The sequence below is a fragment of the Notechis scutatus genome, chromosome 6, assembly GCF_049901735.1.
Source record: "Notechis scutatus isolate UNSWTSFEM ecotype Mainland chromosome 6, rNotScu1.2, whole genome shotgun sequence".
Taxonomy (NCBI): Eukaryota; Metazoa; Chordata; class Lepidosauria; order Squamata; family Elapidae; genus Notechis; species Notechis scutatus.
In genome coordinates, this window is record NC_142014.1 from 59,688,655 (window position 1) to 59,802,710 (window position 114,056).

Below are 114,056 nucleotides of genomic sequence, written 5' to 3' on the forward strand. Positions count from 1 at the left end.
CATCTCCCACATCTCTAGATGTTTTGCAGACTGTCTTAGATGGCTAAGGATGCATGATTCATAGGCCACACTTCACACACTGAGTTAAACTTTTATTTGATTAGCTAAGGTTTACCGAATCAATATTTGTTTTAATTTATTGGATTTTTTTTAAAAAAATACAGCTCAGACAATTCAAAATTAAGAAGCTACAGTCCATACTGGACAATGACACTGCACTTTCTTAAACATTGATAGGTATATAAATATTGCATCAAAACAACAACCCAAACTGAAGCAGATTCTCAAAAGCAACAAGCAACAACAGGATAATGATGCCATCATGGGAACTGGAACCAGCAACAAGCCTCCATATCTTTGCCTCCATATCTATATCCACAGCTCCCTCACAGGCCCCAACAAACACACATACAAGATTAGAGGAACCTTCTCATGCCATCATCTGCCATCAGTATGCTTCTGGGTTCTGTATAGAACAGGGGTGTCAAACTCACAGCATTATGTGACGTATTGGGATTTATTTCCCCTTTGCTAAACTGGGCCTGGGTGTGGCCAGCACATGGTGCATCTGGCCTGTGGGCCAGGAGTTTAACAGCCCTGGCATTGAACAAATGGGATAAACTTTGCACCAAAGAATGAAAGGATGAACATTTGAAATCAGCATTCAAACAGATCGGACATCCAGTTCTTGCTTATCAATCGAGACTGAGTGGAGCAAGTGGCCAGTTTTAAGTTTCTGAGTGTTACCATAAAAGAGGACCTGACCTGGGGTGCTCACATTGCAGCACTGGTCAAAAGGGCCCAGCAGAGATTATACTACCTGAGGCTTCTCAGAAAACAACAACTGAATGAAAAACTGCTGGTGATCTTCTACCGCTGCACCATAGAGAGCATTTTAACATACTGCACCTCTGTATGGTTTGCCAATTGCACAGTGGCGGATAGGAAAGCACTCCACAGGGTTAACGTCATTGCCCAAAAGATCATTGGTTGCCCTCTCCCCTCTTTGGAAAAGCTTTATAGCTCCCGCTGCCTTAAGAAAGTTCAAAACATTCTCAAAGATCCATCTCATCCTGGGAACCCTTTTTCTGAACTATTACCATCTGGCAGACAGTACAGAATAATAAAAACAAATAGGCTGAAAAACAGCTATCCCAGGGCAGTAGCTCTTTTGAATTCTACTGTATAGTGTAGTGTTGGTGCGGTGTCAGGGGTTTCAGTTCAATGTGTGGAGTGTGAAGGATGTGTGTGCTTATTTTCATGGTCATGATGTGCACTGGAGATGGTGTTTGATTTCGTTGTACGAGGTGCAATGACAATAAAGTAAACTAAACTAAACTAAAACAAGAACATCTTAATATCAGAACATTTCAACCTTCCAGGTTGGTAGTAATTGTTTTTTGTGCAGTCCTAATTATCCTCTGAAGTCTCTGTCTGTCTGGTTGGGTTGCAGAACCAAACCAGACAGTTATAGAGGTGCAGATGACAGACTCAATAATTCCTCTGTAGAACTGGATCAGCAGCTCCTTGGGCAGTTTGAGCTTTCTGAGTTGGCACAGAAAGAACATTCTTTGTTGTGCTTTTTTATGATGTTTTTGATGTTGGATGTCCATTTTAGGTGGTGTGATATGATAGAATCTAGAAATTTGAAGGTCTCTACTGTTGATACTGTGTTGTATAGTATTATAAGAGGTGGTAGTATGGGAGGGTTTCTCCTAAAGTTTACCACCATTTCTATGGTTTTGAGTGTGTTCAATTCCAGGTTGTTCCAGTTACACCATGAGACAAATTGTACAACTTCCTTTCTGTATGTGGATTTGTCATTGTCTTGAATGAGGCCAATCACTGTTGTATCATCTGCAAACTTCAGTATTTTAACAGATGGATCGTTTGAGATGCAGTCGTTGGTATATAGAGAGAAGAGAAGTGGAGAAAGCACACAGCCTGGGGGGGGGGCTAATTGCACAGGTATCAGATGTGATTCTGCCTAGCTTCACCTGCTGCTTCCTGTCTGTTAAGAAGCTTATGATCCACTTACAAGTGTGTTCAGGTAGTTTAGTTTAGTTAGAAGAATGTCTGGAATGATGGTATTGAATGCTGAACTGAAGTCTACAAAGACGACCCTTGCATAGGTATTAGGAGATTCAAGGTGTTATAGGATGTAGTGCAGATGTAGTGCACTACATCTCCAATGAATTTTTACCTTCATGTTTAAAGTTCAGCCAAGGACCTAAAGTAAATAAATGTGAAATGTGTCTTTCAAAAGCATTCCAGCTTTAATGCATAATTAAGAAGGTACTTGTAATCTGTCTCACCTGCATCTGTATAACCAACTTATCTCTCCCAATTGATATCCTACATCAATCTTGCCATGCTACACATCTGAAGAAGTGAGCTACAACTCACAAAATTTTATGTCTTTCAGTAAAATTTCTTAGTTTGGAAATGGTGCTACAAGACTCCTATTTTTTTGCCAGCATAGCTGTTCTTCTGCAGTGTCAGGAATATACATGAGCACAATAAAACTCAAATGATATGGTACATATCCAGTGTAAAATATGACAGTCTTTTGCCAGTAAATAATATGGCAGACTGTTCAATTTGATAAAGGATCGCTCATCCATGCATCAGATGATCTGGGAATACTGCAGTTGTTGCAAGCAGACAGAATGTTAATTCAATTACACTGAGGTAATCTGTCATATCATGAATCTGGCCTGTGAAATGGAATTTGGAAATAAGCTTTTTTTTTTAAATGTACATGAACATGGGCAAGCATGTCTATTTTCAAAAGAGTTACAGCTAATAGTAGTTAAATCACTTTTTTAATCAAGTTTTTTTATTTATTCTACTTATAGTCATCAATACATAAACAGTGTGGCACCTAATCATCATACATTTGGTGCAAACAGAAATAACAACATTAATCACATCCCTTACATGCATCACATTTGTATATATAATTCTAATATTGATACACTTATTTATAATAGTTTATGATCCTTCATTGTTTAATTATTCAGCATTCCAATACCTTCTTCTAATGCCAATCACCATATTATTTAAATATACATAATAATTTCATTATTCAAATTGTTCTTTTGCTTTTATATATTTTAAAAAAAACATCTGTTTTGGCGAGCGGTGTGGTTCCAGGTTTTTACATTTCAATACAAACATGACCATGGTTATATATCCATCTTTCTTGTTCAAATTCATATCACATTATTATTTATTCTATTTTCTTTTAAATATTCCCAAATATTATATTGATTAAACCTGTTTTATCAAATTTCATTTCATAGCTTAACTTATTTCATTTTTCTTATAATATTCTCATATCTTGCTTTACAATATTATCTAGGATTCTTATTTCTTTTCTATATTCCTTATACATATTACTTTTACCTGTCACATTTGCAATTTTATCACATATTGTTATTTAATTTATTATTCAATAATTCCATCCTTATTCTATTAGTTAAAAAGTTGGTTGTCAGTTCGAGCTTACCACCTATTTACCATGTTTTCCCTCCATTTATTCCCTTTAATTCAATATAATTACCTCATTCTACATTAATAACAATATTCTCCTGTCTACTACATATCACATATACACATATTTTAAGACAGATTCCACATGGTATCCTTTCTCTCAATCACCTTGTAAATCATCTATATATTACAAAAATATTAATCTATTCAATTAATTATAAAAATCTTTCCTTCAATTCCTTATTCTTATATATCACAACACATTACCTCGCAGAATCTTCTTCCCTATTATTCTTTTACCCATTGTCTCTCATCCTGTTAACTATGTAATTTCTTTTCATTCTTGTTTGTTTCCTGTTTCTCTTTCTTTTCTGGTCCTTTCTCTTTCCCATTATTATTTCCCTCCATATCTCATTCCAGTCATTTATTTTATTCCCCTCCCTCTTTTGATTTTTCTTCTGTAATTCCCTCTCTGCTTTTTCCCTTTAATTTTCTGAACCATTCCCCCTTTCATTATTACATCAAACCACAAATTTTTAACTAATTCTTTTCCCCCCTGTTAAAATGGTCATTGTTCCACTTGATCTTCAAGGCTGGTTTCCTCTTTGTTTAACTCCACTATTCTGGTTCTCTTTGTTCTTCTTTAAACTGAGTCGCCATTTCTAGTTTTTGTAATATATTGTTGCACATTTCCAGATTCACTTTCATCATTTCTTTCATATCTTGTAGATCCAATCTCATTTCTACAAATAGTTCTCCCATTTTTAGGCTGCTCCTTTCCCCGCACTTTCCTTGATAATTATACAATTCAAATGTCCAATAAGTTGTTTCAATCAGCGTCTTTTATATTTAATTTCAACAACCAGTGTCCATTAGTTTTTGTTTCCAGGTTCCTTCTATTGGTTTTCCCCAAAGTCATCGGATAGTTCCAAAGCAATTTCTTCAGATGTCTTCCCCTTTGTAATATTCTAATATTTCATAGTTAAATTTCTCTAACTGTATCTTATGACCTGGATTAAAATAGAAGGTGAATACTTGCTAGTAATTGTTCTAAAAAGCTGGAATGCTTTCTAAAGACACATTTCACATTTATCTACTTTAGGTCCTTGGCTGAACTTTAAACATGAAGGTAAAAATTCATTGGAGAGTTAAAACCATCTTGGCAAAGAAAGTCTACATCAGGGGCACATAGCATATGTTCTGAACATAAACACAATGAATGGAGCCCAAACAACTACCTTTTTTTTTTTTACTTTTTAAGCATAATGAAACACCTCCAACCAGATGCTCTCTGCCCTTTAAGTGTGTTCAATCGCACAGACAGAAGGCAAACCAAAATGTAGGAAAATATTTTTATTATTATCATCAATAAAAGGATAAAAATTTCAAGAACATACACTAAAACATTTGTGGGGTTTTGAAATCTGCCCCAAATAGAAAAAGATATGACAGGTAATTTATCATGGGCATTTAAAAAAGCACATAAGTAGAATGGAGAGTTAAAGTATTTTTTTCTCCATCTCCCAAATTGACATGTAGAATCAAATGCATCAGTTATTAGAGGTTCTTCTCCTTTTTTGAGATGCCCATTATTTTTGTGCCAGCAACTTTACCATGGTTTGCCTCAAACTGCAATTTGCAATGCTGATTAAAATGGATTTACAAACTGTAGGTTAATATAAGTATAATTAGAAAACAACATAGTTAGCTCCAAATATGAAAAAAAAAAATGTCCCTATACAAAAATCGGGAAGAAACCATAGTAAAAAAAAGTCCAACAGATGCTTCTCTCATATTTTTGACTTCCCAACAAGTTTACAGCAGGTGGGTCCTGAGAAACCCATCTGCATCATGTAGACTGCTGATGAGATGCACCAAGGGAATAATAGTGTTCAAAATTCCTGTTTTTTATGATGCCAATTGCCACTTCTATTTCACTTTAGAATCCACTGCTGCTAGAAAAGTGCTGACTGAGAACTCTGGCATCACTATGTTCTGTATTCACTAAACAGGAAACACATCTTGGTCTTGCCAAATATAATTTTAATTAGGGACATCGTCCCGAAATGTTGTGCAATAGCACATCTGTATATTCTCCCTTCCTCAAATGGCTGGTCATTGGAGTCACCTAGGGAGAGAAAAGCAAACTTTTAAATGAGATTTCTTTGCTGCTATTAAAGAATAAACCAAGTACTATGTTCCTGTCCTTTAACTACCTTACTTTCAAAACTGAAGAACTGTATTATCTGTCTACAGTTCGTTAAAACTTAAATTTATGGTTTTTAAAAAATCTTTCAATTTAAGATTATAGGATTATGCTCATTGTATTTCAACTCATGAGTCAGAAAAAACAAGATAAAGTGCTTTACCTGTGCAACTTTATCTGTAAAGTTTGCAGATTCTCTTCCACCCGTTTGTATTGTTATTTTAGGTCAAGCTTGGACTGGGCAGAAATGTCTCTAGACACATATTAGAGAGATTCAGCTACCCCAATAAATTCATTGTGGTTTCCCTGGTTAAATTATATTTACAAAAATAATGTTGCACCCATTGTTGAAGGTGAAAGCATTCAGCATGTGTGTGTTAGAGAATAAATGAGTTGTTCTGGTGGTAGGAATCTAACCTGAACAATTAGCAAAGCAATTTTTCTTTATAACTATCATAAAACGGAGATAATAAATTATAGGCACAAACAGCTATTATGGATGTTTAATTAGGTTGGGTGTAGGCCGAGGATGTATGCATAGAAGCATAGCTAGGAATAACTTGAAAGCTTTGGTTATCCTTAATTTTTTTTTAATATTGTAAGCATTCATTTGTTTAACTTCAGTTTAACTGACAGTGTGCCCAACTTGCTAAGCATAAACTGTGATCAATCAATCACAATGTCAGCATACAGGAAACATATTAGGTCATATAGAAGCAAACTGCCTCATGATTTAATGTAACGTGAACTTTTGTTAGCATCATCTGACATTGAAGTCATGCATCTATGGGGCCAGAGGTGATATTCAGCAGGTTCTGACCAGTTCTGGAGAACAGGTATAGCGGAAATTTTGAGTAGTTCAGAGAACTGGTAAATACCACCTCTGACTGGAGATTTTACAGTATCCTTCCCCTGACACACCCACCAAAGCACACCCACAGAACCGGTAGTAAAAAGAAAATTGAATCTTACCACTGTGTGGGGCTCAAGAGGCAGTGTGCTAGGTTAAAATTCTGAACAGTACACTTCCATTGCTTCCAGATTATTTTTTTTGCTGTTAATGGCAGAGGAGAAGGTGAAAGCTGAGGGTAGTGGCTTCTCTCCCTAGGAAAGAGTTTTGATAGCTGTGTCAAATGACTGCTGACTGTCTTTGATCTCAATCTCAGCTGAACATGATCAGACAATAGCTTCTTTAATTTTATCTTGACCAGAAACAAAAGTGGTTACATAGGAGAGTAGCTAGGAATATAAAGGCCCTCAGTTCTTTACAGTATTGGTTGTAAGATGCAATTTGTGCATATTTTAGGAGTCCTTCTGGATTCTTGCTGAATGTTGAAGTGCAACTTTGGCCAGGAGTGCCTTTGCACAAATACATCTGGTTCATTGATTTTGGACTTAGAGGCCCTTTTTGCAGTCACTCATGTCTTAGTCCAGGGTGTCAAACTCAAGGCCCAGGGGCTGGATCCAGCCCATGGGGTGCTTAGATCTGGCCCATGGGGCCACCTTGGAAACAGCAAAGGACTGACCCAAAATACCTCTGCCAGTGAAAAATGGAGCTCGGGAGGGCCATGCTGCATTTTTGCTGGCAGAATGCTTGGGCCACACAGGCACCCTGACACAAGTGACATCAATCTGACCACACCCACCCTGGCCTTGCCCCTCCCCCCCAAGGTCAAACACAACCCTGATGCGGCCCTCAATAAAATCGAGTTTGACACAGCCCGTCTTAGTCACTTCTCATTTAGATTCACTGTAACATGCTCTACATGGTGTTACCTTGAAGACCACTTTGAAGCTTCAGATGAATCAGAATTCAGTAGTTCACAGTTATGGTTGGTTTACTGATGTGACACCTCTACTTCTCAAGCTTCCTTAGTTGCTGGTTGGCTTCTGAGTGCAGTTCAAGGTGTTGCTTGTCATCTATAAAGTCTTTCACAGCTTTAAAGTGGAACTACCTTTCTCTGGTTGTTTCTGCTCAGTTCTGCCCTATTTTGAAATTCAAAATCTTCAGATCACACTATTAGAGCAAAATTATTTTGGGAATCTCAGAGACATGCTTTTTCTATGCCCAGTCGTGACTTTTGGAATTATATCCCCCCTGAAATCCATATCATTTCATGCCTTTTGCCCTAGAGAAAAGCCCCGAATTCCTGACTTTTTCATAACTCTTGAGACAGGATGATTTATGATCCTATGCGGCTTAAGTTGCTTTGTACTGTTTTCCTGTTATAGGTGAATGACATTTTCTTTATTATTGGCTAAGTGACACCATTAACCTCATTGATTTGGTTCATACAACAATTACTTACATTTACACAAAATGACTATCTTAACCAAATGTTGGTTTATCTAATTAAGGCCATTTTCTGTATTCATTAGCACACTGAACCTAACTCCTAAAGGTTGAGTCTACAAAGTACAATAGGCTAAAGTGTAAAGATTAGTGTAAATGCTAGAAATGAGCTGACAGTTACAATTTTACATACTTGTGAAAGGCTGATTTTATTGTCTAAAATGTGATGTGAAAAAAATACCAAACCTTTACATTAAAATCCCTCCCCTATGTTCTAAATAAATGAGGTATGTAAAATGTTTAAAAATCCAACTCTACAGCTACTAAAATCAGAGTGTTGCTTTCAAGACAAAGGATTCTTCATAACTGAATTTTCAAATAAATTGTGTTTGGAAGCTAGACTGTTCACCTATTCCCAGCTGCCCTTTGCTGTTTGCAATGCTCAACACAATTTCAAATCATCTGTAAAAAATCAACTCTAGTCTTTAGAGTTTTTGGTAGAAAAATGAAATATTCCTGCCAGGTCTTTCTTTTCTTTCTTTCTTTTTCTTTTTGGCTGATAGAGAAGCTTTGACTACCAGCCAGATTAACATTACCAGATCACCTTTAAAAAAAACACAGCCTAGATTTTCATGAAACCATTAAACATTTATCTCCTTCTTTTAATTATATAAAAAGTAGTAGATGGCCTTGTAGAGAAAAAAGAAGGTTCAGCTGGAAAAGATCCAGATTTTTTTTATATTTTCCCACGTCATTGTAGTTCTTTTAAAGTTGTAGCAACGTTTCAGCAGAATCTCATCTGCCATCATCAGGCTTCTGTATTGTGTCCGTCTGTGGGTCAGACTTTTACAGTGGTTTCAGATTTAAATTTGGGGCAGCCTATTGCTGTGCCAGAATGGTTTTTTCTTCATCCTGATTGGTTGGGAGTCTTGGTCTGTGTTTATTGGTCTCGGAGTTTGCTGTGTTCTGCTTGATGGGTGTCTCTGATATCTTCTGTCTGTTTTTTGGCTCTTTTTGTATCTTGATTGGCTGGCAGCATTGTGTTACTTTAATGGAGGTCTTTAGTGCAGCTTGGCTTCGGGTAAATGGACGGCTATCATTAGTTAGGAAGCTGGGTTTCATCTGGGTGCCTGGTTGGGGTGTGTTTGAGCTGGAGGTATCAGGGGGATCTGTTTGTGCCCAGGTGTTTGCCTGGCTTGTGGTGTGGAGATTTTTTGTTTGTGAGTGCAGGCTTCCAAATGATTGACAGCCTGGTGGAATCATCTCTTCTGTTCATGCTTTCTGGTCTTTTTCAATCTCTATGGCTTCTCTGATGACTCTGTGGCTAGGGTTTTCCATAGTGGCCAGGGTTTTGGTGCCATTGAAGTTGATGCTATGACCTGTAGCTTCCATGTGTTGGACTAGTGAGGAAGTGTGTTCCAGCTTTTTGACTGCATTTTTGTGTTCATCCAGGCGGGTACTTATTCTTCTATTGGTCTGTCCAATGTATGTGGCCGGGCATGATGCACAGGGGACTTCGTATATGCCTTGGTTTTCCAGGTCAATTTTATCTTTGGGGTTGCTAAGGATGGCTGCTATTTTTCTGTCTGTTTTGAAGGCAGTCCTGATGTGATGTCTGTGTAGTACCTTAGTACTATATATATATATATATATATATATATATATATATATATATATATATATATATATATATATATATATATATATATATATGTAGTACTATATATATATATATATGTAGTACTATATATATATATAGCCTTCAGCTTTGTTAGGGTATTTTCCAGGTTGACCTCTTCCCTGGTCCAACACCTCAAAGCCACAGGACATGAGATTGACTTTAAAAATACCAGAACTATCGCCAAAACTGAACACCACAGCAGCAGAATAATCAGAGAAGCCATAGAGATAGAAAAACGCCCACACAGCATGAATAAAAGAGATGACACCTCCCGCTTACCAGCCATTTGGAAACCCGCCCTCATGAACAGACGAGTACCCAACATGATAAATGACACCAGACCCACACCCATGAGGGCCACACAAGATGCCACCACCACACTTCCACGTAAAAATCAGACTCACACCCACGCAGAAGATGAGACACGACCACAGACCAGAAGCCGCACTGCAGCTGCATTACTACCCACTTCAAACTCCTCTGAACCATACATGAAGCGAACTGACCCCCACCATGAAGATGTGGCACGACCACGAACTCGAAGCCAAACGAACACAGACCCAGACCCCAAACTCAAAGCCATATTAAAAACCCAAAAGGCTACATCACAGCCACCCGCTCAGGACATCACATCAGAAAACTCAAGAAATTACACCTCAAGAACTCAAGAAGTCACAACACAGCAAATGACCCAGGATATCACAGCACAAGACCAAGAATACCACAGCAATAAATCTCACAAGGTCATCACACAACCCATTACCCAAGCTGTTACTACACAGGAGGCTAATCGAAAAGAGATCAAAACACAAACGACCCAGAAGATTACAACGCAAGACCCAGGATACCACAACAAAAGAACTCACAAGCCCATCACACAACCCATTACCCAAGCCGTTAAAACACAAGAGGCTAACGACCCAGGAGATGACAGCACAAGATCCAGGATATCTCTACAACAAAAGGCCATTACACAGCCCATTATACCAACATCAACTCCATCAACCAATCAAGAGGCTGCAGCACAGCCAACCAGCCCAGCACACCATCCCCCACCACTTGTATATATAGAGAGATGGCAGCTCCGGTCACACACTGCTTGCACTGGCACTAAGCCGAAAGCACCAGCCTGAAGATGGCGAGTGGGACCTCGCCGAAACGTTGCCTAGATACTTTGAATCTTACGCGGGAGAAAACCCGAATAACCAAAGATCCACATATATATATATATATATATATATCTGCTCATTTTGATAATTAGGAATTGATGAGTTTTTCTGGGTGATAGGTCTATCATCTAGTAACACTGAAGTTTGTCTACTGCTGAGATCAAGGTGTAACAGCTGCTCAGTACAATAAGAATGCAACAAGAATTGCAAGTCTGAAGATCTAAAAAAAGAGTATTCAAAGTAACATATTAGATAACATGTGAAGTAGATTGTGAAGATGAATATTCCGTTGAGAACGTGTCTGCTCAAGGAAGCTGCAGGTTGGAGGAAAGAGAGAACATTTTAGGATAGTCTTTAAAAAGAACATTCTGCAAGTCCATAAGCATCAAATCATTTTGCAATGCTCATGCAAATGCATAAACATGGCCTGGAAGCATATAATGTAGCCCAATGGGAATTTGTAACATGGGCAGCTATGATGAGAGCCCAGCAAAGTGCTATCAGTTGCCCTCTGTCCATAGATTCACCTGAGAAAGCAATGTTGGTTTGCATGATGGGGATGATGATGAGTTATTAACTATGTACAGTATGTCACTCACATCTCAACAATTCTGGGCAGTTCACAACGATCAAAGAAAGTATAATGAAACATAATAACAAATAAAGGGGGGAAAGACGACAAATTGAAGGAAGTGAAGGGTGTCACTCTCCCCCACTGGAAGCCTGGGTGAAGAGCCAGGTCTTCTGGACTCTTCTAAACAACAGTAGAGTATGTTCAGATTCCATCTGAATCTCATTTCAAAGGGTAGATGCTGCTTCAGAGAAGACATGCTTCTGTCGCGTTGAGCGACCGGTCTGTTGTTTCGATCTTCTGGTTGATTGCTGAATTCCTCTCAGAACGGGACCCTTGCAAGGGTGAGATACAGAGAAGCCCTCGCAAGGGCGAAGTTTGGCAAAAGCAGGACCCTATCCAGGGTGAGTTTAAAAGTGATTGCAAAAGCTAAAAGAAAAAAGAACACAAGACGAAGATTTCTTTAGGTGAGACAGCGCATTGCCTGGGGCAGATTGAATTGTCCCAGTTGAGCCTAAGACAGATGGGATTGTTCAGGCTGCCAGCTTGCTCTACGCTGTGCTCTTTTATTGTGCTGAATCAAAGAAGGGGGGGTGAGGGATTACAGAAAGACAAAGAAGTTACAAACTTTATCTTTGAGTCCAGGCTACAAGTAACGAACTTTCTGGCTGATAAACATATTTTACCGAATACACATCTTTTATCTGACACAGACCTCAGTGTTAATCTTATCAACTTCAGCTTCTTCCTGTCAGTTATTTTCCTGTCAGTTTAGTGAACTTTGCTCTGAGAGGTATACGTGCTGAGCAGGATTTCTCTTATGGAAAAATACTGAGACAGAATAGCCACATGCTTCCAGGGTTCTAAGAGATGGCACTTCTTTAACTGAAGGAATCTGAAGTGAGCCAAGCTTGCAGATTATTAAATCAACTGGGAATGTGTTATGGGAGACAAGTAGTCCCTCAGATAATCAGGTCCTATGCTGTACTTGGAGCATAACTTTATTCCTGGATGGAGCTTGGATCCATTTTATTCATTTGTCACATTTTAAGGCCACATACAAAGTGACTGGGAGGCATAAAATAAAACCTACTAGAATAGAAGAATTAGAATTCTTTATTGGCCAAGTGTGATTGGACACACAAGGAATTTGTCTTGGTGCAAATGCTCTCAGTATACATAAAAGAAAAGATACATTCATCAAGAGTCAAGAATCATGAGGTACAACACTTAATGATAGTCATAGGGTAAAATAAGCAATCAAATCATACTAGGAAACAGTCAATATATTAAATTATATGTAAAGATATTGCAAATTATAGCCTAAATTTTTTCCCTAGTAGCCGTTTTTTGTTGGAAACTGGAAGCAAACACCAGAAACCAGCAAAAAAAAAACCAACAACAACCAAAAACAAATCATAGTTATGTGACCACAAGACACTGCAAATGGCTATAAAGGTGAGCAAGTTGTCAAGCAACCAAAATGCAATCACATAACTGCAGAAAGGGGAGCAGCCGTTGTAATTGTGTCATAAGTGGTTGGTAGAGGGGATAGTTTTGCATGTGTGCACAGCTTCATTTGGATAAGTGGCAGGTGGGCATGCCACCCACTCATGCAAGTGGGGCTGCAAGTGCAAGCGCCCACCACTCATGCAACTGGAGCTGCATATACATGCATTCTCACATGCCTCTTGCACAGCCCAGTTCTGAATGGGCCATGGTCCAGTAGTAGGCTGCAGCTTGGAGGTTGGGGATCACTGTCATAAGCAGTTTTGGGAGAAAGGACTCAATTTAATTTTGAATGATCACTAAGTGACTGGTCATAAGTTGAAAGCGGTTTGCATCTTCTTCTACAAATTATTTTCTTGTCTCTCTCAGTCCCACATTCTAGAACTAATATTATCAGGATTCAGACCCGGTTGCTCTTACTTGATGTTTTCTCTCAGGACCAGGATGGAGTGTGACTGACTTAGTTCTGCTGGACCACTAGATACCATCAGCTAAGATATTATCCTCGATCAGGGCTGTCAAACTCGCGGTCCACAGTCCAGATGCATCACGTGCTGGCCATGCCTACACCCAGTATAGCGGAGGGTGGAAAAGTCCCGATGTGTCATGTGATGCCACCATGATGATGTGAGTTTGACACCCCTGTCCTGGCTGAAATGCAAGAGTTAGATAAATGTATGTGTTGAGTGGGAGGGTGTACCCTGGTTCTCTTCATTCCTGAACGACCAATTCCAGTTGTTTTTGATAAATGAAAAAAATCAAGAACTTGGATATGTTATAAGGTGCTACAAGGGAACTCTATACTGCTGTTTAATATCTACATAAGGCCTCTGAGGGAAGTCATCCATTGGCAAGATAAATAATACATCAAAGATTCAGTATCCCAAGTCAAGCAGAAGATGTAACTTGGTTGCTTCAACTTGAGGTCTAGATATGAAGAAACAAGCAAAATCTACTAAAATGATAGGCTCTGAAATTACATGTCCAGAGATAATCTGTCTTTGATTCTGGATGGGTAGTTCTTTCTCATATGGAGGTTGAGTTGTTAATAATACTGTATTGACTCTTATGAAAATAGAGTGGTACATACATTGTATAAGATCCTAAATTAGAAATAATTGCATTCAGAAATTTAACTTAGTTCTAGATTAACCTGAATATATTTGCTAGTCTATAGTACCAGAACATGTATCCATTTCTCCTATTTTCTGAGGTTTTGGTGCTATAGGTTCATTCCTCAATATAATAAAATACAAAATAGCCTTTTCAAGAGTGAAGCCTTCCATACTTACCTATTAAGTTGCAATATTTTTCAGTACTTTTCTGACCATTAAAAAAGAAATATCTTCTCTGGGAAATTATTTTTCTTTAGCATTTATTTCAAAATCTTTATAAAGATCCAATAGAAAAATATGTGGATCAAAGAAAAGAAGCTTTGCCACATATTTTGCTGCTGGATCTGTTAAATGAAATATACAACTATCACTATAAATTTTCCCATGTTGTTTTTAATATAACAGCTTTAGAACTTTGTTTTACTTGCCAATCAATACTTAAGCACCGTTTAAGTATCTGAATCAGAAAAAAATATGTTTTACAGTTTGAATTCCCATCCTTGATTCCTGAGAAATCAATGGAATATATTTCACAAAAGATATGTGCCTTTCTTTTTCTCAATAGCTTCATAAATCCTCCGTCCTCTGAGGATTATTAGGAATTTTGTGATGTGTCATGTTGTTTGCTTCAATTTCTTTTTCTTTTTTTAATAAAGTTTTATTTGGGTTTTCACACATACAAAATACAAGTAAAACATCTTTTTTGAAAATAGCATGGTCCCAGATTGAACTTCTTTATACAGACACAAAACTCAATTTCATGCTCGTTTGTATTCTATTCCATATCTTATACTATTTTACATTTTCTATATAGTTTTTCCCCTCTTTTGATTTTCTCAATTTTAATCGGATTATCTCATCTCAATTCAAATCATTATATTTATACTTTTGTCTGTTCTGTTTCAATTTCATATTATCTTTTCTCATTAAACAAGTTTTCTCCTGTAGTTACTAATTGGAGTATGACACCTTTATATCTTTTAATTACATCCATTCAACTCTTATTTAAACTTCAATATATACCTTAAGGTTATGACCTTCAATATAATACATAATACATAACTTCCAATCGAATTCTGCTTGGTACATTCTTATAATACACACTATATTCTTTTTTTAAAAAAAGATTGTAAATATATGTAATTATAAACCCTCATTCCGTTCCAGTTCAGTTCTATAATTAATAATCATTAAAATCTTAACATCTTTAATTACTTCTTTTCAATTAAATATCATACTTCCTTAAAAACACATATAATCTCCATAATTAATTTTTCCCTTATTTCTCTTCACATATGTTTTATAAATCATTAAATATACCTTTTATTACATTTATTTATTGACAAGCATTCCACTGAATTACGATAGCTATTTTATCAGACATTTTAATCATACATTGTTTCATATTTTCTAAAATTATTTCTGTTTCTAATATAACCATACTATCTTATGTACCTTTGCAGAATGCCTTTTTCCATTAAATTTTCACCCATTATCTCTAAATAGGCCCTGTTTCTCTGTATTTTGTTTCTGTCCTTTATGACTTCTTTTCCTTTCTTTCTTCCCTCTCATCTTCTCCCTCCCCTTTTTACCCCCTAGTCTCTCTATTTCTAATTCTCTCTTCTGCATTTCCCTCTTCTGTTGCTTTCTGATTTTATACTTATTTTTCACTCTATTTTTTTTTTTTGAGTTGTTTTTCCCAATCTTAAACTTTCCATTCTCTTTCCCCCTTTCCTTCCCCCCCCCCCATCTAAGATTACTTGTTCATTAAAGATGGCTTCTTCTTTGTAGCAATCTTCTTGTTCTGCAGGCATTTCTTGTTGTTTCTCATAATTCCAAATCTCCATTTCTAAAAACTGAAATACGAAGCCAAAAGAACCTCTCCCTTCTTGTGCATCTTCTTTGTACTTTTTAAGTTCAATTTTCAGTTCTTCTAAAAGTGGAGCCATTTTAAACAGTTTTAAACAACCACCCGATTGATTTTAGTCATTTAAAACAATAACCAAGAATCCAGAAATCATCAAGTAATCCAGATAGTCCTGAGTTATATCTTCTTATTTCTTTTTCAACTTTCTCTTCCTGGGGTTTTTGTTGCGATATTTCAGTTAGAATGTCTCTTTTGAAAATCTTGTTGAGATTTTGCTATAAGTTCTTTTTTAATTCCAGACAGTCTCCTCCCTTCCAGATCCTGCCCTTTTATTCTTCCTCTCTCCTTTCCTGTTTTCAAAAGCTTTTAATTATCCAGAAATCTTTATTATCCCTTTGACTTTTTATTTTCAGCATTAAATACCTATTGATGTCAAAGTGGATTTTTTTCCAATTTCTTACTTAAGTCTCTTAGCTGTCAGTATCGGAAAAGGAGAAAAAAACCCAAATCTTTTCCCTTTTCTCTCTCCTTCGCAGTTTAAAAATCTTCTTAGGGAACAATGTTATTGTTTTTTAATAGTTTCAATTCCAGGGTACCTTATTTGTTGCTTTTGCTGTTTGACCCGGTCAACCAAAACTTTCTCTTCTTATCTTCCTCCTGCACATTCTTTTCCGGTCGAGTTCTTCTTTGTGGTGGCCATTTCTGACCACCACTGCAACCGCCTTCGGGAAAGGGAATAATGGCCAGCTGGGGAGGAGAGATGCGGCTCTCCTCAACCCTGCAGGCAGTCTCCCCCCTCTTCACCACCTCTATGGGGTGGCTTAGCCCTGAAGCCAGCCAGCTCGGGGCACTCCAGCAGCGAGCACGGATCGAAGCCTCGCAGAGACGAGGTTTCGGTCTGTCGCTGAAGAAGCTCAAACCGGAAGCCCATTTGCTTCAATTTCTGTTTGGCATAGTATAGAGGTGTCAAACTCATGTTGTCACGGTGGCATCACATGACATATCAGGACTTTTTTCCCCTTCGCTAAACTGGGTGGGGGTGGGACCAGCACATGACGCATCCGGCCCACAGGCCACGAGCATCCTGGCAGAGTAGAACAATAAGATTTTCAAAATACTGTAATATTGGATATGAAATATAGATGATATCAGTTCTGAAGCAAATCTTAGAAAAACAAGAGTTTGAGATCAGAGATCAAAGTGAAGATCAGACTGTATTAATCTTCACTGCCACACATTTTTTAAAAATTGCCTCATAGCTGCTGCTTTTTCTTACATATCTACTTCCACCTCTTGTCTCCAGCAAAGTCAAGAAATCCCGACACAAGATTTGTGGCAGCACAGAAACTCTGCCATGATTCCTAATTTTGAAATAGAAAGAAGGGTCAGTGAAATCCTCCTCAGCACAATTGTTAAGGAAAAAAACAGAATCAGAATAGAGCTGGAAGGGACCTTGGAGGTCTTCTAGCCCAGCCCCCAAGCAGGAGACCCTAAACCATTTCAAACAAGTGGCTGTCCAGGCTCTTCTTAAAAAACATCCAGTGATGAAGCACCCATTAACAATTAACCATTAGAACAGATGAGATAAATCTGTTCTAATGACTAATTGTTCTCACTGTTTGGAGGTTTTTCCAGGTTAATTCTATCCTTCATTAGTTCCCATCTATTGTTTCTTGTCTTGCCTTCTGGTGCATTGGAAAATAAGTTGACCCCCTCATCTTTGTAGCAACCTCTCAAATACTGGAATACTGCTATCAAGTCATCTCTAGTCCCTCTTTTCTTTAAACTAGACATGCCCAATTCCTGCAACCATTCTTCATGTGTTTTAGTCTCCCAGCCTTTAATCCTGTTAGTTGATCTTTTCTGCACTTTCTCTAAAGTCTGAGCATTTTTTTTTATTTTTTTTATTTTTTGGTAATGTGGTGACCAAAACTGGATACAGTATTTCATGTGTGGTCTTAACTGAGGATTTATAAAGTGGTACTAATACTTCACGTGATTTGATTCTATATCACTGTTTATACAACCAAGGATTGGATTAGCTTTTTTGGCATCAGCTGCACACTGCTAGCTCATATTTAAGTGATCGTCTACTAGGACTTCAAAGTCCCTCTCACCGTTATCATTTTTGAGCCAGGTTTCATCTAATCTGTACTTGTACCTTTGGTTTTTCCTGCCTAAGTGTACCTTGCTTTTCTCCAAATTAAATTCCATTTTGTTGGATAGAGCCCATTGTTCAAGTCTGTCAAGATCTTTTTGGATCCTGAGCTTGTCTTCTGGGGGTGTTAGTTATTCCTGCCAGCTTAGTGTCATCTGCAAATTTGATGAGTTCCCCTTTTATTCCCTCATCCAAGACATTCATGAAGATATTGAAGAGTACTTAGCCTAAAATGGAACCTTGTGGTACCCCACTGCTTACTTTGCTCTATATAGATGTAGTACTGTTAAAGAGTACTCACTGAGTAAGATTTGTGAGCCAGTTACAAATCCATCCGGTGGTGATGTAAGCCAATTACAAATCCATCTGGTGGCAATGCTGTCTATCCCACATTGTTCTAGCTTACCAAGAAAAATGTGGGATAGACAGCAGGACCACCAGATGGATTTGTATCTGGCTGACAAAACCATTATGTGAACCCCTCAAAATTGCCCAAAATTGGTGAGGGCAAGGATGGTCTAATTCCAGGCAGAGAAACATGTAAAATGCCCATAAATCATAAGTTTTTAATAAATGAAGCATCTGCTATTTTTACTTCTTGGAAGTTTCCCTGCTTTTCTGCTTTTGCAAAGGTTAAGCATTCCTTCAACGTCTAATTCACCCTTGGCTTTCATATACCTCCACAGAGATCCTAAGCCTCTGTGATCTGCTGCCTCTTCAAATGTGCCTCATAGAATAAACAGCTGGGGGGCCCATGTGAGAGTGATATCCTATCCATAAACTTTTGTCTCATGCTCAGGTACACTATTCACTGCCTTTGTACATACTGTATACATACTGTATAGTGTGACTGCTTAGATAAGCATCTGATTCCCAGATTTATCCTGACTTGACTATACAGAACTGCATCTTCCAAACCAAAGCAGTCCTGGATTAATCAGTATTGTTGGCAGCTATATTTGTACATTTTTCTGTAATTTACACATTAAACTGTATAATTTACACAATATACACATTAATCAGAAAAAGGCATCTTCAGACAGAGGATGGTCTTCTTAATAGCTATAGGACTGAATTCTGTAAATTGCCACATATACAATCCTAAAATTGCCCTAACACCAACAGCTCTGATATAAAAATGTCCCTTCCATATATTTGAATTTACTTACATCTTAACGGTCCTGAATACATGGTTCTATCATCAGGCCGATCAAGTGGCTGGTTTGGGGGATAGGGTTTAGGGGTTTTAGATTGTGGGTTTTTTAATGTTGTAAGCTGCCCAGAGTCATGTGTAAGTTGGACAGCCATATCAACTTGTTTAATAAACAATGCTTCAATAATGGACCTGATCTGTAATGGCTCCTATTCAGTTAAATAAGTGTGATTCTGTCAGTGGGTGCTTAGAAACCTTGATGCCAAAATAGATGTTTTTGTACAAATTGTAAATACTCTCTTAGGTCTCACTTAAATTATTTTATTGTCACTTTCCCTGCCATCGTGACTCGTCTCTCACTTTCAAATCTATCAGGTCAAACATGCTGGAGGAAAACAGGTCTGTAAGAACAGTTTTTTCTTCTTTCCCACCCTGCTTCCTTCTTTCTGATGTGAGAGTCTCCTGACCTAATTAAAATCAAAATCATTTAGATCTATTTATCAAACATGGTCTCAGCCAGTCCTTGAGGATTGAAGATTTGTCCTGAAATGAATATAAACTCCAACTCCTTTGTTGTGCAATGATGGTTTATTCATTAGATCAGCAAACAACAAATACTCTTATCTGACAAGAAAGGCTAAAAGCCAAGCAAGGTTAGAGTTGGGTTTGAGTTTGCTCCCTTTCCTTGTATTACCATTATCATGAGACACACCCAACCACACCCAGGCCTATATGCAGTTCTAGTTCAGGCCACACCTAACCCATTATCCCTAAATGCAATTAACCCTATAACCCTAACCTATTCCAACCCTCACTAACTGATCCCCACCTGGTGCCACCTTCACCATGTTTTAACCTAAGGCATAATTACCACCTATATGTGCCCCAACCCCCTCTAACAATATGCACCACATTAATACATGAAAAGAGCCATATCCAGCCCCGCAGTTGCTTCAGAATCCATCCTGCAGCTGACAGCTCTGCTGAGTCATTCCAAAGCAACACCATCGGCCAGCACACCAGCAGAAATACAGATCCAGCAGCAGCAGAGATAAGGTGACATTCTCCACAGCCAGCTGACTTGCTGCGAGGCGTGTTTGGAGCTCTGTAGCAAACTCGAAGCCCGACACATGGATTCTTGGATTGTTCCTAGTTAGACAGTAAATATAATATAAACCTGGCTCAATGAGTCACCATAACCTCAGAATGCCATGTAAATTCACAAACTTCTATTTTAGAATATGCTACATGTGACAATAGCCTGAAGAGGGAATTGCATTCAGTATTTGTTTGTGACCTTCCCAGAAGCATCTTTTTGGACAATGTGGAGGGAAATATGCAGAGGTGGTATTCGGCAGGTTCTGACCAATTCTGGAGAACCGGTACAGAAATTTTGAGTAGTTTGGAGAACTGGCAGATACCACCTCTGACTGGCCCCACCCCCATCTATTCTCTGCCTCCGAGTCCCAGCTGATCATCTGGGCCTTCTTTTATTTCCCTGCACAGGAGAACAGAGCTGGAAAGCAGATTAGTGGGGTGGGAAGGGAATGGGATTTTGCAGTAACCTTCCCCCTGGAGTGGGGTGGGAATGGAGATTTTAGAGGTATTCTTCCCTTGCCACGCCCACCAAGCCATGCCCACCAAGCCACGCCCACAGAACCATATTTATTATTATCCTTTATTATTGTAAGCCAATTCTAAAAGGCAAAAGTCAGTCCAAAGGCAGGGGAGAATATAGTTTTATCTCACTTCTTTGCCAGCCTGCAGCCACCCTGTTTTGCCAAGTTCCTTCAAGACTATGACTTCCTGTTCTATATATTGATTTTATATGAGCATGATGTTTTCTAGGAGTCCACAGCCATTCCACGGCTGTGGAATGTACCACATGGTTATACAGTGAAAGGTCTGTTTATAATGAGGAACGTATCAGCTTCTTTTTACTCATATTTGGCTTTCTAAACTACCCAGGGTGCATTGGCAAAAATGTCTCTTGGCCTTTGGCCTTTTCTAAAACTAGCTTGAACACCTGGATTTTCTTTTCCATATAGGATTCCAATCTGTGTTGAATAATCCTGAGCATTATTTTGCTAGCATGTGAAATTAAGAATTTTGTACAATGCTTTGCACACTACTAAATTCTCTTTCTTTGTTGTATGTAGACTGAACTCTTCCAATCTCTTGACACATATATCAAGTAGCTTTCCACCCTGGTAATGACCACAGTAGTAGTACCTGTATTTATAGGTAGTCTTTGACTTACGATCATAATTGAGCCTGGAATTATGATCATACATTGTGATGATCATTAAGCAAGTCATCACATGACCAACTTGGTTTTACATATTTTTAATGTTAAGTGGTTATAAAGTGAACCCATCATTCAGAATTGACAGTTTTTTGGTGAAAACTGGAAGTAAACGCCGATTTCCACCAAAGAAATCATAAATCACAGTCACATAAATGTGATCTGGTTGCTAAGCATCCAAAATGCAATCACCAAGGGGTGGGGGAGGAAAGCATCAGAACTTCAGATCAAGGTCATAAATAGCTTTCTTGGAGTCCATCATAAGTTTTCATGGTCAATAAACAATGATTTCCTGTAGAGAATATCCTATTGGATAAGATCTTAGATGGTGACATCTTTAATGTATAGAATTTCAGTATACTCCTTCCATCCTTGTTGGCTCTTTTTAAATCAGTGACCATCTTTCCATTATTATTCTTTAGCATATCAATTCAGGGTTGCAAGATATGAGCTCTTTTAGAATTTCTTAGTTTTTCTGTGTATGCTGCTAATTTCAGTGTCTTTACAGATGTTATTAGATAACTGCTTCTCATCTAACAGCTGTCTGAAATTCTTTAAGTTCCTTCCTGAGACCTTTGTCATTCTTGGCTTTGATTTCTCTTTTCTTCTTGGCAATTTTTACCGTTTGTTCAGACATCCAATTTGCTATCTTTTGTATCTAAGTCTTTGGCTGTCCCTTTTCATCCTTAACAATTTATTTGATTTCATTCCACAGTTCCTGTCCTATCACTGAGGTTCATGACTTCAAAGAGATTCTGGAAGTCCTCTCTAAAATTAGTAGGGTATATGCAGTGGTGGGATTCAAATAATTTAACAACCAGTTCTCTGCCCAATGACTGGGTGGGCATGGTCAACTTGATTGGTCTCACCCTTAGGAAATTTCTCCTTAGTCCAACTCACAATAAAATAGCACCGTTCCAATCTTTAGAATAGAATAACAGAGTTGGAAAGGACCTTGGAAGTTTTCTAGTCCAATCCCCTGCTTAGGCAGGTAACCCTACACCACTTCAGACAAATGGCTATCCAATCTCTTCTTTCAAGCTTCCAATTAGCTCATGCTAATTGAAAGCCTGGGCATGCTGTCAAAGTCATTATCCATTTCAACTCTATTATTCTATGTTCTCTATGTTCTAAATTGGGTGCTTCACAGCAGAAGCAATACAGCTTGGCTGGACCACACATGCATTAAATTCTATATTCTGTATGATCAAGCTGCATCATTGTCCCCTCCTCTATCTTTTCCCCAGGAAGAAACAAGAAGTAACCAACACTGCAGCAGCTATAAAAGGTCTTGGGGAAACTCCAGGCAGTATCAGCTGATCACAGAAGTGTTACTTAATACTCTTTATAATGAAAATGTTTGTAATCGTGTCCTTCTTCCTGAAGGGAAGAGGTTAATTCCATCCCTAGATGGGTGATTGATGGGTTTCCCTGTCCTAATCCTGTCAGTTTCTGTTGTTTGACTTGATTCAGTGTGTATCAGCTGCATTCCCACTGTTAAGTGGTTCTTGGCTGTCTGCCCAGAGCTATTCATTGAAGAGTGAGAGGGGGGGGAACTCTCTTGCACTTTATTTTTAGCCAGTTCTCCAAACTGCATAAGCAATTAACTAATGGTTCGGACCAGGGGTGGGATGCTACTGGTTCTGCCCACCTCTGTAGAACTGGTAGCTCTGAAGAGCAGCAGACACAGAACCGGTTCTGTGTCTGCTGCTGCTTGGCCCATCTGCCCACCCGGCCTCTTACCTGACCTTTATTTCCTGCTTTTTCAACCTTAGCTGCTTTGCGCGGCACAGCTGAGGTTGAAAAAGCAGTAAAAAAAAATGCACCCGAGCACTTATCAGCTATCCCGGTGGCTTGTCTAATGGTGTAATACACGTGCGCACAGCGCATGTCTCGCAAAACACAAATACCGAACCGGTAGCATTGCCAGTTGAATCGCACCCCTGATTCGGGCCAACCGGTGAGAACCAGCTGAATTCCACCTGTGGGTATCTGTTCAAAATATTATAGTGGAAAACAGTTGGCACTATTCTTTTGCTTTAGTTTATCTGGAGCATGCACGTGAACAGTTCATGATCTATTTCATAGTCAAGTTTCGGGCTTAAAATCTACTGTTTTATGATCCATGTTTGTTGATTATGTGACATCAACTCAATGTTAACTCTTAGTGACCACCACATAAATATCCTCCATGATAATCTGTCCCTAATCTGATCATCTAAAGGCACATCCATTGCCAGTCTGAGTCCATTCACCAGCTTGTTTGGCAGACTCTTCGTTTGTTTTTTTTCCCCAGCCTCATTGAATAAGACCTTAAATATCTAATTTAATTAATTATCCTCTTTTGTCTTGATTCATTATTTGTGCAAACTGGTGTGTACATTTATTACTGAATATCCAGTGGTAGCTTACTGAAGTTAATTCAAATGCCATTACTTGAATTACTCCTATATTCCTTGGCTTATTCTATTATTTGATATCTTCTAAGCTACCTTTTCTTATATTTATACTTTTGTGGAGCAAGGGTGGAACAATTCAAAATCTCAGACAAAGCTGCTTGAGAAAAACATTAGACAGGCACAGAGCCAAGTTACTCCTCACTCATGTCACTATTTCTATATTAAATCTGTCTCCTCTGAACACTTGCGAGACAAAAACTCATGTTTGTTTAAATAATATTCTCTCCTAAGGAAGCAGGAGTCATGGCATCTACTTCAAAATTAAATTAAAGCACAAGTGTGGCATATTTCAAATTATATCCATGACTCCTTATTTTATGCACATGTACGAAACATTTTGTCTGGACAAGTTGGAAGAGGTTTGAATTCTCTTTAAGATTTAATTGCTTAAGACTTTTCCTCACAGACTGTTTTTCTCCTATTTCTCAAGAAGCCTTAGTTTTTAAAGCATGAATAATGAAGTTCTTCTGCCTTTCTTGTTCCACACATGCACAAATTAATTCTTTCCTGAGACTGTGTGAAGTGGAATTTAAAGATTAACTTAGAATTCAGAAGAAAATTGTCCCGTGGTACTTGATAAGATAATCCAAAGTATATAATGAATGTATCGAAAATCAGCTCATCACCCATGGTTTGGAACAAAAGACATGTAATGATATGCAAAAGGTCAGTTCTCTTTACTCACAGTGTAAGTCATTGAAGTGGTATCTATTCATTCCGCGAGCTATATAATACCATTTCTCTGTCCATGTTCTATTTTCAAATTAGTCTCATTTAAGTAATATTTAAAGTTTGTTCACCTCCATGCAAACATCTAAACGTTGGAGAATGTGTACCTCATCCCATGTATTACTATTGATTTTTTCTCTTTTGTCTCAAGGGTCTTTGATTTCTGTTTCAAAGTCTATGCGAAAAGCAGAAGATAATATGCTGCTAAGCACATTCAGCCTTGGAAAGATAACGCAGAATGGTGACAAAGCTGGAAAGTCTCTGCCTACATCTTCTTTTGAGCATTATAAAATGGAGGACAGCAGTTTTCTGGATGAAGATCGAAACCCTCATTTCTCAGTGAGTTTTCTGTGTAGCTATTGTGTAACACAAATTAGCATTATGGACCATAAATTTGTAACAAAACATTGGAATATATTATTTCAGATATGCCAATATATAGAGCCATAATGGCACAATAGTTAGAATGCAGTATTGCAGACTAACTCTGCCGACTGCCAGCAGTTCAATCCTTACTGGCTCAAGGTTGACTCAGCCTTCCTTCCTTCCGAGGTTGGTAAAATGAGGACCCAAATTGTTGGGAGCAATATGCTGGCTCTGTAAACTGCTTAGAGGGTTGACAAAGCACTGTGAGGCGGTATATATGTCTAAGTGCTATTGCTATATAATTAGTATGGAATGTGATTTGAAGCAGCTATCATCCTAAAATGAAGTGAACAGAATGCTGTGTTTTGTATATATGAAAATGTTAATATTGTATTTTCAGTCTTGAAGAGTTTAAAAGAAAAAACATGCCTTTCAGCTTTAGTTTAAAAACAAATCTTAATGTTGCTCTTACCATCATTAGTACATATCACAAAGGGAAAAAAATCTTTAAGTAGACCTTAGTATTATTAAACTTAATTAAACAAATCAATTTTATTTCGCATTAACATCCCTTGGCTATGTATTAAGGTGTCTTGCCTTGAAAAAACCTGGTTTGATTCTTGATTTTAAGCTAAAAACTAAACTTCAGGATAGATTATACTGCAATCTGAAGATAACTCTTTTCTGAAATGGCTCATTAGTGGGTTAAGGACTGGAATATTTTTATTTTGAAAATTTTCATCTCTACTTATTCTCTGGAGTACAGAATATAGGTTATAAACATCATGTCATAAACTACGGCCAGCCACGGAGCATAAATGTTAAGCAGATTCCTTATTTTGAATTGGAGGGACCTATGACTTTTCCATCAAATGCTGAGGTTGAAAATATTGAATCAATACAAGAACGGCGTGAGACAGGAAGTGATGAAAACTCAGCTAATTTGCCTATCGGAAGAAGAGATTTTGATCGTGAGTTATATTTTCATGTTTCTGCAAAACATTATTACCTTAATTTGCTAAATAATAGTTATAACTATTGAAATGAATAACTGTGGCCACCATTTCTCCAGTGATAAGCAGAAGCAATCTAAGTAGAGGTCAAGGCAATTCTCAAATTTCTCAGCTAGTTATATTCCCTAATGTATGTGACTAGTGATCTTCAGTACAGGTAGTCCTCGACTTACAATTCGTTTAGTGACCACTCAAGGTTACAACGGCACTAAAAATGTTACTTATGACCATTTTTCACAGTTACAACCTTTTCAGCATCCCCATGATTGTGTGGTCAAAATTCAAATGCTTGGCAACTGGTTCATATTTATGGCCATTGCTGTGTCCCAAGGACACGTGATCACCTTTTGGTAACAATCGGGTTACTAACTTATCAACCACAGAAATTCACTTAACATCTATAGCAAGAAAGGTCATAAAATGGGGCAAAATTCACTTAACAACAGAAATTTTGGGCTCAATTGTGGTCATAAGTCGAGGACTACCTGTACTCCCAACTTTCAAGTTCCTTTTTCTCTTGCACATTGCAGCGGAGGCTCAAGAAGAGCCACATAGCTAGTTTTCCACCTGCCTAACTTCTATGGCATATGTGGCCCACCATTTTCTTTTGGGCAATTGTCCATTAGCTACAATAGCAATTTGAAGTGCACCTTAATTTGTCAGCAATCCTCATGCTGCTAGGCCAGTTGTGGAAGTCACAAGGAACATCCAGCCAGAGAGAAAGAGAATTGGCAGAGTGATGCCTCCAGGTTAGTGCTATTGTCCAGATGCCCAAATATAAGAGTTTTTCTAACTTGGCTTAGCAGGAGAGACACAATTGTTTCTCCCTCCTCTCCCGTGAGCTGCCTTTTTTCATCATCTTTTTCAATGCATTCACACAAAAGGTAGTCAGTTTTCTCTACCAAACTCCTGAAGACTGGGGTGCCTTAGAAATCAGCCAATTTTTTTAGCTTAAGCCTGCTCAGGAATAAGCCAGTGTTTCATTCATCCATATATATTCAATTGCATCTCTACGTATTTAACACAGGTAAAACTATACTGAGCTGCCACCTTTTTATTATCAAAGGACAAATGTAGCAATCAATCATCAGAATAAGCTTCTCTGAAAAAGAAAGGTTTATTATTACCCTAAGTCTTTAAAAATTGTAGGTCCCACTTGATCTTTTGAAGAGTGACTGGTTGAACGTAAGATTTAAAAGATAACATGTGTTCTAAATATTTATTAGAAAAAATGAGTTAAAATTTCAAATGAATGATAATTTACAACATGCCACTACAGATGACAATGTAGTTAAAATTTGTTTATAAAAATATATACTTGACAGTCAAAATCACAAATTTTTGTTGTGTTTTCTTTAGTGCTCAGATGTATGCTGGGAAGAGTGTATCGACCTTGTTGGCAAGCCTAAGATGACCCTGAAGTGCATCACTTGGAAGAGACAAGCCCTTTCCTTGATAAGTCACAAAAAATGTAATTGTGGTTAAAATATTGCTATGTGTTTGTAAAGATTCTAAATATTTCTATGTCAGAATGCTACATATTGAAACAAGTGTAAAATCACAGTGCATTATTAAACTGAGAATTCTGCATAAAACTTGATGATTTAATTTTTAAGTATTGTATATATAAAACTTCTGCATAATCATGATTGCAATGGAATCTTAATATAGTCTTGGTTTTTTTGCCCTTTTAAGCCACTGACATTTACAACCTAAAGAACTGAGTTAGTTTCGCTTGCCCAATAATAAGCTTGGTTTTGGGTACAGCCTTTTTGGATTTGGGGGGTTCTTTTAGTTTGCTGTCTAAACTATTTTGGCATTTCACTACAGTCTTTGGTTTCTTATACTGTGGTGTTTCATTTTCATTAGTGAATATGACATTTTCACTAGTTCTGTCCACCAGCTTCCTCTTTGGATTCTTGTTCTCTGGCTGGCAACTTAATTTTCCTATTTTGTTTCTTGTATTTCCATTCTGACAAACATTTTCAGAACCAGTTCCAAGTGTAGTATTTTCAAGTGATGAAGTCAGGCTTTCTGATGGTTAAGAAAACAAAACATTTTATAACATTTATATTCATGGTGAATAGGCAGCAATACAAATCTAATAAATAAATAAAATAAAATAAATAAATAAGAGGAAAAAATACACTGTTTTTAAATTGTTTTTGTTGTATACTAGTCACCCCTGTTAATTTTCAAGAGACATTGTTCTTGTAAATTGAGTTAACTAAGTCTAATTAGTAGAAAAAATTAATTGAAAACAACATTATACAATCTGAACCATCACCCTTGACATAAAAAAATACCTCAGCAACCACTTCAGAAAATAAACACGTATAAAAACAAGAGTACAAGAAACCATTCATTTTTAAAGCATGTGCAAATTATTGAAAAATATGAATTGGATTTTGATGCAGTGCCCAAGCACCGAAAGATATTACATTTTGCTGTTGAAGAGTCCAAAGTGAACTTTATCAGCCACTTAACTGGACAAATACAAAAAGTCAATCTCATAATGACATAGGTGGCAGAAGGTATTAATTCAGAAGAAAACAACAGGAAAGAGCCTTGGAAATATTCAAGTTAAATGAACCAAAAACTGCATAAGCTTTTATGAGCATGGGAACTGCTACAGTGTATTGATGTTCACTCAGTTCACAGCCCAGATATTTTTTGCAGCATTTTCAATGAGGTTTCAGTTATTTACCTCTAAAAGAAAACACAGAACATGCCCTAAAAAGAACAAGCAATGTTATTTTCAAATCTTAAAAAAGTTTGATTGCCTCAGTGTTTCATGCTCTAGGTCAAATAGTTGGATCTGCTTACAGTCTGTTCTAAAAGTAGTGTTACTTTATGTGCTCAGAGATGATTCTGTGTCAGGAAAGAATAGAGCAGTAAAACTTGTGAGTAATGCAAGGGCAAGTGGGCATACTTGGATTTCTTGATCCCACATGGCTACCATGCAAACTCTGGAAAAGATAAGAGCTCCAATAAAAAACAATCAACAGATACAAGTGAGATCACCATGCCAAACTCCAACTCCCCTTTCCTGTTTTGCATGCTAATATAACACACAAATTACTCAAGATATTAAAAACCAACATTAACTGCAAAGAGTTTGAAAAAAGTTCTGTGAACATGGGGGGAGGGGCTAGCACATTTCACATTACAAGAAAAAGATACATTTTATATATACTTCTATATGTGTATAAAAAGGATTACAGCCTGAACTGGATTTAATTAAAAAGAAAGAGATAGCGGACATGATGTACAACACTGAAGACGCTTCTATGATCATATGGCTGACATGATTATATGCCAAAGGCACACTCCACCAAAGTAGTACCTATTATCTACTTGTGTTTATCTGCTTTCAAACTGCTAAGTTGGCAGCATGCACTTACTGTATTGTCTTAAAGAAGCTCAGGTGGGTTTTTTTTCATGACAGCCAATTGATCAAGGTTGGATTCTACCAGTTCACACCTATTCGCTAGAATCGGTTGTTAACATTCTAAGCAATTCGGAGAACCGGTTGTTAGAAGAAATTACTGGCCTAATCCTGTAAGGAAGGCAGGAAGGAAACATTCTGGTGTTGCTTACAAAAACTGCCTCCCCGTTAACCCTTATTACATTCTTGGCAGGACTAGACTTTCTGTCTCAGGAACTTCTCTGGAGTTTCCCCCCCCTCCTTTGCTGGTACTTTGCTTGTGTGGAGTGACCATTCAAAGTTACAATGGCACTGAAAAAAGTGACTTATGACCATTTTTCACACTTACGACTGTTGCAGCATCCCCACAGTCATGAGAGGCCAGGCGAGGAGATGCGTGCCTCGAGTTGAGTGATATTGAGTTGGCCATGCCCAGCCAATAACATGACCACCAAGCCACACCCACCAACTAAGCCACGCCCACAGAACTAGTTGTTAAAAAATTTGAATCCAACCCCTGCACTTGATCCCAAAAAAATGTCACAGCCCCATCACTCTGGAGTTCCTCAACTCTATCTTGGTGACCTAGATCATGAAGAATGATTCACTAGAAATACTATGCCCTATCTCTTTGCTTCTACATCAGTTACATAAACTCAAAACTGATATTACATTATGAGTTAACATAATGGCCAAAAACATATCCAGCCCTCCAATCTAGGCTGATACTTGATCAGACAGAATGTAGTCAGATCAAGTTCACTTGGTCCATCTATGTAAGAACTGGTAATAACCCCACTGGCTTTCTCATTGTGCATGAAGATTTATTATGGCCCAACTTAATATTTAAATGCACCACTGCAAGAGTAGAAGGCAGATTGGTCAGATGCCTTAATTTCGAAAAAGAGGAACCAAAACACAACCTAACTTAGAAGCACCTAACCAAAGTTCTTCTTAACTGACCTTAGCCTCTCCTGCAATGACATACTTCCACCTACCGTACATTACCTCTCATTCTCTCTCTCTACTCTTTCCAAGGCCACATCATGTTATCATCTACTGTCAATAAAATTAGCTCTTGGAAGACAACCAACTAACGAGCAAGTAACACTTCAGCTATTAAAACAAAATGATCTGCTTGGCATGTCCTCAGCTTTGTGGTTTTGCCCTTTGGTGATCTCACCAACTACTATATGTCCTTGTCACTCCAGGACAGCAAACCCTTTGTATTTTTTCTGCCCTCAATTGTTGAAGGTCATAGAAATTGCCAGTATCCCCAGGCCTCTCTAGAAGTACCGTAGCAGCAAGAGCTCTATGGTGTATCTGGAAGGTAGAATGTAACAAACCAAAAACCACAAACTGCCCTGACAAGCAAAAATTCTTTTTCATAAAGATGGCATATTTTGTGCTGCAAAATGGTAGTAAAGATCTAAATTTTAGAACTATGGGTGATTTCAGGAAAATATTGATCATTTTCATATTACCATTGTAAAGAAAGTATAGGAAATGACCAGGCTGAGCCCCAGGGGAATCAAACACATCATCAGTCTAGAGTCCCTTCCCACAAAAGATCTAAGGCCAGCCCACTTTGATTTTCATTGACTCTTATCTACAGCCTCTTTGCTTTGACATTACTAGTTCAGATTCCTGTAGAGATCATCGGCTTGCAAAAACAAACAAACAACCCTTTATATTCATTTGAACTACCTAGACTTCCTGATTTTCCCATGTTTGACATTAAGTTAAGCTGACGGAGGGAAAGACAGCTTACAGTTTTGGGAAAACAAGACTTTTTAAATAAATGCAACAAAATAAATAAAATAACTAGATAAGTATATGTTTACAAAGAGCTAACAAATTCAGAGACAACATAATATTGAGTATCAACTGTAGAGAAACACTTGGCAGGGAAAGGTTGTTGCCTTCATGCCTTGCTTTGAGCTTCCTGCGGCATCTAACTAGCCACTGCAGGTGCCAAAATATGTCTAGCGGACCACTTCTACATTGGTATAGCAATTATTTCATTTATTTGGGAGCTGTTCAATTAATTGACAGCATATACATTCATCCTGGCCAATAAATGAGGGGGCAGAGAAGTAGAGAGATATTGCTCACTGAATTTACCTGAAGTTGATCTGTCTTCAGTATGAGAAGCTGCTGTTTTTTGGAGTGCTGGATACACATTTGTTGATGAACTGAAGGGTTGATTCTTTGGCTTGATTATTTGGTCATCTTTATAAGTGCAAGCAAACTGAGATCTAATTAAAGGTTGCTTCAACTAAAAAGGAAGTAGATCAATATGAATTATAATGTATAAATGAGGAAGACAGATTTCTATTCGACTGTGATAGATATAAGCGAAGCTCTGGCTTTTTTTTTTTTCATTTCTTTAGTTTGCGTGCTGGAATAATTAATTGAATGCCTAAAATTACTGTATAATTGCTTGTATTTCACACGAAAAAAATAGCTACATTAGATGTGTTTTAGAAAGCTGCAGCCTTGATTGATTTTTTTAAAGGACTCTCATAAGTTCATTAAAAATCATCTTTTTTCCACTGTATGTAAACATACACGTACACAAATAAACATAGGCCTGATATAAGCTATGTTCACGTATTGCACTAAGTCAACACTTCTCTAGTCAAGATTTACTGAATCAGTCACACTTGGCACAACATTTATAAAGCACAATGACTGTATTCATGTAACAATCTAACACAAATCCATATTTACATTATTCAGTACCTTGGTGTGATGCATGAACAAAGTCAGACAACGATCTCTTTCAGAAAAAAAAGAGGTAGAGCCAAGAAGAAAGGGAGGGTCCAGAGACAGGGGAAAATTCATGCAAGGTGAACTATCTTCAACTGGTTCTTTGGGGAGCCATTCTTGACTTAATTTAACAGGCAGGGGGAATTAAAAAGATTTAAATATATGTAAAAATATTGCAAATGTATTTATATTGTATTTTTGTTAATTGTTGAAATAAGTAATAGATGAACAATGGGTGTAGTCTCTTATGCACCAGCGGTTGAAGTAATTAATGTTCATTAAGAGGTTATATTGCAGAAGTTAGCAAAAATGGAATTTCAGCATTTCTAAGCTGTAATCTTACAGAACCCTCTGTTGTAGCAATATGGGAAAGGGAGTTTTCCAGTTTATGTTCAATTTGAAGCTGAAAACAAGGGGGGAGCATTAAGAAAAAAGCTTCTTGTCACACAGAAGCAAGCTTCCCCCTCCCCCTCCCCCCATTTTCTGGCTTTGTTTTCATAATATCCTCCTGCATTACTTGAGGTGATGATGCTCGCAAGCTTAGGGGGAAAAGGGACTGACACCAGACAGAATAAAATTCAAAGGTACCAATCATTCCTGCTGAGAAACAAAAGACACTCAAGCCATTGCAATGTAAAGACAGGAGAAAAAAAAGATGTATTTCATCTTGGGGCTGGCAATATGTAAGTCATGAAGTGCTGGGTTTTTTCTTATTAAGGGCTTTTCTAGAATCTACAGAAAAAGAAGTATCTTTGAGGAGCCCTGATGGCATGGTGGCTACTTCTGCTGACTGCCGGCTGCTTGCAATTTGGCAGATTGAATTTCGCCAGGCTCAAGGTTGACTCAGCCCTCCATCCTTCCGAGGTGGGTAAAATGAGGACCCAAATTGTTGGGGGCAACAAGCTGACTCTGTAAACCGCTTAGAGAAAGCTGTAAAGCACTATGAAGTGGTATATAGTTCTAAGTGCTAAGTGTCTTCATGTTTAAATCTCTGGCTGCAAGCCTTCTAGTTCAGGTAGGAGAACATTAACAGCAATTATGCCTTAAGCATCATTAATGACCCTCCTGGACAATAGGCTCATTTTCCCTTAAAGGTGATCTATTCCTTCTTTTTAAAAAGAAACCAACCCAGAAAATAGAACAGTAGCAACAACTTTCAAAGTTGGATCAAACAGGATACATGGCCAGATGAGTAATTCTACTTTATGGTAAGGTTATGTTAACGAAAAAATCTTGCAAATCTATATATTTTCTCCCCCCCCCCCCGGCTCCCTTTTACACTCAAGAAACTAGGGAGGGTCCCTTCTGAACTGCATTCCTTTTATCTGCCCATTCCCTTGGCTGTGTCTCTTCTCCCTATATCTGAAGTTCCATTACGTACCATTACATGTAGTATGCCAGAATGCATAAACAAGTTTAGATTTAAATAAATGCTTCATCTTGGAGGGAGGGGCAGGCAAGAGAAGTTCATGGTTAATCTACCTTAATTTTTTCACATACTGCCATTTGAATCCGCTGTCTCAGAGCTTTGGGAGAAGATCCCCTGGACTGTGTTGGAGATCTGTATTAATATTTAAACAAAATACAAGCAACTATGGTAAGCATGAAACACATTGGTTACTATGGTACTAGCCTTATATGATATGCACGTATAGATTTAGAATACTTGTTAATACATTAAATGACCTGAAATTCAGAACCTTTTGTCTGTGTGGTGTTTAATCCATTTTTGAGAAAGCCAGTTTACTTAGATAAGGGATCCCACTATAAAATGAAAGATTCTGTACGTGCTTAACCTCCATATGTGCATTATCTCTACTTGTGACAGCTTGATTGGGTCAACTAAAAATTCGAAATCTGGTTATTCTTCCTTTATTTCAATGTTTATGCTTATGCTTCACAATTCAAATATTTCTCCTCTTTTTTGCTACTGAATTTGTGTTTATGGTCACACCTAAGTTCTATATTCAGAAAGGAAGAATCAGTAGCATTATAACTTTGCAGCTAGAATAATCTATTCAGCTCTTAGTAATAAAAGACTAATTTTGCTAGGTAATTATTTTTCACATTCTAGTCATATCCTGAGGTCCTAAGTACTATATCTCATCCAATTTTCCTTTGCAATAGCCACAACAGAATACTGACCGAGAACAGAATTTTGACAGATAGCATTCCAAAAAGCTGATGTTTCCGATGCAGAATAACCTACCATTCTAAAAGTTACAGGCCTCTGGATTCATTTGTGACCTTAGCTCTCCATGTACTCTCTTCTAGCTCTCTGCAAACTATTAATTCTGACAAATGCAATCTTTCCCCAGTTTTTGGCAGCTACTAAGCAAAGCAAAAAAAGTGGGGGAAAGGCAGGAATGATCAAAAAGAGAACAAAAGCCTGCTGAGCAAGGCTTGTGCAACTATTTCCAACTTCTTAATAGCTGCCTGCTCTAGTCATTGACTGAGAGAGAAGAAAGAGGGGAGAGGTTGGAATTGAGATGGCAACATTCCAAGAGGATCCCAGTTTCCTTCTCACTCTCTGGGGAAGTGCACTGGAGAAATTTTCAAGATTTTCGTATCATTACCTCCATCCTTCTTTTGTCCCCCCCATCACCATCAAATTGGAGCCCATATGGTTCAGTTTTCAGGAAGTTATCGTATTAGACATAAATCCAAACCTTCTTAAATAATTCTTTCAAACATTCCGTTAGGCTGGATAGAATAAACAAGGTAAGGAGCCAAAACATAGCTTCTGGGATTTTTTTTATCCAACTGCTTTATCAACAATAGTCACAGAAGACATCTATATTTTCAGTAATATGTTGCATCTGTTTGTATATGTTTCTGCTCTCCAACTGTCTTGTGTCTGGGTTTTGTGCACACTAGGAAACACAAAGTGAGCAGCATATATAGATAGTTCTTGACTTGTCTGGTCGTTTAGCAACTATCTGAAGTTACAACAGATCTGAAAAGGGTACTAACAATCCAGCTATGAATTTCTAATGGCCATCCCCTTCCACAGTCACATGATTGCATTTGATGCTTGGCAACTAGCCCACATTTATGACCATTTGCAGTCAAGTAACTGCGATTTAAAGTTTTCCAGCAAAAATGCCCTAATAATGAACAATGAGTTTGCTTAATGATGATAAACATTCGCTTTATGACTATCACATTCAGTTAACAATCACTGCAAAAAGGGTTGTACAATCAGATAACAGATAGCAGATAATCAGAGTTGGAAGGGACCTTATAGGTCATCTAGTCCACCACCCCCACCCAAGTGGGAGACCTATACCATTTCTGACAAATGGCAGTCCAATCTCTTCTTGAAGTGATGGTGTTCCCACAACTTCCGAGGGCAAGCTGTTGATTGGTTGATTGTTCTCACTGTCAGAAAGTTTCTCCTTATTTCCAGGTTAAATCTCTCCTTGTTCAGTTTCCATCCATTATTCCTTGTCTGGCCTACAGTCATTTTAGAAAATAGCTTGACCCCTTCCTCCCTGTGGCAGCCCCTCAAATATTGGAAGACCACTATCATGTCTCCCCTGGTCCTTCTCTTTACTAGACTAGCCAAGCCCAGTTCCTGTAACCTTTCTTCTCTAGTCCCCTAATCATCCTGGTTGCTCTTCTCTGTTATTTTTCTAGAGTCTCAACATCTTTTTTATAATGTGGTGACCAAAACTGGATGCTAGGTGTGGTCTTACTAAGGCTTTATAGAGTGGTATTGTACCTCACTTGATCTTGACTATATCCCTCTGTTAATACAATTTAGGATTGCATTAGCTTTTTTGGCTGCTGCTGCACACTGCTAGCTCATATTTAGGTGGTTGTCCACTAAGACTCCAAGATCCCTCTCACAGTTACGGCTATTGAGCCTGGTTTCACCCAGTCTATATGTGTACTTTTGTTTTTTCTTGCCTAAGTGTAGGACTTTACTTTTCTCTATATTGAATTTCATTTTATTAGATATGGCCCAGTGTTCTAGTCTGCCAAGATCCATCTGGATCTTGAGCCTATCTTCTTGGGTGTTAGCTATTCCTGCCAGCTTAGTATCATCTGCAAATTTGGTAAGTTCCCCTTCATCAGGTGTGGTCACATGATGATTTGCTTAATTACTATCATGACTTACAACCGCAATTGCAGGTTGAATTATGATAATAAGTTGAGGACTACCTGTACTCTGCTCAGGGTCATGTGACTGAGAAAAAAGGGGAGGGGTCCTAGAATGAAGCCATTACCAACATTCCAAGATGTTTGTCAGTTGTCTCTTTCATAGAAATGAGCTAGGGATTATTTTCAGGAAACCTTTTTTTAACAGTCTAAAGCCAGATTTGGCCCTTTTTCAAGCTCAATATTTCTTTTGCTGGCTTTTCCTCAGACACCAAATTTGGGGTTTCAATTTTTGGAAAATTATCCCGCTGATGGACAGACAGAAAGTATAGCATCACACATTCTGCATAATTTATTCTAATATTCTAAAGGGTTGGAAAAAAATAAAATGAGTGGTAGAAAGAGACAATGAAAAAGTAGTTATTCACTTTTGGTTCTGGCTTTTATCAGCATTAGCATTATTATATAGTTTCCCAGATATTTTCTGCAAAAGAAAATAGTTCACAAAACAAAGATTGAATCTGCCTCATCAGGCTTAGAACTTACTTGAACAATAACATGGCAGAAGGAAATCCAAGTTCTTCACATCCAAATAACAAAAGAGCTTTGTTGCTGAAAGGAGGATGACTAGCTGCTTCATCTAAAACAGCCAATAAGGACTTCACAGTATCTCTTCCACAGTAAACAGTGTCATGGTTTATAGAATGTAGTTTTGGCTAAAAATTAAAATAACTTTATTAGATACTTTAGACCACACTGAAAGAGTTTTATCACAGAATTCATATTAATTACTTTCAATCCAAGCTCTGTAATCACATTCACATGCTACCATTTTTATCTTAAACCTTGAATTGAAATATCTGAAATATTATTCATATCTATTTTGGTTTTGTTTTTTTTAAATAGTAGGCACATTTCTGTAGAAAACCATCTAATGCAGATTCATCAGATAAAACTTCCTCATGATAGAAATCTTCATTAATCAATGGGCTCTGTATACTTCAAGGCAAGGTACATACAAACAGGGTACAAGAAAGAGTAAGGTGCACAGGCTGGTGTTTGTACAAGCAAAGAGGCAAAAAACTGACATGAGATTCAAGCAAGGCAATAACATTAGGAAGAGTTAAGCAATCCTGTCAGGAAGAAATCAGCAGATAAATCAATTAACACAAGATAGGGAAGTCAAAATAAAAATAACCACTGCTAAAATATACTTGGAAGGGAAGGTGGGCAGCAAAAGAAGAACTTCCCAAAGATTAAACTAATTATCAGCACTACTTCAGAGGAGAAAGCTTTTCTTCTTGTAGAAAAGATTTGCCCATTTAAAATAAGAACATTTTTAAAACACATTATCATTTCCAAGGTCGTTCAAAGCAACTATTTTATTCAACTAATGTACAAGAAATAATCAGGGCATTTAAGAAAAAAAAATCTGTTATATCAAGCAGTTTAGAAGAACAAAAGGAGGCCCCTTACTCGGGCTGGACTGATTCCAGTAGTGCTGGCTGCCACAACCTCATGCTGAAAACTGATAATATTTTTAATCCTCAAATCCAAATCTTGTACAACTTCCTCTGCTGCTTGACAGAAAGCATCCCCGCTGTTTCGGCCTTTTATCAACTGCATCTTGATTGTTGAGAGGATTCGGCCTCCTGCATGTCTGAAAAACAGACCTAGGGGTCATTTCCATATTCATTTTGGCATTATTTTAAGATATGTAGTAATTTGAAAAAAGAGAATATTCACAGTTAATCAAAATTGCTCAGCAAACAGCTTTGATCTGTTAAGTTGCACAGCATCTTGCAGTGAGATCTTGCCTTTTAATGAAATAATTTGGTATTATGAATTGGGAGATTACAGAAGGAAGAAGTAAGGACAATAGACTCATACCTTGCTAATGCACTGTTTAAGTAGCAAGGAAAATAACCTGCTAGAGGTTTTAATTACATTATCATAGGTTAGCTCACATTATCCAAATCCTGCTTAACCACTAAGATTTTGAAATCCTCTGCCTTGCCTTTATTTCCCATTTACTTAGGATCATATTAACTTCTGAATAGTATTTTCATAAAGACTGATAAACAACATTTTAGACAAAATTTCAAGCACCATAATACAAAGTTTTCTAACTAATTACTTTCATAACATAAAATGCACCCTCCTAGAGATACGTAAGACAGTTTCCAACATTCTAGTACATACTACCAGAAAATAGAAATCCAGTTGAAGTTACATAAATAGCATATCTGATTTTAAGTTGGAGTAATTAAAGGCGAAGAGATTTCATCTCCTTTCAATATATTTCTTTGAAATTAGATAGTACATATACTGAATGAAAAAAAAGCCAACTCTCCTGTCCCATTTGTTAAAGGTGACAGGCTTTTGGCTAACATATTAGAAATTAGATATGTATTCTGAAAGCTTATTTCCACATTCTGGAAGACTTCCTTCCATTAGTCTAAATCTGATTCAAGGGAGAAGCCCTCCAAAATGTTAGTATTTTATCCCATTTGTGCCTTTTTATATGGTGAAAACATTTGAACATAAGATATAAAATTGCCCCATTTTCTGAATCCTTCTTTGGAGATAACTACATATAGATTTTTCTCAGACTATGTTGAAGCATCTTATAACCTTTATACTGCCTGTTTCAAGTGAGACTTGTTTAAGTGAGACAGCCCTGGTTTTCAGATTTTCTTGAACTGTACCAAAACTGTGCCCACTGTTCCAAGATCTCTATAATTTCATTCTCATTTTGTTGTTTATTGTGTAAAGAGGATAAGGTAGGGTATTTGGTCTCTCCAATATTTTTATCTAGCATAGATTTTATACAGTTTTATAAGCATGACTATGAAGTGTTTAGGAATAAAAAATAAAGTCTGAATTCAACAAACTGATGATGAAAATGGAATTTCCGTCCCAGAACTAATTCATTACCAACTTTTTCAAGAGCGACGCCAGAAATTTCAAATGGCTGCTTATCACCTTATCATGGGTATGCTTCTCTAGGTAAGCCAAAAGCTAAACTAAATACTTCTCTTGGCAATCACAGAAAATATGATTATCAAGTGTGCAGATGTCCCAAACATGGGGGACAGCAAACTCCACAGAGACAATAACAAGATAGTAAAATGGGCAAAAATTAGCAAAATAAATTTCAAGAATGACTAATGCAAAGTCCTACAATACGGGAGGGGAAAAATTCAATAACATGAGTATTTTATTTATAAAATTCATTTGTTGCCCATCTTATATCCAATAACTATGGGCAGCTTACAGCATAAGTAAGAGTATAGAGAAGAGGGACCATACTGAACAGCAATATGTGCCCCCAAAAATCTGGGGTATCTTGGTGAATCATAATCACAAGCCATAATGTGATGTAGCTAAAACCAACTAACCAACCAACCTATTTGTAAACTGCATCAGCAACAGGTATTTTTGATTACTGACTATTTTTTAGTACCATTCAAACTTATGTTAGTTCTGAAAAGAAAGAAAAAACTCTACAGCATATTTACAACCATTTATGGCCTTCACAGCATCCATCAGTCACATAATCGTCATTACAGTCAGTATTCACTGTCTGGTGTCTGACATGTGGGTTTTTTCTCCCTCTTTACAAAACAGATTAATTGGAGAGAAAGGGATTTCAAAGTGAGCTGCTTGCTCTTCTAAACATAGAGAACAATGTGATTGTACCAGAGGTGGAAAAAGGCTAGTGTTATGAACTAATAAAAACTATTTAATAAAAACTTGTCAACAGTACGAGAAAAGCAGGCTCGTAATCCTGCACCTTTGATTGGCCCATGGATAGCGAGCTGGGATTGGTCCTTACGGAGCAGCCTGATTGGCTATTAGCTGAACATCTCTCATTGGGTACAATTTAAACATTTGAACGCAAATCATTGGTTAACGGGTCAGCAGCCAGCTCTATAAAAGAGCTGCTGCTGCCCAGGGTTTTTGCTCTGTTCTTAATCGTTAATAAAGAGTTGAAGTTCACAAGTTCTCTGCCTCGTCTCCGTTCCTTGCGCCCATGCTCAGAACTTAACAGCTAGGTAAATGAAAGATTGACTACAAAAATCACTTGGGTTTTTTTCTCCACCTGCTCCCCTATAGAACAGAAAAATTGGAAAGAGATTTCAAAAGAGTATTTTGAGGAGTTTTAACAGATTATGTAGCTAAACCATGGAGATGTTCCTATATTGGAAAAGAGATTGGGTTTCCAAATTGCCTTCCAATTCTTATATTTTATATTCAAAAAATAAGATGATTATAACAATATTAGATTTTTTAAAATCTGTCCTTTTGTGTACATACAGTACCAGCAACATTAGTAAGCATATGGACATCACTCTTGGCATCTGCCAGCTTCTTGATCCAACTTTTTATTTAAAAATATTCACATTTTAAAAATAGGGAGCTAAAATTCTGCAAAAGAAACTGACACCTGGGATGATAGGAAGCATCCTGCAGGAATAGATCTAGGCAGCATGTTGATTCATCTGTCTTTTGTTAAGTCATTGTGTTCTTCAGGGCAGTTGTTTTGTATATGGACAAGCCGACCAACTGTCATTTTGCAAGGGCATCTACTATCTGTTCTCCAGATTCCAAACTATGACAACCAAGCCCAAAAAGGACAAGGAGCCCTGATATTCAAAATAGAAGTCTTTTACTGAGTACCTGTTAATGATTAACTAAGTTTTTGCACCACATAATCCAGTAAAGCCAAGATTTGACATCCTTTCCTTGAACGAAAATGCCTGCTGTGAGCAGTTAATGTCTCAATTCTTATTTAATCTTTCTTCCCACAGTCTTCATTTCCAAGAAAAAATTTCCCATTCCCCATCAGATATACATAACCATAGCTGGACCAAAGAAAGGAAAACTTCATTCACTTTTTACACGAAGAAGCCAAAATAAAATGCTGATCTACTATGTGAGGGATTAGTTTAGGACATCATGCCATGTCTTACTTCATTTTGCATTAAGGTATGCTATTAACAGGCAATCCTTCTAATACAGAACTACCTATGATTGTTAAATCCTACCAAGCTCAACAGGATTTGCTCCCAAGTAAGTATGCATTATACCGTGGCTGGAGACTGCTTTTATTAAGTGTTGAAATACTTTACCCAGTGTATTAAATGTGCTGCCTGTACATTACATGCATGATTTAATCCGGAAAAAAAAAGATTCCAAGGAGTTAACATTTGGGATTTTTTTTCAATTCTCCCTCTCATCTGTGCCATTTTAAGTTAAAATGCAAGTATCAGAGGAGAATGCTCCAAAATGGTATTTATGTTTCTGATCCAGCTTTGGATGGGAATGATATATAGGAGCAATTCAATCCAGTTGTTAGAGTTCCAACCTGTGTAGCTATTATCCATCAAAGCAGGAAATAACCAAGTGTGGCATTTCACTACTCAATTCAAAACAGAGGGGAGGAAAAAGGAGGGAAAGAAATAAAAAAGGCTTATTCCTGGGAAAGCAGCTCCTCTGAAAGTCAGATCAGTTTTTCAATTGCTGGATGCAAAAAAAGCTAAAGCCCCTTCACCCTCATCATAGGACAACTTTCAGATATCAGCTGTTTTAAAGCTTGTACTAGGAATACTGTATATACTCGAGTATAAGCCTAGTTTTTCAGCCCATTTTTTGTGCTGAAAAAATCCCCCTCGGCTTATACTCGAGTCAGATTCCCTCTGAAAAAAAATGGTGTGGAGTCGCGGCCTCCGGCGGCAGCGACTCCCAACAGCCAGCCGGGAAGGGAAAGGCAAAAGCGCTTTGCCTTTCCCTTCCCGAGGCGGCGGGACTGGGGCCGCTCCGGCGGCAGCGACTCCCAACAGCCCCAGCCGGGAAGGGAAAGGCAAAAAGCGCTTTGCCTTTCCCTTCCCGAGGCGGCGGGACTGGGGCCGCGCTGGCGGTAGTGACTCCTGACTCAGGGGGCCTCCGAGGGAGGGGAAGAGAGTGACTCCTGCCTCCCGCTGTCATCATCATCTTCTTCTTTTGGGTTAGTGAATCAATTAAACCTTTCATGATAGTGAGATCGTTTCCCAAATTAATTATTTTTATTTTTGAAATTTACCAGTAGCTGCTGCATTTCCCACCCTCGGCTTATACTCGAGTCAATAAGTTTTCCCAGTTTTTTGTGTAAAATTAGGTGCCTCGGCTTATATTCGGGTCGACTTATACTCGAGTATATACGGTACATTATTTAATAGAGATGTGACAAAATTCCCTTAGCAAAACAGTTTAATGTTTGGAGTCATTTTTAGTTTTTTCCATTTGTTTGTACTAAGTCTATACAATATTCTTTTTTCCACATTGACTTAAAAATGACAATTGTATGTTTATTATAATTAAAAGTTAAAACAAACAGGGATTCCAGAGAAATTCTATAATGGCCTTGTAGAAGATACATGGAATCACCAAAGTAATACAGTCTTTGAAGAATACAAATGTTCACTTGCCTCTGCCATACACTGTTTATTTATGTGTTTGAGAGAAAAGTAATAATTTTTCATATGTCAGATTTTCTTTAGCATGAACACTTTCCCCAGGAAAATTTCACAGATCCTTAATGAATTCAATAATTGCCTTTTAAATATTATGTTGTAGATGTAGATCCCTTTATTTGTACAACTCAAGGTGGTCATATGGTCTTATGACTACTAAGGTCATTTCATACAGGGAAGCTGTCCAAAGATAATACAAACAAATCCTGAAATACTTCATTCATATTTCTATTTGAATATTTCTTCTTGCAATATGATAGTTCTATTGTAATTAAAAGCATATAATGTGATACTGTTAGATTTTGATTTGAGACAGGTAAGAGAAAAACCCAGGGCTCTGAACATGTACCCTTCTTTCCAGTCACTTTTTGTGGGTACCAATCCCTCTCCTTAACTGCTGCAAAACTTTTAGAAATAATGGAAAGAGCAGAAAAGCGTGAAAGGCTGTTTTTAATCAATATAAAAAAGTAAAGTGTTATACTATGTTTTTTGGCCTATTTTTTGCTTGAGCCATCTCTCCCTGTTTCTCTTGTCCTTCTGATTCATATTTCAGATATATTCTGTGTGACTCCTACATGACCCCAAGCCTCCATAAAGGAACTGTGCATCCATGAAAAGAATGTTTTTTAGAGTTACAATCTATCATTGCTTTATTTCCTTGAAAGAAATTAAAGGATAATCCAGTAGACACAATTTTTACCTGGATTCAAGTTCTACCCATGCCAAAAGGTCCTGGCAAAATTTTTCCCCATCTGGAAATATGTACAATCTTACACTATGGTTCAAAAATGAATATTTTTTTTGAACCCCCCCCCCCCAAGTAAACTACAATCCTATAAACTGCAGGTAGGCTGCTGACTTATGAAAAACCCACAATTTTTTTCCTGACAAGTAGGTAATCACTCTATAATTCAAGAGGGCTACACATACAACTACTCAAATGTTGCATAATTATAGCATTATGAGACATTTAATCCATTTTCAGTCAAAACCCACTTATCTCTTTTGAACTTTAAATTAAAAAACAGTAAACTTTATTCAAATCATTAAGAACTGTAAGTAGTAAACACTGTAGCATACTGTTGCAATACTATCAAATACACAATGTAAACTCACGAGCTTTAGAAATTAAATTTTAGATGCCAAACAATTCCATGTGTGAAATTATAATTTGAATTAAAATCTGTGACAAATTTTTAAAAATACAGTGGAACCTCCGTCACGACCATAATCCATTCCAGCACTTTGGTCATAACCTGATTTGGTCGTGACCAAAAGCAAGACTGATTGTGCATGTGTAAACACACAAAAAATTGTGCGGTAGGGGAAATCGCCACAGCTGTGTTTGGTCACTAACCCAAGGATGTGTTCGTGACCAGATGCAAAAAAGTTTGGTCATCACCCGGTTTGGTCATGGTCAAAAGTGTTCATGACCCGAGGTTCCACTTTATATGTTTTAAGAGTAAAGGCAAATATATATATCCCATAATGATGCAAAATCGAATTGGGACCAGAGATTCACTCTTCCAAGCTTTTTGGAGTCCATCTTCAGGGCATTTCTTTACTGGAATACGTGCTTTGGGCTGTTCTGTGAGTTGTGTTTATGTGTACCTTCCTATTAGCTGATTGGTGTGTTGATAGTTGGTGACTGGCTGCATTTCCTTGTGTTGTCAAGCCCTTGGCTCCTTAGGAATTTGATATGCTGGTGGTAATTTAGCACTCCTGTTAGCTGACAAGGGGCCCGTTTCCCAGGCTTCATTCATTTCCCTGGCTATCTTTGTGCCTGCATGGCCAATGATCTTAGTTGCTGCAAAATTAAATGTGTGTCCTTATTCATTGCAATTTGAGGCTACCAATGAGTTTGGGTCTCCTCGTCTGATCCTCGCTGGTGTTCTTGTTCTTCTTCTTCATGAGTCCAAAAGCTCAGAAGAGTAAATCTCTAGTCTCAGTGACGGACTCAAATTCGATTTTGCGTAGTTATTTTAGATATCTTATATTTTAGATATAATCCCATAGTTTAATTAACCATTCTTCAAAAGATGGAGTCCAAGGGATTTTTCCAATAAAAAGCATATAGAGTAACGAATACAGTGCCAGTGCAGTACATTTTGAAGGGATGTCTAGATTGGTAACATTTAATAAAAATATCTCTGGTTGCAGTTTTCAAAATTTGTCCCATTCTAGAATGAATCATTTTCCAATATTGCAGGGTTTTACTATATTGTCATAACATATGGAAGGAGGATTCACCCTGCTTGTTACATTTCCAGTATTTTTTAAGGAAAATACTCATGATATACCAACAGAATCTTATACCATTTCTGATTATTATGTTCAAAGTAAATTTTATAGTGTTCTTCCATTAAAATTTGTATTGTTGCATCAAGTATAACTGAGTTATGCTCACTAATAATTTATACACGATGCTTAGCATAAGTCAATAATACGTGTTATTAGACTGTAAAACTGGACAGACTTCTCAATAGCCTTTCTTTTTACTATCACACTGCTTTTTTGAAGGCACTGAAACCAGTTAAATGTGGCAGAATGCTGCATATTATGCGACTTTTATCTTTGTCCTATTCTTAATAAAATCTTGAAATTCATACAAACTATTTCTCCAGTGAGCAAATTTATTAGAGGCTTTGTCTTCATAAAAGCAAATATTTAAAAAACAGTAGGAGGGGAAAAGCCCAGATTTATTATTTTCCTGTATATCCCAGGCATTCAGCAGTTAACTTAGTCTTGCATAATAATTTCTAATTTGTGAATCCAGATACATATGAAGAGCCTCTTGAAGACTGGAAGAGTAATTCATTACTTGTCTATGCCAAATAATAGCTTATCTTCAATAAATACAGGAATAATTTGAAAAAGAAAGTTTAGTCGTGGTGAGAAATTCATTTTGACAGGTGTGATTATTCTTAACCAAGATAGATTTAACTTTTCCCATCTAGAAATATATGTTCATATATTTTTCCAACTTGGTAAATAATTAATCTTAAATAATTATTTTTTTTTAAAAAAATCCAAAGTATTTTATCTTTTTAGCAGGAAAATTAAAATCTCTACTGGAATACCCATTTACCTGTTCTTACTTCTTGCACAAGGTTCATCTATTTTACCTCTTACTCTACTAAGCTTTTCCCTCAAGGAATTAAATCTTATTCAGCAATTTTCTCAGAACGAACCTTCACTTAACTGGCTTTCTACTGCCACATTACCACTTTTGTCTTCTCAACTGAGCTTTAACAGTCCTTATTTTTCAACGTTCCAAATATTCCAAACTATAAAATTATTAATCCTAACATGGAATATTAATTATAAAACAATCTGATGTTAGACTACTGTATGTCGCATCACCGTTGCCACCGGTTCGGTGGGTGTGGTTTGGTGGACGCGCTTTGCCTGCGTGCACACGTTACATGCACGGGCGTGCCAAATGAGTACTTTGCACAGGCGCAGAGGCATTTGCGCAGGTGCAGAGGCATTCTACCTCGCCTCCTGCAAGCCTGCATGATCTCCCAATCGCTTTAGCAGCTGCCACTCGGCACTATTCTGTGCCGCGCAAAGCAGCTGTGCTTCAAATTCAGCGGATAAGGGTCAGCATGGGAGCTCGGGTGGGAGGGTGGGCCCAACAGCAGAGCCATTAGAGCAGCAGAGAGAACCGGTTCGGTCTCTGCTGCTCATTGTTCCTACCGGCTCTCCAGAACCGGGCAGAACTGGTCGAATACCATCACTGATGTAGGGATAACATTAAGTTTGTAGCTGTTGCAATAATAGCTACTGTAATCTCTGCTTATGCAGATAATTTTAATAAGAACAATAATAAATTATAGGAAAGAAAAACAAAAAAAGTTGAAAGAGACTGAAACAATGAAAGCTTGATAGAAGTAAAAACTAATAAAGTGCTGTTTTCCATGTGAATTATTTCAATTGCATTAAAAAGGACATCATATTGTGAGATTTACCCAGTTTGATGACTACTGTAATTAAAAATCAGATTTGCTTGGTTTTTCAAAGGCAATGAATAAAGATACATTTTAAAGTTTTAAAAAATAATAGGTAAGTCTATGTACCAGAAAAGAATTACCTTGAATCCAGATCTTCACCAATAATTTCTTCTAATTTATCAATAAAGTGAATTAACTGAGAAAGCCCCTTTACATGGCTTCTTAAAGGATCAGTTGGTAAAGGAGCATATCCTTTTCCTCCAAGTTCTATAGCACGTATAAATGAAGTTGCCATCTAACAAAAAACACATAATTTAGTTACTGTATATAAAATGATAATAGAAAAGGATAGGTTTTTAAAAAGAAATTCGTAACAAAAAGGCATAAAAACTTTTTACTTAATAAAATGCATTCATTGTATGTTGGAAATTGAAATAATCTCTATGTAATCATTTATGCCCTCTTTTGCTTTTAGGTTGTTAGATTTCAGTGGGATGTTCTAGTTTTGCTTCTGGATTTTCCTGTGGCTCTGACAACAACGAGCAAAGATCAATGTTTCCAAGACTTTATTAAAAGTAGTAGACCAAGATGATATGAACACCAGCATTTTCTGACCCATTTTTTTTCCTGTAACCTGCTGGGAAAAACCAGTGCATATGGAAGACATTTCCTTTCACATGGCAAAACTCAGCATGTATAAGTCTACCCACAAAATGTTGAATATCCGGCTCTGGGAATGAGTACTTTTTAGCCTTGTTTCTTTTACAATTAAAACAATCCAGAGAGTTCTAATATATCCCAGCACACATACCCAATTTTTTAATTCTTTCAATAGCAGTGCCCATACACATTGTATCAAATTGTTCAGAAACCCCTAGATTTCAAAAGAGGTCTACTGTACAATAGAAATTACTGTTGGAAAATAAAATATTCTACAAAATGTGGCTTGAATAGAGGATGCTCTGTATTACAGCCAAACAGCACAATCATATACAACTCAAAAATAACCACTAATTATGTTATTTTAGACTGCAACCTTATATTATTTTAAAATAATGGTGAAAGCATGGCATTTCAGCTCATATTGAAAACTTGTAAGATATTTGGTTATTAACTGATAGTTGTATTTTGATCCCAAAATCACATGAGAAATTGAAGCTGTGGTACAATTAAATTCAAAAAATAGCAGGAAAAATTTCTTTTGGAATGACTGGTCTGGACAAGGAATTACTATTTTAAATCAGTTGATTTCTAATGGTTGTTTTAAAGTTCTTGAGAAACAATGCTTTAAGTCAATACTCTGACTTACCTCTAATATATACTTGGCCAAATGAATAACAAAAACACATATTAATTAAAGAACAAGGCTTTGTTGCTTTAGCAGTTACCAAGATGTCTGCATCTTAGCTTCTTCATGAGATGCAGCCATCAAGTTAGAAAACCAGCAGTACAATTTTATAAGCTACTAAAATGAAAGTTAGTATGAGTTATATATTTGAATTGTGAAATGAAGAATTGGAATATCCACATTTGAAGAAATAATGGGTCCAGATGTTAAAATATGTAGCATAGTTCCTATCATTTAAAAATGAAATTAATTCATTGGAAAACATTACATTTTTATTGGAGATCTCAAAGGTATATTTAAAAAGGATTAGACATTAAATTTCTTATACTGGTGAGAGAAGAAATTTGAAGATTCTTTAACTCACATTATTTGATTTCAATTCGGTTATAGATATAGTGGCTTCAAACCACTACATATGTTAATATAATTTAAGGAAGAAATGTTATAATTAGATATCTCAATGCAATGTTGAATTATATCCATAAAACATGTCTCATTTATAACTTTGGTTTATTTAGCCTTGAATGCAGCAAACACAGTAATTTCACTGTAAAAAAAATTGAGAGAGCTGTTTCGTGTAGTGGTTTAAAGGGATCAGGCTAGAAATGGGGAAATGAATGATTTGTAGCCCTGCCTTAGGCCCAAACTAGCTGAACCATTTACTCTTTCTCCCAGGAAGCAGGCAATGGCCAACCATTTCCAAAATTCATGCCAGGAAAAATACAGGAACTTCTCTAGGCAGTTGCAAGCAATCAAAACAGATCTGAAGCGACAGAACACTTGCACAGTATAAATATATCTATTTTTTAAAAAAAACCTGTGTTCCAAAAATAAGATGACACAGTAAATTATTAAATGGATTGGATTTCATTAGAAGCTCAAGGATTGCATTAACTAAATAATAAATTATAGTTATTGTATATAATTACATAATTTTGTTAATGTTTTGTTATGTTTTTATTTTAATCACTATAGTATTATAGTATTTTCTTCATATTATCATCAATAACATTTTGTTAGCAATGTAAATATTGCTAGTGATGATTTTATGAATTATACGATTGTTTACTAAACTAATATTTATATCTGCCTAAAATAATACTCTATACACATTTTCTTAATGTAGAAAAAGAATCCCAAATTAACTTCTGAGTGGAGGAATCAACTATCTAAGACTATTTTGTTACATCTCTTCAATGTTATCCCAAAGCAAAGCAAAGCAATCTCTCATACATACCGGAAATATAGACATTTGTTTCTTCTGGGCAGCATGCTTTAGGTCAGTAAAAGCCTCTCTTCCAAGTTCTCTATCAGGAATGTTTAGAATATGAGCAAAAGCCAAATCGTTTTTGGAATTAACCAGTAAGGTTAAATATGCATACAAAGTTTTCTTCACCATCATTGGCAGCTATAATTAAAATACAATCCTATCACTTTTCTTCTAGATTGCTTTGAAAAATATCATGTAGCAATGTATTAGGAAATTTTCTTAATAAAGTAAAATGCGATCCATATATTTTTCAAATTACGGACACTATTTTGAAAAAATGTATTCATTTATTTGTTTATATATCATATTTGTTAACTGCCCACCTTTCTTGGAGAAGCTCTTGGGGCAGAGCACAATATAATAAGTAAAATTAAACATTAAAATCAGAATAATTTAAGATTAAGATTAAAAACTTTAAAATTATAAAACATAAACATTTTATAGAAGAATTCTAAGAGGCGGTTTCTAGCAGTTGATAATACAAGCAGGGTGGGTTTCATGAGGCCAGCCAGCCCCATAGTTGTGTGGGCCCCTGTCTCTCCCCCACAAGGCTACACAGCCAAGTTTTTAGGTAAGAATTAGTATAAATAACCATGCACTGACCACAATTTTATATTATTCATATTTTTTTTTTTACCTTTACCAATCTGGCATTTTGAACATTTGTATGGATCAATAGATTATGGATACTATTTCATTGCTATATTGTTACTGATTCAAATGTCAATAGATGTTCTGAAAACACTCTATTTTATTTCTGACCAGACTTTTAAAAACCATGTAACACAGAGTTTAAAGCAGGATCCCAAACAAGACTTGGGAGTTCAACAAGTCAAAAGAATAGGGTTTTGACACTAACCATTAAAATGGTGAAAACAGCTAACATAATAATTAGCAAATGAAATATGTATTGTGGTCAGAGGTCAATATAATATAATTATCTTTCATAAGAAATTTTATAGTAGTTAGAAAATAAAAGAGAAGGGTTAGGGTTACCTCTTACCTCTTCCTTACCCTGGTTCATTCTTCTTGTTGGCGTAGAGAATGCAGAATCGGTAGAACTGATTGTTAAATCTGCTGTTCCAGCAATAAATTCTAACAATTGTACCTTTGGCAAAGAAGATATTTCAGAATTATATTTAGCTTGATAGTCACTTTTTAAAGAGAAGCAACTTATATTCCAAAGAGAGAGGTATTGGGAAACCTTTCAGTTTACCTTCGTAAATCATGATATCCCTTTTATGGCTAAAAACTTTATTTTCACATTTTTAAAATAGTGATACTGAATGTTAAAAAGTATTGTCCATTTATATAAAAAAATAAGAAAGAAATGCACTGTGCTTTGGGAAGGTTCTCGAAACCTACATAGCAGAACCAATGAACCCAATATAGGCAAGACTAGAATAGACTTTGCTTGTCCTCCTGCATCAAGAGGTAGAATAAAGTAATAAAATTTAAGAAGATTGTAATGTTTATATATTATTCTGTACATGTTCAAACATATATTAAATAAATTATAAATAAGTATCAATAAATAAATCTTTTGTTTAGATAAGGCATCAGCATTAATAATTCTACAAAAAAATATCAGTGCAGAGGATGATATGTTAACTCTAAATCAGGGGTCTCCAACCTTGGCAACTTTAAGAGAACTCTGGGAGTTGAAGTCCACAAGTCTTAAAGTTGCCAAGGTTGGAGACCCCTGCTCTAAATCACATAATCTGTGTTTTTTGCAATTTCAAGATCATTGTGCAGGTAATTTAGCATCTTTTAAATACCTTTTTTTCTGGCTACTTTTCCTATCAGTCTTTTAAATAAAATCACAAAAGGTGCTACTGCATTTTACAAAAATTCCTATTAACCCACTCCTAATAAGTTAGACATTATTGTTTTGACCATGGTCTGTTAAAAAAATTTCTTTACTGAAAGCTATAAAATTTCCCTGATTTATATTAGAAACAATTTTTATTAGATACCTATACATTCAAATCAATGGCATATACTTACAGAAGATATAGGTTCAATTTGCAGTCCTAGTGTCTCACATTTTATATATGTATCTACAAGATCCATCATATTGCAGTGCTTTAAAAAGCTAGCATAAGTATTTCGGATGTCTGCATAATTTTCAGGAGCTTTTGCATTTTCAGGTAATATACCTAACTTGTCAGGAACAAAGTAATTCCAAGATAATATCACTTCACTAAGAGATGCTTTAAACTCACCACAAAGCTATAAAAAAAAAAAGAAGTTATTCAGAATAACTGGATTCTGATGCTTTACAGCAACATCAGTCAAGATATAAAAATGTTTCACGAACTTAACTGGGCTGAAATGACAGAGCTATTGTATCAGGAAAATTTAACTGTAACTGATTACATTTTTATCATTTTATGACATTTATAAAAGTGTTATTCACTGTGAGACCAGCTAGTAATGACACTGAACCAAGTCACCCAGGTGCACCTTCATGTGTATAACTTTCTATCTTTTGCTTTATTCTTGTGATATTCATGATAATTCATTATCATTCCTGCATCTACTGCATATTGCATCTATTTGATTGGATACATTTAACCAATGCAAAGTGTCACATGCACTGTCTGTGAATAAAATATGCAGGAAATAGAAAACAAGGGAGCAAAATACCAGAGAAGATAATGGTTGCCATGTTATTCCTGTTGCTTTGGTAACTGGGTAGCCTAGGCTTTGCCCATCTTCTCATAAAAGAAAAGTTGTGGTTTTCCACCAAGCAACTAAGAGTTAATAATTGAACTGTCAGGCAACTAAGCCATGGTTGTTGTGAGAAAGATAAAACAGGGAGAATTTTCCTGAAGGACAAGATAGAAAGGAAATGTGACAGGTGAACATATTAAAGGATCAAATGTTTTTACATTATACTGGTTGTTGAATTACATTTATACAGTGTACTAATTGAATGACGTTTACTAGGAAGAGTAATAATATAGTGCTTTGAAAATTACTGTGTGCATATACTATATTATCAAACAATAACTAAGTTTCCCTTTTTGCTGCTTTAGCCCAAAAACACTTGGAGGGATTTTTGTCTCACAAAACATTCAACTTGTTTCAATTTTTGCTCTAAAGTTGTATTTTTCCCATTAAAAATAAAAGAAACCTAAATGTAAGTTAATCTGATTTATTAGAAGTTTTTGGATATTAAAGTGATTTGTTCCATATGGTATAAGATTGCAGCTTAAAGATAGTGGAATATATTTTTTCACTAATGTTTTTGAACCAGTTCTTCGAAATGCAACAGCTAGTTAAGTTCCAATATAATTCAGTCAAAATCTTTTCTCACAAGATGAGGAATTTTCAGGGCTTAACTTTGTTTATACTGGTATTATAAAAACAATTTAAATCCAAATAAAAATACTGTCCAAATATCAGTTTTCATGATCAGGTGCCCACCATGACAGCATATTATTCATAGAAAGGACTGTAAGTTTGTGGTAGAACTCAGAAAATGTTTTGCTAGGACCAAATGCCAGCTGGCTAATTCATAAAGGAAGTTCATAAAGTTCAACAGCTTAAGTCTGTGATAGACAACAAGAATATTGTATTTCACAAGAGTAAAATGAAGTAAAATCTACAATTCTTAAAGCATTGCAGTTCTGACATTATTTTGTAGTAATCATATTTTTGTATCAAAGTTTAAAAATGAGTTTTTCCATAAAAGTAATTTTTTTTGCATGACACTGATGAATGGCTTTTAAAGATGTAACTATGGAAAAATGGTTAAATGGTTCTTTTACAGCTTTTCTTCCCAGTCCTTTTAACATTTGCAGAATCTGAATATATTTTCTATGTTAGTATTCTTCTTTAGTGGTATTTTCATGACATTTTCAATGTAGGTGCCTTTTTACAGTTTTCTGCAGCTATATCTGTCCTATAGAACAGGACCTCCCCAGAAAAATGGATGGCATCAATCTTGTTAGCCTTTCACAAGGCTCTGAAGACCTAAATTTTCCTTCAGGCATTTGGGCCAACTGTTACGTGAGGTCTTTTTATGATGTAGTTTTTTTCTGGAGGTTACTTTTTAACAAATTCATGCATTTCTATTGTTATGGAGGTTTTAATTTTTGTACAGTATTGTGAGATGTGCAGTTCTATAAATTGTACATTTTTAAAAATTCTTTTTAAATAAGTTACCAGGTCATTTTCTTTATTTGGATTCTTTATTTGGGACTTAATATTTTATATATACGGTATTTTGTGCATCACTTAGAGAAGACATATCTATCCAACAATCTGTGGGCTGTATGTAGCCCTTGACAGCTAGTAATGTGGCTCCACGATATCATAAACTTTTTAACGTTATTATATGATTTAGATACTTTATGTTATATATTTTATATGGGGCCCAGGACAATTCCTCCTCACTCAATGAACCCCAGGCAAGCTAAAATGTTAGATACTCATAACCCAGAGTGTCTAGTTATTCCTTAACAGATAAAATAAGCCAGATAGCTGAAAATTTCTATAACTGCACATGGGTAATTCCTATCATAGTCATATCATATTTTGTGAGGTAACAATAATATTTATACTTGGTTTTTCAAACTGTGCAGTCAGATTAACAAGTCTAGCTTTTCAGTTTAAAACATATATTATTTTATATACATTATGTTGGGAAAAGAGGCATAAACAAAGATATTTAAGCTGCATTTTGGAATTACAGATAAAACTGAAAATGATTTACTTCCTACATTTTCCCTTATTTTTCTTCTGCTTACAATTTTACAGCATAAATTCCTTTGAGCATAAAATTTCTGTGGTTGATCTCACCAGAGAAAGTAACTTTTCTTGGAAATGTTTGATGAGATACTTCATCTTTCAACTGCATGCAGTTGAAGAGAGATTAAAGAAAAAAATGATTCCAGTGTTAATAACAATTGTTTAATGTATCCCTTTTTCCTTTCATAGTGCAGATCACCATATAATGATTAAACCATCCAATAAAAATTTAAAAACCAAGTAAGTTACTGGCAGCAATTTAAAAAGTATTCTAGTTCTTGTGCATTGGTTGCCCCCAATACTATGACAGTCATATTTCTATCTAAAACCTGGAGGTTAATTGTGTTTCCCTTGGGAAGGTATTCCATAATTGGAACACAATTACTAAAATATTCTTATTTGGACTGAAAGTGAATGATCAACCTAAAATCTATTGAGTTTCCCCTACTGACTTTTGGTCTCCCAGACATACTGTACATCTTAACTACCATAATAACATCATATCTCTATGTAACAGAAAACATGTTCTTCATTCAGATATTTATGAGATTTGAATGTACATACCTATCTTTTCTTATTTAAACCAAGAACTTATAGCAAATTTAGGAACTTTGGTTTGTTTGATGCCTAAGTGATGCACAAGGTAAGATATTAAATTAACTCTTTATGAGGCAGCTAATCAAAGAAAATAACAAGATTTTGATGAATCCTTTAGTAGTTTTTCAGAAATAAAATACTTTTATATTCCCAAACATCAGAATAATGAACAAAATATTAAAATACCCTTCAAACATGTTTGGGTGATTTATGGACTCATTGACCTCTTTTTAAAAGTCCCTGAAATCAATATATATTAACCTTCTTATTAATTTCAGCAACAGATAAGTGCAAAGCCATCAGCATACAATCTGCCCCACACACTGTAGTCCTTTCTGAATCTGAAAATAAGCGCCAATTTCTCCGGAAACATTTAATCATATTCCAAATGCTTTGCTGAAGAGGAGTCATCATCCTAAATAATAATAATAAAAAAGTTAAATCATACAGGACAACTTGCAAATATTAAGAATTTACAATGGCTTCTATAAGGAAAATAGCAGCAATGGAAATGCAAAAGTTCAAAATACAAAATTGGACAGGAAGCAAAACTAAAGACAACCTAAAATGGGTTATCAAGGTAACTATGTAGCAAAAGGACATCCTGGGAAACAACACTTAAATACAAGATAGAATCCAATCTGGGCACTGAATTCAAGATTTTTGAAAAACTGACTTTGAAGTTGAATATTAAAGATAACAAAGTAGGATCTCCCACTTGGGCCTCTTCATGTACTTGGCCTATAATTCCCATCAATTGTAGCTAAAATAACCATTAGTCAGTCGTCACTATGTTTAACATTTAGAAAATGAATCATAAGCAGAAAACAATGTAACTGAGAACAGGAAGCTTAATGATAGGACAGCACAGGGAAAAATAGTTTATACTTGACATATGATAAATAGAATCAGCATAGGAATTCAAAAAGTTATAAACAAAGTATTTCTTCACAAACTTATCATCTAAATTAATTATTTGAACAGGGCTGACTTTTAAAGTCTTAAGTATTTAATTTATTTCTAGTTATATATTGCAAGAGTCAGAACAATTTGAGGTAGTTTATTTCATAAAAGCATACAAATAGCATAACCTAGAATTAATATAAAAACAGAGTCCTGCAATAATACAGTCTGTATAGCAGTGACTATTAATTGCCAACACCTAGTTTTCCAGGTGTTTTACTTAATTTATATACCTCCCATTCTTAAAAGCTCTGGACTGGACAGTCAACAATTAAGATCAACATAAAAAGCACCCTCTCAAAAATAAGAAATCCACCCACACCATAAACAAAACTGACAAATTAAAAATATACAAAATCATGTGGTCACTATATTCATAACATGCCCTCCTCTTGTCTTAATTGTTCTTCTGAAACCTAGGAAGGCAGCAGCTGACTGGACCTTCATGGGAAATTCCAATTGGGACAGCAATTGAAAAAGCTTATTTCTGAAGTCCTTTAAATGATAATCTCATATTACCTCATAAAATTACAAGTTCATGTTTTGTGAGACCATTAAGATACTCTCAAACATGTGACATCTGAGGATGTAGACAGCAACCTCTATGAAAAAAGGTCAATCACTTATGGATTAAATGGGTGCTCTTGTCTTGTAAACATGGCCAGAGAGGGCATGAACTCGGCATAGAAGGCAAACATATCCTTGAGGGAGAAAATGATGCCTGTGTCATCAAAGGAAGCAGTAGTCTCTACCCACCCATCCAGAAGTCATCACTTGAATATGTCCATCTTAATTATAATCTACCGTATATACTCGAGTATAAGTCGACCCGAATATAAGCCGAGGCACCTAATTTTACTACAAAAAAACTGGGAAAACTTATTGACTCGAGTATAAGCCTAGGGTGGGAAATGCAGCAGCTACTGGTAAATTTCAAAAATAAAAATAGATACCAATAAAAACTTTCACTAGGACAGTTGAGAATAAGTTTGATGTTCACAATTTCCTCTTTGAAAGAGACCAGTAAATAGGGAACAAGAAGATGAAGAAAAAGAAGTGTGTTTTTTCACACTTTTCACACTGCAGTGAACAAAAATGGCATAGTAGGAACAGGCTTATTCTCAGTCCAAAGGTTTTTTTGTGATTTCTTTCCTGATTTAAGGGAAATTTGGGAAACGATCTCACTATCATGAAAGGTTTAATTGATTCACTAACCCAAAAGAAGATGATGATGACAGTGGGAGACAGGAGTCACTCTCTCCCTTGCAAGAAAAAGCAAGAGCCGTTCTTATGATCTCTCTCTCTCTCTCTCTCCCGTAATACAGTCAAGCCCTTTCCAGCACGCGCGATCTGCCGCCGCAGCTTTGTACCTTGCAAATGCAAAATCCCGGGGTTTTGCATTTGCAAGGTGCAAAGCAGCGGGGCGGATCGCGCATGCTGGAAAGGGCTTGACTGTATTACGGGAAAGAGAGAGATCATAAGAACGGCTCTTGCTTTTTCTTGCAAGGGAGAGAGTGACTCCTGCCTCCCACTATCATCAACATCTTCTTCTTTTAGGTTAGTGAATCAATTAATTTGGGAAATGATCTCACTATCATGAAAGTCAGTGTTCTCTGCCCGTGGGGCGTTTGGAAGAAAACGCCCCGCAGCATATCCACGCGCGTGTAAGGGGAATCAGAAATCCCTGCGTTCAACGCCTAGCACGGCAGAAGAGAAAACGCAGCTGTGAGCAAATACTGGGAAAACCTGATTGATCAGAAGGAAGGAGGCAAAAGAGGGAGGGGTGGTGGTGGACGGAGGTCCCACTGGTATTTGTGAAACACTTGGTCGGCAGCGCTTAAAGTCAACGTCCTGGCTCCCACCCACCCAAAGCCACGAAGTCCCCCAATTGCGCAGCCCAGAATCGCCCTCCCCTCAGGGGGCAGCAACGCGCCCGGTGTTTCCCAAGAAGCTCCGCCGTGCAATGAAAGCGCCCTGGCTCTAGGCTCGCGGGCTCAGAAAACAACGCGAGCCGAAGTCGCCGGCTCCGCTCAGCTTCGTTTCCTCAGCCCCAGCTGCTTTCAGTCCGCTCGGGAGGAGGAGGAGGAAACGAAGCTGAGCGGAGCCGAGTGACCTCGGCTCGTGTTGTTTTCTGAGCCCGCAAGCCTAGAGCCTAGAGCTCAGAAAACAACGCGAGCCGCCACCACCACCTCCTCCCCCTCCTCCTGAGCGGACTGAAAGCAGCTGGGGCTGAGGAAACGAAGCTGAGCGGAGCCGAAGCAACCTCGGCTCGCGTTGTTTTCTGAGCCCACGAGCCTAGAGCCAGGACGCTTTCATTGCACGGCGGAGCTTCTTGTCTCGGGAAACACCGGGCGTCCTTGCTGCCCCCTGAGGGGAGGGCGATTCTGGGCTGCGCGATTGGGGGACTTTGTGGATTTGGGTGGGTGGGTGGGTGGGAGCGAGGACGGACGGAGTCCGTGAAGTGGGGCTTGCCTGCCCTTGCTGACTGCCTCTGCTTCCTTAGGGGCGGGGAAGGGGGCTCATCTGGACCAAGGGTGAGTCTCCCCCTCAGTTTCCCCTGAAGGATCTTCCGTCGCTTTTGCCTTCTCCCTACATCTTCCCTCTGTTAAAAATCCCCCCCACACACACACACACACTTATTTTCGGGCAGATAGATTTCGTGTCTGAGCATTCTCACATGGCAGTGGGTCTTCCCCCCCCCCTAAAAACAGTTAAAAAAAGAAAAAACATATCCTCATGCAAGAACTTTTCTGCTTCCGATTACCCCCATGCTTAAAAGTTGCAAAGGAAACACGGAAGCAGGGAAGCGACTGCCTAGCTCCGGAGCTCCACACCATTTTTTTTTCAGAGGGAAATCTCACTCGAGTATAAGCCGAGGGTTTTTTTTCAGCACAAAAAATGTGCTGAAAAACTCGGCTTATACTCGAGTATATATGGTAATTTTTTTAGAAGTGTGGCACAAGCATATGATTTTACTTCAGCTTCCTTTTCTTTTAAGAGCTGTGAAGATCATAACATTTCTCTTTCATCACTGTCATAACTGCAAATGGTCACTAAATGAGACAGTCACTAAAAAGGAGTACCTGTAATTGCACCATGCTATTGAAATGTTCACAAACATGCTGCTTTGTAATCTAATCTTCTCAATATAGACTTCAAACTGAAAATTCTGAAGTCTCCCATGTTTTCCTTCATCCTCTTTTTGAAGACGACGATAATATTTGCTCTCCTCCAGCCTCACCTCCAAGAATTCTTGAGAGCAGTTTAGCAATTGTTCCTACTAGTTTCTTTAGTATTGTAGGATACGATCATCTGACTCCTTTAGTTCTTTAAATAAGGGATCCCCAACCTTTTCGCCGCGGCCCGGTTCCGACATCAGCTGGGCGCCGACCCGGTGCCGCGTCAACTGGGCGCCGCCATCTTTTATGACGAAAAAGGCGCTTCTGGTAACGTCACCGGGCGCTGTTTCGTCATAAAAGATAGCGTGCGCAGCGCTTTCTGGTGAGCTTTTCGGGTAGAAATGGCTTTCTACCCGGAAAAGCTCACCCGAAGCGTTGGCGCCCGCCATCTTTTTATGCGAAACAGCGCTTCCCGGTGAGCTTTCTACCCGGAAAAGCTCACCAAAAGCGCTTTTTCAAAAAAAGATGGCGGCGCCCAGCAACCAGCTGCCCGGTAAGGCTTGTTCCGCGGTCGGTACCGGTCCACGGACCGGCTGGTTGGGGACCCCTGCTTTAAATTGTCTAAGTTGTCTCTTACCCTTTGTCTCATTGAGGCTGGAGTTCTCTCCTTCCCCTATTGACCTAATCAGTAGCAGCTAGGGGTCCATTTCCCTTGAGAGAAGATAGTCATAAAATAGCAATAGCACTTGTATACAGTGCTTCACAGTGCTTTACAGCCTTAAGTGGTTCAGCATATTGCCCCCAACAATCTGGGCCCTCGTTTTACCGATCTCGAAAAGATGGAAGGCTGAGTCAACCTTGAGCTGGTAACAATCAAATTGCTGGGAGTCAGCAGAATTAGCTTGCAATACTGTATTGTAACCACTGTGGTACCACAGCTCTTGGTGGGGGCAGAATAGGAGCAATTCTGATATCTCATCATTACACTGTTACCTATTTACCACTTTTTTCTTCTGCGTAGATCTACACCTATCTTGGCTTTTTCTTCTAATGTGCCCTGAAAAATATGTTTTAATATACTTCTGATGTTTGACAAGTGAGCCCTCTGTGTAACCATAGAGACGAGCAGTTAGGAGAGCATCCTAGATTCACAATTCTCACCAGAACAGGAAGTAAAGGTTGCAGGCAGAGGAGCTTTAACATATTTCCAGTTTTAACCTTTCCTGGACTAGGTGACATTGAATACAGTGACTTATGCCCTTAACATCTCGTAGTTTGAATACCATCATTTTCCCCACATGTGGTTACCCCAGTGGTGGGATTCAAATATTGTTGCCACCAGTTCAGTGGGCGTGGTTTGGTGGGTGCGCTTTGTGCGTGTGCACACACATTGTGTGCATGCACGCGCCAAATGCGCACTTTGCAAACAAATGCGCAGAGGCGTTTGCGCAGGTGCAGAGGCATTCTACCTCGCCTCCAGCAAGCCTGCACGATCTCCCGATCGCTTCAGCAGCTGCTGCTCAGCACTATTCTGTGCCACACAAAGCAGCTGTGCTCCAAATTCAGCAGATAAAGGTGAGTATGGGAGCCCAGGCGGACAGGTGGGCCCAACAGCAGAGCCATTAGAGTAGCAGAGAGAACCGGTTTGGTCTCCGCTGCTCATCGCTCCTACCGGCTTTCCAGAACTGGGCAGAACCGATCAAATACCACCACTGGGTTACCCTGAAAATAACCTAAAAGCTACAGCTAGCAAAGAATCCACCTACCGCTGAATAGAGATAAACCAAGTGGCTTAGCAATGGAACACTTTATGTTGTGAGTTATATTGGCTTAGATTAGGCTTCTGGTTCCAACTCAGACTGCTGGTTATTACCTATAAGGCCTTCTATATATTGGGTCTTTGCCACCTTGGGGACCATGTCCCCCAGACAGTTTGTATCCCCGGGTCAAGATTATATGTTATCTGTTAATAGAGTTAAAAAGATGCTCTTTTATAAAGAACCATAATTAGGCCAATAGCAATTGTGGGATTTTTTTAAATCAATGCATTTAACATTGTTGCTCATTTTATCACTGTAAGCCAACTAGTTCTGTGAATAGGCAACTTCCAAATGAATGGATAACTTAAAAATTAGATAATGTTCAAATAATCTATTACTTCTGAATCAATATGAACTTGGATTGAGAGTCAAATGATGGCATAAACCTTACCAAATGGTTCCTGTCAATTAAATAATTATCTACTATGCTGAATAAAAGGCCAAAATAGTGTCTTATAGAGGGCAGCGGGGGGGGGGGTGGGGGGGGGTTTGGGGGGGGGGGGGGTTTTGGGGGGGGGTGGGGGGGGGGGGGGGGGGGTGGGGGGGGGGGGGGGGGGTTTTGGGGGTGGGGGGGGGGGGGGTGGGGGGGGGGGGGGGGGGGGGGTTTTTTTTTGGGGGGGGGGGGGGTGGGTTAGAACTGCACCCTAGCAAAATAGAGCAGCCTACTAGAGGAGAAAAACCCTTCTCAGCATGTCTATTACTCATCTCACATTAGTCTCTAATAAGGCACTAAAACTAAACCAAACTAAAACTGAACCAAAAAGTGATAATTAAAACAATCCAAGTTTTTTGTTTTTTGCAAAGCTTCACCTACTCAATACTTATGTGACTGAATTTCAGGACTGACTTAAACCCAATTCCAACACAACACAGTAATTATATTTACACAGCAAGCTAAAAAGGGGGAGGGGAGTTACTGTTGTGTGTACCACAAGAGCTTATGACAATGTGTTGGATAAGCCCACACAGCAACAATATACCAAGGTTAAAGCATATTTTTCTTTCTTCCAGCCTGCCAGCATAACTGTACCTTGAAGACCACTTTGCCAATTTAACCGCAGGTAAATTAACCTGCAGTTACCCAGCTAAGATAAATAGGCGATTTCGAACAGGCAAAAATGTTTAAACAAAGGCATCGCAACGAACACAGCCAAAGTTTAAAACATTAAGAAAAATCTAGGAAGCAAAGCAACCTCTTAGTGGTTCTTAATTATGATGGTTATATAATTACTGGAGGAGACTGCTACAGTCATACTCTGCCTGCGGGCTCTTACCGACCCAATTCGTTGCCGAAGGTTTTTCCGGTTGCTCCATCAGGAGTCGGGTATATTTTTTTAAGATGCCGACCCTCTATACTTATACAGAGTATTCGGATCCTTAAGAAAAGGGTTAGATGCGGTGTCAGAGCAAAACAAGAACCTCCATGCCTCTCCCTTACTTGTTGGCCACACACTTCAAGTCCCAAATGCGCTTTTCTCCCAGCGTCGCTCGCCTCCCTCAAACTCACCGCGCTGTCAAAAAAAAAACAAAAAAACACCATAGAACCTTTTAACTCGAGCAGCCGCTCGTGGCGGTTTATTTTTTAAACGCTCCGCCATCAGCCAATTGAAAAGCTTCAGCCTTTGATGACCCGGAAGTGTTTTTTTTCTCCGGGTGGAAGAGTGAAGCTATCCGGAAGTCCTGCGCTCTGGCGAATTAGCCGCGGGAATTTGATGGGTAAATTTGTGGGAAAAATTGTTCTGAAAGCTGTTGGGGGTGGTGCGGGCGCTCGACAGTTTCTTTTTCCCGCGTAATTCTAGACCTGTGGAAGCTCATTCCTCTGAGATGAGGAATGAGCTATACGGGGCGAGGCTGATTCATGCAGAAAGAATTCGCTTCAGCCTGCTGTCTTCTAAGCCTGCCTCCCCCCACCGGGACATTTGGGGTGATCTGTGCACGGCCCGGCCGAGCTCAGTAGGTTAGCTAAAAGGTTAGCGAACACGAACCATCCCCAAAACGTCTTATTTTGCCATCTCTTACTCCTTTATTATGTATTGGTTGCACTGGTTTAAATGTAGTTTCAAATATTTAAGGGCTTAGGTTTTATGTAGAGTATCTTGGAGGCGGTGACCCTTTGGAGCTGTATGCAACGAGATTTCATTTTAAGGTATGCCGATCAGCTTACATTTAAAGTGACATTAAAGTTATTCTGAGTTAATAAACGGAAGAATTAAGCTACCAAAGCTGTAATTTTTCAGGTAAAGTTCTTAGCTGAAAAATGTGCCTGTAGAATTCGGCGTTTAGAATGCCTTTCTTATCCAACTACAGAAAGTATTCTTCTGGTTCCTTCGGCCGAAGATGAAGCAGGAGACTTTCCGAAGGGCAGCCTATACTGTAGAATGTAAGGATTATGTGCATGTGGTAGAATTCAATCCATTTGACTGTGGTACTGCAGAATCACTCATTGCATATGGTGGCAACAATTACGTAGTTGTTGGGACTTGCAGATTCCAGGTGAGTATACTCTAATTTTTAAATTTATGTGGAAGCCTTAATTTGAAAACAAAGACTACATTTTGAGCTACATCTGAAATTTGAGGAAAGTGTTTTAGAAACTCAATAGACAAGATATATCTAAAACAGAAGTTTCCAAAGGATAATTGGTAAATCCATTGCAGAAGCAGCAGCAAAGTATTGTGCTGTTTAAAGACTAATAAATGTATTGAGGCGTAAACTTTGGAGGGCTGCAGTTCATTTCAGCCATTATCCTGAATTCCCCACGAGACTCAGTGATTGGTCTTAGCATCATTCTTAAACAAAATAATTACAAAGATCAAATTCATATTAAAGCGTGCAAGGTAGAATTCATCAAAAAAATTATTTCATTACCCATGAATTGCATAGGCAAGGCATTTTTACAACCTGTATATTAAGTGCAAAAACATTTGTGGCATACCCAAGAGTAATTCTTATAATCTCACTTTGTGCATTTCTTTATTGTTTGACACTTATGATTGCTATTTCCTCCCTCTTCCACATGTCCCAATTATCTCTGGAGATTATCTGATAAAGTAGAACATAATAAGGCAAAGTGCATGCCTCAACAGACATTACTTTTTTAAATGAGCCAGGATTTTTTAAATGAGCCAGTTTGTTCCAGGAGGAACAAACTGTCCTTTTGGAATTTCACTATCTAACGTATATAAAAAGAACACATAAGTGTTATATATTAATATGTATTAAATAAACTAAATTACCCATGTATTCATACTGTCACATTGGTTAAAAAAACCTGATAGCATTTATGAAATTTCATAATAAGATTTATAATAAGGCTTCATTTTCATAATACCTCTTGTATTTATTTGCTCATTTATTTATTTTCCCTTCCATTTCTGAAAGATTTGGGCAGTAAACAATACCAGCATAAATAAAAAAGCACCTAACATGCAGTAAACCTATCCATAATACCAAGTTGTCCTGTAATCCTGGAAACATTCGATTCCCAACATTTTTGGAGAGAAACATGCATAGTTTTTAAATCCAGCAATTAATTTTCTTTCAGATTCACTATGTATATGCATACAAAAATACAAGTATTGCTTCAGTAAACTATTATGTATTTCTTCTTAGAATGTATCCTTTGTTCAATGGGAGTTATTCCTAGACCAATATCAGATTGCAGCATTCACTTAATTTTGTTTACAAGGGAAAAGAGTATGCAAGCATCTCATGACGAGGTGGGTTTTATTTTAACAAGCCTATTCATTTGTTACGAAGTATATCAAAATATTACATCTTTAGGAAGAAGATGCAGCAGTGGAAGGAATACAATATAAAACTCTCAGGACTTTTCAACATGAAAGCAGAGTTGATGCCATTGTGTGGAGCCCAGAAACTAGACTTGATGCTTTACCTCCCCATATAAGGTAATATGCCTAATAAAAACTTGATAGAATTTAATTGGTTTTTTTTTTACATGAATTATGCATCCTGCCTTTTGTCTGGGAATTCAAGACCAAATGCATAGTGTACCTCTCCTAATTATATCTCTTCCCCCTTTCCCCAGCAATCTTAAGGTAGATTGAGCTAAGAAAATGACAACTCAAAGTCATGTGGGGAGTTCAGTACAGGCAATCTTCAACTTACAACCATTCGTTTAGTGACTAAAGTTACACCGGCACTGAAAAAAGTGACCTGTTAACTTTTTCACGCTTACAATGGTTGCACCATCTCTATGGTCACGTGATTGAAATTTGGAAGCTTGGCAGTTACACTGTCCTCGGATCCTATACTCTTCTGGTAACAAAGTCAATGGGGAAGCCAGATTCACTTTAACAACCCTGGAGGGGCTGGCCCAAAATGGTTTTCATGACTAAGACAGGATTAAAACTCAAAATCTCCTGGTTGATTAAGCCTGGTGCCTTAACCACTAGACCAGACTAGCTCTAGTTACGACTCGTCCTCAAAGTTCTGGACATCCCAATATCCCCACACTGTCCATTTAATTTCACTGATGTGTAATGTATCAATATTTGTTTGTTCTGTATCCCACCTTTATTATTTTTTTACAAATAACTGGTGATGGATTCAATATGTTTGTTATTGTGTTGATTTTTTCCATGCTTACATTATTTACATTCCAAAGTCTCACTGTAATTCTGGCTTTGAAGCTTTGGATTTTCTTATCCTTCATAGCGACATCACAATTAGACACTACAAAGGCATGTCTAGTCATGATCTTATGATCCAGCCTCATCATAAGTACTATTAACACTCATAAAGATCCTCACCTCTTCTTCAGTAGCATGTTGAGCACCATCTGACCTGAGGGCCCCATCATCTGGAGCTATCTTATTAATCATTTTATTCTGTCTATCCATGCAGTTTCTTGTTAAATACAAGGAATTGTTTATACCAAAGTTTCTTCTTCAGTTCTGAAGCAAAACGTCTTCAAAGAAAAACCAGAAAGTCCAATTGCTTCTTGAAAAAGCACCTTTCGGACAACCATGAGCTGGATGACTGAGAATCTCCATAGACAAGGAATGGTTTACCATTGTCTTCTCCCATGCAGTATGAAGTTATGTCTTTGTAGACTACAAAGTGATCATATCCCTCCATCATCTTCCTGTATTGCTGTCTCCTTGCTTTATCTGGATAGTGGGATGGTCTTCAATCTTTGAGTGACCTGCTGGGATTATATATTTTTGGCTTTTATATTTTGCTCATCTCTGTCCGGGAGAGCCCTCAGTGATAAAGCATTACAGCAGAACTTAGGAGAGATATCAGTACAATAGCATATTTTCATTCTCTTCTGCTCAAGCAACTGGCATTAATATGAAAAAACAGGAAATTTAAAAAGTATATCATACAAGAAATATTAAAAAATACAGTGTAATATTACTTTATCTCAGTCACTGAATGTCTTAGAAATCTGCCCAGAAACATTGAAGCATTAATTGTGGCAATAAAACAGATTGGATAGAGGGATTCGGAGAAAATACTTTACAGCATTTTCATAAGCCTCTTAGTTCATCACTGACACTAAATGCCTGCTGCTGCCAGTTTAAAAGGGCAGAAGCTGCTGTTCCTTCTATGCTATGTGCACAGACAATCCAGAAATACAAAACTGTGACTCTAATCACTTTTTCTAATTAATAGAAGACAATGACACTTTAAAAAAAGCAAATACAGGAGCAGTGAAACCCAAGTAAGAACCAATATCAGTGTCCTCTTACATAACACATAATTTTCAAATAATAAACTCCTATGAACCATTTTTAACTTATCAGTTGCTTGTAGAAAACAAAATTAGCCCTAACTAAAACTCAAATACAGCAGCAAAATGCAGTGCCACGTGGCACATATATACAGCTATCTTGTGTTCCAAATCAAATTGTTATTTACCTTTTGTGTCAGAATGTGTTTTTATATCATCCCCATGTATTTTTCTTGGATGTATCATTTATATCATATACCTTAAGCAGGAAAGAAAATATCCTTTATAGGTGATAAATATTATGCTGTATGCTTTTTTCACTGAAGAACAAGTAACAACTCTATATAAATAATTACAGACTGCTTTCTTTGCTGTGATCTATTATGCATATATACTGATAATCTCTGTTTACCAACTGCCTCATTTAGCAACCATTCAAAGTAACATTGATATAAATAATACATTTTTATGGCCAATCCTCACATTGATGACCGTTACAGCATGCCACGGTCAAGTAATCACTAATCATGTGCTTCCCAATCAGCTTGGAACAATCAGGTAATGTAGACTGTGGAAGTCAAATTGCAAGTTTTGGTCACATGTTTTATTTAATGATTATAGTGACTTACTTAACGACCAAAGGGGAAGTGGTCATAAAGCCTATTGTTATATACTTTTCTGTTTAGCAACATGGACTTGCCCAATTGTGGTTGCTAAATGAGGACTATCTACATTGCAGACGTTTAATAATTATGTACTTTTTCATGATGATAAAATAATTTGAGGAAGTCTATAACATGTCAGCCGTTACACAAAATTACAATACTTATAAACTGTTTCATTATATTAGATTTTGTACTGCTGCTGCTGATAGAAAGTTAAGGTTATTCACATCGGACCTCAAAGATAAGAATGAATATAAGGTGAGAAGAAAAAATAAATTATAATAACAAAAAGTGGCTTTTAATATTTATTGATATACATATCAATTTAAATTGCAAATTAAATTGCATTATAATGGGTTGCATTCAGAAATTTTAAATAGACGTAAACAATTGCATTGTATCTTGTATTTTAAAAGGTGATTCTATGTGACATTTTTGAAGCGCATTTGCATGGAATAAGCATGATAGTATTTATTTCAGCAATTCAAAACTAAGTTCCATTTAAGTTCCTTCTAGTGTACATTTTAAATAAAATTGAATATCTTTATAAATCCAAAGGAGATTGAACCATTAAGAATGAAGGTGAAATTAATTTATGACATATTTAAGAAGCTGCTCAGGGTTGCCTTGAACTGTGAGATGGGTGGCATGTAAATTTAATGAATAAATAAAAGGTGAACAGAAAGTACAACTGGATATTCTGTTACATCTTTGGGTAATGTGCAAGGATTTCTTACTCCAGTTGTTCAGTAATAGCATGGACAAAATGTATTTTCCCTCTTTAGTTATATACAGTAACTGAAGGAGATAAAATTTGGATAGATCTCAGTGTTGATAAAGTGAACTATTTCAGTTCTGATACTGTAATTCCTCACTTCAGAATTCTTAGTTTTTCAGTATGTATGTGTGTTTGACCCAAGCTCACGGTGACAGATCTTTGGATTTGAAATACTTCCTTATATAAGCAATCAGCAGCAATTTGAATATAAATGAAGCATATAACCATCCAGATTTGATAGGATGAATAGAAATGAATAAAACAGTGGAATTAGCAAAACAGATAGACTTCACAGTACGATGGCAATTGGGACCAGGATTGCTATTGCTAAGTGGTCAGAAAGCATAATGAAACGTAACCATATTGCTTATTGATGGCAATTCAGGCAATCCCAGTTGACATAATCCCAAGACATTTCAGGTTTTTAAAACAGGAAGCAATAAGAGTCCAATCTTAAGGATAAGCAGTGTGGAATACCACAGGAGGGCAAGGGAGGCCCTGAGCAGGCCTTGCATGAGTTGGTGAAGGGCAGTGCTGCAGAGTAGCGTGAGTGCAGAAGGAGCAAAAGGGAGGAAAGCACAGTGCATGCAAGCAAAGAAAGGCCAATAGGGAGACTTGCAATCTTCCCTGCTTGCTTCCTTGACTTTGCTTGTGGGAAACCAGGAAAAGTTGCAAATGGCAATTGTGACTGAGAAGTTGCAGTTGGTCATATGTGTGAGCAGGTTACCAAGTACCTGAATTTTTGGATCAGGTGACTATGGGAGATGTTGCAACAGCCAGGACTTTAAGCACCAGCTATAAATTCATTGTTCGGCACCATTGTAACTTTGGCAGTCATTGAACAAATGGATTTTAAGCAAGGACGACCTCTATGTCTCATTAACATTTGAACCTTACTTGTAAAATTAGATACAATGTAACAAATTAACCCAAAGTTCAAAAGCAGTGCAGTCAAATTCTGCATTTATGATGCATTGGTTCTGTAGCATGTGCTACAAGAGACCCAAGCAAGAATAAAATAATGGCAATAGCCAATTCCTGTTGATAGTGGGACAGAAAAATGAGAGAAGTATTATTTAACTATTCTAGTGACTTAGATTTATTTATCATTAGGCCTGAAACTTCCAATAGCAAAGATGGCTTTAGAATGGAATTAGTGTTTGTACAGGCTATTGCAGTGTAATTCATAGTATACCACACTGATAACTGTTTGAATAAATTAAATCTAAACATGCCAGATGGTTTCTTTATAAAACTAAAGTCATGTTGACTTTATTTCCCTCAAAGCTACAATTCAAAATATAGTTTCAACCAGCAAAATCCTCAACCTAAATGACTTGAGTCTTGGTCTTATATTTTGATCACAATCTTGCTATCGTCTCTTTACTATGCCTTAAAACGGTGCCTTGATTTTACCTTGGCTGATTTTACTTCTTTTAAAATGCCATCTTTGTCTTAATTCTGTAATAAAAGATATTTCTCCTTTTTATTAACAGACTTTGGAAGGCCATTCAGATTACATTAATGATTTGGTATTTTCACCTAAAGGTCAAGAAATTGCAAGTGTGAGTGATGACCACACATGCAGGTATGTATTTCGTTAGTGAAATATTACTATTTTATATAAATGTGAAAAAATTGAACATGTAGAAATTGATATTTTTGTAGAATTTTTCTACATAATTAGTTTAGTTAATAGCTAGAAGCTACATGCAAACACACAGAATTCTAGTATTTGGATGATTATTGTAGCAAATAGATGATCTATTTTGGCCTATTTGGGTGATGGGTTTTCAAGGAGGCAGTTTGAATGGATTCATGCTGTAAGAATAAAGGACAAGAGTGTTTCAAATTGCTCTTCTTGCTCTTCCCATCCTGTGTCTTTGTGAAGACACAATCTTCTGAGATTGAACATTCAGTAATACTTCTTGAACATTCTGAAAAACTCATTGGAAGTGGGATATACAGTATTTTCTGTTCCTGTCTCTTAGATTATCCCTGCCTTTGTCCCTTATTTTATATTATTTCAGTAATAGGATTATGCAGAACTGTTTTTTAACTGCTTGAGTGAGTATAAAAAATAACTTACTAATTTCATGATTTAGTACAAATGTACCAATTACTGTACAATTACTCATACTAGTATGAGGATGCATCCAAAATAATGTTTTAGTAACATTAGTAATACCAGAAATAGAATATTCTGTTAATTAAAGGATAGTACATAATGTTATCATATGCTTTAAAAACATAAATAATGTAGTAATTCTGCCTTTTACAGAAAATTTGCCAGTCATTTGACTACTTGAAGAATAATATGATATACAGATAAAAATAACATGTAGAAATACATAGCTCATCTCAAATTCAACTACAGAAAATTGCTAAGGATGGTCCACAAAGCATTATGAATTCTTGTGATTTAATGAGGAAAAATAGCAAAACAATACTGTCATCACCATTTCTGGTTGTCTTGAAAACTGAGCTAATTACTGAGTCTCATCCAGTTTAGAAAAAATTATTCCCAAGTTAGTTTAGATATACATGAAATACGTGACTAAAGATCTGGCCTTGATTATCTATTAGCATAATTTTAAGCTGTTGTAGTATAAAATCTGTGTAGCATTTTCATTACGTACACTGATCTGGTTTTTGTTTTAAGTCATTCACTTTATCTTTTTCCTCAAGATTTTATTGAGTGACTAAAATTTTACAATGCAGGATATCTATTTCATCCTCCTTTCATTTTAAAAAGAAACCATGTGCTTCTCTTAGATTCCAGTACATAATAATAATCACATTATTAATTATTAATAGATTTGGAGTTTTAATCCACCTATCAAGTCTTTCACAAGGACCTGGGATAAGCAGATATATGGATCCACCACCAGGGGATTATGATGCTCTGATGTGGTTGTCACTTATACAGGCAGTAATATATACTACCAAAAAGATCATCCATGCCAGACAGATTTTAGCAGAATGGTCAGTCTAAATAACCCATTTAATATGAAGAAGAAAAACCCCCCGAAAAGAATCCTATACAAGACCAGTTGTTACCCAGATCAGCAAGGACTATGGTCAGATATTAGATTTCCTGGACAGCTGTGAACAATTGGGTAACAAGTTCAGATGCTATGATTATAGGACCCTGTAGTCCTATAATATTCCTGGAAGAACAACCAGGAATGACAAAAGTATACTGTGTTTGACAATTAGAACCAACGAAGTTAAAAGTGAATGCTTGAAGCCTGTAAAAGAGTATCACTGATCAATGATCAGCAAATCAAATAAGATTTGTTATCTTCTTTAATAAGATAATATTCAGTGATACAGAACTGGAAGAGATTCAAACGATTTTTGAAAATGGAAGACCCAAAAAGAAAAGAAGAGTAAAAGAAACTCAGATAACAATTGCAAATGTAAGGGGCTTTTCTTTGAAGATGTTTCGCTTCTCATCCAAATTTGAAGTCACTTCTTTGATAAGAAACGAAATGTCTTAAAAGAAAAACAAGGAAGGCCAGTTGTCTCTTGAAAAAGCACCTTTGGGACAACCATGACCTGGATGACTGAAAATCTCTACAGACAAGGGAAACAGTTGATACGAACTATAGAAATAATAACTTAGAACTAACAACAGAGCTAGTACAAGCTGGCACTGAAACAACCTATGAATTGATTCCTCCACCCTCGCCTCAAGAAGAATTAAAAGAGAAAATTATATACAGAATTACCAATAGAAAAACAAAGACAGAATTACCAGTAGAAAGACAAAGACTGTCAGCATTGCAAGTAGTGCCCCAAAATGTCCTGATATCTATAATGAAGGATGTGAATAAGGTGCTTGCAAGAATTAAAGCAGCTATCAAACATACTGGTCAGCTTACGTATGGTACAGCAACAGTGGTTACAGAAGAACTGGGTATTAAAATTAGAGAAATCGTGTTCTGATTCAAAAAGACCATGAATTGTCCATGAAATGGACAATTCCATGAATAACAGAACATGTTGCAGTATAAGGGAGGCAGGAAAGTACTCTGAATATATTCTGTAACTGAATGTGATCTTTATATTGCAGCAAAATTTAAAGTAAATTAAAGCATGAATTAAAGCATAAAGTCATGAACTGTAAAATTGACACAATTCTCTTTTGCTTCTTTGGCTCAGGAAGAGAACATGATCCTTTTGCCAAAATGATTCACTGTCGTGAATTATATTAAGTTCATTTTTTAATACGTAAACACAGTGTTGATTTGGCTTGGAAAAATCTACAAGGCAAGATTTCTGGCACCAGAAAAAAGGGCTTTGTCTGCAGATTATGTAATCAAATAGATATTCTTTGTTTTCACAGATATGCACTTTTAAAAAAGGGGTTCTAATCTCCAAATTTGGAGATCCCAGCATTTGAATTAAACTATTATTTATTTATTTATTTATTTATTTATTTATTTATTTATTTATTTATTTATTTATTTATTTATAGTATGGATTAAAATATAATAGCAATATAAAAAAGTATCAAGAAAATAAAAAGTATTTTCCTGTCTCATTTTTTTCTATCAATTTCATAACCATCACCCACTGATATTAATCAATTAAAATATACAGTATGTACATTCTATCTTCTGTCAATTGCATTTAGGTTGAAAAGACCAGATCTTTACTGTGCTAGGAAGGGGTAACAATGTATAACCTCCTTAAACCCTAATCTTTTTTATGTTTAGAGTCTGGGATTTAGAAGAAAATTTAAGAGCTTATTTTGTTTTGCGTTCTCCTGGAATGAGTGTGGGCTGGCATCCTGAGGATGCATTCAAGGCAAGTATCAACGAAACTGGGAGCTCTTTACAATAATTGTATATAAAACTGAAGCATTTCAGTATTTTCCAGTATTCACACTCTGAAAAAAGTGCAAGCTATGCAGTTAAAGGCACATTATATGTTGCTTTAGAAATGGTAATCTACTTCTTAGTTTAAGCTATTGGAAAAAGGTAAAGTGACTGGGGATTAACTCTACTGCTTCCCTATTTGAGAGGATTTTTAAAAAAATGTATTATCATACTATGATAATTTAATTATTAAAATGGTCTAGCCTCGTTATTTTCAAAGCATCTTGAACCTGTCATTTATTGTCAGGTAAAATAATTTTCTTCCATGCTCTTTACTTATTTACTGTCTAGACAGTCTTTAAGCTTTCCAAAACTCTTATGTAAGGGAAATAAAACAAATGAAATGAATTTTAAAGCCAAATGGTATAAAAATTAAAATAGCTCTCCAAAATGATAAAATTTCAGTCCTAATTACGAGTAATAGCAGAGGTATTCAGAGGAAAAAACCTGAACTATAAATGGATCTTTGGGGCTGCTTTAAAAGTAAGTACTGATAGTACTTGCTGAACCCTAGTATTAAAAAAAAGTCACTTTGATAACTCTTATTTGAAGGAGGTCTGACTTTCTGGCCTTTGCAATGTCTAATGGGCATGAGAACAAATTTGGGTTGCCATGTTTTAATTTATTGCTACGTTTTAAAACTAGTTGGAATTCATTACATCTAAGTATGATCTGTTTTGTGGATTTATATTGCTAGATGATGTCATGTGCTTTAATCTTCAGTTCTTCCCATATTTCTCATACTTTGTGTTTATGATTTAATGAATTATTGAATTATCATAAATGATGGAGTTGGCCTCATACCAAGTTCTTCAGTTATAATTCATTTTTGAATGTTAGACATAGAAAAACCAGAATTTAATTATAATAATTCTTGATTGCACTGTCGCTATAGGGTGTACAGGATAAAGAAGTCTAAATAACCCCATATCCCAAGAATTGCAACTGACTGTTATCTTTCATTTGTAGTTGATGGTAGCAGAAAAGAATGGAACTATTCGATTCTATGATCTTGTGACACATCAGGCTATCTTGTCTCTCACAACTGATCAAACACCACTAATGTCAGCAAACTGGTGCCTAAAAAATACTTTTAAAATTGGAGCAGTTGCAGGAAATGACTGGTTTATCTGGGACATTACTCGATCTAGGTATCATAAAATATTCAATGCATTTTTATTGTTTCAGTATAATAGATGACTATTTTAAAGGTTGGCTTTTTAAAAAATATGCACAAAATATTTATTATTAAGACTACATGCCCTGTTGTGGCTGTTTGATTTAGAAGTACAAAGAAAAAAAGGAGATGCTTAGGAGATCTAATTTTCTGTGATTATAGACTTTACTGTAAAAGACTACAGTATGATAATTCACATAGTTAACATACTTTTTATGATGCAAAAAATGAATTGCACTGTAAAAAGAATAATTTCAAGAAATCACTTACTGGTTTACAAAAATAACTTCCTAAATTTGTATTTGCAATTAATATTAATATAAAAAGCCAAGAAAAGGAAAACATGGACAGAGAATAAAGATAGGAAAATATTTGCACTGCATTTCTTTACTTTATGCACCATTTCCTTTGTATATGTGGGTTGAATAAAGAGAATTAAAATATCTCTTTTTCTAGCAATTCTTTTTGTACATTACTCAAATCTACATATTCTCAAAAGTAATTTCCATGTGAAATGCTTTTAAAATTATGCTGGAAAGCAACCATTTTGTGGTTTTTAAGTGGCAGCCTTTTTTACAAATAAAGTTGTTGGATAGCATGCACTTCTGATTGTTATCTTAGAATGAAGTCATGCAGTCCAAATTGTGCATGACCTACTTCTCAACAGGAATTAATGATTTGTATTATTATAAATTATTCTCTCTTTTAGTTACCCTTTGGATAAGAGGCCTGTCCATGCAGATAGAGCTAGGTTATTCAAGTAAGTTTTATATAGATATATACTTAATTGATGCATTTGATTAACTGACTTCTCCATTAATCATTGATATAGGACTACAAGGTTTAGCTTTTGCTATATCTTATTTATAGATATAGTTTGCATTTGAGAGATAATTGTATTTTTTTTTTAAGTTTTATTTTAAATTGTTAATATTTTACTCTTTCTGTTATCTAACTTGATTTTTATGCTTGGGAACTCTGAAAATTGTAATCTTAAAACATTGGGGAGACTACATTGAGTCTTAAAACATTGAGCTTTCAAATGACTTAGTTAGAAAATGAAAGTTTGTTAAGAAAATGGGATGAAATAGGAAATAAGGGAGAATTGTAGCACAATGTATAAATAATGTTTACATTAGTTAGAAAGATTGTCATGTCCAAGCCCTTGCTCAGTGCAGGAATCCAAGTTAAGGCATGTTAGAGAGGTACCATTCCAGCTTGAGCACATACAATTAAGTAGAATCCATCACATCTTTTGATAATGTTCACTGTTCAGCTGCATATCTTTTTTCAAACATTCAATCAGAATTCGCGTGCCTATAATTTAAATGCATGATTTCATGTCCCAAAGGGCAGATTTAGGATGCAAACCCTCGGAGATGCCAGAGTAAGAAGCTTTATGCCGGTAATAAAATAAACAAGACTTGCTTTCTAATCCCTGAACTTTTAATTGTCTTTCCTTGAAACTTGTTACATTTTTTTCTGAAACTTTCTTAAGCACACAGTACAGTCCTTGAGGTGGGTCTGACCACAGTATAATAGAATGAAATAATTACTTCCCCAAAATAGTCATAAGTCACTTTTTTGAGTGCCATTGTAACTTCAAACAGTCACTAAATGAACTGTTGTAAGTCAAGGACTACCTGTATTATTGTATTTTGAGCAAAACACAGCAAAAAGATTTGTGCATGCATGTACATACACGTGTTAGCCCTATGCAGAACATTCAGAAGGAGAAACCTAACATCAGTATAAAAAAGCATCCTACTTTAAAGTAGCTATGTCTCTGGAATGATTCACTCAGATGCTTCAAAAAAAAGTGCATGATTATGTATATGCATAGATAACATCTCCCTGTATTCCAACCAAAAATGAAGCCACATGCATACACTGACAGCTGTGGACAGTCTTCCTAACAGCTGCACAAACCTTCCAAAAGATATAGTTTCTTTAATGTCTTGCCTACATTATATAAAATATTTCCAAAAGTCTTCTGAAATGATTCACTGAATTCATTGGAAAAGATCTATTATTATACCTAACTCTCCCATTGAAATGATGAAATTTAGAAGTGTTTAATTTTGATTTTTTCACAATTATATTGAACATAATCTATTTTAAAATTTTGTTTAGATTCTCTTTTTGTCTTTAGATGGTCCCGAGTGAATGAAAATTTGTTCGCTACTACTGGCTATCCAGGAAAAATGATCAGTCAACTTCTGGTTCATCATTTAGGTCATCCTCAGGTAAATTTATGAAAAATCAAAAATGTAAAATCCACTTTTTAAAAATTTCTGTACAATTTTGTCTTTAAGCAACTTATTATGATTACATGACAAATCAAATGTAATCCAATGTGGGAAATTTTCTTTTATTTACTTCTCACTTGGATTTCATATGCTTTGAATCTACTTTATCAGAACATCTCAAGGAAAACTGCATTTGCACGGTCAAAATAAAAAAAAATATAGGCTGGAATTCAGAAAGTTACTTTAGACATGTTCTCTTTAAAGACTTAAGCATGCTTGTAAGGACTTTTTTAGTTTACTGCTTTTAAACATTAGATTCTCATGATGCAGTGGACAATGTTCTTGGTAATAGCTTCAGTTTTAAAAAACAATGTATTAAAAGCCATGGAAATTGGCAGCTTAAGAAGCAAAATCCCTTTTAGATTCTGGTTGTAGGGGATTTGCTGAGGACATTTGGAGCATATGAAAATATATTCTAGGTTCACCTGGCTTTAATAGTTTTAATAGGCAAGCTGTACAATTTAAGACATATAGTATTACTAATAATTAAATTTGTGTCATGATTGTGTTTTCTTAAAATAGTACTAAACTAGTAAAATTTGGCCTCTGGCTTACCATATGAGTTGAAATGATTACAAAATAGATTTGGAAAGCAAAGCTGAGTCTACTGGAAAAGACTTGAGAATAAATTATTCTATCTCAATCCTCTGAACTCAAAAGGAACTCGAGGATGAAGATAATTAAAATCATATCTGTGTATCTTATACATGGTATGCATTGCACAAATTTGATTCTGATGTCCAGTGGATTTGATTTCCAGAAAGCAATAATGAGAACCAGTTAAAAGAATAATCTAAGGTAATACCTTATAAGAGAGTTGAATTTCACAAAATTCTTTATCTGGTAGAATGAATATTAGAAGCTACAAAAATAGCATAGTGCTTATACTTTCATTTAATGTAAATCATATAATAGAAGAACTTCTATAGATCTCAGTGTAGCTACACATTGATTTAGCAAGACATTTCTGTCTTCCTCCTGATTTTCTAAGTTCTAAGTCTAAAAGAGTGCATTTCTTAAAATGATGTATTCTATGATATATTATGACTGATTTTGCTGATTTTCATCTTTACCAGAGAAAATGAGAAAAAGTATTTAGTCACCAAGAGCGGCAGAGCAAAATGTTTACAAACATCATCTGTTCTTAAAGTTTAGCTGTCAGAGTAAACTATATTTGGAATGTGATGTAAAGGGGATAGGTTATGACAAAGGTAAATCTAGGTATTACTGTGGAAAAACAGTAAAGCAATTAAATGAAAGTGCTGGCTTCTAGATGCAGTGTCAGGTCTTTAAAAGATTAGGAGGACTGTCTCAATTTATCTTTGAATTTACCTTCATGCACTGACAGTAGATTATTATTTTTACTTGTATAGCTTATTCTTTGTCCAAAGCATTAATTTTGTAGCTTTTAGTTTCAAATTTAGAAGCAAACTATCTTGACATTTAGAAATTCTGAACTTATATCCAATTCCAGTGATGATTGCTGGGTCACAGCCAGGGGTGGGATTCTACCAGTTCGCACCTATTCACTAGAATCGGTTGTTAACATTCTAAGCAGTTCGGAGAACTGGTTGTTAGAAGAAATTACTGGCACAATCCTGTCAGGAAGGCAGGAAGGAAACATTCTGCTGTTGCTTACAGAAACTGCCTCTCCATTAACCCTTATTGCATTCTTGGCAGGACTAGGCTTCCTGTCTCAGGAATGTCTCAAGTTTTTTCCCACTCCTTTGCTGGTACTTTGCTTGTGTGGAGTGACATTCAAAGTTACAATGGCACTGAAAAAAGTGATTTATGACCATTTTTCACACTTACAACTGTTGCAGCATCCCCACAGTCATGAGAGGTCAGGCGAGGAGATGCGTGCCTCGATGTGAGTGATATTGAGTTGGCCACGCCCAGCCAATAACATGACCACCAAGCCATGTCCACCCAGTCACATGTCCACCAAGCCACTCCCACCAACTAAGTCACGCCCACAGAACCGTTTGTTAAAAAATTTGAATCCTACCCCTGGTCACAGCCCAACAGCTAAAAAGTATTTTGAAATTTTCTTTTGAAGTTGTCTTACTATATGCTAGATTTTAATTAGAAAGAATAACTAAACTAATTCACCTTTATTGTCTCTACAGCCTATCCTTATTGGTTCTGCACCCTTAGGATCTGGTTTAACCTGGCATAGGACCCTTCCACTATGTGCCATGGGAGGAGATCATAAAGTATATTTTTGGGTGACTGAAATATAAAAAAAAACAACTACTGTATAGTAGTTTAAAGTATAAGATAATAATTAAGGGAAGGAAGAGTTGAAATAATATAGTTGGCTTATTTTATACTTTTTTTATAGAAACATTGCTTTTGATTGAAGTTCTGCAGATTTTAGACTTTTTTTCTAGTTTTAGAAGTGCAGCTGAATTTAACAGGGCATTGTACTCAACATTTTCTGTGCAAATCTTGTTGAAATAATCTCTTGTGCAAATTTTCATAAGTTTAAAAGGAAGTGCAGCCAAGAAAAACAGTTCAAATAGATTGCCTATATGGAAAGATATACACTTTGATATCATTACCAAAATGTTGGTTCAGATCCCATCTCAGCCTATAATGTTCATTGACAAAGCATAGCAAAAATCTGTAAAAGTGAATATTTCTTAATAAAAATTGATTCCTGAGATGAATGTGTACATCTGTGATATCATGAAGTGCTATGCCAACTGTAGATAGTGAGACATGATATGGTTGCAATAAATAATCTCAATTATTGGCTGGTAACTTTTATAACTGAATATATTGAGAAAAAAGACAAATCCAAAACAGGAACAAAGAGGTCAATTTCTACAATGAAATTAAATTGTATACCTAACAGATGTTAAGAACCTTTTTTTTTGTCATGATAAACTAAAACTCAAGTTTTTCCAGGTTTCTAAATGAGCAAAATGTATCCTTCAGTTGCTTAAAAATTAAAAATGTCCATAAATTTCCATTCTTCTGATTAGGACCTGCACAAGACAATGTTTTTGAAAATGCAACTGTAATAAAAATGTAAAAGGGATTTTTCACAACTGCAAATTCAAACTTATTTATTTCATATGTATGTTGATAGTATGTGATGGGAAGGATTCTTACAAACTGTTATGATACAAATCAGACACAAAAATGTTTTTAATTAAGCATGTTTTAAATAAATTTGCTTTTCTAAATAACAATGTGTCAATATTTTATTTCGCATTAAAATTAAAATGACTATTAGATGTCTGATGTTGCCCAAATATAAAGACTGCAAGAAGTGAAACAAATATTCGGTAAATATATATTGAGGGCACTTATTTTATTCAAATGTTAATGTTTTTTTTGCTACAATGGATTTCCATCTGTCCTTTTATATAACAAAAACAAAAATAAATTGCACCGCAAAGCTTCAACAAACCTTAAAAATACAAACAGTTTGTTCTTCCTAAAAGCTACCGGTATTAATGAGCTAAAACTGTGTGAAAGATTTGTAAAAAAAATTAACTGGAAAATAATGGCTTTGTAATCAATGGCTCTACTTCAAAAATCCATTTTATTTATCTGCTTTAATTAAATCATTAGCTTATCTGTTAGAGTTTTTGAAGTACATTAACAAACTTCCTGGGATATTTCTTTTTGCACAGTATTTCACCTTTAAATCATCCTTTTCTTTGCAATTTTTGTACATGTCAAAGCATTAAATCTTTAAAATTAAGAGTCATTGATAGATGTGCCCTCCACAAATACACTAAATCCCATTTAAAATCCATTGTAGTGGCCATTAAGACATCTTATTTTTTTGATCAGTTGGCAATGTACTGTATATAAAAACAAATTTCAATTCATAGCTGCTAAATTTATTCAAAAGCCTCCGATGAGAAATTTTATCAATGACTTCTTGAAAATCATAGTGTGCATAGGGTAATTTGTTTCCTCTGTGTGCAAAGGATGTTTTCTTTGATCACAATTTCTATCAATTAGCCATTTATTTATGCCTGCATGCATTTCCATGTAACTATGGATGTTAACTTTTTATTTATTTTTATTCATTTATTTATTTTGTCAAGCGATTATAAGACTTATAAAAAAACAATAGGACAGGGACGTTAGGCATGTCGGTGCGCTTATGCACGCCCCCTACAGACCTCTTAGGAAAGGGGTGAGGTCAATAGTAGACAGTCTAAGGTTAAAGTTTTTAGGGTTTGGGGAAGAAACTACAGAGTCAGGTAGAGTATTCCAGACATTGACCACTCTTGCTGAAGTCGTATTTCCTGCAATCAAGTTTGGTGCGGTTAACCTTGAGTTTGTATCCATTGTGTGCTCTTGTATTGTTATGGTTGAAGCTGAAGTATTCATTGACAGGTAGGACATTGCAATATATAATTTTATATACTATACTTAGATCGGACCGAAGGCGGCATAGTTCTAGGTTTTCTAGGTCTAGAATTTCAAGTCTGGTGGCATAAGGTATTCTGCAACGAGTAGAGGAGTGGAGATCTCTTCTTGTGAAATATTTCTGGACTTTCTCAATTGTATTAATATCAGATATGTAATGCAGGTTCCAGACTGATGAGCTGTATTCAAGTATTGGTCTAGCAAATGTTTTGTATGCCCTGGTTAGTAGTGTGATATTACCAGAGAAAAAACTACGTATGATTAGGTTAACGACTCTTAATGCCTTTTTGGCTATGTAGTTACAGTGGGCTCTAGCACGTAGATCATTTCCTCATTCAGATAAAAGTTTGGGCCTGTCACAATACACCCAGGTTGACTACAGCAACCTTTGGTATTATCCAAGATATGAAAATCTGAGCCAAACTTCCACCAAACACCTACCCACAGATACCACTCCTAATTGTAGACCATTTCAAATTATTTGTCTTATTTTGAATTTTTAAAAAAAATCATGTTTTAATGCAGGATGGATGGATGGATGGATGGATTGAACTATATGCTGCCAATCTCCCCAAAAAGGCAACTCAGGGTGGCTTGCCCAAAGTTCACTTTCGCTTTGCACCCTATAAAAATTGTATCGAAATTATATCGTCCTGTCAAATGTCTTAACGATTTTAATTTTACACTGGCGATTCTCCAGTTTCTTCCAGTCCGTCTGTCTTTACTGACTGCGTTTGAGCGGAGAGTTACTATTAACACCTTCACAATTAAAACTGTATTTCAAGCCTCCTATTGCAGAAGATGCTGCGAGCGGGAAGAACGCATCGGGACGCCTCGGCGCCTAAAGAACCCGAACCTTCAAGCATCCGAACTACAGTTCCCAGGATGCCCTTCTTTCTGCTCTGATGACGCGAAGGAGAGGTCGGAATAGCTTCCCGTGAGAGAGGTCGCGAGGGATAGTTAGGGAAGAGGTTTGTGGCCTCGATGCTGTGAGAGGTCGCCGGGAATGGACGAGGACGGTTTGCCTCTCGTAGGTTCGGGCATCGACCTGACCAAGGTATTGGCGGGCGACCTGGCCTTGCGCATGCGTCGAGCGACTCCGGCCTCTCCCGAAAGGCAGCTTTCCACAGCATCCCCCGTCTCACCTGGCATTCGGGTGGGGAAGGGAAAGAACCGGGCAAAGGTCCCTTCTGGGTGCCCGCTGCCTTCCCCATCCCGTTAAAGCCCCTCTCCCTGCAGCAGTATTTCACAGCTGGCCCACAAATGTGCAAAAAAAATTCCATCCCTGACAAGGAAAGCAGAAGCAAAAAGTTTTAGGATGAAGCAAAATCTGTAACAGCCTCGAATGGGGGCTGAAGGTGGAAGAGACGACAGACGGACAGGATCGTGGCCGTTATTCTTCACAGTAGTTTAGCTGTTGAAATGTGTTTGAATATTACTAGCTCAAGTTGGTAGTTATTAGGCTGTTGGTTTGAGCTCCGAGCCTGGCAATTTGGTAGCAAACTTTTCCTCGCCGTTCGAGGAAATGTCGTCCGTGCGTTTTGAATTGTTTAGCTGAGGAAACCTCCCTGAGTCATCTCTGGGGCGCATATATCCATGTAAATGCATTGATTTAGTTGTTCATGGGGTTGATCCGCCACTCCAAGTAATTTTTGATTCTGTACAGATGGTCCTCGACCTTACGACCACAATTGAGCCCACATTACTAAATGAGACAGTTGTTAAGCGAGTTTTGCTTCATTTTTTACCACTTTACCTGCCGTGGTTGTTAAGTGAATCACTGCAGGTGCTAAGTTAGTGACACTGTTGTTAAGTGAATCTGGCTTCCCCATTGACTTTGTCAGAAGGTTGCGAAGGGGGATTATGTGATTACGAAACCATCCTAAATATGAATGTGAATCAGTGGCCAAGTGTCTGATCACATGACCATGGGGATGTTGAAATGGTGATAAGTGTAAAAAATGGTCCTAAGTCATTTTTTTTAGTGTCATTATAAGGCCACTGAACTTTTGTAAGTGAAGGATTACCTGCATATATATTTAACATCTGTAAATCAGATTGAAACTATATTTTATCTCATTTATTTATTTATTAAGTTTATATGCCATCCATCTCGCAGTCTACGTAAATTGTATATCACTTTAAAAATAAATAAATCATAAAATACCATACCATTTATAGGATTCTACTGTGTTTGCACACAGAGTACATGAATCAAGGAGCCATCCTACCAGGAGAGAGAATAACATTACAATCTTCTAGCACCCACAGCTCCTGACAAGGATTTCCATAGTATTCCTACATTCAAATACAGTTTGGAATAGTAAGAAATTTCTTCTGTCCATGTTCATGGTAGCTCATGCCTTGGTCATCTGCCATTTGGATTACTGCAATGTGTTCTATATGGGGCTGCCCTTGAAGACCGCCTGGAAATTGCAGCTGGTCCAGAATGCAGCAATGTGCAAAGTAACCCTGGCGGGGAGAGTTAGGTTTGCCCTATGTTGCACAAGTTGTACTGCCTTCCAGTTTCTTTCGAAGTGCAATTTAAAGAGCTAAAGAACTTTTAAAGCTCTATATGGCCAGCTTATCTATGTGAGTGCCTTTCCCTAAGGATATGCCCGTCCTGCCAGATCACATAGGATGGGCACAGTCCTAATCCCTTCCCTTAAACATTGCCTTCTCATGGTATCTCAAAGTGTATCTCTTCTATGTCAGCCCCCACCGTAGGGTACACTCTTCCCCCAAAGTTCAGTTGACCTCTACTGTCCTTGTCTTCCATAAAGCTTTGAAGACCTGACTTTTTCCCCAAGCACTGGGACAAGTTATGCTGGCTACACTTCAGAAGTTTGGCTTGACTCCAAGTTTTTGTTTTTAATGCATTTCGTCTTTATGATTTTAAGGTGGCTTTTATGATGTTGTAACTTTAATTGGGAGCCTTGGTTATAAGATGGGTGGCTATATAGTTTTAAATAAATAAAATGTATAAGACAACTTTCCCAAATTGGTGCTTTTCAGATGTGCTGGATACTAGTTCAGCTATTCTAATCAAGCAAACAGCAGGATAAGGATGGTTAATATAATGGGTAAACTTTAAAAAGTTTGAAACTCTTCTAAGATGATTTAAATTTCAATTAAACTAAAAAAAGCTCACAAAACTTTCCCTGAATAGACAAATCTCAAAAATTTCCAAAATTTTCACATTGAAAAGATCTTAGTGTTTGATTCTGGGAAAGAAAAAACAATCCAACATGTATGACAATGGGGAAAATCTTTGATAAGGCATTCAATTTGATTAAGCATTGTGTAATAAATATCTATTGTCAGTATAGCTGACTGCTGAGTTACTCAATACATAAAAAATAAATGTTTTATCACTTCCTTGTTTTTCATTAAAATGATTGTTGCCAATTTCTGTAGATAAGCTATGACATGAGAAATTTTGTGTTAATGTGTTTTCTGGTTATATATTAATCATTTCTCTTGCAAAGAATATATTAGGCATGCTATATTAAGAATGGCTGGTGTGAATTTTCAGTTTGATCATGAACAAATTCCTTACGTTGTTTCTCATTAATTACAAAAGCACTAAGAAATGTAGGATATGATTTTAGCCTAGTTCATTCTCTGACAGCAGTCTATAAAAACAGTGTTGTGAAACTCTAATATGCTTCCAGAATGTTTCCTGTGCCAATTTCAGGATCTGAGATATACAACTCTTATTTATTCAATGTCACTAATAAATAGTTTGGCTTAAATTCAGAAGTTATTCACTTTTATATTTTTAAACTCTTGACTGTCTCATCCTTGTGGTCTTCCATGTTTTAATGTACAGTTGTGGTAAAAGAGAATATGCTTAAGTCAATTGCTGAAAAATTGACAAACTGTAAATTTGGTAAAAGATAAGTTATACTTTTATGCATTTTGGCACATTGCTTCAAATAATAAATTATCACTCAAATACTTGGCCAATCGCAGAGTTTGAATGTATATGTTTAATACTGTGTTTGCTTCATATTAAACAGATATTAAAAGAGCTTGTTTGGTGTAGTAGTTAAGGCATTAGACTGGAAACCGGGAGATCATGGGTTCTAGTCTCACCATAGGCACAAAATCAGCTGGGTGACTTTGGGCTAGTCACTTCTCTCAGCTCTAGGAAGGAGTCATTGGCAAACCACTCATGAAAAATCTTGCCAAGAAAGTGGCAGTGACTTGACCATTTAGTTAATTGATTTCTCTTCAGTGTTGTGTTTTTTCTGTGTTTTATGTAATGCAGGTTCCAGCTATCCAACAAAAGAGAACAGTGGCGTTTCTAAACCAATTTGTGGTTCATACAGTTCAGTTCCTGAATCGATTTTCAACTGTATGTGAAGAGGTAGTACATGCCATACTGTAATTTTCCAAAGCCAGCGTATACTACATTTCTGTATAATGCATGCTTGATACAGAAATAATTTCAATTCTCATTCTCCACCATGAAAAAGTTTAAAAAATGAAGAAAAAGTATAATATGCCAGTGGAAAACATGAAAATGTCTCTATATTCAAAGTTGGCTTGCTAGGCTTTGGCATGTGATGTTTTGGAGAATATTTCTGGAAACTTGGTTTTCATCCTTTATTGTGTTAAACAAGAGGTAGTTATCAGCTTTCATCACCATGGCACCATATTAATCTTTCTGGAGAAGCAATACATTTTTATATGTGAATTTGAAACATACATGGAAAAGTCAGAGTATAGAGCAGAGTCTCCAAACTTGACAATTTTAAGATTTGTAGACTTCAACTCCCAGCTATGCTGGCTGGAGAATTCTGGGAGTTGAAGTCCACAAGTCTTAAAGTTGCCAAGTTTGGGGATCCCTAGTATAGAGAGTTAACATAAGTTTATGAGGGACTTTTCGTTAGAATATTGCCATTTTTTTAACCTGTTAGTATTACTTTGCCGTATTCAGTGATATCTCAAGTTTTTGTCTCTCTAAACTCCAAATTGTTCAGGAATATTGTATTGCTTATCTGTACTTGTTATTAATTTAAAAAAAAACTAAACAGTTGAATCTTGACTAATAGTTTAAATTTCCCAACTAGTCTCTGCCTAACAAGTTCTGGAACTCTGAGACAGTTAATTATCTTTGGTAGCTATCTTTATGTTTTGGCACCAGACTGAAGAAAAAAAAGGTGGCTTTTAATGGTATTGAATACTACATTATTTCTTCAATAATATGCTTAATAAATTTAATAGATTAATTTGCTTATTTACATGTATTTGAGTTCATGATCTCCTCTGTTGCCTATGTAGTGTATTTTAGTATTACCAGAAATTAAGTCTATTCTAAATGGCCTGTGGTGCAATCTGAACATTCAGGGATGCATAGATTAATAAGAGCTCTCTGCAAGTATTGGCTGCTTTAAAATATAGTTAGAATTGGAATTAGAATTAGAATTCTTTATTGGCCAAATGTGATTGGACCCACAAGGAATTTGTCTTGGTGCAAATGCTCTCTGTTGCTGAGTTAATATCTTTTAGTTAAAATTAATTTTTAGCAAAGCTTAATAAAGAAGGATAAATATAATCATATATCAATATGTAATTGTGTCATGTTACTTGTTAATGAAATGAATATTAGCATAGTAGTATATTAAATCAGCTGAACATCACAGTGTAATCAGATATTTCAAACCAACTGTATAATAGCACTTAAAGGATCATTGTCCAATATGTTTCATATTAGTCTCCAAAAGACCGAAGCAATAAGTTTGCTTTTCAGGGAGATGGATTGGGATGATAGGAAAGAGCTAAGTATTACTGGATGGAAAATATGGAGGAGTTAAACGATGCTGAGGAAATTGTTGAGTAATATTTCTCTTCCTTATTCCCAGAAATTGTCAGCACTTTCCCTCCGTATTCAGCAAATTGAAACTTTGCTCAATATTCTGGATGCAAAGGTTTGTTCATGTTATGCCTCTTTTTATGTGGTAGTTTAAACATTCTTAAATATATAATTTGTAAGGTTGTGAGGGTAGATTTCATTTAGATAATATTTGTCTACAAACAAAAATGAGCACATATTTTTTTAGTATTAAAGAAAGTAAAGGAGAACACATAGGAAATAGATACATTCAATAGTGGAAAATGGAGGTAAAGATTTGGGCATATGTAAAGTCTGACAGTCCTAGCATCATGTAACTATACATTCTGAAACTTTGATAGAAGAGAAATGTTTATCAGGTGTTGTATTATGGATGAAAAATTTGTATGTCAATATTAAAATATTGATTTGTGATGTGCCCCATTTTCAGTTATCTTCCGTGCCTGGCCTAGAAGATGAGATCTCAAACACAAGTGTTATGAATGGCTCTGTCTCACAAATGTTGGTAGATCCACAGACAACAAATGTATCACCTAACGTGGAGGTAAACTAGTCTTTCTAAAGCACAATATGACTGTATTCAAAAGTCAAGAAAATCAGAATTATTTGAAAATAACCAAATAGTTGGTGCAAGCTGTTTGTTTGCTCTCATTGATTCTATGAACTAGCCAAATAATACAGAAATATCTATCCATTGATTTGCTACCGTGTTTCCCCCAAAATAAGACCCTGTCTTATTATTATTTTGCCATCAAAAAGGCACCAGGTCTTATTTTCAGGGGGGAAATGTTGTCCACTGACTCATCTCACTTGCATGCATTGCCGGCCTCCTTTTCACTGTCAGGGGCCTTCAGGAACTTCTTCTGTGGCCAGCAAGGCTGGCAAGACTTTCCTGAAGGCCTCTGTAGTTGATATAAGAGCTCTGGATCGATCCAGAGCTCTGCTATCGGCTGCAGAGGCCTTCAGGAAAGCCTTGCCAGCTACAGAAGAAATGGGCCGGCAAGACAGGTGTCAGGGTGTGCAAGGCCTGGCTGCAACTGTCCAAAGGTAAGTAGTACAGCAACTCCACTCCCCATTCCCACCCTAGCTTAATTTTTACTGAAGTGGGTGGGATCTTAATTAGGGCTTATTTTGGGGGTAGGGTTTATATTGGGCACATGTGTAAAAATCAAGCTACGACTTACTTTCAGTGTAGGTCGTATTTTGGGGAAAAAACAGTATCTTTTGTGGTAACTGAAAATTTAGGCTTGCTTCTCTTTAGATTCAAAAGATTCATCTCACTGGACTCCAGTTTGACTTCTAGTGACTTAATAGACTCTTGCCTAATAAGTCCTAAGGGGAAGTAGTTTACCATTGCCGCCTTCTGGGATGCATCTTCAATTCCCCAGTGTCCTCAACTGCGTTGGGGTACACCCAAGATCCCAAGTAGGTCCAACCCTGCATAGCTTTTTGCAGTCAACTAAGCTTGACTAAACTTTGTTACCGTAAAAAGTAAGATATCTGCAATGTCTGGACAGAAATAGAATTCTTGTTTCATAGGCCTTGCTATTCAGGTTTGTGTAACTACTTCCCTGACAGGAGGAGCCAAGCAGGACCAATCAGACTTCAGGTATAAGTTTCTGGTAGAGCTATAAAATTTTTTAACTTAATGTGTTATCCAAATATGGTAAAGTCTGAGGACATGTGAAGACTGGTGTGCGCTGTTTGTTATATTGCAGACCAGTGTACCTGAATTAGGACAACAGAAGACAGATGGAACTAGTGAAAATGTCATCACTGTTGCAAAGGATCCACGCTATGCCAGATACCTGAAAATGGTTCAAGTGGTAAGTCACATTTATTTTACCAGGCTTTATCATAAACATTTGGGCTTCTATTCCCTGAAATTTCCTTTAAACTAAACTTTGTTTTTTGGGGTTAATTGTGAATGTAGATGGAATTTTAAATGCTTTTAGCATAGAAATTAGTATAGAAATTGAGACATAAATATCAAGACACAATTTTCCTCTATGTCTTCCTGTACCAAAACACAATTATCTGTCATGACTAAAAGTACTAATTTGTCATTATGTGCCAACTGTATACATATGTATGTATGTGTGAGGGTGTACTGTATGCACAATCATGATGTCTAGTGGTTTATGTCACTGTTTCAGTTCAACAGTGTTTATTTGTGATATCCAACTTAAAAATCAGTTTAGCTTTAATTTTTGTCGTCGGTGCTGACCATGGCTGTCCCAGAAAACCAGTTGCATTTCATTTATTCTTTCACATATAATTTGTTTTTGGCTCTATTACTTGCTCACAAATGAGCTCCTAGTGAAACAGACAAGCTTTGACAGAGCCAATGGTTTTCTTTTTTAATGCCTTCTGATACTGAAATATGTGCAAAATATGAGCAAGAGTTCAACTTGAATAAAGTAAAGTTTAAGATAAAAAAATAACCGTAAGCCTGGCAAAGTGAAACTAAATTGAATGAATAGGCACTTTTTTTTTCTAATTGTGTATATGTCATTTTGTATATCATAGATTTAAGGGGGAAGTGGTGGCTCAGTGGCTAAGACGCTGAGCTTGTCGATCAGAAAGGTCGGCAGTTCAGCGGTTCGAATCCCTAGCACCACATAAAGGAATGAGCTCCGTTACTTGTCCCAGCTTCTGCCAACCTAGCAGTTCAAAAGCATGTAAAAATGCAAGTAGAAAAATAGGGACCACTTTGGTGGGAAAGTAACAGTGTTCCGTGCGCCTTCAGCATTTAGTCATGCCAGCCACATGACCACGGAGACATCTTTGGACAGAGCTGGCTCTTCGGTTTTGTAACGGAGATGAGCACCACCCCCTAGAGCCGGAAACGACTAGCATGTATGTGCGAGGCGAACCTTTACCTTATATCATAGATTTAATGCAAAGGGGTAAGAAGTTACATTGATAATTCCATTTCAATTGTTATTCATTTGATTTATTTAGCTTCTGATCCTAGTATAATCTCATCACAAAGCAGGTTAGAAACTTGTGGTTTTGTTGGCATTCTCCCTAGTAGGATATGACGACAAAGCAATTTCGATGCACGTTGCATTTGCTTTGCCACTCTTTACAGTTTTGCTGGAAGTATACAGCTACCTATTACAGCCATAGTGCAGTCCTGGGGGGAAATGACATTTGATTTAACAAGTTGTAGCTTGTAAAGCCACTGTGGACTCTGAAACATCTTTTGCTTTTGAAGCATTGAATAATCTTGAAATGCAATGTAGTATTACAGCTCTTTCAGTAATGGTAAAAAATCACAGGAAAATGTAAGCTTTTGTGATTGTACTTTTCCTGGATATTCATGATGATATAAAAGAGTCCAGAGTTGTTTACTGGAGCATGAACAAGGGGAAATGACCTTGGAGGAAATACTATAGACAAGAACTAATATATAAGGAGGACTGAAATATCACTTAAGTCTTAAGGGATAGAAGGCAGTGTTTTCAATCTGAATTACTAGTGGGACTGACAAGTGAGATGGTAGCTGAAAGGAGATTTCTCATTCGATGCTCTTAAATGCATTGGATTTACAATGAGATGTCCATTCAAGGGGAGGCACATTTGCACTCTATGAGCAATTCTTGTTTCAGTGATTGGATGTTGAGTAGGAGAGAAGAATGACCTGCTGTTTTGTTTTTTTACTCAGTCCTTATCCAACATTGCTGATAGTATTCTCTATCATTCAGCTAGGGTTGATGTTCTTAAATATGTACAGTCGGTGGAAGAAAAAAAAGTTTTAAGAATTTGCATACCTGGAATATCAACACAGTTTTTAATGGTTTATGCAAATCTGATGTATGATGAAATGTATGTGCCTGGAAAATTGAATAAAAGATGTTGAATTCTTTGTCTGCATAGTGGCCTATTTCAAATATAACAAATCTTGACCTATTTCAAATATAACAAATAAATAAGGAAAGTGTACATCTAAACTAAGTAGAAGTTAGTACATACAATGCAGACTGAGGAGCATTGATGTGACAAGTAGGACAGATTCTTCCAATCATCACTATTGCTTGAATATCTGTTCATTAGGTAGGTGTTGAGAAGCTGTATTTATATGGGGGTGCATATTTTGACAATGCTTTGGAAGAAATGCTCGATTTCATACAATCCTAGTATTAATTTGCTAAAGAAATTCTGAACCTTTTTCAGCCTTCTAAATGAGCCTGGGGGGGAAATGCTGCTACTTTGGGGACTTCAGTATGAAGCAAAGAGATACTGTCCTCATAGGAGGTCCCAAGTGCTGGATCTTTTTCAAAGCTTGGAGAGCTCTAATAATTTGACCACTAAGGAAATGAATATGTTCTAATCTGATAACCAAAGAATCGGTTTTACTACAGTTCCAGTAAAAAATTTGAAGCAATGTTGGTAATGGCAGATATCCATGTGGAGCTGTTATTAAGATGGGTGTGATAAGTTCAAATGTTTGGTGTAAACTTTAGAGTAAAAGCAGAAGAGCAGTAACCAAGCCAACACAGAGCCTTAGGAAAAGCAACTTTCCATTTTTAAGTTGATACAGAATACAATGTTCTCTATGTAAAGGTGGGTCTGGAAATAAATGACCTTTCCTTTGGAATAATGTGTCTACCTGTTTCATAAATCTTAAGCTAACCTTTAACTAAGCCCCAGGATATAATTTCTCTTACATTAGTTATGTGATACAATTCCTTTTTTACTTAATAATCAATCATGTTAGCATTATCTCTCTGTTAAAGTTATTGGCATGTAAATAATTTGTGGCATTTCATCTTACCCATTCCATCCTTCATATTATCCTTGACAGTTTCTGGGATTAAAACCTAGGTGAGAAATTTTTGTTTTTATTTTAATTTTGAAGCTTTACAATAGTTGAATAGTTCCTCTGAATTAGGAATAGAATAGCAGATTAAAACAGTGGTTCTGAATCTTGGCAACTTTAAGATGCATGGACTTCAACTCTCAGAATTCTTCAGATAGCATGGATATTTTAAAATTGGTTGATGTCCTTGCTTTTCCATGCTCAATTCATGCTCATCAATGCTGTGCAACCAAGTGTGATTTGATGCTTTATTTCTGGCTGCCTTCACTGTTTTGATCAATCTGCAATCCGAGGAAAATGAATTCTTGCACACATTTGATCTCTGCATTGTCAATTATTTTGACATTTCCATTCCCTGCAACGGTCATTTGATATTGGTCATTTTAATGTTCTGGAAGTAGCCAAATTTCTTGCTTTCTTCTTTAATCCTTTTGATCAGATTCAGGGTTTCTTTGGTTTCTGAGAGGAGTGTTGTATCATCAGCTTATTGAAGATTGTTGATGTTCCTTCCTCCAATCTTTATTTCAGTTTTTGATTCTTCAAGTTCTATCTCGAACGAGAAAGTCAAAGGAATGCAACCTTGCCATCCTTCTTGCTATATCTTGAACTAGTTGGGATCTCCATATGGTGTTTCCACAGTAGCTTCCTGATTTGTGTATAGCAACTGCAGCAATTTGACCAGATGTGTCAATGCCCTCAGGACCCTCAGCTTGTCAAGATCGACACAATCAAAGGCTGTCTTGTAGTCAATAAAGCAGATTATGGATATTATGTTCATATTCTTGAGACTTTTCCACAATCCAGAATAGATTTGCAACACAGGCATGAGTTCCATAGCCCCTTCTAAAGAGAGCATGAATGCCTGTTAGTTCCCTTTCAATAGTTGGCACCAGATATTGTTGTATGATCTTAGAGAAAATCTTGGTAGCTTGCTAGGATGATGGCAGTTGTGCAATAATTGGTGCAATCCTTGGCGTCACCCTTTTTTGGCAATGGAATGAACACTGATAGTTTCCAATTCTGTGGCCATGTGTTTGGTGTTGAAAATATCTTGTATATATGCATAATTAAAACGTACCAAATTACTTGATTTTATATATATTTAATGATGCCAAGAAATTCTTGTAAGGCTTCCCCTCCTGCCTAAAAAAGTTATGTTGACCTTATTAATAAACAATTTTTTCCATGGTCATTTCCACAATGGTATAACTTGAGATATCTGTTTAACAACATATACTTCACTGGAGAATTTTAAAATGACAAATTTCTTTAAAGTTCTTTCCTTTTACAATTTTGTGGGGAATTTTCAGCTTTAGATTTGTGATTGCCTTCCCCAGTAAAAATTGTGTACTGTTTACAAATGGAAAAAGTTTAGATAATATTATTATGTAACATTTTCCATTTGTAAGACATGAAAAAGAAGTTCTGAATAACAGAGCACTGCCATCACCACAATTTAGTCTTTGTATTTCAGGTTACATTTTCCATATGGCAGATGGTGACTCCTAGTCATAAAAAAAATTGCAAGCTAACAGTAATGACAGCTTTGTAAATTCCCACTCTTAAACTGCTGAGTTTAATTGTTTTTATTGGAGATAGCTAGTTTTATACTAGGGTAAAGAGTTCCAAGTAGAGACATACAAGGGAAAATATTAATCACCACATCAGCATGGCTATTGCTTTGTTAGTCTTGACCACTGTTTTGCTTTCCTCAACGACATCAATGTAGAGATACTTCTCTGAACAGTAAGTTTTTACTCCCTTCTTTGTAAAATATTGTACTTACCTTGGCCCAAAAGTACTTGGGTTTCATGGCAAAACCAAATCAAAGTCTCTTACATCCTTTTCAGACCTCCAATAAACTTAGAAACTCTCTCTCTCTCTCTCTCTCTCTCTCTCTCTCTCTCTCTCCCTCCCTCCCTCCCTCCCTCCCTCCCTCCCTCCCTTTCTCCCTCTCTTTCTTTCATGTCAAAGGAATGTTCTATTTGAACTTTGTCAGCAGAAATATGGGAATCGCTTCTCTTGGAACATCTCTAGCAAAGACCTTTGACTTCAGATTGTTCCCAGGAGTCATACTGAAAGAATATGAAAAGAGAATGTTTAGTGATGAATGGTCCACAAATGTTTAGAGAATTTTAGTGGAAAAGACTTTTTCCCTTCATATGCATAATGGGCTAAAGTATACCATTGTGAACAGTCAATATGAAAATCTGGATGTCATGCTACTAGAATTCAAACAGGCCTTTCTGAGTTGAGCATTGTTTTCTTAAGAAACTGTATGGGAGGGCTAAATAAAAGTAGCTTATCCCCCCCCAAAAATTGAGATAAAATATGCTGTAAGATTAGTGAAGGTAATTGCTGAGAATAGTTGTACGCTATACACAACCATTGATACAAAATATATCTTTCTATTCAGCTGGTAGAGTTTACCTTTGCAACATGAAAGGACACAGTACTGATAATGTGTAACCTTCATATAAATACAAACACAAGTATGGTCTAGACCAGGGGTGTCAAACTGGTGGCCCGCAGGTTGGATGCATCACATACAGGCCATGCCCACCCCAGGTCCGCAAAGGGAAAAAACACTGTGATACATCACGTGACAGCAATGTGATGCGGCGAATTTGACACCTGTGGTCTAGACCATCATCTACATTTATGATTTAATGAGAAGCTAGAGGTTTTTTTTTCTACCAACTGCAACAAGCCAACTGTATTGGAAAGGATAGTCCCACACTATCTGTCTTCTAGCATAGGTGCATTTCACGTATGGAACACAAGTTTATTTGTCATCTCTGCCTGGAATCTTGCTACTGCTGCCATTTTCTTACACAGTCAAACTGGTTCCAGTGATGGCATGGCTTCTATTGTAATGTCACATCGATTGGAAAATAAAGTTTTGTTTTTGTCTTAAATGGTGCTTTTGAACCATGTTTTATGGTGAAATAAACAATATTGTTCATTTGCTGCAAATTACCTTAGATAAATAAAGATGCTATTTCATAATGCTTGGGAACACAAGTGGTCTTTCATATTCTGGTTTGCATTGGACAGCTAAAATGATGGATTAAGTAATCCTTTCATCTAATCTAACCTGGTGGCTTTCAGCCCTCTAAGACTATTTTAAAGGTTGGAAGAAATTGGATTGAATTTTGGTCTATTACTTAATTTGCAGTGTGGTCATTTTGTACTTTCCTTGCTGCATTAGCTGTTTGGTTTCCCTTGACTTCACTTCTGTGATCATTTTGCCAAATTCCAGCTGCTTTTACAGTGATACTTAATTTTGGCCCACATCATGCAACAGATATGGGTAGTGCCTAAAAAGCAGTACTGAGCTTCTTGAAATATTTAGTTGAGTGTATCCACTGCCTATCATACTGGTTTTTTTTTTTAATTTAAAGCAAATCTGTCCTTATGGATCCTGGAATAAATTGTTCAGAATTATTTTCAAATGGAAAAGTATATCCCTTTTTTTTTATATTACTGGCATCCATCATAGCCGTCAAACACTAGGAAGCATAAAGTTAGAGAGGCTGCTTATAAATCAATCAAAATAAAATTTGTCATTAGTAATCAAAGTAATTGTCTCCATTCGGGGCCTCTTTCTTGGTGTTTTTCTTGGTGCTTATGTTTGGGGTAGGACTCCTATGTTCAGAGCTTCTCACATTCTTTTTATTTCCTCCACAGGGTGTTCCTGTTATGGCAATAAGAAACAAAATGATTTCTGAAGGATTAAACCCAGATCTTCTTGAGTAAGTAGCAATATCTGTTTTTCTTAAGCATTATTTACATGGAACCTAAATGGAACTGATAATTTGCATGTATTTTCCCAATTCCCAAGATTTATCCTGAGATAATACAGTCTTCAGAAGAACAAAAGTTGTACAGCTGTGCCCAATTGGTTGAGAAATATTCTTTTCAATTATGTGGAAATAGGCATAGTAGTTAGAAATTTATGAAGTGTTCTTGGAATGCTCAGTGAGCCTGCCAACAGCTCTATGAAATCATCCAGAGTTACCTCCTTATTGCAGAATTGTGAAGTCAACTGAAAGTTGACCTAAACTAAGCAAGATGTGAACTTGGAACCTTCCACTTTGCTTACTTAAGCCATTTCACAATACCAGTTATCTAGCCTTCCTGGATTTTACATCCAGAGAAAAAAAAACTTTTATATAATAGTTTCCACCACTGTATCCCCATCTGTTTATGGCATACCTCTAAGTACAGATGCTTTTCTTGCCTAGTGAGCATTTTATTGATTAATTTCATTTGGTTGATGATTGTAGGTAGGTGGTGACCAGGTTCACACAATACCCTGGACCATAATTTTATTTGTTTGGCTTTAATTAGGCCATTAGTGCCACACTGGACCACTGCTTTGTCTTAGCGCACTTGGTTGATAAATATACTACTATACCAGGTACCAGGCAAACTTTTTACTGCTGTTATCGATCTAAAGTCAGCATTTGACTCAGTCCCTAGGGGACTGTTGTGGTCAAAACTGCTCAAAAGTTCTATCGATAGACGTCTTCTGTTCCTAATTAGATCCTTGTACAACCAGACCTCTACTCAGGTCAGGTGTGGTCTGCAGGGAGAACTTTCAAATCCTATCCCGATTAAGAAAGGAGTAAGGCAGGGTTGTGTTCTGGCTCCTCTTTTGTTTAATTTATTCTTATCTGACTTGGCCTTTCACATTGGATGTATTGAGTCCCACGCCCCAAAGATGTCAACTACGAAGATCCCACTTCTCCTTTATGCTGACGATGCGGCCCTTCTTTCATTGTCAAGGCCAGGTCTGAAAAGATTACTTTCTGCATTCAGGTCCTACTGTGCTGAGAACCACTTGTCTGTTAATTACAACAAATCCAAAGTATTGGTGTTCTCTAGAGCCCGGAAATTCTATAACTGGGCTATCAATGGTAATGCTGTTAAGCAGGTTTTCCATTTTAAGTATTTAGGTATTCAATTTCAGAACACTGGTGCTTGGACTAGACATCGAACCCAGGTACTGAATTCAGCCTCCTGTAGTCACCAGCAGATTTTAAGATTTTTTTTATACCTAAGGTGGCCAGTTTATTCCTTCTGCTCTGCGTATTTACAAAGCCAAAACTTTGGCTCAAACTCTTTACAGAATTCCCATATGGATACGGGGCTTCAAGGATTGTACTGAAAGAACCCAGGCTGTCTTTTTTAGAAAACGTCTGGGTCTTCCTTGTGTTGGTTTTGCTCTGATGTACCTGGAACTGGGCACTCGATCAGTCGAATGTATGGCGTGGATTAACACCTTTAAATGGTGGTTTCGGGTGCTCTTTCTGGCAGTTCCTGGTAGTTACCTCTCCCTGGCGTTTGCTGACTCTCATATTTCTTGTTGGGAGAGGGAGCTGATTAAGAAATTACACCTGCTAGGTTTTACGGGGGATGCCCTGGGAGATTATGGCCTTAAGGACGCCCAATTTAGGGTAGTCCAATGGCTTGTGGACATTGACTTGCAATATCTATGAGCCAGAGCTAACAAAACTTGCTCCCCTCTGATCTTCAGCCAATTTAATAATTACGGACTGAGGATGGCTTCCTATTTTTACACTCTAACCATTCCCAAGTATAGAATAGCTTTCTCCCTAGCTCGCTTTAATGTCTTGCCCTCAGCAGTACTGGATGGGCGATTTAAGAGGCTCCCGATTAACGAGCGGCTATGCCCCTGTGACAGAGCTGAGATTGAAACTGTGGAGCATGTCCTTTTATATTGCCCTATGTATAACGCAGACAGATCTAAGTTACTGTCTATCCTTGAAACAGACCCTTCTAGACCCAATGTTAGTAATTTGTTCTTATATTGTCTAGGGCAGTGGTCCCCAACCTTTTTTATGTCGCGGCCCGGTACCGGCATCAGCTGGGTGCCACGGCCCGGTACCGGCATCAGCTGGGCGCCGCCATCTTGTTTTGATGAAAAAGTGCTTCCGGTGAGCTTTCTACCCGGAAAAGCTCACCGGAAGCACTTTTTCATCAAAACAAGATGGCGCGCCAGCTAACTCAGCCCGGTAGGATTTGTTCCACGGACCGGTACCGTTCCGTGGACCGGTGGTTGGGGACCCCTGGTCTAGGGGATGGCTCCTCTTACATCACTTCTCAGGTTTCCAAATTTTTTTTAACAGCTGTAACCATCAGAGGAGAACGCTGTAATTCCCCTTAGTCAAGTTTTTGGTGACCAATTGTTCATGATTAATTTTCCCATGTTCTTCTTTTATTGTACTTGTGTTTTGGTCTGTGACCGCAAATAAAGTATTATTATTAATACCAGTTATCTAGTCTTCCTGGATTTTACATCCAGAGAAAAAAAAACTTTTATATAATAGTTTCCTCCACTGTATCCCCATCTGTTTATGGCATACCTCTAAATACAGATGCTTTTCTTGCCTAGTGAGCATTTTATTGATTAATTTCATTTGGTTGATGATTGTAGGTAGGTGGTGACCAGGTTCACACAATACCCTGGACCATAATGTTATTTGTTTGGCTTTAATTAGGCTTGTTGTTTTTTTTAATTTGTTATGCACAGCAGCAGTCCTCAACCTTGCAGCATGACGGCCCAGCTGTGGGGGACAGGGAAACTGGGGCATGTGAGTAGCAGGCCAGCACACATGTTCTTGCAAGTTGAGCTATGAGCATGCACATCCACGCTCTAGCCAGCCACTCACATGGCCCAATTCCAAATAGACCACAGCTCATTAGTAGGCCACAGCTCAGGGGTCGGGGACTCTTGATGTACAATATAATTACATTTATAATGATGACCTAATCAATGTATTGTATGAGCCCAGCTGTTATCCAATTTCTCAGGTCCAGAAGTCATTTTTATATCTATATGAAGCCACTTTTTAAGGTTCTGAATGCCTGAAGACATAAAAGCTCACATTGTTGAGATATCCTTGCCTTTCTGTTTCAGAACACCAGATGCTCCGGTGCCTGCATGGGGAGATGAGACAAATGCAGGAGAAAGTTCTGATAGCGAATCGTCATTTAGCGACTAAGAGTGTTGCCTTTGGTGGGAAAATGTTTAACTTTTCCTTAAAAGCACTGTCTAGTCTTTCTCTCTGTTAAATGCTGATGTACAAACTTGTAACATGCTTTCCTGAACTTCTTGAGCCATATGAGGTATTCTCTAAAAGCAGCAGCTTTGCACAGTAATATATTCATTTTGTATAGACTTTAGACTAAAAGCCCGGTTCAGGAAAACTGGCACATTATGTAATTACATTACCTTATATAAGATGTGGATGTCTTTGACTTGAGTAAATGTTGTCCTAAGAATATCCAGGGTAAACCTGAAGATGGGACTGGACTCACACCCTCTTTCCATCTAAATTATGGTGCCCTGCATCGCTTTTGATAGCACATAATCTTGTAAATTACAAAAAATATTTTTATGTCTATTCCTGGTAACCATTCAGAATTCAGTGAATGCTGATCTGTGTCTCCATGTTGTAGGAGAATTCAAAGCCTTTGGGATGGGTGCACACATTTCGTCTGTTCCATGATTTAAGAGTTGGAAATGGAAGTGACAGGAAGAAGGACAAAAGGGAATGCTGTCTGTTTGAAATGAATGGTCATCATTTTGTTTGGGCAAGTTACTAGACGTTTTTATACAGCCTCTCATTTTTCTTTCTCAGAGTAGCCATTTACCAACATTTGCAAATATTACCTTTGGATAGGAGCAGATTGTATCACTGTTATCCTGCCTGGCAAAGCATATGTAGTCTTTCCTTATTATAAAAATTTTCTTCTTGAGAATTACAGTGAATTCAGTATATAGAAGATATAAAATATGTAAAAATGTATAAATTCTGAACACTGTTAGAATGACATAATGTCCTAACCTTTCGCATGATAACAATGTACTGATAAATTGAAGGGGAGTTATAACTAAACAATCCACAACTTTACATTGTTTCAAAAGGCTGCCATTTACTCATCAATCCCCCCCCCCCCAAAAAAAAAACCATTGGTCTTCTTGTAGAGAAACTTAGTAATGAATGATTACAAACATATTCTTCTAGATTTTTTTTAAAAAAGAAAAAAACTACTAGGCCCCTTCATGTATTAAACAATGCATATATTTTCAGAGTTTGGCCAATTTTATCAATAATGTGAATTTCACTAAAGACCATAATAAATTTTAAGTATTCGGTAAGTGTGCATAAATGAACTGCATTTTCACAAAGCGCTAAGCCCAAATCAGACACAATGTCTTAAGATATAAGAAGTAAATATTTAACACATCCTATCCCCAATATTTTATTGTGCTCTACTTCTCCCAATAATAGAAAATGTTTTCAGTACTGTTGATTATCTCTGAGCTGGAAGTCCTAATTAGTCATTAAAAATATACTCTGGTGTTTAAAATGTATTTACAGCTCCTAGTTTGTTTGAGAGTCTGGTTGAAATCTATCCTTATTCTCACCCCTCCTAATGCATTTCTGGCTACTTAAGCATCTTCTGTCATCCAGAGAAACCAAGAACGAGCTGGTGTGCTGTAACATGCATATGAACAAAAATCCAAAATAATTTATGGTTTTTGCACTTATGTTTCTTTACTGGAACATTTAAAAACAATACATTACTATTATTCCATTCCATCTGTCTGACTGCTGTTAGCTGTGACTTTTCCACTTGGAGGAAAATAAATGTATTGAAGCAGCCCTCAGACTGTCTTCCCACGTCACCCGTCTGAGTTTGTCTGAGGTCTACTAACACATCCTCTATATAACAGAAGCCAAGATTTCCATTATGTAGCAATATCAAAGTTCAAAGAATCTCTGAAATATGGTCTTCTTGGTTAGCAGCACTGTAGCTATGGCTCTGAACTGGAATCTCTAGCTAAATGAGTTGGGACAAAGCATCCCAGACCATTTATTGCAACCTGTTTCACAAAGGGTCAAGGCATCTTGTTTCAGGGAAGACATTTAGAAGTGTAGCATGTTGGTATAAACTAGTATTTTGATTTGCTGCCTAATGAAATGCACAAAATATCCTACAGCAATTGGAACTTAATTTTGTATTATTTGAAAATAAACATTTGTAATTATAATTACATTTTGTACTTTAAAATGGTAGCTCTATTGTTCATGTAGAATTTCTTTGGAAATAACAAGCAAATCTGGAAAATCATAATTTAAATGCATGAATTACATTGATATAGATTGTATTGCAACAGGAAACAAATTGTTCTCCGATAGTGTATCAAATTATTAAAATGTAATTTATGTGTAATATAGTAATACATGTGCTTCATTAATACATTAAATCAGTAGCAAAGGAATAATTATGTTTAAAAGACAAGTTCTAATTAAATTTTATTTTAAAAAATATTTCAAGGCAAAAACTTTTATTTGGCCTGAGTAAGAAAGCTAAATTATTAAGTGAAAAGCTATATTTGACTCACAGATTAGTAAAAATAAAGCTGTAATTATTTTCCCATCCAGTTTCACAAACTGCCTGAAAACCAATCTGTAGACTCCAGAGTAAGATTCCCTGCTTTAGATCTATAGAGCCCCAACCAACCTACAAAGGCCAAGTTCATATTATTCATTTTCCTACTAGATTATCGCATTTTGTAAGTACAAACAATCCATTGAATTGCACTGTATACTAACCAAACAGAACTGTTGTATGTGTTCATACAACATGCTTAGTTTCTTTTAAAAAAAGTTTAACATGTTGCACAAATGTATCCATTTGCCTTTTAGCAGACCTAGTTCATCCTGTTTGTTTATTTGTTTGTTTGGTTATTGAATTTATATTTCCACCTATTCGCCCATGGCAACTTGAGGCGGCTTACAGAATGTAAAACCATATTTAAAATGAAAAACAATAAAAGCTAACAAAAAGAATCAAATAAATTAATAAAGTACAATAGAACAAAATATAGAAAATAGAAAAATAAAAAATCATTCCCCCAACTCCCACCCCTCGCTCCGACGACAGCAGATCACATGAGCCATTTGATCAGCTCCATCCCACTCTGGGTTCCCCAGCCCCGCTGGCAGAACCAGGTCTTCAGTGCCTTCTGGAAGAGTATTAGAAAGGGGGTCATTCTAACCTCTGAGGGAATGGTATTCCAGAGAGAGGGAGCCACCATGGAGAAGGCCCTTCTCCTGGGTCCCACCGGGTGTATCTTCCTCAGGGATGGGACCCGCAGCATTCCCTGCTTTCCCGCTCTGATGGGTCGGGTAGATGTGACCAGCAAGAGATGTTCCCTCACATAACCTGGTCCCAAGCCATGAAGGGCTTTAAAGGTGACAACCAGCACCTTGAATTGCACCTGGAAGCAAATTGGCAACCAATGCAGCTCCCGCAGGAGGTGAAATGTGCACACCGGGGTCTGCATAAAACCATGAGGGCTGCTGCATTTTGCACCAACTGGAGCTTCCGGATGTTCTTCAAGGGCAGACCCATGTAGAGTGCATTGCTATAATCAAGACGGGAAGTGACTAGGGCATGAGTGACTGTAAGTAGGGACCATTTTATTATATTACAACCTTTTTATTATATTATGTTTTATTATATGACAACCCTATTGCCAAAAAACAATAAATCCAAGTTTAAAAAACAATTCAGTTGGATATTATAATGTTTTTTCTAACTGAAACTGGAAAAACTGATTATTATAAAGAGAAGTTTTCTTGCTGAAAAATAGAATAAAAGTTCACTCTTATGCTATTTTTCAATAAGAAAACTTCTCTTTAGGTATTTGTATCAGGTTACCTTGGCATTTAAAAAAATGTGCTGGTAAATAAAGTAACATTTGCCTGACAAAAGGGCTAGTTGAAAATTAAAAGCATAGATAACCCATCATAATAATCTGGAGAAAGCCTGCTGTTATATTTTGTCCACCTTTACCATACAAACAATGCTCACAAAGCAATTTCATGTCATCAGTGGAGAAAATATCCTGGATTTCACTAGAACTATCTCACTAGCTTTAAACATGCCAGTCTTTGATTTCCTTTATTAAGAAACAGAGGTAGAACAGCCAAATGTATTTATTTATTTTATTAGATTTTTATCCCACATGTATTATTGTATAAGAAACTCAAGGCAATGAACACTCTTTCCTCCTCTTTTCCTCCCACAGCAACCTTGTGTGATGGGTTGGGCTGCCCCAAGCTTTTCAGGAAAGCCCAAGACCAGCTTTCATGACTAAGGCAGGACTAGAACTCCCGGTCACCTGATTTCTAGGCTACCATCTCAACCACTACACCAAACCAGCCAAACAAATGTGCAGAAGAGCCTTTTTTGTTTATTGCATTTATTATTCACCAAATAGCCAAAGTTTTCTGGGATTGCTAGGATGAAACATTTCCCCAAAATTCAAGAAGAAAGCATGAAGGACAATGTGAACAGAATTATCCACTTGCAAATTATCACATAATAAAGGAAGGAAATAGCCTTTCTGTCAGCTATTTAAGTAGAAATAAAAATCCTGCATGATACTGACCTCAAATATTTTTCAGTGTATTAATTTACGTCATTGTTTTTGGTACTTTATAACAATTACATTGCACTGTTCTTGCCTAAGGGATTGAAATGATTTAAAAAGCAAAAATGTTACCAGGTTAGCTATATCTTTCATTCAAACTACAACAGGCCAAGATAAATTGAAAGTGGATATTTTTTCCCCTTCCATTTTTTTTCCCTTTCAGCTAAATAAGTTCATTAGTTACAAATCTATTGGGAAGTCATCAGATTGCTTAAACTGCTTAGCTCAGATTGGCACTGACTATTAGACTCTTTTATGGAATCTTTGAATTGTACAATGAAAGATCAAATGGGATATTTTTTAAAAGAATAGAGCATTATGAATTACATCTGTTGGAATGAGATTGAATGGATTTATATCAATATTTAAAAATAAAAGATGTTAAGCATATTTTCCTCAAAATATCATTGATTACTTGACCTAGACTAAAATATGTGTGCAACAATTGGCCCAATTTATAAAGAATATTTTATACTTTCATAAAATTTATGGGAACCTTAACTATTCATCCCCAGCTGAAACTGGTAAATTTAGCACTCCTATAAATCCAGAGAATCTTTGTAATTTTAACATATAGCATTTTCTAAGGAAAATTCAAAACATTTGAACACTTAACATTAAAAATATAGTATGAGAAGATTTTTTCCTCAAGTTCAAATTTAAAAGTATGAATGGTGAATGATATCCTAATTTTTTTACAGTAATTATTTTGAGGGCCATAGAATCTCCATCCTGGACCAAAAGATTGATTTCAGGCCATGGTAATCACAGTAAAGTAAATTTCATTTAAGCCTTCCTCCATCCCATCATTTGATTTTTGTCCTGCCACAATCTCATAACTCTTGTTTACAATATCAGAACGAAAGCATAATTAAAACAATGTACAATCCCAAAACTGGGTGTGCAAAATGTGTGTTTTCAGAAATAGTGATAATTTTAAAAAACTATATTTCGCCACAAGAGTGCCAGGATATGAGTGCCAGTTAAGTCTAGAAGGCTCACTTTTAATGGCTGTGATGTGTTATTCTTTGATGTGGTGAAAAAGTGTCCCTTTGAAAAATGTGGTAAATTGAATCCTGACTGAGTTTGAATACCCTAAATTCAAACTTTGTTCCTGAAAAAGCCCCTCTCTCATATATCCCTTCTTATGCACAGATAAAACAAGTGAAAATGAATCAACCTCAGAAGATTGTGGATTCAGCCACCAGCTAATTTTCTGGTAAGGTAACTGCAGGTAGAAAACAACCTCTTGCTGAAATTCAGGTGATTCTAAATAGCAATAGCACTTAGACTTATATACTGCTTCATAGCACTTTTACAGCCTCTAAGCGGTTTACAGAGTCGGCATATTGCTCCCAACAATTCGGGTCCCCATTTTATCCACCTTGGAAGGATGGAAGGCTGAGTCAACCTTGAGCCTGGTGAGATTTGAACTGCCAAATTGCAGTCAGCCGGCAGTTAGCAGAAGTAGTTGCAGTACTGCACTCTAACTAGTACGCCACCATAATTTGCTATATCACGCACATGTTAGAGAACTGCTGTGGGAAAACATCATCTCCCATTCCAAATTGTTTTCACTCCTATTCTCCATCATACTTTCTCAGCATTAGAGGTTGGCTTTCACAACTGTCCTTTTTTCTCCAGAAATTCCCTTGTATGACTCCTTATGCAGTTGATTGGATTTTATTATTCCCACAGCAGACAGGGTGGAGTTAACCCTATGTGTAACTGGGTCATCCTGGGGCTAAATTTAACCTTGCTGGAGTTAGTTGGCTGGGTCAATCGACTGCTTTTTCATATTCTCACACAACACCCTAACCCAATATTGGCCCAATTAAGCCTGCTGATGCCAATATTATTGGGCTTCCCCACAACTGAAAATCTTGCAATCTCTAAGGACTAAGATGTAGCAGCTGGGTCTTAGGAGTTTGTAAAAATATATGTTGGTAGAAGCTATATGTTGGTAGAAGCTACTATATATATTAAGCCATGATTAAGATAGGAATGTCCAACCAACAGCCCAAGGGCTAATACAGTACTCAGCTCAATTTCAAAACCAAACTGCAGGAGAAAGATTCAGCTACTATAGATAAATGTTCCTTTCTGTTATCAGGTGTTATCTATAGTGCCTTCCTGAACCGATTACACTGAGTAATATGGCCATCAATACAAAAAAGTTAATAACCCCAGCTTTTGGGTTTTATAAAACTTTTTTTATAGAACAGAAACTGAGCAGCTAAGTCTCAAGCTTTGGAAGAAGCTCATTTAGTTAACCTAAGTCCTTTGTTCAAAAAGCTGCATACATAATAAAGGCCAGTAAAGAAATTTCACATACCAATTTAGTATGATTGGATAACAGCTCAGTTTTTTAAAAATATGTATTAGTATGTCAAATCCTTTGGATTTTCAGACAACAATATTGCTCAGAAGAAAATCACTGAAATAGGAAGAGCTGCTGAAGCTCTGTTGACTGTGTTTTCAATCTTCTCACCACTGCCAACCACTGATTTCAGGAATGTTGGAAAGAAATTTTCCAGTGAAGTAATAGAAATTATTTGAGGACTGTGAACCAAAGTTAGAACAATCTCAGGAAAATGCTGGTATGTATTATTACTTGCTCCAGTTTATGAAGTAACAGCATATCTTCTTTTCAACAATAACAGCAGTCAACAACAATTAAAAGTATGTGCCAGTTTGATGCAATGGTAGGGATGCTAATTCCTATTTTAATGCCAAAAATATTCTTTTAGCCTTTGATTGAGTTTTAATTTTTGAACCGTCTAAACATAACACACTGAGTTTTTCACTTCACAATTTGCCTTCCTTATGTAATATCCTATATTTAAGTAGCCTATTTAATGGAAGACATCCTGAGGTTTTTGCCAATGCCTAACTACATTAAGTACTCATAGGGGATTTAAGATATTTAACTGTGGATAAAAGCAATCCACTTTTTAAGGTACAGAAATATTCTGATTGAATTTGACTTTCAAGACAGGGTAATATAGTATGATCAAATAGTGGTAAAAGACATTCTAAATCACAGTTGTCTAACTCAATCACGTCACATGATATATGATGTATCGTGATGGCCTTTGCAAATCTGGGGTGGGTGTGGTTTGTGCGCAATACATCTGGCCCATGGGCCGCCAGTTTGACAGGCCTGTTCTAAATTAACAAGATTAATTTTCTTGTTCCTTTCTCATCACAATAATTAGTTGTTACATCTAAGAGGATTTCTCATGTATGTCTGGTCCCCAAAATGTTTATCAAATGGGGTGGAGTTGGATTGCAAAATATCTTGCATGTTTAAAAGAGTAGCTGAGAACTACATTTAACTGTTCAAATATTTTAGAGTTGCCTTAGTGCAAAAATGCTGAGTGAACAGGGACATATGTGGGTGAACCCAGGAAATTGTTCCCCCCCCCTGGATTGGGGAGGGGGTCTTTTGATTTTAAACTTTGCTACACCAGATGATGGCTTTCACTAGTTTGGGGATGCTTTTATTAATATGTCAGGAAACTATACTATAGGTTTTCAACAAATATAGGAACTTAGAGGAGGTTGAGGGGGCACCAGAAAAAAGGTCTGAGGACCATGCATGGCTTTGGAGTCCCAAGCCTTGTGAGAAGGCAGATGACTATATAACTAAGATCCTATATTAATTAAAACAGGTTTGAGGGTATCTTGATTTCTTAAAAAAAAAGATCTGCATGACATGAAATCTGTCAAGCAATCCAAGATTAAAAAGACGATGAAATGGAGCTGCACAAATGTTGGCCACCAAGCAAAATTGGCTTTGTAGCAAGATGGTCCAAAACACACACTCATCCGAGTGTGCAATATGTGTTTGCTTTGCTAGGAGAAGCTCTGAACCAAATATTATGTAACACAGAATGACGATAGTACAGAGGAAAAAGAGGTGATTTGCCAACACTACCCCAGTAGCAAAGCATGGAAATATTAAAGAAAAGCTTGCATATCCTCAAGAGAATTAACCCTTCCTTGTTGAGGAATGGCCTTGGTTTTGTGTTGTTATTTGCTCTGGGAAGTTCTCTCTCATCTGCCTTCTTTAAAATAATGCTATTTCAAGAACTATATTTGTTTAATAAAAAATAATCTCAGGTTAACTTCAGAAACACAAGCAAAATCTTATCTCTCTGTGGAGTCATTCTGAAGCCTTGTGTTTAAATACTTTAGGCCTTGAAAGCAGCCAGTTCATTTCTTTTGTGCCTTCAGGGTGTAGGAGTGGGTGGGGAGAGCAATAACCCATCTTCCAGAACAGAAAAAGCCCACATGAGACCACTCCAAACAATTACAGCTTGTCCTTTTACTATTTTCTTTTTGGGGATTTCAGAAACATAAGAAAATAACCAGAGTTTTTCATCAGGGCCAAGTTGAAACTTTTAATATGTTTGCTTCGCAGCTGGATGGGTGGGGGTATTACTTTGGCCCCCTCTGATTAGGCTCCTGATCAAAGCAACAGACAGATGAAAAATGAAAAATCCATGAAATCATGAAAAATCCATGTGAGAATTTCAGAGGCCAGGTGGTGAGTGTGCTTGACTACATTCACGAAAGGTTGTGGTTTTGGATCAGAAGGCCTAAGTAAACATCACATGTAAATGCTCCAGTAGTCCCACTACCCCCCTTCCTTCTTTAAAAATATTGTACCACAGGAATGACGGAAGATTCTATGAAAGGAGAAGTGTGTGTTTTATATCTGTGTTTCGTTCACCGATGTCTCCAAATTCCCTTGAAGCCACCTTGGAGATTCTCTTGGCTTCTACTCAAGCACTGATAATGTAGATTTATCCAAGTTATTTTCTTGGTAATAGTATTAAAGTGATTTGCTCTTGCTGCCACCTGGACCATTTTTTCCCCAAATGACCAACCTACTACTAGTATTTCCTGGGGAGTTCCTATCCCAGCCCCAACCAAATCCAAGTCTGCTTAGCCAAAGCAGTGAAGGCAGGGGTGGGATTCAAAATTTTTAACAACCGGTTCTGTGGGCATGGCTTAGTTGTTGGGTGTGACTTGGTGGTCATGTTTTTGGCTGGGCGTGGCCAACTCAACATCACTCACATCGAGATCCAGATGAATTTCATGTGCAGGAGAACAAAAATTTAGAATGAAGTACATTCAGGGATGGGCTGCTACCGGTTTGGGTGAATCAGTAGCTAATTTTATCATTTTAATGGCCGGTTCAGTGAACCAGCAAATTCCACCCCTGGCTGGCCCTGCCCACCCCTCCCTTCCCCTCCCCTTCCAGGAGTCTCCACACAGCCTTTTTCAGATCCCAGGTAAGTACAGGGAGGACGAAAAACAGTGAGATTCACCGTTGGAATGAGATTCACATTGATGCTCATGTGAATCCCACTCAAACTCAATAGGTAGCTGATAGATCTTGATGTGATGCTGTAGGTCCCCCTGGGAAAACTGGATTTTGAAGAGTGGCGTATTGATTTTTAAAAAAAGAAAGAACACTTCGTAGTTACAATATATTGTGCATGCTGGGGGATTTATTTATTTATTTATTTTTGTTTGTCAATTGCTTACAAGATAATAGGTATAAGTAAAAACACAGTTATGAATAAATGGATATAAGAAAAATAAAAAAAGATATAAGAGAAACAATAGGACAGGGACGGTTGGCATGTTGGTGTGTGCTTATGCACGGCCCCTACAGACCTCTTAGGAAAGGGGTGAGGTCAATAGTAGACAGTCTAAGGTTAAAGTTTTTGGGGTTTGGGGAAAAAAACCACAGAGTCAGGTAGAGCATTCCAGACATTGACCATTCTGTTGCGGAAGTCGTATTTCCTGCAATCAAGTTTGGTGCGATTAACCTTGGCTGTTTATCTATTGTTTGATCTTGTGTTGTTATGGTTGAAGCTGAAGTATTCATTGACTGGTAGGACATTGCAATGTATGATTTTATATACTATATTTAGATCGGACCGAAGGCGTAGTTCTAGGTTTTCTAGGTCTAGAATTTCAAGTCTGGTGGCATAAGGTATTCTGCAATGAGTAGAGGAGTGGAGAACTCTTCTTGTGAAATATTTCTGGACTTTCTCAACTGTGTTAATATCAGATACGTAATGTGGGTTCCAGACTGATGAGCTGTATTCGAGTATTGGTCTAGCAAATGTTTTGTATGCTCTAGTTAGTAGTGTGATATTACCAGAGAAAATTCTGTGAGTTGAAAGTCCACACATATCTTAAGAGTTGCTGAAGTTGAGGAGAACTTTGCTAGAGTAAATATCCAGAACTTTATGCACAGGGCCAGGTGTTTCTAAGCAAAGGTGCCCTCAGATTTTGGTGTGCTACTAGAAGAGCTGATTATATTTGGCCTGACTTTTTAAAGCCCATCTTCATCATAGTAAATTGGGGCTGCGGTGGCTCACATGGTAAGATGCTGGACTTGCGTGCTGCTGAGGTCGACAGCTTGGCGGCTCGATTTCTGTGAGTGAATAAACCGTGGAGGGACAAGAAAGGAGCCTCCCCTGAGTGCCTACCGGCATTCAGGCATCCCACAAATAAAGATAACACCGCCAGAAAAATTCCTTTCACAGAGGCAGCCAGCCACCTCGGTGATCCATGGATAACACGTGCCATATGCTAAACAAATAAAATCATAGTAAAATTTCTGTACAGAATTTTAGTGTAGCTGGGGGTGCACTTTCTATATGATTGTAGGTAAAGGCAGAATGAATAACTGCTTCTTCACAAAAATTGCCTTTTTTTTAACAGCAGAATTTAGACTACAGAAATACGGCCATAATTCCATTTGAAAGCAATATTAATTTGTGTAGATTCAAGTTAGCAGTTGCTTTTCCCAAGTCATCCAAGAAAATGTCTTGTGGGTGGCTTTTTGATAAAAATTCAAACTGTCCGCACATGTATTTTTCCCTAGGATATTCCTGAGAAGCTTTCTTATTCAAGCATTTATGTTACTAAGTATTCTGACTGTAGTCCATTAGTGCCATCTATTGTGAAGTAGGGAGAACATTAAAAATTTAACACCTGCAATCTCTACATGGATGGATGGTGATAGACAGATAAGAGATAATAAATGGTATATAGGGGTGTGGAGAGAGAGGGAGGGAGGGAGGGAGGGAGGGAGGGAGAGAGAGAGAGAGAGAGAGAGAGAGAGAGAGAGAGAGAATGTGTGTGTGTATTACCAATATATTGACTTTTCAAACAAAGCTTTTGGTTTGGTAAATCTTCAACTTCCACATATTTTATTTTAATTAATTATATTTCATGGGAAAAAATGGTGTGTGTCTCCTCTAGTCAGCAGTGTAAAACCATATAGTAGTGGCTTTTAAATTTCTCGCTAAAAGAAAATGGCATTTCATTCAAACTCCCCCCATTCATTTCTATGTAAGAGAAATCAGGATGCAATTATTCTTTCCTATACGCATATAGCAGGGCGGTACAGTGGCTTAGTTGCTGGGCTGGTTGGCTAGAAAGCTGGCAACCCAGGTTCAGGACCCAAGAGCCACACAACAGAGCGAGCTCCGGTCCTCACCTAAGCTCCTGCCAACCTTGCAGTTTCAAAGCATGCAAATGCAAGTAGATAAATAGATACCACTTTGGTGGGAAGGTTAACAGTGCTCTGTGGTGTAATACCAGCCACATGACTGCAGAAATGTCTTCGGATAGCGCTGAGACAAGGATGAGCACTGCCACCTTCAGTTGACTAGTAGAGTAAAATCCTTAAGGACTCTTGTGCCTTGCATGTACTGTTCTTGTGGATTAAGAACCATACACATGAAAGACCTACTTCACATTACCTTAATGTGCAAGAGAAGAACGTATCTCCTTCACTGTCTCTTCACAGAGACAGCATCCTTGGATAAACATTCAAATTTGCCTCTGACATATCTCATCAGGACTACAGTGCAAACTCACAAATTCAACTCAGAATTCTGAACTTTAGTGTAATATTTTTATTTATGTATTTATTTTGTTAAAAGCTTACAATACAATAGAAATAATAAACATAAGTTTAAATATAAGAAATAGGAACTAATAATTGGGGACAATAGGACAGGGATGGTGGGCACTATTGTGCGCTTATGCACGCCCCTTACAGACCTCTTAGGAATGGGGTGAGGTCAATAGAGGTTAGTTTGAGGGTAAAGGAGTGGAGGTTTGAGCAGCTGACAACAGAATCTGGTGGCAAGTTCCAAACATTGACCACTCTGTTGCTGAAATCATACTTCCTGCAATCAAGTTTGGAGTGGTTAACATTAAGTTTATATCTGTTGTGTGCTTTTGTTGTGGTTAAAGCTGAAATATTCATTAACTGGTAAGATGTTGTAACATATGATTTTATGTACTATGCTTAAGTCCAGTCTTAAACGGTGTAGTTCAAGGTTGTCTAAGCCAAGAATCTCAAGTCTGGTGCTGTAGGGTATTCTGTTGTGAGCAGAGGAATGTAGTACTCTTCTGGTAAAATACTTCTGGACTCGCTCAATTGTATTTATTTATTTTATTTATTTATTTATTTATTTATTTGATTTGCCAATTGTTTACAAGATAGTAAGTATAAGTGTATACATAGTTGTGAATACATGAAATAGGTACATATAAGAAAAATAAAAGAATAAGAGAAACAATAGGACAGGGGACGGTAGGCACGTTGGTGCGCTTATGCACGCCCCCTACAGACCTCTTAGGAAAGGGTGAGGTCAATAGTAGTCTAAGGTTAAAGTTTTTGGGGTTTGGGAAGAGACTACAGAGTCGGGTAGAGTATTCCAGACATTGACCACTCTATTGCTGAAGTCGTATTTCCTGCAATCAAGTTTGGTGCGGTTTACTTTGAGTTTGTATCTATTGTGTGCTCTTGTGTTGTTATGGTTGAAGCTGAAGTATTCATTGACAGGTAGGACATTGCAATGTATGATTTTATATACCATGCTTAAGTCAGACCGAAGACGGCGTAATTCAAGGTTTTCTAGTTCTAGAATTTCAAGTCTGGTGGCATAAGGTATTCTACAACGAGTAGAAGAGTGGAGAACTCTTCTTGTGAAATATTTCTGGACTTTCTCAATTGTGCTAATATCAGATACGTGATGAGGGTTCCAGACTGATGAACTGTATTCGAGTATTGGTCTAGCAAATGTTTTGTATGCTCTGGTTAGTAGTGTGATATTACCAGAGAAAAAGTTACGTAGGATTAGGTTATGTCTGATATATACAGTGCGGATTCCAGACAGTAGAGTTGAATTCAAGTATTGGTCTAGCAAAAGTTTTGAATGCCCTAGTTTGCAAATCAGTATTACCAAAGAAGCTTCATAAAATTAAATTTACAACTCGTAAAGCCTTTTCGGCAATACTGTTGCAGTGAGCTTTGGCGCTTAGGTCATTTGATATGAGAGCTCCAAGGTCCTTGACAGAGTGAGGGTCATCAACAAGGTCATATCCGCCTAGCTTGTATTTGGTATATAGATTTTTTTTTTTTTTACCAATGTGTAGGACAGAGCATTTGCTGGTCGAGATTTGGAGTTGCCAACTGTTAGACCATTCAGACACATAATCAAGGTCTTTTTGAAGGACTGTAGCATTGACGGTGGTGTTGAATAGTTTTACATCATCAGCGATATGAGCTAGCCAATAAGGTTAGTGGCAGTGATCTACAAAGCAGAGGGATGCCAGACAAAAGGGAATATTCTCCTTTTAACAGATTTCTTTAAACATACATATGACCTTTATTAGATGCTTCCTATGTGAAAAATACAACTGTATTAGCATGATTGCCAAAATAAAAATAATCTCTAGTGCAGACAGTAAATTGGTAGGCTCGCAATGCCCATTTTTCTTCACAGCTGAACCAACCTGATGGTTTAGATCAGAGGTGGTATTCAGCAGGTTCTGGCCAGTTCTGGAGAACTGTAGTGAAAATTTTGAGTTCGGAGAACCGGCAAATACCACTAATGACTGGAGATTTTACAGTATCCTTCCCCTGCCACGCCCACCAAGCCACACCCACAGAACCAGTAGTAAAAAAAATCACACCACTGGCTTAGATTGTTGGGCTTTATTGGGGAAAACCTGTTTAGATCTCCTATGCTAGGAATATGTAAATGATCTGCTTTTTTAACAGTGCAGAAACAGGGTTAAGCACAATATTCTGCCAGAATTACTTCAAAAAAAGACCAGAGGGACAGTAATTGCTCCAGGAAAATGTTTTTCGAACTTGGTGACTTTAGGATCTATGGACTTCAACTCCCAGAAATCTTTACTATGATCACTTGATCATATAGAAATTAGTAAAATTTAGACCTCTCTTCTGGAATGCAGTCCTTGATGTCCTGTAGAACCCTAATCTTCAGCTGATGGGATACTTGAGTTTAAGAAAAGTTGGAATTCTGCTTCTTGAACAAAATATTTGCTTGTTGATTTGGTTGCTTTTAATAAAAGATATAATTATACCTTGGGATATGGATTTTCTAAAATGCTACTTAATTTTTTTTATCTCTAGGCAAAGGTCTCTATAATGCCCTAACACAACTAAATTACACAAAATTCCTATTCTTGCAGATTTTTTTCTGCCTATTAACTGTACAGTAATTATATCACTGTATTTATAGTGATATATAATTTACAATTTCTACAATCTACAGTACGTTATCCCCTCCATTTACATCTGGCAGCAACATATAACTTTTTTGTACCATTATTCCCATCAAAATAAAATGTGATTTCTGCATCTAAAAAAAAATTGCTCAGCACTTATAAAAATCACTTATCTAGAATAGATTTTCTCTATCAGACACTAATTTTCCTTCTCTATTTATAAAAATCCCAAAGAAATAAAGTTGATAATACTAATGATAAACAAAATCCATCTACTTTCTAGGGAAACTTTGCAAACTCCCTTTTTGCTCTTACCTGGGCATAATTTCTGCTAAACTCGGTGGGCATTATACATAAATAAATATTTATAGGTTCCAACTGTTTTTCTGTTGATGTCTGCTTAAATCCTATTGATTTCATAACAGTGTGCTCCTATTTCTGATCTGTGATGTAGCCATTTTGATATCTAATATATGAACCAATGTTCCTCAGGCTGGCCCTCTGAAGATGTGAGGAGACTGTAACTTCATGACATTTTGACATATTTTTCCAAGTACATTCACCTAAAACAGGGATTCCCAACTGGGGGTGCGAGACGATAT

General features: G+C 36.9%; 4 protein-coding genes across 12 annotated transcripts; 3 read left to right on the forward strand and 1 right to left on the reverse strand.

Annotated features, from left to right (window-relative positions):
- The first annotated feature begins 24,809 nt into the window (after nt 1-24,809).
- Nucleotides 24,810-26,648, forward strand: PMCH (pro-melanin concentrating hormone). Its single transcript, XM_087969111.1, has 3 exons — nt 24,810-25,049; nt 25,843-26,047; nt 26,620-26,648. The coding sequence occupies exons 1-3, from the start codon at nt 24,810-24,812 to the stop codon at nt 26,646-26,648; spliced, it is 474 nt and encodes a 157-aa protein (XP_087825237.1).
- A 541-nt stretch (nt 26,649-27,189) lies between these two features.
- PARPBP (PARP1 binding protein) lies at nt 27,190-62,357 on the reverse strand. 3 transcript variants are annotated; one of them, XM_087968437.1, is made up of 11 exons: nt 62,174-62,357; nt 55,095-55,248; nt 51,486-51,710; nt 50,482-50,586; nt 49,446-49,616; nt 47,001-47,155; nt 37,869-38,052; nt 36,939-37,108; nt 33,771-33,849; nt 31,641-31,794; nt 27,190-28,123 (listed from the first exon to the last, which is right to left on the reverse strand). In XM_087968437.1, exons 2-11 carry the CDS (start codon nt 55,245-55,247, stop codon nt 27,795-27,797), a joined length of 1,725 nt encoding a protein of 574 aa, XP_087824563.1. In that variant the 5' UTR covers nt 55,248; nt 62,174-62,357; the 3' UTR covers nt 27,190-27,794. The 3 variants fall into 3 exon arrangements, with proteins under 3 accessions (XP_087824563.1, XP_087824562.1, XP_026550803.1); XM_087968436.1 differs by having other exon boundaries at nt 27,192-28,123; nt 62,010-62,354; XM_026695018.2 differs by having other exon boundaries at nt 27,192-28,123; nt 62,243-62,310.
- Nucleotides 62,358-62,365: 8 nt separating this feature from the next.
- Nucleotides 62,366-79,445, forward strand: NUP37 (nucleoporin 37). Of its 4 annotated transcripts, none has more exons than XR_015750138.1 (10): nt 62,366-62,451; nt 63,043-63,228; nt 64,519-64,643; nt 67,284-67,356; nt 69,373-69,464; nt 72,601-72,691; nt 73,732-73,913; nt 74,649-74,699; nt 76,073-76,185; nt 78,378-79,445. XR_015750138.1 is itself a non-coding variant. In XM_026695019.2 (10 exons), the coding sequence occupies exons 2-10, from the start codon at nt 63,073-63,075 to the stop codon at nt 78,489-78,491; spliced, it is 978 nt and encodes a 325-aa protein (XP_026550804.1). In that variant the 5' UTR covers nt 62,366-62,451; nt 63,043-63,072; the 3' UTR covers nt 78,492-79,445. The 4 variants fall into 4 exon arrangements, 3 of the variants coding, with proteins under 3 accessions (XP_026550804.1, XP_087824564.1, XP_087824565.1); XM_026695019.2 differs by having other exon boundaries at nt 76,092-76,185; XM_087968438.1 differs by having other exon boundaries at nt 62,418-62,881; nt 76,092-76,185.
- Nucleotides 79,446-81,585: 2,140 nt separating this feature from the next.
- WASHC3 (WASH complex subunit 3) lies at nt 81,586-102,603 on the forward strand. 4 transcript variants are annotated; one of them, XM_087968440.1, is made up of 8 exons: nt 81,586-81,703; nt 84,920-85,018; nt 86,517-86,582; nt 86,937-87,050; nt 88,225-88,332; nt 95,022-95,086; nt 98,278-98,376; nt 102,466-102,603. In XM_087968440.1, the coding sequence occupies exons 1-7, from the start codon at nt 81,653-81,655 to the stop codon at nt 98,360-98,362; spliced, it is 588 nt and encodes a 195-aa protein (XP_087824566.1). In that variant the 5' UTR covers nt 81,586-81,652; the 3' UTR covers nt 98,363-98,376; nt 102,466-102,603. The 4 variants fall into 4 exon arrangements, with proteins under 4 accessions (XP_087824566.1, XP_026550809.1, XP_087824567.1 ...); XM_026695024.2 differs by lacking the exon at nt 102,466-102,603 and having other exon boundaries at nt 98,278-100,601; XM_087968441.1 differs by lacking the exons at nt 86,517-86,582; nt 102,466-102,603 and having other exon boundaries at nt 98,278-100,601.
- The last annotated feature ends 11,453 nt before the right edge of the window (nt 102,604-114,056 follow it).

Bases quoted from the DNA above. Each gene is read 5' to 3' on its own strand.
- PMCH (XM_087969111.1), top strand. From the start codon at position 24,810: ATGTGTACCTCATCCCATGTATTACTATTGATTTTTTCTCTTTTGTCT. The intron at 25,050-25,842 runs GTGAGTTTTCTG...TCTGGAGTACAG, and splicing joins ATCGAAACCCTCATTTCTCA to AATATAGGTTATAAACATCA. The intron at 26,048-26,619 runs GTGAGTTATATT...TGCACATTGCAG, and splicing joins CGGAAGAAGAGATTTTGATC to CGGAGGCTCAAGAAGAGCCA.
- PARPBP (XM_087968436.1), bottom strand. From the start codon at position 62,275: ATGGTGTTTTTTTGTTTTTTTTTTGACAGCGCGGTGAGTTTGAGGGAG. The intron at 50,587-51,485 runs GTAAGTATATGC...TCTTTGCCAAAG, and splicing joins AAATTGAACCTATATCTTCT to GTACAATTGTTAGAATTTAT. The intron at 49,617-50,481 runs GTAAGAGGTAAC...TTTTAATTATAG, and splicing joins TGAACCAGGGTAAGGAAGAG to CTGCCAATGATGGTGAAGAA.
- NUP37 (XM_026695019.2), top strand. From the start codon at position 63,073: ATGAAGCAGGAGACTTTCCGAAGGGCAGCCTATACTGTAGAATGTAAG. The intron at 63,229-64,518 runs GTGAGTATACTC...TTACATCTTTAG, and splicing joins TTGGGACTTGCAGATTCCAG to GAAGAAGATGCAGCAGTGGA. The intron at 76,186-78,377 runs GTAAATTTATGA...TTGTCTCTACAG, and splicing joins ATCATTTAGGTCATCCTCAG to CCTATCCTTATTGGTTCTGC.
- WASHC3 (XM_087968440.1), top strand. From the start codon at position 81,653: ATGGACGAGGACGGTTTGCCTCTCGTAGGTTCGGGCATCGACCTGACC. The intron at 85,019-86,516 runs GTAGTACATGCC...CCTTATTCCCAG, and splicing joins TTTCAACTGTATGTGAAGAG to AAATTGTCAGCACTTTCCCT. The intron at 86,583-86,936 runs GTTTGTTCATGT...CCCCATTTTCAG, and splicing joins TCAATATTCTGGATGCAAAG to TTATCTTCCGTGCCTGGCCT.